This window comes from Biomphalaria glabrata, chromosome 1 (genome assembly GCF_947242115.1).
Source record: "Biomphalaria glabrata chromosome 1, xgBioGlab47.1, whole genome shotgun sequence".
Lineage (NCBI taxonomy): Eukaryota > Metazoa > Mollusca > Gastropoda > Planorbidae > Biomphalaria > Biomphalaria glabrata.
The window spans coordinates 68,113,166-68,257,344 of NC_074711.1; the positions used below are offsets into that span (position 1 = coordinate 68,113,166).

General features: G+C 37.3%; 2 protein-coding genes across 2 annotated transcripts; one reads left to right on the forward strand and one right to left on the reverse strand.

Annotated features, from left to right (window-relative positions):
• Window positions 1-24,881: 24,881 nt before the first annotated feature.
• Window positions 24,882-117,426, forward strand: LOC106069311 (G-protein coupled receptor 83-like). The gene is made up of 3 exons (XM_056010199.1): window positions 24,882-25,107; window positions 75,067-75,124; window positions 115,147-117,426. Exons 2-3 carry the CDS (start codon window positions 75,115-75,117, stop codon window positions 116,541-116,543), a joined length of 1,407 nt encoding a protein of 468 aa, XP_055866174.1. The 5' UTR covers window positions 24,882-25,107; window positions 75,067-75,114; the 3' UTR covers window positions 116,544-117,426.
• On the reverse strand, window positions 41,055-41,948 carry LOC129925915 (histidine-rich glycoprotein-like). Its single transcript, XM_056027531.1, has one exon. The coding sequence runs from the start codon at window positions 41,946-41,948 to the stop codon at window positions 41,055-41,057; it is 894 nt and encodes a 297-aa protein (XP_055883506.1).
• Window positions 117,427-144,179: the final 26,753 nt, after the last annotated feature.

Genomic DNA, 144,179 nt, shown 5'->3' on the forward strand with positions numbered 1-144,179 from the left:
CAGCACCATCAGAACCATCGATTGTCCAGAATTAATACCACACGATCAGGCAGCCACCCATGTTTCAGGCTACAACTAATTGTCTGTTGCTAATTGTAGATTTTAGTATAGACTTGTTTTTGTTGTACATCCTAGAAGACAGTCTGGGTTAAATTAATGTTCTTATTAATTAATGTCTCGTTTCGACTGTCAATGATTCCATCCAAATAATTGTTTTAAAAGAAACCAAATCATTTCGAACTCATCGATTTAAATATATTTCAGGACGAAAAATATCACGTCTTAGCTGTTGTGAGATCATACCACACAATGTCACTGGCTACAAGCGAGACCAGTCGTTACACAAGGCCTGAACACAGACCTGCAACGTCACAACTTGTGGGCAGTTTAAACTGATCAGTGACGTGGCAACGAGTTATTGGTCTAAACTGCCGGCCGGTGATGTTGCAATTCAGTGTTGAGGCCTTCTATAACCAATGGTCTTGCTACAAGTGTTGATCACCTGAACAAAATGTGAAAAACTAAATTACCCTTCAACGATCAACATAAAATACTGGACAGAAAAGCTAAAACAATGAAATGTTTTGACTTTCAATGGCGTACATCAACGTCATTTCCGATTACTTCAGACTTGCCGCCGTAAATTGAGGGCGTAACTGTTAGCTTCAAGGTTTTAATGAACATAGAGTTTAAAGTAGCGTTCTTATAACGAGAACAAGTTGACAGAAAAACTAAAAATGCTATGTGTAAAGCGATCTATTAGAGCATTTCATCCTTGAGTTCATTACATAAATCTAGTCTTTGTTAACATTTTGATTTTTTGAAACAAGGTAAAAATATTTAGGCAATAAAATAAATCAGGAGAAAAAACAGTGGACAAAACTATATGGAGACATGCGGGGGCGATGTAATGGAAACAGAAAATGAAAAGGATTGGGGAAGAAGTCAAAATAAACAATGTCTAGAACGTTATAGGGCCGAGAGAGAGATCAAAATAAACAAAGTCTAAAACGCAATAGGGCCGAGAGAGAGAGATCAAAATAAACAAAGTCTAAAACGCAATAGGGCCGAGAGAGAGATCAAAATAAACAAAGTCTAAAACGCAATAGGGCCGAGAGAGAGAGATCAAAATAAACAAAGTCTAAAACGCAATAGGGCCTAGAGAGAGAGATCAAAATAAACAATGTCTAGAACGTTATAGGGCCGAGAGAGAGAGATCAAAATAAACAAAGTCTAAAACGCAATAGGGCCGAGAGAGAGATCAAAATAAACAATGTCTAGAACGCAATAGGGCCGAGAGAGAGAGATCAAAATAAACAAAGTCTAAAACGCAATAGGGCCGAGAGAGAGATCAAAATAAACAAAGTCTAAAACGCAATAGGGCCGAGAGAGAGAGATCAAAATAAACAAAGTCTAAAACGCAATAGGGCCGAGAGAGAGAGAGATCAAAATAAACAAAGTCTAAAACGCAATAGGGCCTAGAGAGAGAGATCAAAATAAACAAAGTCTAAAACGCTATAGGGCCGAGAGAGAGAGATCAAAATAAACAAAGTCTAAAACGCTATAGGGCCGAGAGAGAGAGATCAAAATAAACAAAGTCTAAAACGCTATAGGGCCGAGAGAGAGAGATCAAAATAAACAAAGTCTAGAACGTTATAGGGCCGAGAGAGAGAGATCAAAATAAACAAAGTCTAAAACGCTATAGGGCCGAGAGAGAGAGATCAAAATAAACAAAGTCTAAAACGCAATAGGGCCGAGAGAGAGATCAAAATAAACAATGTCTAGAACGTTATAGGGCCTAGAGAGAGATCAAAATAAACAATGTCTAGAACGTTATAGGGCCGAGAGAGAGATCAAAATAAACAATGTCTAGACGTTATAGGTGTGACAAGTCAAAAACTCGCTGTCAGAGTCACTCAAAATTATCACAGCATTAATTATTATTTTTCATTATTTATTTATTTTATTTTAATTATTTGTCCATCCTACCCCTAAATCATTCACCCGCGCCACCTTTTCCTCTCCAGGCTAGACTTAGTTGACCACCTTGGAGATAGCTAAGGCGCGTCCTTTCATTTATCTGCCCTTGATCGGGGAAAGGTAGACACGCAATCTCTTTTGTCTTGCCCGCCGGATGTCTGAAGGACGGTCGCGGTTGACCCCACCTTGGTTTGAATGCAAGCTAATCCTTCTCCCCCCCCCATCTCTCACGTCTCTCTTTGATCTAGGAGATTACAAAGGTCAACACACCGCGTGATATTCCAAGGTGCGGCTCCCACCTCGAGTCAAATCCACCCACGTGTAAGCTAATTCTTAGCCTAGGACATTTCCGGTGTCCGCCCACATTTCCCAGGCATATATAAGTAGATTCAAATCAAGCCAGACCCTTTCACTCCTCTATCGCTGTCGATCGAGTCTGGACTATATCATTTATTCTCCCTCCTAGAGGAATACCTGGTGGTAAGCCGAACTTAATCACAAGTTCCATCTTAATTACTTTTGTGCTATTTACATTGGATTTTATCATGTGTATTTTGCCTAGTTCATTTATATTTAATTAGTGCATTGTGTATTTCTCACTGGCGTAAGTAGAAAACATAAACATGTCCTATGTATTTATTTATGTATTGCATTAATCTATTAATGCTACGTTGCTCAATTGATCGTTGATGCAACCATGTATATATTTGTACATCTTAGTCTATTTCCTTTATCTCGGCTGACGACCGTGATAATTTTACTAGCGCACTAATACTGCGTCTAGAAAAGAGATACGAGTTATCTCCCCTGTATTGAATTATCTCCCCTTTACTCATTTTACTCTAATGAGAGTTGCGTCGCTTGAACGGACACACCATTCAAGCGCGCTCCATTGTTCTCGACCCACGGTCATATGTAAACAAATCGTCTGGGTCGCTGACCACCGCCCATTTCCCCCCCCCCCCCCCTCTCTCTTTCTCTATCCACCACTGTTGTTTATTTGAGATTATTATTTCCCCTTCTATGTACATTTTTATATTATTATTTCCCCTTTTATGTACATTTCTATATTGCTACTATCAGCCATCTGGTATTCCAAATCCCATTTGTCATCATCTCCCCTTTTGTGCTCAAAAGCAATTTTACCAATCTGACGAATGCACCGCAGTCGAGGGCATCGATAAGATGCATGAGAGACATGTCCTAACTTGTCTTTATTTATCCGCAGCCTCCCTCAGGTGTCTGCCTATTTATCGGATTACTTACCTGCCTATTTGCCTACTGGCCTATCTATGTGCTTAGTGCTATTCAGCACTGCACTTTCCTATTGAGTAGCACCTACCGCCTACGGAGATCTACTCAATTCTACTACTTGGCGCTATCGGCATTGCCCGCCTATTCGACAGCCCATCTGTCAAGCTATTAGGCGCGACGTCCCTATAGAGTCAGATCTGTGCGAGACGTCATAGCTACGCCAACCCTCGGCAACTCACTGGACATATCCTGTCAACTACGCTGCCCACGGCAGATCAGCTCTGCCCGCAGTATCCTTGTGCCCACGGTAGCCGGCCACCCGCCCTACTGTGCCCACTACAGATATTAGATTTTGAGGATTGAGACTCCACAAGAACTATATCACCGGCGTCCCTCTATCCGCTAGAGCGCCACCTCCAGCTGCAGAACCTCAAGCCAGGACACAGCCAGCTGCGACATCAACAGGAATACCAGCTAAGTCAGAGGACAAAGTGACATACTCTTATTAGGTGCTACAGTGATGATCAAAATACCTTACTAATTAGAGATAGATGCAAACCCTCCCCCTTTTATTCTTATATGTATATTTATGTAAATAAACATTCTTTTATTTTAACTTTTGTATCTATCTTTCATTGTTTTGTCTCGTTGCGTGTCTGCTCCCGATTCATATGCTGATAAGTGGGGGTGTGATAGCATTAAAAATAATCATCCCCTAGACATTAAACGTGCCAAACACACGTCACATTTCCCCACCTGTCACATTTTGGCGAGCCCGTCCGTGGATTTAACCCATTAGTACAGCAGGCACGAACAGGCAGCAATAACTAAATTTCATATCAATATTTTTTTTCCTTAAAATATTTATAAGCATCATCACTTCGCATTATCAAGAGTGTCACTTCTGTCATATTTTTCATTTATTTATTATTATTGCATTTCATGTGTAATATTTTCTTGCAGAAACTTTGTGATTAACGTAGGCAGACACCACACTCCTTTTGCACTCTTTCCTATAACCAGCGACTCACTTTCACTAACCCACTTTCTTTAATTCTAGCTCAATCCTATTATCCATTCTATCTGCCCCTCCACCATCCTAGTACCTCTCATTATCCACCCCTCATCACCATGGCCAACGACACACGCTCCGAAGAGGACTCTGACAGGAAACAGAAGATAGATGAATTTGAATACATCGCGGCCTACCTATATGATGATGATGCAGAGCGGAGAGAATATGTGAGGGAACGGCTTGAGGCCTTTGATAGAAACGAAAAGGAAGAGAAGAGAAAGGAAAACGAAAAGGAAGAAAAAAGAAAGGAAGACGAAGAGGAAGAAAGAAGATTAGCCAGGGAGCATGAATTGGCATTGAATGCGATTAGACAGGAAATACTAGAAATCAGACAGCGCTATAGACCGCAGAGTTTCGAGCTGAACATCACACCGGCAAGACAAGACCAGGAAGCAGAGGAGAGTAAAACCACGACTCACGTCCAAACAGGGTGCACTGCCCAAACGGACACAGAAGTTGCTGCTAAGGATGAAGTTTTCATACCTGATATCCCCCCTCTCGACGATTCCACATTGTCTACCCAGCCCAACCCTCCTGCTCAGTCTAATAGTCCTGCAAACTACGACGCCCCAATTCAGCCCATGCCCCCAAGCCAACCCCTACCTAAAAAGGCACCAGTCCAACAACCAGCCTTGCGCAAAAACGGCAACTTCCCAGCACGTAAGCCTCGTCATGACCAGAACAACCAAGCTCACCGTGACTGTAACAACAGCACGCGTGGCAACAAACCTAACCGTGCCTACCGTGACTGCAACAACAGCATGCGTAGCCACCAACCCAACCGCCAAAAGCAGCAGGCCTCACAGACCATTTCAGTAATGACCGCGGTCCCCAAACCCTCTGCATCTAATCAGCAAACACGGACTGATAGAACAGCGGGCGACCCATACGTCATATCAACACTGACTGTGGCCCCTGAACACACTGCCCTTGGCCCTACGAAAACGGAAGTCCTACCGGCACTTCCTCACCCTGTCTCATCTTCCCCCGGGATAGAGACCATTCTGGTTAACGGGCGGTACGTCCGGTCCCTATTTGACACAGGCTGTGCGGTAAGTTCAGTTATCTGCAAAGCACTGGTTGATCCGGCTGATCTCACAGATAGAACTGTGACGATTCAGTCCCTTGACCGTGAGATTCCTCCAAGGGTTCTTCCTATTGCTAGGGTCCACGTAGAATGCAAGTACGTACATGGCACCATTGACGCAGCCGTCATGGACACGCCAGTGTATGACTTTATTCTAGGCTCCAAATATGTCCCTCTTGGAGTAGTCCATAAACCATACTTCTCTCTGCCCGTCGGTAGATCGACAAAGCAGAGAAGTGGCCGCAACCAGCAGGTTGGAAGCCCTGGTCGCCACGCTAACACGCCTAGTCCCGACTCATCAGCGAAGCTCAAACCACTCCGCCCTGGCATTGACTCTGCTAGGAAGTCACGAGTTAAGTCGTTTACCCGCGCTCGTGAGGGTCTATTTGACCCAGGCTACTCAGCCACAATTATGCATCCTTTCTCTGACATTGACAGTGTCAGAATGCCCCGAGGTAAGATGAACCCTTGCTCTCGTGGACTCACTCCTCTTCATGGCTCCTCAGCCACCATTCCGAATCAACCTCCCCCTGGCATTGATAGTGTCGGGAAGTCACGAGGTAAGCCGAACCCTCGCGCTCGTGAAAACTCTTCTCACCATGGCTCCTCAGCCACCATTCAATATCAACCTTCCCCTGGCATTAACCGTGTCAGGAAGCCACGATGTAAGCTAGATTATTGCACTCGTGGGGACGTTCTCAGGCAGAACTCCACATTCTTTATCAGGCCACTCTTCCCTGACATTGATCGTGTCAGACGATACCGAGGTAAGCTGACTACTTACTCTCGTGAAGAAGCGCCTCACAGCGGCTTCGGAGGTAAGCCCCAACGAGCACACGTGTCTTGGGCACCCCGCCTAAGCCCCAATCACCCTCCCCAATCCGCCCCAGGAAGGAATTATTACTCACCCAATCGCCCAATCTACTCTCCCGAGCAACCCCAAATGTTTCACCCAGGTGACTACATACTCAGGGACGGAAAGTAGACCACGGACAGACTTGGACAGACTCTCCTCCTGGCATGGATACCCCTTTATTTTCCAGATTTTTTTTCTAATGCTGTGATAACAACTGATCTTAAAGTTAGAGTGACATCAGTCTGCTCGCACTTTATGGATCTGTCTGCGATAGATCCATCTTGGCGGCGGCGTATGTGACAAGTCAAAAACTCGCTGTCAGAGTCACTCAAAATTATCACAGCATTAATTATTATTTTTCATTATTTATTTATTTTATTTTAATTATTTGTCCATCCTACCCCTAAATCATTCACCCGCGCCACCTTTTCCTCTCCAGGCTAGACTTAGTTGACCACCTTGGAGATAGCTAAGGCGCGTCCTTTCATTTATCTGCCCTTGATCGGGGAAAGGTAGACACGCAATCTCTTTTGTCTTGCCCGCCGGATGTCTGAAGGACGGTCGCGGTTGACCCCACCTTGGTTTGAATGCAAGCTAATCCTTCTCCCCCCCCCATCTCTCACGTCTCTCTTTGATCTAGGAGATTACAAAGGTCAACACACCGCGTGATATTCCAAGGTGCGGCTCCCACCTCGAGTCAAATCCACCCACGTGTAAGCTAATTCTTAGCCTAGGACATTTCCGGTGTCCGCCCACATTTCCCAGGCATATATAAGTAGATTCAAATCAAGCCAGACCCTTTCACTCCTCTATCGCTGTCGATCGAGTCTGGACTATATCATTTATTCTCCCTCCTAGAGGAATACCTGGTGGTAAGCCGAACTTAATCACAAGTTCCATCTTAATTACTTTTGTGCTATTTACATTGGATTTTATCATGTGTATTTTGCCTAGTTCATTTATATTTAATTAGTGCATTGTGTATTTCTCACTGGCGTAAGTAGAAAACATAAACATGTCCTATGTATTTATTTATGTATTGCATTAATCTATTAATGCTACGTTGCTCAATTGATCGTTGATGCAACCATGTATATATTTGTACATCTTAGTCTATTTCCTTTATCTCGGCTGACGACCGTGATAATTTTACTAGCGCACTAATACTGCGTCTAGAAAAGAGATACGAGTTATCTCCCCTGTATTGAATTATCTCCCCTTTACTCATTCTACTCTAATGAGAGTTGCGTCGCTTGAACGGACACACCATTCAAGCGCGCTCCATTGTTCTCGACCCACGGTCATATGTAAACAAATCGTCTGGGTCGCTGACCACCGCCCATTTCCCCCCCCCCCTCTCTCTTTCTCTATCCACCACTGTTGTTTATTTGAGATTATTATTTCCCCTTCTATGTACATTTTTATATTATTATTTCCCCTTTTATGTACATTTCTATATTGCTACTATCAGCCATCTGGTATTCCAAATCCCATTTGTCATCATCTCCCCTTTTGTGCTCAAAAGCAATTTTACCAATCTGACGAATGCACCGCAGTCGAGGGCATCGATAAGATGCATGAGAGACATGTCCTAACTTGTCTTTATTTATCCGCAGCCTCCCTCAGGTGTCTGCCTATTTATCGGATTACTTACCTGCCTATTTGCCTACTGGCCTATCTATGTGCTTAGTGCTATTCAGCACTGCACTTTCCTATTGAGTAGCACCTACCGCCTACGGAGATCTACTCAATTCTACTACTTGGCGCTATCGGCATTGCCCGCCTATTCGACAGCCCATCTGTCAAGCTATTAGGCGCGACGTCCCTATAGAGTCAGATCTGTGCGAGACGTCATAGCTACGCCAACTCTCGGCAACTCACTGGACATATCCTGTCAACTACGCTGCCCACGGCAGATCAGCTCTGCCCGCAGTATCCTTGTGCCCACGGTAGCCGGCCACCCGCCCTACTGTGCCCACTACAGATATTAGATTTTGAGGATTGAGACTCCACAAGAACTATATCACCGGCGTCCCTCTATCCGCTAGAGCGCCACCTCCAGCTGCAGAACCTCAAGCCAGGACACAGCCAGCTGCGACATCAACAGGAATACCAGCTAAGTCAGAGGACAAAGTGACATACTCTTATTAGGTGCTACAGTGATGATCAAAATACCTTACTAATTAGAGATAGATGCAAACCCTCCCCCTTTTATTCTTATATGTATATTTATGTAAATAAACATTCTTTTATTTTAACTTTTGTATCTATCTTTCATTGTTTTGTCTCGTTGCGTGTCTGCTCCCGATTCATATGCTGATAAGTGGGGGTGTGATAGCATTAAAAATAATCATCCCCTAGACATTAAACGTGCCAAACACACGTCACATTTCCCCACCTGTCACAATAGGGCCGAGAGAGAGATCAAAATAAACAATGTCTAGAACGTTATAGGGCCTAGAGAGAGATCAAAATAAACAATGTCTAGAACGTTATAGGGCCTAGAGAGAGATCAAAATAAACAATGTCTAGAACGTTATAGGGCCTAGAGAGAGATCAAAATAAACAATGTCTAGAACGTTATAGGGCCGAGAGAGAGATCAAAATAAACAATGTCTAGAACGTTATAGGGCCTAGAGAGAGATCAAAATAAACAATGTCTAGAACGTTATAGGGCCTAGAGAGAGATCAAAATAAACAATGTCTAGACGTTATAGGGCCGAGAGAGAGATCAAAATAAACAATGTCTAGAACGTTATAGGGCCTAGAGAGAGATCAAAATAAACAATGTCTAGAACGTTATAAGGCCTAGAGAGAGATCAAAATAAACAATGTCTAGACGTTATAGGGCCGAGAGAGAGATCAAAATAAACAATGTCTAGAACGTTATAGGGCCTAGAGAGAGATCAAAATAAACAATGTCTAGAACGTTATAGGGCCTAGAGAGAGATCAAAATAAACAATGTCTAGACGTTATAGGGCCGAGAGAGAGAGATCAAAATAAACAAAGTCTAGAACGCTATAGGGCCGAGAGAGAGATCAAAATAAACAATGTCTAGAACGCTATAGGGCCGAGAGAGAGATCAAAATAAACAATGTCTAGACGTTATAGGGCCGAGAGAGAGATCAAAATAAACAATGTCTAGACGTTATAGGGCCGAGAGAGAGAGATCAAAATAAACAAAGTCTAGAACGCTATAGGGCCGAGAGAGAGATCAAAATAAACAATGTCTAGAACGCTATAGGGCCGAGAGAGAGATCAAAATAAACAATGTCTAGACGTTATAGGGCCGAGAGAGAGATCAAAATAAACAATGTCTAGACGTTATAGGGCCGAGAGAGAGAGATCAAAATAAACAAAGTCTAGAACGCTATAGGGCCGAGAGAGAGATCAAAATAAACAATGTCTAGAACGCTATAGGGCCGAGAGAGAGATCAAAATAAACAATGTCTAGACGTTATAGGGCCGAGAGAGAGATCAAAATAAACAATGTCTAGAACGTTATAGGGCCTAGAGAGAGATCAAAATAAACAATGTCTAGAACGTTATAGGGCCTAGAGAGAGATCAAAATAAACAATGTCTAGACGTTATAGGGCCGAGAGAGAGAGATCAAAATAAACAAAGTCTAGAACGCTATAGGGCCGAGAGAGAGATCAAAATAAACAATGTCTAGACGTTATAGGGCCGAGAGAGAGATCAAAATAAACAAAGTCTAGAACGCTATAGGGCCGAGAGAGAGATAAAAATAAACAAAGTCTAGACGTTATAGGGCCGAGAGAGAGAGATCAAAATAAAACAATGTCTAGACGCTATAGGGCCGAGAGAGAGAGATCCAAATAAACAATGTCTAGAACGCTATAGGGCCGAGAGAGAGATCAAAATAAACAATGTCTAGAACGTTATAGGGCCGAGAGAGAGAGATCAAAATAAACAATGTCTAGACGTTATAGGGCCGAGAGAGAGAGATCAAAATAAACAATGTCTAGAACGTTATAGGGCCGAGAGAGATCAAAATAAACAATGTCTAGAACGCTATAGGGCCGAGAGAGATCAAAATAAACAATGTCTAGACGTTATAGGGCCGAGAGAGAGAGATCAAAATAAACAATGTCTAGAACGTTATAGGGCCGAGAGAGAGATCAAAATAAACAATGTCTAGACGTTATAGGGCCGAGAGAGGGAGATCAAAATAAACAATGTCTAGAACGTTATAGGGCCAAGAGAGAGAGATAAAAATAAACAAAGTCTAGACGTTATAGGGCCGAGAGAGAGAGATCAAAATAAAACAATGTCTAGACGCTATAGGGCCGAGAGAGAGAGATCCAAATAAACAATGTCTAGAACGCTATAGGGCCGAGAGAGAGATCAAAATAAACAATGTCTAGAACGTTATAGGGCCGAGAGAGAGAGATCAAAATAAACAATGTCTAGACGTTATAGGGCCGAGAGAGAGAGATCAAAATAAACAATGTCTAGAACGTTATAGGGCCGAGAGAGAGATCAAAATAAACAATGTCTAGAACGTTATAGGGCCGAGAGAGAGAGATCAAAATAAACAATGTCTAGAACGTTATAGGGCCGAGAGAGAGATCAAAATAAACAATGTCTAGAACGTTATAGGGCCGAGAGAGAGATCAAAATAAACAAAGTCTAGAACGTTATAGGGCCGAGAGAGAGATCAAAATAAACAAAGTCTAGAACGCTATAGGGCCGAGAGAGAGATCAAAATAAACAATGTCTAGAACGTTATAGGGCCGAGAGAGAGATCAAAATAAACAATGTCTAGAACGTTATAGGGCCGAGAGATATCAAAATAAACAAAGTCTAGAACGCTATAGGGCCGAGAGAGAGATCAAAATAAACAATGTCTAGAACGTTATAGGGCCGAGAGAGAGAGATCAAAATAAACAATGTCTAGAACGTTATAGGGCCGAGAGAGAGATCAAAATAAACAATGTCTAGAACGTTATAGGGCCGAGAGAGAGAGATCAAAATAAACAATGTCTAGAACGTTATAGGGCCGAGAGAGAGAGATCAAAATAAACAATGCCTAGAACGTTATAGGGCCGAGAGAGAGATCAAAATAAAACAATGTCTAGAACGTTATAGTGCCGAGAGAGAGATCAAAATAAACAATGTCTAGAACGTTATAGGGCCGAGAGAGAGATCAAAATAAAACAATGTCTAGAACGTTATAGGGCCGAGAGAGAGATCAACATAAACAAAGTCTAGAACGTTATAGGGCCGAGAGAGAGATCAAAATAAACAATGTCTAGAACGTTATAGGGCCGAGAGAGAGATCAAAATAAACAAAGTCTAGAACGCTATAGGGCCGAGAGAGAGATCAAAATAAACAATGTCTAGAACGTTATAGGGCCGAGAGAGAGATCAAAATAAACAAAGTCTAGACGTTATAGGGCCGAGAGAGAGATCAAAATAAACAAAGTCTAGAACGTTATAGGGCCGAGAGAGAGATCAAAATAAACAATGTCTAGACGTTATAGGGCCGAGAGAGAGATCAAAATAAACAAAGTCTAGAACGTTATAGGGCCGAGAGAGAGATCAAAATAAACAATGTCTAGAACGTTATAGGGCCGAGAGAGAGATCAATATTGTCAACTAAATAATAACACTGCTTTGTGCTACTATTGTATGACTCTGCGGTGCTAAAAGGGCCGAAAAAAATTTTTTCGGATTTTCCTTTAGAGTTGAAGATAATTCACTACCTAGTCCGAACCTCCCGCAGGACGACGGAGAATGGCAGTGGGCAGGGTATGAACTGGGACCATCGACAAGTCCGAACTACAGTCCAGCGCGCATACCGCGTGACCAATATTCTGGACACTGGATACTTTCAAGTCTTTTTATGAAAACCCCCCGCCCCCCGCCTTAAAAAGGGTAACAGACTTTATATATCTTTTTTTTTTCTCCATAATTTACATTCAGAAAGCTAATTGATTTTTTATTTTGGAAGCGCTGCTAGTCATTGTCCATCATCGTCATAATCAACCTCATCATCTTGTTAGAGATGACTTGATCAAAGTCTCTCTCCCAAATGACTATGTACAATATCTTTGCGGTTTTTTTGTTTTTTTTTCGCATTTCACGTAAGTCGGTTATTGTCAATTCTGTCGGGTACCCTTTACTGAGTACTTCTTAAAGTTGGCGTACCCCAGATTGAGAAGCACTGTTTTTTTTTTCTTTTCCTGGCGGTAGACTGAATTGTGTAGGGGAAAACAAGAGTCATTTAATTTACATTTATTGGACGAGGGTCACGTCAATAGAAGTTTACTTCTGAGTTTACTTCTGAGTTTACTTCTGAGCTCACGGTGTTTCCTTTGAAGCTCACTGCTAGTGAACGTGTCGCCGGACGCGAACCATTTGCTCGACTAATGGACTCGACTGCCCGGTGTTTACAAATGGTCGCTGACCTAAGGCACCTCTAATGCTTCCTTTCTATCAAACAGGCCAGAAACTCATCTTCCTCGTCTTCTTGAGGCGCCCCACCCCTCCCGGTTTCCCCATCCCAGCCCAACGTCTACTGGGAAAGTCAACTAATAGGAAGCGACGGTTAATTGAGCGACAGAAGGACCTCACCGTTTTAAATCCGGATTAACTCTTGCAACAAGGTAAAGAAGACCTATAGAAACAGAGCATTGTTGATTCTGTTCAACTTCAGGATGGAATGAATGAATACTTTTAAACTAACTAGAGACAAAAAAAAGTTGATTAAGTTGACAGAGATATTGCTTTTTTTGTTGTTTGTCTGGACGGCGACACCACAACGGAATAACATTGTAGTATGTTTAATCAGAAATGAACAAAAACAAGAGTTCCTACCACATTATTTCGTGTGTAAACGAGGACGCCATTCACACGAGATAAAGTTTTTGAGTGCCGTGATATTATAAAATAATACGTCCCTAACAAACAATGGCGTCAAAATTCAAATGATTTCATTTTTTGTTTAAAGTTACGATAAAACTTTGCAATGAGTTCCCGTTCATAGATTATCTCTGTCTGAGAATGATAACTGTCTCAGATTGATCATTGTCTCAGATTGATAACTGTCTCAGATTGATCACTGTCTCAGATTGATCACTGTATCAGATTGATAACTGTAGCAATGTGTGGAAGGGTACAAACTTTAGCTTTGTCTCTCTATATTAGCCTATATGTTAGGAAAAACGAGATTTCTTCTTGTAATTCTTGTGGTACTAACTAATATTCAGCGAAGAGATTTGATGACTTTTGTTGACTCATTCTGAACCAAAACATGAAATCCAGACCAACATCCAAGCATACTTGGAGCAGCATCTTTGCTGACACCACAAATATATTTGCAAGAGATTTTTTATTTCTTCAGAAATGAACACATTGTCCAATACATCACGTGCTGTAGAAGTCGTTTCAAAAGATTTGCTAGAGCGAAACCCATCTTAAAATCTCCCTCCTCGTGTAAACCAGTTGGCAGCATCTTTGGAGTCTTCAAGTAGAACGATAAACATCTGCAATGTAGTGGACACCATTGACCAGCATGCATACAACAGCACAAGAGAAGTCTTCACTTAGAACTCCCTAGGAATACATGCCTATCATTACTCGATCAATGCCTTTGGCCAATGGCAACAAAAGTTATCAGCTATTTTGAGACGTCTCATGGCTCTAGGAATTCTGAGGTCCACCAAATACGAAGCTTCAACGACCTTTGCTATGTATTTGCCAGCAGTTCATTCTGGTTTTCTTGACTCAGTTTACAATTCAATTACTGTAGGTCAATGTCTGCAAAACTCGGATGTTTCATATCAAAATGCCGTTTCAGATTGTTCAGATTTATTTATTCTGATAATAGATCGTAACAAAAGACTCACTGAGGTTTCTCATTTCCTGCTTTAACTATGGAAGTAAACTCATATCGTAAATAATCGTCATTCTATTGTCTGTTCTTAACGTACATGTTCACCATTTGTTCCATAACGATGCTGGAACTCTTTCTCTTGTCTTTCTTGTACTAGACACTAATGATGTATCAATCATTATAAAAGGATGTGTTTTTCAATGACGTCCTTCACCATAGAAATAATATCGTTGATTCCGTAATGGAAGCCTTTAGTCATGATTCAGTTGTTTTTATTATCTATCTCGAATGACATTTATAATACACAAAAATAATAGCTACCAATGAACAATTTTGTACAGTGTCAAGTTTTTAGACACGAAAATTATTTTTCCAAGGTCTTAGGCGACCCCTGGAATATCGTCATTTCACCCCCAAGGGGATAACGACCACAGGTTGAGAACCTATGCTCTAGGTGGTCAAAAAGTGCCAGTAACGCCCCTTGGTTCAATAAAGATGTTTCTACCTCTTAGTGTTATTCTTTTATGTCGAGTATGTCACCATGAAGATATGTCTTTCGAAAGGTCCTCGAGATGGATGGATCGATCAGGAATGTTAGTGGGTCGTCTGACCAGTGGATTATTGTCTGACCAGTGGATTATTGTCTGACCAGTGGATTGCCACCTGGATATACCGTTTCCTTTAACATTGATGTCGGGTGTTTGTATTATCAATTTATGCAACTATTTGTAACTTCAGCTTATTGATAAGCCCAAGTATCTGTATCTGTATCTCTATCTGTCAATACTCTTGATACCTTTGAAAATATGAACAGCTTGTTTTTAGATGTGTAGAAGTGATACGATGTAGTTTAGTTAAATTAATAGCTTTAATGTTATAAATAATATAGTCAGTTTAATACTGACACTTGTGCTACGAACTCTTCATGTAATCAATAGAGTATATTCCCTGCGAAAAGAATAAGCTTTATCCGGTTACTACAAAAAGTTGATTTGTAATAGGGCAAAGAAATCGTGAATATATAATATTTACAACAGATATTTATTAAATTTAAAAAGTTTAAACTATTTTTACCATCTGAAATAGACTTTGTATAAAATTTAGCTCTTGCGATATGAAGGGGGGGGGGGTATAACAGTTGAGAGATTAAGGGCACTGCATTGCCAACATTGTGCCGATGTGCCGAGAACCCAAAATATATCAAGTATCAAATATTAACAAATATATTTACATTTAACATTAACCTAATTGTTGTTTTGCTTTGTTCAATGTACTTGATGGCTATATTTGTCATTCAGTATCTCAGTACCACATATTCAAAAGGACATTCTGGTACTCAACCTAGTCAAAGCACATACATAATGCCAGGCAGCACTCCAATGTCCCATGGTCAATAACTGTCGACGGTCAGTGGCACAGTGTAATTGAAGATCTCCCTAGTTAAGGAGCCAGTCAACCGCACTGACTTGCTCATCAGATTCGTTGAGCCAGACTGAAGGTTGAGACATAAGATTATACCAATGCTTTCTAAACATCTACTAGAGAGAGAGAGAGAGAGAGAGAGAGAAGAGAGAGAGATGCAGATGATCAACTACTTGTAAGTAAACAAGTCAACACTATAATCGATTAATTTCAATCCCTAAAAGAAATAAGACTTAATTGATATGTTTCAACAGTTCACGTAAGTTAGCATTGATTTAAGGAAACCTTTTAGAAAACAGTGGACATAACCTTTTAGTAAACATGGGACATAACCTTTTAGTAAAATTGGGACATAACCTTTTAGTAAACATGGGACATAACCTTCCAGTAACATGGGACATAACTTTCAATACCATGGGACGTAACCTTTCAGTACATAAACGCGCGCTTGAGTCAAACATTGCCAGAGTCATATCGCTATGGAGATACCTTGCCGCCCAATGCGCCGAACTACGTGGGACGATCTAAAAAAAACGTCAAGTTCAGCAACAGGTTCAGGTTCCTCCATGAAGTTCTAACTTGAATAGAGGTATTGTAAACATTTTTTTTTAAATTTTAATTGTTTATGCATCATTGTTCTTTGCTTTCGTTTTATATCTTTACACCGTTTAGAAAAAAAACAAAACTGTTATTTTTACAATACCTCTATTCAGGTCAGAACTTCATGGAACCTTCAAGAACCAACCTGGACGTTATTATTTCCTACTGTAAATATTCTCTGTGTTCTGTATAGGCTTCACGCTATCCAAAAAGTGGACTCTAATGCATCAGACGATAATTTTGAAACGCGTTGTGCTGTAACATGTAAACCTAACCCTAACCTTAGGCATGCCACTGCAACCTATATGGTCGCAATGGGCGTTCATAGGCCCCGCGTTACTTCTAATAGTAATTTTTTAATTAAACCATTATAACTTATATATAATAACAGGTTTCCGTGGCCTCCTGATTTTCAGGAAATCTCCTGAAAAGGCAGAATATACAAAAAAAAAAGTCCTGGAAATCTCCTGAAATTATTAAAATTTCCTGAAAAATGGACAGGATTATCATTTTTGGGGTGCCAATAAATAAAAACAGCATTGTGAGCTTTCATTTAATAAAAATTTATTGCAAAGACGAAAATATTTTCTAATTTAAAAAATCTTAATTTTGACATTTCGTATCCCTACCCAGACTAAGCCCTGCGCAATCGGTTTCACATAGGGCCACGCAATGGCTAGGGCCTGCCCTGCATACATACATGAATACATACATACATACATACGCCTTACTTTCTGTTTCATAGTATAGCTATGATAAACAACGGGCTAATTAAGGCGTACCATTATTTTGGTGTACATTAAGTGCTAGATCTTCTATTTGAAACCTATGAAATAAGTATCCCTTTATTCAGAAAATCTCTAATATTACAAAACAAAGCTTTCATTTCTTGTCTCAGCGAAGAAAAACAACTTGCTAAGACTAATTGGAATTTACTCCTGAGCGAAACTTAACTAGATCGGAAGTGTTGCGACATAAAATGTAATCTCACACAAAGAAGAGCGCGGGTTTCTTTGACCTGCTACCACAGAAAGAATAATGAATTCCCATTTTCTATGTCATTGAGGCTCTTACATCTCTGGCATTATGTCACGCAAATCTAATGTCCAGCTTGGACAACATCAAAGGCTCTCAGTTAATTGTTTTGTTCCTTTGTTTTTCTTTAAATGGCTTATACATGAAATTATACTTTGTAAAAGATCTAAGGATTAGTAAAGTATTACACAGTATAGCCTCTAGCCCAACTTGACGAATATCTTTATTCAAATTATTTGTATTAAGATCAAATAACTTTTGGCTGGACACTTGGTCATGAAGGTCATCCATCTAATTGACCTGATGCAGCTGACACCTTCGTTTTCTAAAAGATATAGGGTCTCTGCATTCTGCCCATGTATCGATTGTTAATATTGTAGTTCCGTCTGCAGACATAAGTTTCTTAGTAGAAACGTCATGACGTTATTCAGCAATGTATCAACCTCATTTTCCCCCTTCATTTTGTGTATGCGCCTGTTGTAGCTGTTAAAGGCCATTCAGGATGTGTAACAAAATCCTTTGACCTAACGCAATATTTTAAGTTTACAAAAAAAAAGCTTATTGTAAAATGTCGTCTGAGGCGGCTGGTGACTTGAGGGATATAATTAGCTTAATTTTCTATTTCTCTGTGTCAAACAACTAGATACTAAGTGCGAGAATTTAGACATTCTCTAGATTTTTTTTGCAAGATGTTAATTGTTATACTATAATTTATTGAAAAAAAAATTACCACTCTTATTTAAAAAATAGGAAAAGTAAATCTGGATAAAAAAATACCCACACGGCTTACCCGCAAATGTATACGAAGTATATAAAGCTAATAAAGTGCATGCTCTATCATCAACAATCGAAGGTACTCAAGCAATGAAGCTCGTCAACGATTAAATTCGGTTTTCTGGCCTAATAAAAAAAAATAAAAATTAAAACTATTTATCGATTTCAAGCATTAATAAATACAAACAGAAAGTATTTTGTTCGTCGCCTCAAATAAAATCCATTGAGACTTTCTCCACATTGTCATCACCCGTCCTCCCTTCACGCCCCGCACACCTCTAGCAACTCAACTTTCTCCATCTTGTAATTAAACCTGATTGGTATCGATCAGTAAACAAAATTCTCTTCGCTTACGGCGCCATCATAATGAGCTGTCAACACAGTCAGCAAATCTTTATTAAACTGAAATAGAACAGAACTAGAACAAGAAAGGGATGGCCGGCACGCACTGCTGTTAAAGCAAGACTTGACAGAGTGTAGGTGTCCACGTGTGTGGTGGAGAGTCTGACAGAGTGTAGGTGTCCACGTGTGTGGTGGAGAGTCTGACAGAGTGTAGGTGTCCACGTGTGTGGTGGAGAGTCTGACAGAGTGTAGGTGTCCACATGTGTGGTACAGAATCTGAAACATTGCATAATTATGGAAGTAGGTAATTTAAAATTGGACCATTGAGAATGAAGCACTTCATTTTGAACAGAGACACCTTTTTTTGTATCCAAATGCTAATACAAATCGCTGGCGGATCCAGAACATTGGAGTGGGGGGGGGCGATTTTTTTCCAAACCCTAACCCTAACGCCCAGTAAACCCTAACCCTATGCATAAGCGTGCGTACAGCACACACACACACACACATATATTTCATATATATATATATTGTTACGTTTCTCCAACTATCCAGGCTCTCTTCAAACTTCACCTAAAGTTGTTTGTTTACGATTGGTGAATGAGGTCCATTGGCAACAACATTAACACTTGTCTTTACAAAAACCTAGTCTTGCTCCGTCTGACTTCACACACCGTGCTGGTTCTCGCCTCGTACTGGTCACATTGCGAGATAACGTGAAGTGAAGTCTTTTTGACACACTAGCTCTTATATAGTGTCTCTATTGGCCTCGAAACTTCTTGACCACTCCAGTTGATCACTTTCGCTGTGACTTGCGTGCGTAATATTTACGACACTGGTCCTTGCCGAACTGGCGTGTACTGTCACTGGTCTCGGTTGACCGCTCGTCCTGCGCTGGACTGTGGCGATTTAGGTGGGCTAAAAACACACAGCACTACCCCATCTGTGTCACCACCAGGTTTACAACAATATATATATATATATATATATATGAGAATACAAAAGCAGCATTTCTCAACCTCCGGCGAAAGACAAAACAACTGGGGCAGCGCTATAAGGTTTCCTAGTGGGCCCGACGCCAAAAGCGTTTTCTTGCATTCTTCACTGCAGAAACGTATTCTCCTGACATCTACAGCTCATTATTCATCAATAGAGTTCGGGGCGAAGCCGCGACGCCAGAAGCGTTTTCTTAAATTCTTCAATGCAGAAACGCATTCTCCTGACATCTACAGCTCATTATTCATCAATGGAGTTCGGGGCGAATCCCCGACGCCAAAAGCGTTTTCTTGCATTCTTCATGTAGAAACGTATTCTCCTGACATTTACAGCTCATTATTCATCAGTGGGGTTCCGACGCCAAAAAAGATTTCTTGCATTCTTCACAGAAGAAACGCATTCTCCTGACCAAAGGCTCATTATTCATACTATTAAAAAAGGACTCTTCGAATAATGTTGTACTTGAAAAATATTCTAATATGAATTTATAGGCCCTTAATACATTGCAAATAAAACCGATTTTTTCCTTGAAAAGATAAGATAACCCACATATTTAGATGTTGGCTTTGAGGATCGACGCCGAAAAAATGATTATTCGATAAATAATATTCAATAAAATTCAAGTATAAATTGTGAGTTCTAGTCCCAAATGTATTTAACTAGCAAAATATCAGATTGAGTAAAGGTTGGGAAAAGGGACTATGAAATGTCTATTTGGGTTTAGAACTCATCTCAATCGTGACTCTTATACTGAAAAATTTCGTTTGAATTCTAACTTTCTTAAAATAATTATTATAAATTAATGTGAAATTTCATAAACTCTGTCTGGAAATGGGAGGGGCGGTAGATTTAAAACGATTAATCCTCGCTCCTTTAATAATTTCTGCTAAAGATTGCATTTGGCATTAAAGAATAGGGGTGGGGCGACTCAACTAATTTTGTTCACAAACTATGATTCTCCATAAAAATAGGACCGCCTTCCCACTCAGAGGGCTAGAGTGGGGAGGGCAGTACATGCAATCGCCCTCCCCCCAACCCCATCGAATATATTAATATATATATAGTAATTGAATTAATTTTGTTCACAAACTATGATTTCTCCATAAAAGTAGGACCGCCCCCCCACTCAAAGGGTTTAGGTGGGAAGGGCAGTAGAGGTATTCGCCCCCCCCCCCAATCGGCAAACAGGGAAGGACATAATATAAAGATCGGTTAATTTATCAAAAACAAGTTTTAATCATATAAATATTTAATTGATTCTGTTAGCAAGCTGTGATTTCTAGAAATAAATTGGACCGCCCCCCCCCACACTCGAAAGTGTATGGGGGGGGGGGCGGGATTGATACCATCGCCCCCTTCCGACCCCACCAAATCGGCCAACATACTAAAAATAGGTTGAAATATAAATAATTAGTATATATTATTAACATAAGTAATAAATTCGTATACAAATTGTGTAAATTCTTAACTAAAATTCGTCCAACCCGAAGTGGGGGGGGGGGGGGGCGATCGCCCCTACCGCCCCACCCCCTGGATCCGCCAGTGATACAAACATGAGTTTTTGAGACATAAGCTTGATCAAATTGTCTCCACAATGTCTGAAGCCTCTTCCCAGTCCCACACGGTGTCCACTGATCTGAGGTCCTCCAGAAAAGTGTTACAGAAAAGCTGCTGTAAATGTTGCTGCAGGGATAGTCCAGAGGGAGAATATAAGTGATCAGGGATAGTCCAGAGGGAGAATATAAGTGATCAGGGATAGTCCAGAGGGAGAATACAAGTGATCAGGGATAGTCCAGAGGGAGAATACAAGTGATTTTTTGTCTTTTCTTCAAACATTAAAATGTTTTCGTCCCGAGGGATGGCAGAGTGAAGTAGTGGATAAGGTTCAAACCCAAGACCATCATGACAACAGTCCGAAGTACAACCAGCCAGTAAAGAATTAGAGCGGAAAATGTTTTTGTAACAGTAAAGACATTCAACCTTTAATTTTTTCTCTTACATCAATTTGATGAAAATAACCATTTTAGTCTATTAATTTGAGATCTTTGAAATCTGTGCTACATTAGAAATCAGAATAATTGAAGATGTTTTAATTAAAAATTTTAACATTACATTTTTTTTTCAAGATTTTTGGAAGATCCAAACAACCAATAAATACAATTTTAGTCAGTATTTTTTTGTTTGTTACTAAGGGCTGTCATCTTTTAGATTTTCTAACAGAATCTGTCATTGGTAAAGCCCTGATTTCTTAGTTCTATAACGCGAGCTGTCATTGGTTTGCTCTACTTCTTTGACCTCTTTTCATATTTTTAAAAAATTATTTTCTATCTTTTTAGGCAAGATTTCAAACTCTATTTTAAGAAGAGGTTCTAGTTGGTGGCTCCTGTTTCAATCGAAGTAGCACGTTATCCACCACGGCTCTTTACTCATCTAGTCGCCGCCCCCCCCCCTTCCCTAGCTGCCCAGGACTCTTTGTTAACAGCACCTCTCCCCTCCTCACATACACAAAGATATACATGAAGAATAATAAAGTGAATTTTTTCTCCGGATTGAACTCCATGTATGAACGTCCCTGGCCCAGCAGATTAGCCGTAGGCCCTTTTAAACGTAGTGTACATCTTAATGCTCTGAGTTCAATCAAGAGTCATCTAATTTGTTTCTTTTGTTCTTCAGGGAACAGTACCAGGAAAATGAGAAAAGAAGAAGAGGCAGACAGAGAAAGCGATGGGGAGACAACATAAAAGAATGGACGGGCCTGCCGTTGAAAGAGGCAAAAGACAGGTATGGAAAAAGACGGTCGACAAATCTTGCGTGGTGCCCCAACGGTCTAACCGACTAAGGGATACGTGAAGGTTTCATGAATATCTATATTAATAGCACTTTATATTTAATTTCATAATATGGACATAATGGAACAGAATAAATTAAGGCAGAGGCTGTTAAATATAATAAAATACCAGATACATAGCGTGATGGCTTAAAAATGCTTGTTACTTATGCGTCAGTTGCACGCAGGTTGGCTCACGTGACGGAGATCAGCAGATCAGAATAGATAATAAGTTTAACGTTAACCAAGGATATGGCTTAAACATAAATAGATAAACGTGCATTTTAAGAGCACCCACCCCCGCTTCGAAATAGGCATAGTCCACCCGTGAATCCGTCCGTTCGGCTTGTTTAGATCACAGAAACTAGAAAAGATTTTGAAAATCTGAAAAAAAAATATTTTAGACCTTTAAACGTTCTGGTGCAATCGATCTGCTACTTTTTTAAATATTCTTTTCTGAAAGCCAATCATATACTTTTAAAAAAGTAAATATGTAAGCAGGTTTTTTTCCTAAGAATCCACCATTTTTTTAAACTATTTCCTATAATAGTAAAAACAACATAGATGACCATATTACAAAGAGAGATCATTTTCCTGTAGATTTTAAAACATTTAGGCAAATGGTTTTGTCATTTTCTATATAAAAAATGTTTTAAAATATTTTTATTAGTACATTAAGTGTGTTTTGCTATATAAGTTATTTTTATTTTTAATTATTTATAAGTTATTTTGTAAATAAATTGTTCAAAAGTGAAATAATTATATTTAGTATGTATATACGTAGATTATAATTTGAAAGATTATTTAATAAGCATTGCTTCATATTATACACTTGTAGAGGATGATGAAACATTATGTGACTTTGAAGGAGAGATTCGCTCTTTAGAAAAAGATCAATTAGATAATATAACATTAGATAAGCCAAGTTCACATTGAACGACACCTTCTTAATCATCGGTTCATGGAATACATTAAAAATGTAATAACAAAGAGGTTAATATCTCAGTATTGTGTCGTGTGTCGTCAGTCGGCCTAACAATCTTAATATATAAAGCACAATGTAAGGATAATGTATGTCCCGAATAGCAATCAAAACCGTTTGAACAATCTTGATAAGATTTGGCATGAATGATACTTAGATCTCAGCGAAGACCGTAGTTATGCTAAATGTCTCTTCCACTACAAAAAAGCCTTTAAAAAAAACAACAACTACATTTAGCCTCTATTGAAGAACGAAACATTTAAACAAATCGGGTAAACCCACTTTCACAGTATTTAATACTAGCTATGCAAGAGAACATGGCACTAGACCAGTGATACACAAACTGAGGCCCGCTGGCCATATCCGCCTAGTACAATAATATCGGCAAAACTTTTGCTACTTATGTCTTTTTTTTTTTTTTTTGCATTCGCTGAGATAGGGTTGTGTTTTTTTAATAAGCATAAAGGCGAGCACAAGCTGTGATTTCTACAAATAAATTGGACCCCCCCCCCACTCGAAAGTTTATGGTGGGATAGAGGGGCGGGATTGATGCCATCGCGCCCTCCCCATCCCACCAAATTGGCAAAAATACTTGAGGGGAGGGCGAAATAATCTAAAATAGGTTGAAATATAAATAATTAGTTTATATTATTAACATAACTAATAAATTCGTATACAAATTGTGTAATTTCTTTACTAAAATTCATCCGCCCCCAACTCAGGGGTGGGGCGGCTGAGTAGGGGGCGATCGCCCCTACCGACCCCCCCCCCCCTCCGATCCCCCAGTGCTTCTGATAGTTGTTGCTGAAAATATTGAAGCCTGCATTTTTACCTGAAGAGTTGACCACTTCGTGGGCCGATTGTGAGTTTGTGTTTCCACACAAACTATCTTTATTACATTGTTTTTGTTGACATGATCACAAAATAACTTGAACTTGAAATAGGGTTTAAGGTAAAGTGACATCACACAGTAATTCTTAACTGGACATTTCCAAAACGGTAGGAGAAAAGGTCTGCGATCACTTGAGAAAAAGCCTTGATTTAAACATTTGGCTTTGACATGGACAATCGACAATGCTGATGGAATGTATTGAAATATCTTCATTGACCAGATGACAAGTTTCTCTCTCTCTCTTCTCGCGTTCTTTTACTCCTATCTCTTTCCCTCCTTTTTTTTTTTTCACCCTCTCAATCATTTTCTTGTTATCTTGTTTCCTATTCCTTCTTTCAGTTACACAGTTATACATTATCTCTCTTTCCCTCTCTCTCTCTCTCTCTCTCTCTCTCTGGATCTTTCTCTTTCTCTCCCTTTTCCTCTTTCTCACTCTTTTTCTCTCCCTCTCTTTTTCTCTCTCTATCTCCCGCTCTTTCTTTCTCTCTCTATCTCTCCTTTTCTTTATACCGTATATCTCTTTCTCTCTCTCCTTCTCTCTTTCTCTCTCTCATTCTATTTTTTTGTTGTTCTTTCTCTGTCTCTTAATTTCTCTCTCTTGTTTAGTTTTCTCTCTCTGTCTGTCTCTCAGACGTCCTCTCTCTCTCTCTCTTATTCATGTAAAAAAATGTGAAAAATATTTGTTTCGCCACTTTTCTGTATGTAACTCTATTTTTGTCCATTTTTTTTATTTCCTAAAGAGTCCGTCACGTTCTCAGAGTAATGTACCCAGTACATCATCAGCTCGGTCGTCTGCTCACCGCTTCGCGCATGCGTGTGGGGCGAAAAAAAAAAACAGGCAAAGAAACCATGCCTGCTATTCCATTGTGGGGGCTTGTCGTCAACAACGGGGCGGCCGGTGTAAGCCACGGTAGGGGGACCGGCAATGTGTGTACAGAAAGGAGTAACAGCCCTTGTCTTTGGCGTGGAGATATCCGCAATTATGAGTGTATGACATTAAAAGTTAACCAAGAAGACCTTGAGAGTGAGCTAGTGCAGTGTCAGTTGATTTCCTCTGAAGAACAAAACGTTGATTTAACTGGGAAATTCTAAACAGTGATCAAACACAACCACAACAACCACAAGGTAATATGTGCATTTTATACATCTCAAAAACTTTTTGTTTTCACTGCTGATACGTATTTTGACAATCCCTTGGAGTGGCTCATTAGTTCTTATGAAATGTAATTGACTTTGATTATTTTAATACGTATATAATTTATTGTTATTGTTTTAGAATATATTATTTAAAAAAAAGCAATAACCTGAAAATACTAAAACTTAATCATGTATATAAACATATCAAATGTTACACAAAATGATAAGAATTATATTTTTTAATAATGTTGTCACTTATTCAGCATATATAAAAAAAATTGCTTACATACGAGCTCACATAGTACCATAGATTCAATGACACAGAGAATTTTTTAAAACATCACTATTTAACTCAAAGAAACTTGGCCAACCCCTAACTATAATGATCATCACAATAAAACCCTCAAAATAATATTACAATGTTAAATGTATCATCTCAATCAGAACTACAATCATGCCACTGGGGTAGGAGAACATCTCTCACCGAAACCCGTCCATCAACTTACACAAGTTCAACACACTAGATTTAATTTAAAAAAAAAGTTTCCAAACTAAAAGACTCCAATCTCCGACAAAATGACATGATATGACAAGAACGAAAGACTGACCACCACTCAGTCCTAAAAAATTGTTTAAGGTAATAATTATACAAATCAACAATTAAATTAATACTAATGATTCTCAAATTTCACGCTTAATATACGGAATTTTCATTTTTCATTTTCTAGTTTGACCTTTTTTTTTTAAAGTTATAGACAGGGTAAAGATGTTTTTTTCCATGATAAAATGTTTGTTTGATTTACATAATGGAAGAGCCTGTGAGTATTCGTAGTTCCATGCAGTAGACAATTGTAGACCTACTGGTCAGTTGTCTGGCAGTTTTTTAGACGTCACGGAAATTGATCAGTTGATATTTAAATCGTTGGTGACATTTCCAGACTTCCGATGACGTCACCGACATATACCTGATCCTCGAGTGGTACCTATACAGAGACATGTCACTAGACAATATATCAGCTCTCACAGTCATGTCTCTGGACAGCATCTCAGCTCGTGTGCTTGCTTCCGCTTCTGTTCAGCATTGACCTTCTTTTTGAACGACATCCACTTTGGATTCGATGTCTAGATAACATTTCCCTTGTTCTGAATTCGATGTATAGATAACATTTCCCTTGTTCTGAATTCGATGTATAGATAACATTTCCCTTGTTCTGAATTCGATGTATAGATAACATTTCCCTTGTTCTGAATTCGATGTATAGATAACATTTCCCTTGTTCTGAATTCGATGTCTAGATAACATTTCCCTTGTTCTGAATTCGATGTATAGATAACATTTCCCTTGTTCTGAATTCGATGTATAGATAACATTTCCCTTGTTCTGAATTCGATGTATAGATAACATTTCCCTTGTTCTGAATTCGATGTATAGATAACATTTCCCTTGTTCTGAATTCGATGTATAGATAACATTTCCCTTGTTCTGAATTCGATGTATAGATAACATTTCCCTTGTTCTGAATTCGATGTCTAGATAACATTTCCCTTGTTCTGAATTCGATGTATAATGCATAGATAACATTTTAATTGTTCTGAATTCGATGTATAGATAACATTTCCCTTGTTCTGAATTCGATGTATAGATAACATTTCCCTTGTTCTGAATTCGATGTATAGATAACATTTCCCTTGTTCTGAATTCGATGTATAGATAACATTTCCCTTGTTCTGAATTCGATGTCTAGATAACATTTCCCTTGTTCTGAATTCGATGTATAATGCATAGATAACATTTTAATTGTTCTGAATTCGATGTATAGATAACATTTCCCTTGTTCTGAATTCGATGTATAGATAACATTTCCCTTGTTCTGAATTCGATGTATAGATAACATTTCCCTTGTTCTGAATTCGATGTATAGATAACATTTCCCTTGTTCTGAATTCGATGCATAATGCATAGATGACATTTCCCTTGTTCTGAATTCGATGTATAGATAACATTTCCCTTGTTCTGAATTCGATGTATAGATAACATTTCCTTTGTTCTGAATTCGATGTATAGATAACATTTCCCTTGTTCTGAATTCGATGTCTAGATAACATTTCCCTTGTTCTGAATTCGATGTATAGATAACATTTCCCTTGTTCTGAATTCGATGTATAGATAACATTTCCCTTGTTCTGAATTCGATGTATAGATAACATTTCCCTTGTTCTGAATTCGATGTATAGATAACATTTCCCTTGTTCTGAATTCGATGTATAGATAACATTTCCCTTGTTCTGAATTCGATGTATAGATAACATTTCCCTTGTTCTGAATTCGATGTCTAGATAACATTTCCCTTGTTCTGAATTCGATGTATAATGCATAGATAACATTTTAATTGTTCTGAATTCGATGTATAGATAACATTTCCCTTGTTCTGAATTCGATGTATAGATAACATTTCCCTTGTTCTGAATTCGATGTATAGATAACATTTCCCTTGTTCTGAATTCGATGTATAGATAACATTTCCCTTGTTCTGAATTCGATGTCTAGATAACATTTCCCTTGTTCTGAATTCGATGTATAATGCATAGATAACATTTTAATTGTTCTGAATTCGATGTATAGATAACATTTCCCTTGTTCTGAATTCGATGTATAGATAACATTTCCCTTGTTCTGAATTCGATGTATAGATAACATTTCCCTTGTTCTGAATTCGATGTATAGATAACATTTCCCTTGTTCTGAATTCGATGCATAATGCATAGATGACATTTCCCTTGTTCTGAATTCGATGTATAGATAACATTTCCCTTGTTCTGAATTCGATGTATAGATAACATTTCCTTTGTTCTGAATTCGATGTATAGATAACATTTTCTTTGTTCTGAATTCGATGTATAGATAACATTTCCCTTGTTCTGAATTCGATGTATAGATAACATTTCCCTTGTTCTGAATTCGATGCATAATGCATAGATAACATTTCCCTTTTTCTGAATTCGATGTATAGATAACATTTCCATTGTTCTGAATTGGATGTATAGATAACCTTTTTCTTTGTTATGAATTCGATGTCTAGATAATGTTTCCCTTGTTCTGAATTCGATGCATAGATAACATTTCCCTTATATACTTGTTATTTCCCAAATACCCAGTGGCATGATAGGCCCTACTTGTTATTTCCCATGAGTCCCATATATGAAAAGTCGGGCTATAAAAGTAAAAAAAAATAAGAATTTCTGAAATAAAACAAAAATGTGTTGTCACGCAAGATCAATTTCTTTGCGAAATTTCAGCTCAATAGGAAAATGAAAACTTGTGAAAATAATGAAATCAAAATTTTTACTACGACGAAAGTGGAAGTTAATAGGAGGAATTGAGAGAAATAAATCTGAACACAATACCTGGAGGATGGGGGAGGAAGAAGAGGCAGACAGAGAAAGCGATGGAAAGACAAGATCAAAGAATGGACGGGTCATCCACTGAAAGAGGTTCTATTCAAAGCCAGTACAGAGAGGAGTGAAGAGAGACGGTGGACAGATCTGGCGTGGCGCCCCCACAAAGGTCCAACAGACAAAGGGTTAGGTATATGAAGGGGAAGGTGCCTAAATAAAGTTGGATAAGATCAAATAGACAGATACATAATTATAGATTATTCACTAGTCCTACCGAAGTACATGCTATATGCATCAATGACTTACAGTTATTCCAGTTGCTAGATCTACTCAGCCTAACCTTACATTGCAGGTCTATAGTAACACATAATACAGACAGATTTTGCGAAAGGAACAGGTTGAACGAAACTTAATAGAAACGTGAAATATACAGGTCGAAATTTTCCATCCTTGGGCTAAATATTGCTTATAGTTTTGTTGTGATGAAACGTGAAATATACTTAGGTCGAAATTTTCCATAGTTGGGCTAAATGTGGCTTATAGTATTGTTGTGATGGAAAGTAACCAATATTTTTAATTAAAGAAACAGGGCGCCATTTGTTGTTCAAAAGTATTCTAATCACAGACCTATATATATATATATATATATATATATATATATGTAACGTAGCTATAAGAAGTAAAGTTGATTTTTTTAAACCACAACCTAAGTAACACATAATTTAATATTAAGATCTAGTTCTAGTAGTCAGAGTAATTGAACATTGCAGATAAGTGCACTTTCGTCTCAAACTTATTATTTTGCAATTTCTAGATGCATAATCTAGATTATTCTAGATCTAGAAAGATGTAGGTTATCAATCCATTTAAAAGTACAATCATAAGATGATTAGGCCTAAAATCAACACGCTTGAATTATTTCGATCTATGATTTTCAAAACATTATGATTATATCAATGGTAGCTAACAGGAAGTAACTTGATATCATAGATTTCAGGGAATAAATAGTTCTGTGATTAATAGTCCATTCTATTTTTAAAAATCTGCAAAATGGTATTGCATTATTTCTAAATTTTGAAAAATAAAGATCATTACATTTGAAAGACAGATACGAGAGATTTTCCATGATTTAAGGCGATTTCCCTTATAGCTTGAAAAAGAGTTGCGTATATATCCATCGAATAAGCATTTGTTTCCGTTTTTTCAGTCTAGGTGTAACATATATATATATATACGTCTGTGGCTCTAATAGAATTTGTGTTTTCAAAATGTATTGCTTTACATAGAAAAAGAAAAAAAAAACAAGTCATTACTTCGAGTCAGAAGATTAAAGAAGAGTGCAGTATTTCATGCGGCTACGCAGATCCAGATTTGTCCAAATTATTTGGCCCAAACCAATGCAGATATGGTTGTCTTTAGATTGATTTTTTTCTTTCCGTCGCCGACGCTATTGTTCGATAGTAGCTTTCCTTTGCGTCTCAATTGTGTCTTTTACAGCCTTTCTGAACTCCTCCAGCTGTTTCTTACGGTGCCAGTGAGGGCAAGATGGCGCCTAAGATGGTGTTCCACGTGGATATATAGTTAATTAATAATCAATAAAATAAAGAGCCTTGTATTTATGTTCCTTATTTAACTTTATTTATTATAATAAGAATAATTTTAAAAACTTGGACTATTTAAAACGATGAGAAAAATATTTTTTTTATTTGCAGAATGGTGAAGTTTCAAATGTTCGTATTATGTGTAGGTCTATGTATGTATGTTTCTGACAGTGTGTGTGTGTGTGTGTGAATCAATAGACGAATTAGTGTATGTGTACCGTATGAAAGTGATGTATCATGTCTAGATCAAAAGGTCACCAGGCAAACATTCTCATCAAGTACAGAGGATGACATTTAATTTTTCTAAAAAAAAAATTGCTCCATCTTTTGATTACTCCAGCATTAGATCTAAAACAGCAAATTACAACCAGGCCAGCAACATATTGACTCTGTGACTAGGTGTATATTTAGGTTTGAAAATAAAATGTGAAACAAAACAAATGGAAATAACTCAAAAGAAAGAATGACATCAAACAAACAAAAATACTTAATTACTTATCTTTACAAAATTTAAAATATCTACGAGAGGTAGAATATATATACAACGATCACCAGATATCTTCAGTAAGGTCTACTATGATCTGCTGAATGTCTACTATGATCTACTGAAGGTTGAATGTCTACTATGATCTACTGAAGGTCTAGTATGATCTACTGAAGGTCTACTATAATCTACTGAAGGTCTAGTATGATCTACTGAAGGTCTACTATGATCTACTGAAGGTCTACTATAATCTACTGAAGGTCTAGTATGATCTTCTGAAGGTCTACTATGATCTACTGAAGGTCAAAAGTGGTCTATTGAAGTCTTCGGAAGGAGGATTTATGAAGCCTATGGGATAGTTTACTGTGGTCTACGTTAGGTTTACAGTCTACTGTAGTCGTAGTTCTGTTGTCATGACTTTTTGTGAGATTGCTTTTTTAATTTTCATCCAGCTCAGAATTAGAAGATTAGAAGCTCGATCAAAATTAAAAAATCAAAAGTCCAATCACTTATCATATTATATATACCAATATACAGTGAGCCTCATTTATGCATAATGTTTGCAATACCTTAATGTCAAGCTTGACAACTCTAGATACCGGTTACACTAATCCTAATATTCGCTAGATTTGTCTCCCCTGGCTGAATGAAATATTAATTATAGTCACAATGTAGATCTAATAAGAAGACGAATGACTTCAAGTCCGAAGATTGGGAAGAGAAAAGTAATTTACCCTGTCACGCATACCAAGCTCTGACCTATACATTTTATCACTATGTTGCAGACAAAGTTGTTATCTGCCAGCTGGGTAAAGGGAAGGAGTCTTAGTTCCTTTAACGTCCTATTGCGCCTGTCCGAGGAAGTTTCAGTTAATAATGCTTGGTAATGGTTGGTAATGGTTTTAATATATTGGATTTGTTACCGCACGCTCATACACACATCTACAAAAATGTAACCGCACAAACCAATCTGCAGTAACTAGCACGCACACGCAATTTATACACACACACACACACATATAGATACCAACACACGAAGCACTCTGTGACATCAACTGAAGAGACCGTCTGTACGATGTAGCAAGGACTATGGGTCTCCACTGCCTACAGGTTGGCTGGACATCGCAGGTCAGTGTTGAGGACTACTACAAAGATTGGTCTCGGACTTCTAACGTTTTAAACAATTCAAACCTAACACTTTTTGTGACAGGCTTCCGATCTGTCACTGGATACACACATAGTGTTCAAAGTTAATCTTCTAACAGTGTTTTTAGAAAGTATTGGAAATATGTTTTTTTTTTTTTTTCCTTTTCACAATTATTACAGAGTTACTGTGATGATTTTTATTTTTATTTTATTGGGAAACAAAATTCTCAAGGAATCTGATTTTTTGTAAGTGAACATATTTTTTTTGTATCAAAATGGAAAATTTGAGATTTACCGACAATTCTATCAAGATGACTGTCAGGTGTCATTTGACTGAGATGAATGTATGGGATTGATTGATACAAAAATACATTTAGGGTTTTTGGGACGTCCCTGAATACGCCTAGCTCCGACGGGCACATAACGTTAGTTGGTGAGCAGTAAAGCCGATTGGTCGTTGTGCTGGCTTCATGATAATCTCGTTAACCTGTTATATATATATATAAAGTAATCTCTTTGGAATTGTTTTTAATTACAAAGCAGCATATATTAACTCTGTCTGTCTGTGTGCAGTGTACACGTTATTTCTCCCGCAGCCAAACAAGGATCAAGCCGAAATTGCGCACTGTCTCTTTTTTTACCTCACAAAACAAGAATGAACAAACAAAAATCATTTAGTTAAGTAATTAATTATTTTGTTTTGTATCTCGAACAAGGGAAAGAAATTGTGCTTGAATGATAGGGTAGTATAAGTTGAATTAGTCCATTGTATACTTTGTAGAGAGGAAAGTTTCAAACTAACAATAACTATAAGCACATCCCTGGAACAGTGGTTAGTATCGTGGCTTGAGAAGGCTGAGGAGGCTTTGGCCCTCGAATTCGAATTCAGGTCGTTCACCTTTTTTTTTTTTAAAAAAAATGCGTTTAAAAAGCGATCACCCAAATACCACCTTCTTTCTTTCCCCACCAATTTCCAACTGGTCCGGGCAAGTGATATGATCGGAGCGTAGTGAGAAAGCCTAAAGCATGAAATTCCGCTAAACAAAAACAAATTGGTAAAACTATTTGTAATCACACAGATTTATTATTGTCAGTCTAGATCTACTTCAAATTTAATGACATGACTGATTCAAACTAGTTGATACAACTTTGTTTTGTTTTTTTAATTTTTATAATGTTTTTCTTGTTTTTATGACTAGATTTCATTATTTGAAGAATAAACTTCAAAGATAAATATCCGGGTTTCAGGAATCGCTGAAAAATAAAATTTAGTTTAGGTCAAAAGTCCTAAAAATTAGTTAATAGTCTGAACTTTTAATTTAAATTTTCAAGTGTTTGGTTAAATTACATAGTTGCCTTTTAGGCCAGCAATATAAGCTAACCTCTCTGTGAAAGCTTAGCCCTGTTACAAACTTACAGAGGATATCATAATCAAAACAACTAGCTCGTACTATTGCAGAGCAACATCAGACAAATCCCATGGGATTGAGATTGTTTCTCTTACAAAGTTATCTATCTAAAGTTGCAAGATAGTAGTTAAGATAGGGATATCACAAGGTTTTGATCAAATTAATTTCACCATCAATCTCTCTCTCTCTCTCTCTCTCTCTGTGTATATGTGTGTAAAACAATCATCCTGATATTAATAAGAGAAAAGAAAACAAACCGCCATGTCTTGAAACAAAAACAAAAATGTAAGCACATGGACTTAGAAAGTTAATTTCATTTCATGCCCTTGAGTTTCAATTCTCACGCTTTAAGTTTATCAGAATTTAGCTATAGGTGAATTATCTGCTTTTAATTTTTCACAAAATATTGTGTTTAAAAGTTGAATAAGTACCACAACTACATTTAAAATGTCTTCAAAACAAAGGAGACAAAATTTAGAATTCAAATATTAACCTCTTTCTCCTCTCTCTATATATCTCTAAATTCTCTCGCTTTGTTTGTTTCTCTGTTTCCCTCTTTCTCTCTTGTACTAATTCTATCTTTTGATATCTTTTCTCTTTCTTTATTGCGTTCTTTCATTCTTTTTCTTTCTTTATATCTCTCTCTAGCGTTCTTTCTTTTATCCATATCTTTCTCTCTTGCGCTAATTCTCTTTTTTTTCCCTCACTTCATTTCTCTTCCTTTTTTTTCGACCCTCTCTCTCTTTCTGTATATTTCTCTTTTTATTCTTTCTTTTTTCTACTTTTCTCTCTTAAATATCTTTTTCTCTTGAGAGTTTTTTTGTTTCTTTTACCTCCTCTCTTTATATTTCTCTTTCTCTCTCGTGTTCTTTCTCTTTTTCTATCCTTCTCTTTATGTCTTTTTCTGTCTATTTTATCAAGTTACCTATCTTTGAAGAAAACAAAACACCTCTAACAAAGGGATATAAAGTGACGCTACTACGCTGTGTGCCTAACAGTGGCACGGACTTTAAGACCTGGGGAATGAAATGAAAATCTGCCAATCTCCTGGCCCGAGATGGCCCTGTCCAAAACCGCTATCCCCCAGACTGTCTTAGACAGCCTGCTGACGACGTGCACGCGGGGGTTGGTACTGGGGGGGTGGGGGGTGGAGGGGACGAGTCGCGATAAAACATTGAGCGTGGGTCAAATATTTGGGGAAATGTTGACTCGAAAAGAAAAAACAGCCTCTGACAAGTACCAGCATTAATGTCTACACGATGCTACTAGCTGTAAGCAACATATGTTATAGACTATAACCAACTAGGCACAACACACATGAGTAAATTTAAAAATTACATTATATCTATCTATCTATCTATCTATCTAGATCAGATCAGATAGATCGCTAACCTAAATAGATAGATAGATAGATAGATAGATAGATAGATAGATAGATAGATAGATAGATAGATAGATAGATAGATAGATGATACATTAATATGTAGTCTGACTGTCTGACACTTAAAGGACTACAACGAGGACATGTGTTCTATAGATGTAACATCATCTGACGACACCTGCCCTTGCCAACCTCAACGTACTATAGGTAAATGTGTGTGGGTACAAGAGACGAATAGAAATAAAGAGAAAAGATGTTATGAAGAGAAACAGGGAGATAGAGATTAAAGAGAGAGAGAACGATGCAGCAGCATCATGAATTAACTGCATTTGTTGGGCATTTTGGTGGTGAAACTGCAGATCTCTCAGGCACTGAGCAAATGTCTTAGAGCGTTCGCTTTCTTGATTGTGACTGTATTCGGCTTCATTGTTTTAGTTCCTTTGTTTCAGAGAGACGCACTGCGTGTGTCTAACGTCATTGTCAGCGAATGCATTATGTACAGTCTAGACATGGACAAGCTACTCGGCCTAGACTGCCCCGTGATGGCTAGTTTTCTTCTTCCGTAAAAGTCCCTAGCGATGGCGTTGGTACTAAATTTGCCTCTTTTGTGTGAGATAAAAAGGACTGAGAAATACGATTCCATTCGAGCTTTAAGTCTCAACTTTGAGATCTTTGATCTTAACATAACGACTTCAAGTGAAACCAGACAAAATGCACAAGTGTTGTAAATGTCTCTTTCTCTTGCGTTTCTGATTTGTCTTTTCATTGTCGTCAATTATTCATTTGTTCTTGAAACAGTTTCCCTGATGCTGCAGTCTATCCGACTTAACATAGTGGCCGTTCAACAACACATCATAAGTCACATTAAAGGCATAATCAAAAACCAACATGACTATGCTGAGGAACAAATCAGAGACGGCATCTTGAGGAAGGCGAGACTGCTGGCATACAAACTTGATACCGGATATTGAGTTGGCGCTGCCGAGAATTTGCAGTCGACAGACTTACCGAGCAAGGGCCACATGTTTGGATATTGGGAGTTATTGCAGAGCACGGCTTTACATTACTTATCTTGATTCGTTAGTTTCTTAATTAGGTCACACTTTTCGAGCAATAATAATGGTCGTTTCAATTTGTTTTGTCTTCAACCTAAAACGATGCAAGAGATGCAATGTAAAGAAGAATATCAGAACTGCACGATAAGCGTTCATCGCCAGCTAGTCCATCGCGACGAAATGCAATGCATTAATAAAGTTATTGACAGTTTCGGCAGCCACAGTCGACGTTTGCAGTTTTTGTTTGATTGATCGTAGGGAAGCACGGGCCTCACAGATACTAAAGTGAACAATGCTGTACAGTGAATACTTTGTTTACGTGTTTAGTTTCTTTTTTTTTTATATTTCATGAACAAGAAGTATTTACTGTGCACTTAATATCAATTAGGTATGGGAGCCCGAATGGGGAGGGGGACAGTTCTTGTCTTTAATATTCTTCGTAACAAAAAAGTTGAGGCTACGACCCTGAGCCATAGGTGGCGGCTTGCACCACCCTGAAAATAATTCTGCGGGTGCCCATGGGTCAGGGTGAATGTTACATTGATATTGTTACGTATCTCTCCTACTATCCAGGCTCTCTTCAAACTGCACCACACGACACAACGAACTTAAAGAACCTCACAACTCAGGGCTCCAAAGTATCAGTCAATTTAATTGCAAATACATTACAAACACTGTACAGTTGGCAACAACATTACAATAACTGTCCAAAGCCTAGCCTTGCTCCGCCTGACTTCACACACTGTGCTGTTTCTAACTTCGCCTCGCCTGGTCACATTGCGAGGTAACGTGAAGTCCCGTCTTTCTGACACACTCGTTCTTATATAGTGTCTCTACTGGCCTTCTAGAATCGGGTGGAACGTTCTTGACCACTCAGAATGATCACAATCGCCGTGACTTGCGTGCGTAATATTTACACACAGGTCGTTGCCGAACTGGCGTGTACTGTCACTGGTCACAGTTGACCGCTCGTCCTGCGCTGGACTGTGGCGATTTGAGTAGGCTAAAAACACACAGCACTACCCCCATCTGTGTCACCACCAGGTTTACAACAATATTGATTTAATTGCATTTAAAATTATAAAAAGTGTTCGACTTGAAATAAAACTCTAGTGCTTAAGCCTCCTCGTGGTTATGGCGTAGTAACTGTACCAGCGGATTGCTTATAAAAATAGAAGGCTTTATTGTCACATATTGTTAGTTTCTAACTTTTATCTCCACAAAGTATAAAGGGGACTAATCCAATTTATACCACAGTTTCAGTGTACATTTTTTCCTTTGTTCGAAATACCAAACAAAATAATTAATTACAAATAGTTAATTAAATAATTGGTAATTTTTAGCGGCCCCCGAAAGGGGAAAAAGACGCTATTAGTTTTGTGTGAAATATCTGTCCGTCTGTCCGTCTGTCCGTCCGTCCCGTTTAGATCTCTTAAATAAGAAAAGATATTGAAAATCGGACATCACAAGATTTTAGACCATTCAAAGTTCTGATGCAACGGCTACTTTTTTTTCCTGAAAGCGAAAAATCTAATTTTTAAAATCAGTTATGCAAGTATTTTTTTTAAGAGAAAAAGCTAATTAGTATGCATTATAAGTTAAACCTAATTTAGAACGAATAATAATCTTATAAATTTAATTTTCCTAAACTTTCTTTCTTATTGCGGTTTTTTTTTTTTTTTTTTTTTTTTTTTTTTTTTAGGATTTGAATAAGAGATTGAGCCTTTTCAAAAAAAAAAAATAGATCATTATAAGATATCAGTTAGGCCAAGGGAGGCGCGGTAGCTGAGCGGTAAAGTGCTTGGCTTCCGAACCCATGGGTCCCGGGTTCGAATCCTGGTGAAGACTGGGATTTTTAACTTTTGGAATCTTTGGGCGCCTCTGAGTCCACTCAGCTCTAATGGGTACCTGACATTAGTTGGGGAAAAGTAAAGGCGGTTGGTCGTTGTGCTGGCTACATGACACACTCGTTAACCGTAGGCCACAAAAACAGATGAACATTACATCATCTGCCCTATAGACCACAAGGTCTGAAAGGGGAACTAGTTAGGCCAGGTTCACATCTAACTTTACATTCACTTTCACCTATCCTTTGATGTGGTGGACCGTTGGGCACTACACAAGATCTGTTAACCTTCTTTCTCCATTCTTATCTCTCATTTGTCTTTGATATAATTTGATTCGGCTGTTCTTTCTGAAAATATTGAAGCCTGCCTGGGTGGACCACTTCGGGGGCCGATTTTGAGTTTGTGTTTCCACACAAACTGTCTGTTGTAACCTTATTTAAAATTGATTCTTGTTTTGTCAGATACAAGAAATAATTGTGCGAAGTTTCAACTTGATCCGAGATTTGTCGCGGGAGAAATAACGTGTCCACAATTTGTACCAGACAGACAGAGTGAGATGATACAAGCCTTTAGAAATAGAGAGAAAAAGCGCCTGGGAAAAAGAGTAGAAGAGACCGAAAAAATTGAGCGAAAGTAAGAAGGAGAGAGAGAGAGAAAGTAAAAGAGATTTAAAAGAGATGCTCTTGTTTACTATATGTTTTGATGTTAATTACATAAATATTACATTATATATTAAATTTATTAAATTAGTCCGGTGAGTGCTCATAGATACAAGAACACAAACCGTGTATTGTCTATAGCAGAGGTGGGCAACCTTTTTGGATCAAGGGCCGCATTTCTTTAAATTTGGGAATGGAGGGCCGCATATGTATATCCAACTTAGAAAGATACTCTAGCTAACTTTTAATTCATAGTTACACTGTATTATATTCACGTTTCTTTTTTACCACACTCAAAGTTAAGGAAATACAAGAAGAGTTAGCAATTTTTTAAATCAATTAATAATTTTTTTAAATTGCTGTTGTCTTTTTATATTACAATAACCCCACTAATATACAGTTGTACTAAAGTATTTTACTTTTTACACTCGTGCATAATGTTCCGGAACTGTGGAACTAGCTTACTAGTTGTTACCCTTGTGACTGCTGTCAAATAACAGTCAGTCAAAATCGACCAGTAAATATACTTGTTTAGTTTCCCCCACCCAAAATATAATGCTTGTTCACTGGATGAGACAACATATGTTTCGGAAGTTAAATGTCGGGTCGAGTGAAACTTGCCCTTTTGGAGCATTACCAGAGAATGCTGACCATGTCCTTCAATGGTGCATACTAAATCAGAGACCCGAATAGGACTCTGGCCCCAAATCCCTCCTATAGAACCAAAGCTATTTGGAGAACTGCCTGATCTGGAAACCATTGCACGGTTCATCTCAGATATAGGATTACTGATCTGAACCCTCCAACATGTAAAATGAGAACAAAGAAGAAGAAGAACAGATGTATGTGTACACAAATAGTGTGAACAGTAGCACATTTTTTAAAGTGTTGACATACAGATTCTGGCACCCATAAGACTCCTGTGGAAGTACTGACTGGAGCTTCTCTTTGCTCTGAGTTATGTCCTCTGGAGCTAAATCAGCTTCTGCGCTAAATGGTGAGCTAATGGTATTGAAAACCGGTTCTTGACGTCTTAAAATTTGCTTATATAAATTGCGAAATTAAGGAATCTAAATAAGTGTACTTTTAATCATTTCACTAGAAATAATTTCACCTTTTAGCAAAGGAAAATGACAAAGCCTGTTTTCTTTTGCTTGCTTGTAGAAATGGGAAGGCCTTGTTTGAAAAGATTTAACATCCATTTACATTTCATATGCAAGAGACTCATTGCAATGGCAATTGTGAAACCTGAAATCTGTCTTCCACTCTTTGTTAGAAATATTGGTAAGAGAGTCACAATGTCCTTCAAGTAACATAACAATTTCTTCCTTCAGATTTTATAGTCTTCTCGTTTACCTTGCCCATGATAAGATAGAGGAAATATTGAATTATTTTGTTCATAATCGGAACTACCTATGGTCAACAGAATTACGTTGTAGTGAGTTTGATTTCTGTTCGTTTTTTGCTATCATAAAGTTGAAATTTTATGAAGCTTTGTGCAAACTTTCCTGTTTAAAGTTTATGGTTGAGGTATTAAAAAACCCCTCCATTTTACTCAGTCAAAGATCGAGCTCCACCAGTTGTCACCCTTGCCATCTTCTTTCCAGCATACCCAACATTCAATATAGTTCTTCATAGCATTGAATAAAACTGATCAGAGATTGTGTCTAGAATTGAGTGTATTGAACTATTGATGTTATAGCTAAAAAGCATAGTCTTCGTTTGCTTGAAAATTTTTATAATGACAGTTTCAGTAATTTATATTTATATTATTTTTAATATATTTGCATTTTTATAAGTATATATTGTGGGCACACCTGACTTCGGCGGGCCGCATAAAACACTCCGGTGGGCCGCATGTGGCCCGCGGCCGTAATTTGCCCACCCCTGGTCTATAGGTTACTTCCCCTTATTTCAACATATTTACTTTATGCACTCAGTAACCTACTCACTAGATATATGCATTGTGAAAATGAAGATAAATCTATAAATATTTTGTTTTCATGTGTCTGGTGTACAGAATAAAGTACACAAACATTTTTGTGGCGACTTATTTAGAAGCAATCATTATTCAGTAAGCAACAATAAAAACTGAATATAGCGTCCTTGAGATTGTCCTGGAGTTTGTCTTCAACGAAATTCAGCGAGCAGAAATGACCTCTCAATATAACGTCCTTGAGATTGTGTATTTTGTTTTTATTTATTTGAAAATGTCTTTCTGTTTTTCCTCACACATTTCTTCATTTCGTTTTTTTTTCCTTTTTTATCTCACATTTTTGTTTTATAAATTTGTCATTTAAATGTAAACAGCACTTTACAAATTTACTAGATGTATATCCCAAGATCTATATCCACTCTAGTTACCTTGTAGTATCTCTGATGTCTGTTGAAGAGCGAAAGGCCGTTCGATCGGGTCCAGAAATACGGAGGATTTAGCCCCCGTCTCCTCAGCGTGGCGCCTCCTGGAAACGTCTTGTAGTGGAACTAGCTAAGAGCGGGAAGCGAACAAGGCCCCTACGAGTTGCCTTGGGTGAGCTTTTTGTTTTTATGTCACTCGGGATAGAGATGAAACAAACAGCCCGTTGACCCCAGTCCAAAAGTCCATCACACCTTTCCACAAAGGAGGGGGGGGGGAGTGAAGAGCTCCCGGTCCAAGCCTGTTCGTAGTATAAAAGCCTTTCCAACGATCGATGGAACAAGCAGCTTTCGGAGCAGATTCCCTACTGGACTTTATCGAAGGTCCAGGAATACGACCATGGGCTCTATTCATTAAGTTGATTGTGACTGAGCACAAATTAAGTCACCAGGTGCTGAGGACAAATAGAACTAAGTCCTGACTGCCTGTTGTACACCAACTTAACAAGAGACCAAAGTGTTTGAAGCCCTCTTGTTAAGTTTGTGACTCTCTACTCAGTGGAAAGCCAATTGGGATATGGAGCTCCGTTTCCAAGGACGAATTAAAAAAAAAAAGAATAATTAAAAGAGTCAATTTCCTGAACATCCCCTACGTCATCATCATTCTGTGGGTGATGCTTGTGTAGTGAGACATCCCCTACGTCATCACCATTCTGTGGGTGATGCTTGTGTAGTGAGACATCCCCTACGTCATCACCATTCTGGTGGTGACGCTTGTGTAGTGAGACATCCCCTACGTCATCATCATTCTGTGGGTGATGCTTGTGTAGTGAGACATCCCCTACGTCATCACCATTCTGTGGGTGATGCTTGTGTAGTGAGACATCCCCTACGTCATCACCATTCTGGTGGTGACGCTTGTGTAGTGAGACATCCCCTACGTCATCACCATTCTGTGGGTGATGCTTGTGTAGTGAGACATCCCCTACGTCATCACCATTCTGTGGGTGATGCTTGTGTAGTGAGACATCCCCTACGTCATCACCATTCTGTGGGTGATGCTTGTGTAGTGAGACATCCCCTACGTCATCACCATTCTGTGGGTGATGCTTGTGTAGTGAGAAATCCCCTACGTCATCACCATTCTGTGGGTGATGCTTGTGTAGTGAGACATCCCCTACGTCATCATCATTCTGTGGGTGATGCTTGTGTAGTGAGACATCCCCTACGTCATCACCATTCTGTGGGTGATGCTTGTGTAGCGAGACATCCCCTACGTCATCACCATTCTGTGGGTGACGCTTGTGTAGTGAGACATCCCCTACGTCATCACCATTCTGTGGGTGATGCTTGTGTAGTGAGACATCCCCTACATCATCATCATTCTGTGGGTGATGCTTGTGTAGTGAGACATCCCCTACGTCATCACCATTCTGTGGGTGATGCTTGTGTAGTAAGCCCTTATAAAATAGACGCACAATAATTGTGTGGATCATGAGTCAGTGTTAAGACTGTATTACGAACATAAATTGAAGGATAATTTGTTTGGCCTCCTTCAGTCGCGAAGTGATATTTAGATCATCTCATGGAAATGGGATAAGTGCCTGGACATTAGCTGTGGTCGGAACCATGTCGCCCTTACGTCTCATGTATCCAAAGGAACGGCAAGTGCCGATGCAGTTTGGGGTCAGCCAGGGTGTAGCACTAGGTGCTGCCAACTGCCTAAGGATCGTTGGCTCCTCATTTTTCCTCAGGGCTGAATCCCGAAGCATTTTCCACGATTGGGTATGGCTGCGGAGCAGCAGAAGTTTGTATTCAGTTTTCCTTTTCAAAGGTGGTTGGCGGCAATAGCTAACATGCCCCCCTCCAGCATGAAGTTTCATAGTATAGTCACTACAGAAGTTGAATTTTATAACAATAATTTATGAATCTCAACAAAGTAACACTTAAATTAACATTGAAACGAAGATAAAACGAAAGAAAAAAATATAAAAAGAGCATATTTTATGTGTATTGTAGAATTATTTCACATTGTTTACTTATTTAAAATTAGTGTTCTTTTTCTTCGCCGTATTATTATTATTATTATTATTATTATTATTATTATTACTAGTAGTAGTAGTAGTAGTAATAGTATTGTAAAAACCAATACGTTAGCATTTAATAAAACTATAGCTCTTTTTAAAATGTTATAGTAACATTTTAAAATGATATTCCTTAAATAGATTTCCTAATACTATAATAAGGGTTACATCAATTTATTTTATTGCTTTTTAAAAACAAATATATACCGTATATACAATTTAAACGTATATATACTACATACTCATGTAAATATCAAATTTAATGTTTAAGAAAAACTGGGGTATGAATGCATATTTTCTATAACAAATCTCCTCACGGATAATAAAGATTATTATTATTATTATTATTGTTATTGTAACTCAGCTGTTGGGTTTTATGAGCGTGTAGTTTCTTAACCTTGTGTTGCATGAATGGACGTGGTCTCCCTTCATCTTGTACTAGTTGACTTCTGCTAGAACATATTTCTTGTACATTAGACGTAACTCACTAAATACACTGAACGAAGGCAGGAGGTAGCAGACGATGACAAATTTATTAAATGAATGTCTTGGCTATTCTAGCCGCCATAAAAGGCACAAATAATATCCTAAAATAAAGTTACATCTCCATACTCAGAACAAAACTTCACCAAATACACATTGCAGCTGAGAACTACATATACATCTCTCCACTACAAAGGCCAAAAGGCTACTATGGTTTTCACTTCGTGGTCAGTTACAGACCGATAACTTTTCCGTGCTAAAGGCACGAGATAATCAAGTGATTATGCAATCACTTCATGTCAAAGTGAGTCTCAATCAAGTCTGTGACAATTATTATTACTAGTCGACCCACTGCGTAGCATACGCCGTTATTTTGCATGGCCGGCTTTAGGCCAATGCAACCTATGCGACAGCATTGGGCCCCGCAGTTTCAAAGGACCCGCGCTAATTCTAGGTTAAATTATTAAATTAAACCATTTTACAACTTTTAACAGATTTCCCGCAGCCTCCTGATTTACCAGAGCTCCTTGAAATCTCCTGAAATTGCAAAATATACGAAAAGGTCCTGGAAATATCCGGTAATTATTAAAATCTTTTGAAAACTCATACGAATCTCATGAAATAAATAGACAAAAATTGTCATTTTGGGGTGTCATTCATTATGGAAAATGACAATCCTACGCGCTATAAAAATGTAAATTGGAATCTGGTGAAAGAAGCTTCTCGCGCCTCAAACTAATGAAGAATTACTAAAGGTCAAAAATTCTCGTAGATAGATTAAAACATTTGGTAATTCTTGCTATTGAGCGTGATCTATGTAGGAAATAAATTTTTATGATATACTGTATGACTTCGCTACTCGCAAGGCTCGTAAAGTAATTCTGTATGTAGTAAAGAATAAATAAAATGCATAGACGAATTTATTTTCTAATACAAATTCTTAATTTTCACTTGTTATCCGTATCCATACCCAAACTTGGTCCCGCGAAATCCGTTTCGCTTAGGGCGCCACAACGGTTGAGTCCGGCCCTGCTATTTAGTGACGTGTGAATAGAGAGTAGATTACTTGTTCTCCTCCCCCTCTCTATTTTTCGCCGCTAAAACTACATGGGGATAGAAAAAAAAAAGAGTGATCTTTCCATGACTTCTTGGTCACAACGGTTAAGCCCGGCGCTGCTATTTTGTGACGGGTGAATACTACTTATTCTCCCTCTCCTCTTTTTTTTTCGTATGGTAACTCTAGTCCGACTTGCAGAAAAAAAGAGTGATATTTTCCTTTACTTCTTGTCCAAACTCTTGAGCCATGAAGAGAATTATATATATATAGATTATTATTATTATTATTATTATTATTATGTTAGAAATGAACGAGTAGTCATTCTCTGGCGCTGCCAGGGTCGAGTTTCGCTAAAGAGAAACAAAATTCATCGTAGTCCCTTTAACAGTTTCCACTGAGGAATTTTCTGGTGATGTGGCAGGTCTGCAGCAGTACCGCCCTCTGACAGGCAACGAAGATGTTCCTAGGAATGTTAAGGGCCTTGAAGGTGTCTGTGAGGTCAGTTGTTATTATCCCCTCGGTTGATATAACAATGGGGTATATTGTTATTTTGGACAATTTCCATAGACGCTTAATCTCCAAGCCTAGGTTCCCATATTTTCTTTGTTTTTCTATCTCAGTTTTTCTTAAATTATGAGACAGTGGTACGGCGATATCGATAATGGTAGCGGTTTTTTCTTTTTTATCGATGAACAGCAGATCCGGGCGATTGAAATCTACCGTTTTGTCGGTCAGAATAGGCCTATCCCAGTACAGCAGATGTTCAGTAGACTCGAGAACCTCTTGCGGAGAGTATTTATAATAAGGGGGAGTGTCCTTACCGATCAAATTGTACGTCAAAGCCAGGTGTTGGTGTATTAACTTTGCAACTTGGTTATGGCGACCTAGGTAGGCTGATTCTGATAGGGCTGGACATCATGCCATAATGTGTTCAATCGACTCGCCCACATTTCCACATTTTCGGCATTTGTCGACAACATTGAGTTTCAGGATATGCTTCTCGTAATTTTTTGTCCTGATTACTCTGTCCTGTATTGCTGTAACAAAGCCTTCTGTTTCAGGGTAGAGATGACCTGCTTTGAGCCATGTTAAGGAAGCAGCCTTGTCGATGTTGTCCCCATGTAATGAAGCCGGAAATTTTCCGTGGAGTGTTTTTTCTTCCCATTGGCGAATCTCATGCCCTACGTCGTCCAAACCGATATTGACATCAGCATTGTGTAGGTTCAGAGGGGTTGCATCGGAGTCGTATTTCCGTAGGAAGGAAACTAATTTGTTGCTGGAGGCGAGCAGTTTTGATCGTATTTTTAAAACTTGCATCTTACACAATTTGAAGATGTTCTGCAATCCACGACCCCCATCCTTCCTGGGCAGGTATAACCTTATGGTGGAGGACTTGGGGTGTAGGCATCGAAACTTGGTTAGTAATTTTCTAGTGAGTCTGTCAATGTCATGTAGGTCGGTGTCAGTCCATTTGATCACACCGAACGTGTAAAGGAGCACAGGGACGGCCCAGCTGTTAATTGCAGTGATGAGATTACTGCCAGACAGTTTGGTGTTGAGGATTTTATTAACTCTTTGCCTATATTTGCCAAGAAAGTCCTCTTTTTTATTATTATTATTATTATTATTATTATCTAATTAATTATTATATCGTTACGAAAAAAAACCCCACTATGAATAGCTAAATTAAACTTCAATATTGCCAACCACAATGATACATTCATTGAACTACAAAAGAAGAGCCTAGAAAATATGGCTAGTTAGTGTGCGCACTGTGGTAAATGTTGCAAACATTTATTATATAACTCTTTCAAAAGATAGCTTCTTATAATTTTTGGTCAATAGGGTTTGTTGCTGAACATAAAAATTATATAAGTTTCAGACGCGAATAGCCCAATTTTCAGTAAAAGAAATTACAAAAGTCATTTCTCTATAGAAGAAGTTACGAAGGCTATATAAAATACAACCACAGACCTATATATACTACAATAAATATAGGTTTTTGATTGCTAGTTACGATTTATTTAGGTAGGTGCTGTTTTACTATTACATACCAAGTATTAGAGTTTAGAAAAACCCAGGTTTCTTTCTTGTGCAACGCTATTAGCTAACACCTCATATCATCTCTCCATTAGTATATTTAGATCTATAATCTAATATTAGTCTAGATCTATATATAAAAATCGAATAGATCTAGTAATAGTATAGATTCTATCTTGAGACTAGATTGCCGAGTCTAGCCTATGCTATGCCTATAGTCAGTTTTTATTAGAAAAAAGTTTAGATATTAATAAAGACTAAAGTTTTTTAATTATTAGATTATTAGATATAGACATAAGACATAGATCTAATAATACTGTTATACGTTTACTAAACTCTATACTTAATCTACTAAACTAGAGATCTATCTATAGATCTATCTATAATCTAGTCAATCTAGATCTATACAATATTCATTATAATACTTCTACTTATAATGACTTATTTAATAAGTTAGTACTTAGACTTAGATCTATTATAGTTTATTAATAGATTTACTTTTCAATGCCTAGACCTAATAATAAAATTGCGAATGATGTCTAATTTAATTTTTTTTTTGCGGGGTTATTGCTACTTAATACATTGATACCGGATCGATTTAAATAGGGCCTAAGTATACAAGCAGGATTTCGAGCATTGGATAAATTTATTTTTTAAGTACAAAGTTTTATAGAAGAGGCAATATATTAGTTGTTTGAAGTTTGTAACTTCTTAAATTTAGGCTAAAAATATCGATGCCTACATTTTTACACTCATTTCTAAACAATTGGAAGAGATGGACTGACTCATAGTGCAGCTTATGTACATCTGCAAAAACACAAACTCAGTTAGACTTTCAAAACTATTAAAAGAAAAACTTAGTGATTATTTTTACTGTATAATTCTATTATTATTCCTTTTTAGAATTAGGATATAAACAAAAATTTGCCATATGACTTTATCTAACAGAAAAAAAACAAACTTATGTCTATTTATGCGGTTATTTATAGTTACCTAGTAATATAAAATATATTGAACTAACACGTACATTCATCATCATGCAGCCATGCGATTTTTCGTTTATAAACATAGCATTATTTAGGCCCAATATTTTACAAAGGCTGCTTGGAGAAATCAGGTATACCCATTAGGAGAAAAACGACCCCTTTACTCAAGAAAAATTTAAGAAACTAGAACAGACACAAAATAAACAGTGACATTCATAACAAAATAATATTCGAAATTGATTAGAGTAACACCTTTTTAAGTAATCGTTTAAAGTTTAAAATCACTACAATTTTTTCAACAATTATTTTGTGTATGAAATTGTGTATCGGAAAATGCCGGGTACATGAAATAAGCTAGTCCTAAAAAAACAACACAGATCTTGGGTAAAATACTCATCAAATAAAGTACTGTAAATGTGTAGTTTCACGCGCTAGTTTCAGGTCTTTTCTTTAATTAGCCTCTATCGGGTTTGATCCCAACTACCCGTATTTTTGTGCAGAATTTTTTTCTCTATCAGGTACACTTAAAATTATAGCATAATAATGTCAGTTTAATTTAAAGAGAGAACTGAAAAATACAAAGATATATAGGGAAAAAAGCGACTTCCGGCCCAATACTTTTTAATCAAAGAAACGAAACGGACTAGTCCAACAAACCCTATTAACTTGCAAGATTTCGTTCATTTGGAATAGAGGACATTAGAAACGGAAGAATTCATTGACCAACCAAAAATCTTTAATTCGACCTTGATAAAAATACAAAACATGTGCAACATTAATTATAATAATTTAATATATAGAGCGCTGTTAATAGACAAAATGTAAGCTCAAGACGCTGTGATAACATTTCAAACATAAACACGACAGCTAAAGTGACAAATTAATCTAAGAAAATTTAAACAAATAGGTCTTAATGTCCTTCTTGAAAGCAGTGTAGCATGCTGTCTGTCTGAGATTAATGGGGAATGAATTCGAAAAATAACATTGAACTAAACCAGAAAAAAAGCATAATTTTGAGCATAATTTTGAGCTTATATCCGTCTTGATGCCAACCGTTCTACCATACGGAAGAGTTTCATCAAAAATGTCAGTTGCAGGTTCTTCCTTTTCTTTTGTATTATTAATTGTAGTTTTGTTTTACATTTTTTAATTAATTAATTTAAAAAATAATTTATTAAGATAAGATTTATAACTTTAGTAGCACCTTATTTGCATTTCCGTTTCCGTTAGGGAAAACTACTCTAGTCAAGTGCGTGGCCTTTATTAGACCTTTATTGGAAGCTAAATCTGGAACAGAGAATAAAATAGCTCCATTGGACTATTGTTAAAATAATATCAATTTATATAGAGTTTCATTAAACAACTTTAAATGTTGTTTCAGATCTGGTTATGTTTTTTTAACTGAATGCATCCTCTAACATCTTGTTTCAGATGTCACACATAATTAGGCTTTAGACAGCTTTAAAACTTTCCCTATTCATTCTTTTTTTATCTTTTCACCAACCTAATTAATATCGAACAAGAAAACAATAGAGTAGATGATTGTAGTTCATCCTATGACATTTCCTCCTACTAATTATCCTTTCGGTCCCAATCCGATTACATTCTGTTTTTTTAGTGTCACTGTTTTCCATACTTTCTGAGACACAATTAGGAGCTGAGTTGAATCCTGAGACAAAATTTGAAGCTGAATTGAATCCTGAGACACAATTAGGAGCTGAGTTGAATCGTGAAATACAATTAGGAGCTGACTTGAATCCTGAAACACAAATAGGAGTTGAGTTAAATGGTGAAATACAATTACGAGCTGAGTTGATTCCTGAAGCACAATTAGGATCTAAGCTGATTCCTCATACACAATTTGGAGCTGAGTTGATTCCTAGAAAACAAGTAGGAGCTGAGTTGAGTCGTGGCGTAATTTTCTTTCAAAATACGTAATTTTCAGGCTGCTCAATAGAAACATGACTTTATAGGAGATGGACATTGGCCTTGTGGAACGTTTTGTTTTCACGAAGATGGAATGAATCGCCCCCCACCCCCCAGAAGTACGTTAGGATGAATGTGGCATGCTGGTACTAGACCGTGTTCCTTCAAGTGTTAGGACTAGATACGATTTCTTGCCAGTTCTGAAGCTCTTTTAAATAACTCTTGGCTTTTACTATCAAATCTCTTTTTTATAGGAAAATGTTTGAGCCTTACACCCTGCCTCCTGCAGAACGGTAAGATATAACGGCGGGAAGGGTTCGACCTCTCTAACGACTCTTACCAGAAAGCCCAGGCATTCCTTCTTTAACCTAAATATATTCACGAATATTTGACAGATATGATGGGTTAACAGAAGCGGGAAATAGTACATACCAAAGCACGGGACGTAAAAAAACAACTATTTATTAACATAGGGACAGATCTTTGAGGAAACAGACTATTATCACAGTTGAATGCATTAAGTCCAATAGTAAATGAGGTCTCATTGTATTGACTTCTTCGTGTTCTGTCTCAAAGCACCACAAATACTTTGATCAAAAAAAAAAAAATTTGTTCATATGTTCAACGAGTAATCTAAAAATGTGATCACAGAAAAATCATCTCCTACTTTATGTTGAATTAAAATAGCTGGCCAGAAATAAACATTTTCGTATTTTTTTTATATTTTGTAATAATAACATTTATATATATATATATATAAATAGGAGAGCATAAAAAGAAGAGCATAGAGAGTATAACTAGGTAATGGTCAAAGTGGTAAATGGTGCAAATATTATATATATATATATATATATATTCGGGGGTTTTAAGAAGTCACTTTATTCGCCTTACTTCGACGGGTACATTGCGTTAGTTGGGAGACAGTAAAGCCGATTGGTCGTTGTGCTGGCCACAACCTCATCTGCCCTATAGATCACAAGGTCTGAAAGGGGAAATTTACTTTTTTTTTTAATTGATATTTAAGCATTGCAGTTTAAAATTTTCCTTTCATGTCATTTAAAAATAGTTTTAAAAGAATGATCACTATGGATATTGAGCCCAAGACATTCGCCTTGACAGCAGGACAGTCAGCAGTCAAACATAAATATATAGAATTATAGATATAGATCTATCAATTGCATCTGGATGAATCGAAAATCAAATAGCCACAATTTTGTTTTTCATAAAAGTAAAAGAATTCACTATATAACTAATGAACGCTGTGATCTTTCTGAGATAAAAACACACACAACAATGTTGTCCTGCAGCACGAGTGCAGGTGTCAGCTCAACAGAAGGATGAAAAGTTGTCAAAATAAACGAATCAAATTGGGTGGTGGTTTTTTTTTTTAAGAGTATGAAGAAACTGGTAGTTTAAAGTAGGAGTTGAAAAAAAAACAATTCTAACACGCATGGGTAAATACTACCAGTGGCGTAGCTAGGGTGGGGTAGGGAAGTCCAAATTTGAAAATTGTTTTTGTACATAAAATATTACGTCATTATCTCATATCATGATCTCGAATGCCAAAATGCAGGCGTCCCTCAAAGGGTCAAGCCCTCCGGGTGCCGAAATCCCTTGCTGCGCTACTGAATACGTGGCTGAAATAAGTAATGGAAAGCTTAATTTCAATATTGAAGTAATTACTGACACTTGGTACACGATTTCTACAAAACTACGTATTGAGAAGACGAGTACTACTTAACTGAACATTCCTGTTTTTAGAAACACATCAGAAACCGCCCTTTAACCTATCCTGCGTCTCTGTCACGAGAGCCACATCTACCGTGAAAGACCTAGATGTAGTATTATGGATAGTAGACTAAAGATAACGAGAGAAAAGAAGACTAAGTGACAACCTCCTTAAGTAAATGTACAATGTCTATTGGTGTTGATTGGTATGTTCTGGAAGGTTCTCGCTTTTTTTTTCAATTATTGTGCGTGTGTCTCAAACACAAAAGAGAGAAACAGATTTGTGTCTGTGAGTGTGTCTTGTGGGTGAGCACTGTATGAAACCTGTTCAACTCAACAACTAGGTCATAAAAACGTCGTTCCCCGCGATACTGAACTGATCTACTTCCAGTGCCGAGTCACTCACGCCCCCAATTACTGTATGTCCAGACATTCCATTTCCTGTGAGGTAGACACTTTGTGTTCCTTAATGTCATCCTCTCGACGTGTTTATTTATTGTTTAAGTACAGTGACACACAAACAGTAGTGACAGTGACACACAAACAGTAGTGACGTGTTCTAATTGTCTGACAGCGGGGAATTCATGTTTTACGTATCTTATACATTACTACAGACGTTCTTTAGAAAGCCAAAATCACGTTCTGCACGTATTCATGGGTCATTCTACTCGTGCATGCTAATTAGAGAGGTCAACTCTGTTAAGGTATTGCTTTTACTTGGTCAGAAGTTCAGGAAGTTTTGTTCTAAGCTCTCTGGAACTAAGAGTTCACAATTGGGCTCTAGTACATGGAATAATAATGGGGCGCGGTAGCTGAGTGGCTAAGCGCTTGGCTTCCGAACCTGGGGTCCTGTGTTCGAATCTTTGTGAAGACTGGGACTTTGAATTTCTGGATTTTTAGGGCACCTCTGAGTCCACTAACTCTAGTGGGTACCTGACTTTATTTGAAAAAGTAATGGCGGTTGGTTGTTGTGCTGGCCACCCTGCTCGTTAAACGTTGGCCATAAAAACAGGTGACCTTAACATCATCTGCCCTATAGATTGCAAGGTCTGAAAGGAAGAAATATATTTTTATGGAGGCGCGGTGGCTGAGCGTTAAAGCGCTTGTCTTCCGAACCGGAGTCCCGGGTTCAAATCCTGGTGAAGACTGAGATTTATTATTTCGGGATTTTTGGACGCCTCTGAGTTCTAATGGGTACCTGACATTAGTTCCTGAAAAGTAAAGGCGGTAGGTTGTTGTGCTGGCCACATGACACCCTCGTTAACTGTAGGCCACAGAAACAGATAACCTTTACATCATCTGACCTTTATTAAACCACAGGGTCTGAAAGGGGAACTTTACTTTCTTTTATATGGAATAATAATGCACCTTTATCTTCGTGCCTCTGGCTAGTTCATTGGGAGTTTGTTTTTTTTTTGTTTTGTATTTTGTAAGTTATTGTCAAGTGATTTAAGTATTATTTACATCTCGATATTCTATACTTTCACTGAATGACTTCAAACTTATTACAAAACAAATGGTAACAAATTTGCGGTAATATAAAAGGTTTAATTCTAAGATCATCTGCCAGGCATTGAGATAGGGTTCAAATTAGAGTTCATCCATTTTTGTTTTCCGTTTGCATCCCGGAAGTACAAATGAGCGTCCTTGACCTAGTTTAGTTTGTCGTGAAAATTTCCAATCTATGGAAAAACAAATCCCAGACAAATCTTGTAACACAAATCTTGTAGCACAAATCTTGTAACACAAATCTTGTAACACAAATCTTGTAGCACAAATCTTGTAACACAAATCTTGTAGCACAAATCTTGTAACACAAATCTTGTAACACAAATCTTGTAACACAAATCTTGTAGCACAAATCTTGTAACACAAATCTTGTAACACAAATCTTGTAGCACAAATCTTGTAACACAAATCTTGTAACACAAATCTTGTAACACAAATCTTGTAGCACAAATCTTGTAACACAAATCTTGTAACACAAATCTTGTAGCACAAATCTTGTAACACAAATCTTGTAACACAAATCTTGTAGCACAAATCTTGTAGCACAAATCTTGTAGCACAAATCTTGTAGCACAAATCTTGTAACACAAATCTTGTAACACAAATCTTGTAACACAAATCTTGTAGCACAAATCTTGTAACACAAATCTTGTAACACAAATCTTGTAGCACAAATCTTGTAGCACAAATCTTGTAACACAAATCTTGTAACACAAATCTTGTAGCACAAATCTTGTAACACAAATCTTGTAGCACAAATCGAGCCTGCCACTTGAATTAATAGAAGATAATGAACTAATGTAACTCAATCAATTATAAACTAAAAGCCACGTATGTAGCTGAAGATTCGTTAGTGTCACGATCTTCTATGGTGTTGATGTCACAATCTAAGAAGATGCCACTGTCACAATCAGACCTGAACTATATTGCACCATCAATGATCGTGATTGCCGAGGATCTTGAAATGATCTTTCGATAAGATGATCGTATAGAAGTAGACAGATCTATGCTGATAATACGATCATACAGAATGTTGCCAATTGATAAGAGGATCATCTAGGTCTAGGAGTTACAACTTGACAAATATGATCTAAGTACGATCTAAATTCAATGAAGAAACTTCTCTTCGTTCAAAAACAATTACTTTAATTAATAACTTGAAAACACTATTCACAAAAAGTTACAATGTTTAAATGTACTTGAATAACTGATCTATTCAATAATATATCTGAGTCTTGATACGAATAAAATATATATTCTTAACTACATACAAGTTAGATCTTATCTCTACAAATCTATACACACGACTTTAGTACATCTTTACACTAACACATTCCGTACAAGACTGAGGCTATTTTGCATCTTCGCCGGGTTTCAGCTCGTAATCACGTGATCAACAACTTACCCCTGCTAGACCGACCAATCATTGTAGTCTAATGTACAACAATTAACTTTTGGAACCAATAAAGTACATTTTGAAACTGAAACTAATACAAGGCTGGTTTTTCCCGAGGTAGTTGACCTTGCCGGCAGACCTTGGCTGATACAGTGTACGTGACAGTTAGTAACACACACTTCTTGCACTATGTTTTGTTTTGTCAAAGATTTGAATTGCCCTTAGTTCTTAGTCACATCGTCACATTAATTCTTGAAGTTATCGTGAGCTTGCTGTCACAGTAAAGACATGTTCCTGATGATGCCAAATGTTACAAAACTTTACAACAAATAGACTCGTTCATGAATTATCATGCATTATTTCCCCTTTGTAATATGATTCAACGGGTCGTAAGTGGTAAAGATCTTGGCTCCCGAACAGCAGGAAATAAGGTTCGAATCTCGGTGAAAATTGGGATTTTGAATTTAGGAATTTGTAGGATGCCCCTTAGTCCACCCCAGTAAATGTTTCTGAACATTATTTATTTATTCAACTCTATACATGTTGTTACTGCAGGCAAAAACTACTAAAACACTTACTTATATAGACTTAGGTTCTCCCTTAGCATTCAGCTCATAGGACGGCAAGCTCTCTCCACAGATATCGGTCATACAGGACGCCTACAATTTTATCTGTTCTAAGAAGGTGTGACGCTGTTAGACGTGGACGCCTTGATCTCATTTTCCTCTGCTTAGCTGACTTTGTTAATCGTGTCTCGTCTTGTTCAATGATATATCGCGTAAGTATTAATCGACGTTCGGTCCCTATTTCAGTTAGTGAACGAGTGCCTTTGCGGGAAAGAACTTCTCTCTTGGTGAAATAATCTTGGTATGTTATTCCTTGAATGTTTCTGTAATCTCTGCTGAGCCACGATTAGTCTCTTTTAAAACTTTATAGATGAAGTGGCAGACGTGGGTGGCCGTTCAAACCGTTGGGACCCTGATTGTGTTGAGGAGGTGGATCTGGTCATCAGGCTAATTGGTTGTTTTTTTTGCCCAGATAGAGTGTACTTATTGGAATACAGCTCCAGCTTTCCCTATTCAACCAGTAGCCAGAACTAAAACAAAATGGATTTTAAAAAACTGTTATGAATGAAGATGTTTCTAGATCTTACCGTAATGAGAACTATAGATCTGAACTTGTAGAGAAAACGATACCATTGTAATAAAGCTTTTGCTTTTAATTTCAAATTTCTTTTAGATCTATTTTAAAACTTTTTTTGAAATAAAAGAGAAATTTTGTAAAAAAAAATTGACTTTGTCTTTTCTTTTAATTTCCTTTAATTTTTTTTCTTTTCTCAAAGTTATTTAAAGGAATGACTTTTTGTTTTTTGCTGGGAGATTCCCCCCCCCCCCCCAAATATATTGAATATATGTTTAGTTAGTGGCAAACTTGTCATTTGAGACAGAGCCTAATTACCATGTACATTCTCAAGAAACACCACACACACACGCACACACAAACACGAGGCCCAGGCAATAAAGGAGGTCAGATGTGTGGATATGTGGTGAACTGATTTAACCACGTGATCTGGGATCTTTTATTCTTGAACTCTTGACCTTTCCCCTTTTTCTTCTACCCATAGATCTAGAGCTTGGAACAAACGAAATGTTCAGACAATGTCGCAAGGTCAATTCAATAGCGGGGGAGGGTGTGGAAGTTGGAACAGAGAGATGTTTGAAAGTTTAATGTAGGTGGCCCATGGGCGTAGCCCGGATTTTTTTCGGGGAAGGGGGGTTTGGGGGGGATTTTTTTCTCCCGCCCCCCCCCCCCGAAAAAAAAATATATAGGCCTATATATATTTATATATATATATGGATGGATGTGTGTGTGTGTGTGTGTATATACATAATTAATCTCTATTACATTCTGACCCTTCATTCTTTTGGAAGACGTTTATTGTGCCCCAGAATAGGTTCTACCTGGAGTTAGTGAAAAAATTGTAGACGTCTCGCCCTTGCCAGCAAGGGGACTGTGGGAGCGTTGAGAGCTCCCCCTGCGCGGGGCGGAGCCCCGCCGCCAAGCCTTATGTCTGGTATTGAAAGTCAACTAAATGCATATTCTGAGGTACCTACATTGCATTATCTTGCTATTAAAAAAGTTTTATTTCAAAAACCTAATGTGCTATTCTTACTGACTTAGACCCTCCCGTGCCGTTCGCCGCATTTGACGTCAAGCTGTTTCCATAAAAATCTGTCACTGGCAATGTCTGAAGCCTCTTCCCACCTGCTCTGAGGACCTCCATGAATGTGGGGCGCCAAGTTGTAGTAGGATGTCATCGCAACTCTTCTTATGCGTAATTCATTTTGTCGGAGAACATGTCCCGCAAACCTCATGCGTCGCTCTCTCAAAATCTTACTAAGGGGTCGACTCCCACTCCGTCTTAACCATCTTTGTAGAGCCACATTTAGTGCTTTTCAATTTCATTGCACTTTATTAATGGAGTCCAGCCACTGGTAGACATGTGTAACTTCTCTTGACTACGATCTTAGAATTAGGTTTTTGCTTTAGATGTTATATCGAAAAGGGAAGTTTTATTGTCAAAATCATCTGTTGGGGTGTTTTAAACTAAAATATATCTGAAGTTGTTGTTTTTTTTTAAAATTCAAAACCACATTTAGCTACGATCATAGAATTTTAGAAATAATATTGAAGAGAGATTCTTTCAACCTTAAAACGCTTTGTAGGGCAATTTTAAACTCAAAACTATCTTGAGGGGTTTTAAACTTTAAAAAAAGCCATCTGGAGGAGAGGGGTTAAAACTCAAAACCCCCCATTGGCTTGGCTACGCTCAATAAATTTTAGTGTGTAATTTGCTTTTTTTTTACATTGAAGAGGTCTTTTTTATCATCAAACCCCTCTGAAGGGAAATTTAAACTAAAAAACACCTAATAGGCTAGGCTACGCTCATAGCATTTTGATTGCGAAGTGTTGTTTTTTTATTTTGAAGATTTATTTTTTAGCTTCAAACCCCGCTGGAGAGGGTTTAAACTAAAAACCCATTTGGCTATGCTCATAGCATTTTGAGTGCTTAATTTGCTTTTTTTTTTATACTGAAGAGGTATTTTTAGCTTCAAACCCAGGTGAAGAGGGGTTTAAACTCAAAACCCCTTTGGCTACGCTCATACAATTTTGAGTGTGTAATTTGCTTTTTTATATTGAAGACTGGTTTATCGTAAATTTTGGAGAGGGGTTTAAAATCAAAATCTTCCTTAGATGCGTTCTTGGAATTTGGGGATTGTCGTTTGCATTTTTTTTTGTTTTATAGAAGAGGGGGATTTAAATGCGAACCCCCAGGTAGGGGGTTTTAAACTCAAAACCCCTTCGTAGGGGGTTTCAAACTCAAAACCCCTTGGTAGGGGGTTTTAAACTTAACATCCCCTGGTAGGGGGTTTCAAACTCAAAACCCCCTGGTAGGGGGGTTTTAAACTCAGAATTCCTGGTAGGGGGGTTTTAAACTCAGAACCAGTGGTAGGGGGTTTTAAATTTAAAACCCCCTACTAGGCTGGAGGGGTTTTAAACTCAAAACCCCTGGTAGGGGTTTTTAAGCTCAAAACCCCCTGGTAGGGGTTTTCAAACTCAAAACCCCCTGGTAGGGGGTTTCTAACTCAAAACCCCCTGGTAGGAGGTTTTAAACTCAAAACCCCCTTGGCTGTGCTAGGGCAAGTGATGGTTTAGTATAAAAATTTCACCTAAAATAAACAAAAGTAAAGCAAAAGATAAGTCACTAAACTCCGACCCCCCCCCCCGCTGGATTTCATTTCGGGGGGGGGGGGGCGGTTTGAACCCCCAACTTCCCACCCCCCGGCTACGGCTATGAGGTGGCCATGGAAAATGTTAATGTACTGAAATGTAGGTGGCCATAACAAAATGTTAATGTACTGCAAATGTAGGTGGCCATGGAAAATGTTAATGTACTGAAATGTAGGTGGCCATAACAAAATGTTAATGTACTGCAAATGTAGGTGGCCATAACAAAATGTTAATGTACTGCAAATGTATGTGGCCATAGAAAATGTTAATGTACTGCAAATTTAGTTAGCCATGGAAAATGTTAATATAAAGAAATGTAGGTGGCCATAGAAAGTGTTAATGTACTGCAAATTTAGTTGGCCATGGAAAATGTTAATGTACTGAAATGTAGGTGGCCAAAGAAAATGTTAATGTACTGAAATGTAGGTGGCCATAGAAAATGTTAATGTACTGAAATGTAGGTGGCCATAACAAAATGTTAATGTACTGAAATGTAGGTGGCCATAACAAAATGTTAATGTACTGAAATGTAGGTGGCCATAACAAAATGTTAATGTACTGAAATGTAGGTGGCCATAACAAAATGTTAATGTACTGAAATGTAGGTGGCCATAGAAAATGTTAATGTACTGAAATGTAGGTGGCCATAGAAAATGTTAATGTACTGAAATGTAGGTGGCCAAAGAAAATGTTAATGTACTGAAATGTAGGTGGCCATAGAAAATGTTAATGTACTGAAATGTAGGTGGCCATAACAAAATGTTAATGTACTGAAATGTAGGTGGCCATAACAAAATGTTAATGTACTGAAATGTAGGTGGCCATAACAAAATGTTAATGTACTGAAATGTAGGTGGCCATAACAAAATGTTAATGTACTGAAATGTAGGTGGCCATAGAAAATGTTAATGTACTGAAATGTAGGTGGCCATAGAAAATGTTAATGTACTGAAATGTAGGTGGCCAAAGAAAATGTTAATGTAGTGAAATGTAGGTGGCCATAGAAAATGTTAATGTACTGAAATGTAGGTGGCCATAACAAAATGTTAATGCACTGCACCATTTTACTTCTTTCAATTTTGCAAGTTGTTTTTTGTTTTAAAGTTGTTCTTGTTTATGAAAACATGTGCAAGCGCCAGAAGGCTATTAAATATTTATATGCCCTTTGTTTGTGTCTTGTGATACAGTCTACACTGAAAGCAGACACACACACACAATATTATATTGTTGCATAACTAGTAAACGACTCAACGAATGAATTATTATTTTAAAAAATGAAAAATAAATATACTTTAACTCAAAAATACATTTAAACTCATTACAGTAAATTTCTTTCCACAAGAATTCTCATCATAAGCTGCATGTCCACACAATACAATGATTCCGGCTCCATTTTGTACAAGTTTTCTGCGGCAGAAGAGTTATATGCTAACACCAGTCATTCAATGTATTTATTTTTGGAAGTTTTAATATCCATCACAATTTATTGTATGCAAGCAAAATATTTTTAAAAATCCTTTTTTAAAAAAAAAAACAAGCCTTATCTAAAGGGGAAGAACTCCGTCCTTAAAACTACACCTACCATTTGTGTACAATCTATTTCCCTTATTCGATATCAAACAAAATAATTAATTATCAATAATTGACTAATCTAGTATTTTTGTTTATTGATTTATTTTTGTTAGGTACAATAAATAATTGTTTAAAGTATCGGAGAATGCGTGTGGGAGAAAAAGCGTTAACAATTATTTAAGGGGACTAAACCCAACAAATATAGCCACATCTGTGAATACTGAAGGATAAGTTTTCCCTGTTGCTATTGGTTCCTCTTTTTTTATTGACTCATGTCTTATCCATGTCAATGAATAATTGTGCGAAGTTTCAACTTGTTCCGAGAATGGGTGTGGGAGTGGAGCAATAAAGTGTATTCACTCCTTATCAGTTAGACAGACAGACAGACTGACAGACAGACTGAGTAAGCTAGCTCGTAGCTGTAATGAAATGTTAGGTCCCTTGCTAACCCGACCTCCTATATAGCTTTAAAAAGTTTGATAATTAGTAATATTCTAATTGTATGCATAAAGGATATGATTTAATCATATATTTCATTCGATAAAAGGATTGCTCTTTTTAAATACCGCTAAAAGAAAGAAGTCCATAACATTATGCAATAAAAATGATTGGTCAAAATGTGTTTTTACTTTAATAGTTAAGATCTCCATGAGTTATAGGCCTTCGGCATTTTAAGAATTTTCCCCCATACACTTGAGTCTTTTCTTTTCTAATCATGCAGTATTGCGAGCAGTAACCCAAGGTTATCTATAACCCAAATGTGCAGTGCTTTCTTTTGCAAATAGGATTTTCTCTATAAGAAGCTTACTGAGATCGATTGTGCCCAGTTTCTTTAAAAAACATAATTTATTGGCAATTTTCTGAAGTGAAGAAAAGAGCGAATGTTGTTTTTTTCTTTCATACAAAGTCTATCGAACTGATTATTGGTCAGTGTAGAGTAACATTCATTCCTTTTCAGTAAAATTCTTTGAGCGTATGCAAGCTAATTGATTAATTTTGTGTGCGTTTCAAATTTTGTTTACCAGTTACTAGACAAAATCTTTTTATTTACGTTGGCTTAGCGAGTGGATTATTGAATTGGAATATTTTTACATTTTGAATACTAATAGGCTAGTTTAATTAATAGAAAAATTATATTACGTTATTTTTGCTTATTCATGTATAGATTATTTCTAATATTTTGTAATTTTGCAGCAAGCATTGAACAGAAGGAAATGAATAATTACACATAAGTTCTATCACTAAATAACAAAAGGGTATAAAAAAGAGACAATTCAACCATCGGCACACAAAGTTCTGTCTATTTCCCAAGAACTTAAAAGGAGTTCAATGTGTGTCATTTTCATCACTCTGTCCATTCCTTGTGTTCACTCTTTCTCTCCTATCTGACGTTACCAACGTTGATTCCACTTGGTGACTAGAATGTGGTAAATAATTACGGAGAGAAAGAGTTATGCAGTGCGCTAGTGCGCACCATATACGTCAGCGTAGGAGCAGAATTATAGCACTACTATTAAATAAGCAACCAGTGGCTATGACTAGTCAAAAGATTAAGCACAGAGTGCTCAGATGCTTTATGGTGCCACCTGATTTTCTCTATGCCAACTGACGCATAGGTTGTTCTTTTTAGGGTAGCATCTCTATTACTCGCACTTTTAAGCTCGTCAAAAAATATTAATTAAATAAGCATATTTTTTACAATTATCTACAGTTTCTGTCAAATTAATTTCCTATATTTGTTTTGCAGTAGGATACAGTGGATACAGTCAATCTAAACTTTGCCGCAAAGAATTCATGTTTAATTTGGTTGTTCTGTGTATGTGGCCTAAAGAATATAGAATTTGTAGGTTAGGCCTTGTCATCCCATCTGTAGTTTATAGTGTACGCGTTATATGTATATAGGGAGTATGTACAATATTGACACGGAAACAGCTTATTATGTTTAAAGGTACGCTATGCAGGCTTGGTGAAGTAAAGTTTATATCATAACCATTAGAAATAGACTGACAAATAATGGTAAGTACAATACATGTAACAGAACTGGAACCAAAACCATCATATACAATTAAGGTGAATAAAAATTCAAGACATTGATTTTCTTCTTTTTTCTAACATTTTTTTATCATTTTTTTTTACAATTGTTTTTTTTTTTAATTTATTTTCTATTTATATATTTTAAACTCACGACAATTACTACAATGTATGTCTAAGTTTGAAATGACAATATACTGTTTTAAAAGGAAATCTAAATACTACTAGAGATGAGATCTAGATGAGATAGAGCCACTTACATTAGAACAGAATGACTAGGTTGACATCACTGCCTTCAAGTTCTATGAAATGTCAGCGTGAATTCAATGCTACAATTTCCTCAGGTATTTGCGGCAATGATTCCAAGCTGTGGGTTTATTGGCTCAATACATACATGGGCATCTTATGAGGGGATTTTTTTTTTGTTCTCTTGGATTCACAAGTTCGAGCAGAGATTTAAGGATTCAAGGAATAGAGGATGACTAAAGCGCAGGAAAAAAAACACACACAGTTAGGCACAGTATCTGAAAGCAAATTGTAGTTTCTTTTAAATATCATATTCAATGTGGTGCCAAAGATGTCGACTATTCTTATTCTTTGTATTTTGACTAGATTCAGTAAATATATATTCCTTTAGTTCACTTCTTCTTATACCATCACTTTTTATAATTTTAAACGACAGTTAATCTCGCGATATTTAAAACTCGAAAAGAAAATTAATTGCAATAATTTTAATCGAACTCGCAAATTTAGGTTGTGGAAACACAAACTCAATATCGGCCCCCGAAGTGGTCCACCCAGGCAGGCTTCAATATTTTCAGAAAGAACATCCGAATGAAATTATATCAAAGACAAATGAGAGATAAGAATGGAGAAAGAAGGTTAACAGATCTTGTGTAGTGCCCCAACGGTCCCGCAGATCAAAGGATAGGTGAAAGTGAATGTAAATTAAATGTAAACCTGGCCTAACTACGTAGCCAGCACAACGACCAACCGCCTTTACTTTTCCCCAACTAATGTTAGGTACCCATTAGAGCTGAGTGGACTCAGAGGCGCCCAAGGATTCCAAAATTGAAAATCCCAGTCTTCACCAGGATTCGAACCCGGGACCCCCGGTTCGGAAGCCAAGCGCTTTACTGCTCAGCCACCGCGCCTCCCCTGGCCTAACTGATGTCTTATAATTAAACTAATTGTTTTGAAAAGGCTCAATCTCTTATTCGAATCTTCAAAAACAGAAGATTGCAGTTTTCGCATTTAAAAAAGTTCAGAAAAATGAAGTTTACAAGATTACTATTCGTTTTAAATTAGGTCTAATGCTAAAAATCGCATAATTACTGCAAGACGTCTCTATTTGTAAATAAACAAAATAAATAATTACCACTAATTAATAAACTAATTTCTACATATTTTTTTAAATTCATGTATTGTCTTCTACAATGTATAGTTCATACGAAAATGGAAAATATGAGAAAATAACGTGTACAAGATCTGTACCAGACAGACAGAGTGAGTTGATAATAAACTTTGTAAAGGAAAAGAACATAATTTAATTAACCAGAGATGTTCATACATAGCAGACGACTATAAATAGTAAGCATGTTGGTGTATCTGGCGTGCAGACTTAAAGCAGTGTTCATGGGATATGTCTTGTAAACGTTACATGGCCACAGGCACTTTTGAGCACAACACAATCAAACATTTATTTTTTGGCCCTTTTTTTTGTAACTTTGATTTTGTTGGCCATTTAGAAGTTCAATTTAGAGTCCTTGACCTTGATTAGTTTATTGTGAAATCTCCATTAGAAATGCAAGAATGTCGTGAAGGTCTAAGATATTCTTCTTGTCTCTGTACTGCAGGTCTAACACATTTTAAAGACGTCTGATCAAAGGTCAAGGCTGGAAACATTGAAAACGAAAATCTTAGATTTGGTTTGTTTGCAACACACACACACACACACGCGCGCGCACAAAAAGAGTGATGTATTTTAACTGTTAAGACCAGTCAGCTTGTAGCACAAACAATTAGATCTTCACTTTTCTATGTGTAATTAGATTATATTCTAATACTTTCAAGTTTCAAGTTTATCTTACACATGTGTAATTGGGCTTGTGTGTGTGTTGTGTGTGTATTTTCTTTTGCAAGAAAAATCTTTAACAACTTGAGAGAGAGAGAGAGAGAGAGAGAGAGAGAGAGAGAGTTGCCTTTTATTTTTACGAGTTTGATTTGCGAAAAGAAAACTCAAATTTTACGTTCCAATTTAAAACATAAATTTAAGATACAAACTTTTTTTTACATATTTTCCAATACTTTGGTGACTCAGTACGAACAGCTTGGGGGAATACATTTGAATACACAACATTTCTTTGGCTTTTTTTTTTCATTTTGGAAACACATTGTTGATATCTGGTTCCATGATTATTTTTTTTAAAGTTTTGGCCAAAATTTATTTTGTCTTCAAATACATTTTGAGCTAATTTCTCCATGTTGATAATTTCCCGAGGAACTAATTCGATGTTTCCATAGACAGCAGATTCTGAAGTCGTAAAGCCTCTGCAACAAAATGTTGATTTTTTTTTGTTTTAGAATGGGTACATTACAGTAATGAGTTTGGTTTGTATGGAATATTCCTGGTCTCTTCCTGCTCTGAAGTTCAATTATCGAAGAAATACATAAGGGTTAATGACTTTCTTTTACATTTATCTATGTGAACTGGACCGACATTCATTGGATGATGTGTCCGCTGAATAGCTTCATAAAACTTCTTCCTGTGGGGACGTTGTTGTTTTTTGTTTGGTTGGTTTTTGTAATGATCTTCTATTTTCTAGAATGCTGTATGATATATCTATTCATCTCATATAGTTTCTCTCTTATACGTATTATTTATTAAACGTGATACACTGAGGCACTTGCACATTGACATACTTCTAGTCATACGTGTTGGAGAAAATGATTTTTTTAAATACACCTCACATCGTCAACCTAAATTTAGACTTCCAATACTGACCTTTGAAAAGAAAAACTCAAAGAAGGGATCTAGATGATTCTAGTTCATACATTCCCAGTCTAGATCTAGTGTAAATGTCTATAATTTTGGATGATCTAGACAGCCTCCTCATCAGAAGGCTTTGTCGGAGGTTGGCTTCAGGCTTCATAACCTTTTTTTTTTGGAGGTGTGTGTGGGGGGGGGGGGGGGGGGAATTAGTCCCAACACCCAAACCAATTTTCCTTAAACAAATATAGATCTAGTTTAAAATTAATGCACAATTAGGTATTTAAAACTACTATTAAATTAAAAAACTTTTCTTTGCATTAAATTTTTGTCCTCGGGATTTTCCATTGATGATCTTTATTAATTTGTTTTTCTGAAAGTTCGTGAATGAATCATAATTTTGAAGAATTAGCTTTAAGTTGTGGTATGAACTTAAAAACAAGAGCTCTGTGATAATAAATTTGACAATACTCTCAAAACTATATGTCAAAAACACCCAAAATAAATATCTATATCATAGTACCCACAATATATGTCGGGCGCCTTTTGGTGTTGAGATTTATTGATATAGTTTTGACCTGAGCTATAGTTTTCATTATTGATTTCTCTCCCCCTTTCTCGAAGCTGATTATCTTTCCATTCTCAGCTAGCCCTTTTATTGTACACGTTCCACAAGGGAGGCTATATAATGTTAGCGTTTGATTAAACAACCAACTTTTGGGTTGCTGAAGTAGAACAAAAGAAATACAAGGAAGTTTCTCCCCCGCGGTAAAATGAACAGTGTTTGTTCACTATTTAAGACGTCGATCGGGGATGACTTCTCAAGTCTTGGCAATCTGGGTAAGAAAGCGTGCGAAAAACGAACAGAATCACGGAAAAGGGGAAATAACTTTTTTTAAAATTAAAAGGGAGAGAAGAGAATTCTTACTGGGTAAAACTTGACTTAAGTGTGATATTTAAGAGTGTAGTTTTAATGGGAGAGTTTCATGCTGAAAGTTACTCACAGTAATCTGTCCATTGTCTACTATCAAATGTTACTTAACAGTGCTAAAAAGTGCTCTAATTATTAGCGTTAGACCTATATGGTTTTAATTATAAATGTGTAGTCTATCAATATTTCCGTATTCTGTACACTTGCTGTTCCGGAACAAGAAATACTTCCTATTATTATGTATCAAAGGGAAACAAAACTTTTTAACAGTGTCCACTGAGAAATGTAAATCTGTGGCAGGTCTGCAGCAGTATTGCCCTCTAACAGGTTACAAGGTTACTCTTAGGAATGATTAGGACTTGGACTGTGTCAGCGAGGCCAGTTGTCATTATCCCTTCGGTTGATAGAACAATAGGGTGTAGTGTTACCATTATTATTATTATCATTATTATTATTATAAATCTTTATCTAATAGTTATTCGTGCACTACGACTATTAAGAAAACAAAATTCAATGTAGTTTCTATAATAGTTGAGTAGACACGTAGTCCCTATAACAGTAACGTAGACACGATGTAGTCCCTATAACAGTAACGTAGACACGATGCAGTCCCTATAACAGTAACGTAGACACGATGTAGTCCCTATAACAGTAACGTAGACACGATGTAGTCCCTATAACAGTAACGTAGACACGATGTAATCCCTATAACAGTAACGTAGACACGATGTAATCCCTATAACAGTAACGTAGACACGATGTAGTCCCTATAACAGTAACGTAGACACGATGTAGTCCCTATAACAGTAACGTAGACACGATGTAATCCCTATAACAGTAACGTAGACACGATGTAATCCCTATAACAGTAACGTAGACACGATGTAATCCCTATAACAGTAACGTAGACACGATGTAATCCCTATAACAGTAACGTAGACACGATGTAATCCCTATAACAGTAACGTAGACACGATGTAATCCCTATAACAGTAACGTAGACACGATGTAATCCCTATAACAGTAACGTAGACACGATGCAGTCCCTATAACAGTAGCGTAGACACGATGTAGTCCCTATAACAGTGACGTAGACACGATGTAGTCCCTATAACGGTAGCGTAGACACGATGCAGTCCCTATAACAGTAACGTAGACACGATGTAGTCCCTATAACAGTAGCGTAGACACGATGCAGTCCCTATAACAGTAACGTAGACATGATGCAGTCCCTATAACAGTAGCGTAGACACGATGTAGTCCCTATAACAGTAGCGTAGACATGATGCAGTCCCTATAACTGTAACGTAGACACGATGTAATCCCTATAACAGTAGCGTAGACATGATGCAGTCCCTATAACAGTAACGTAGACACGATGTAGCCCCTATAACAGTAACGTAGACACGATGTAATCCCTATAACAGTAACGTAGACACGATGTAATCCCTATAACAGTAACGTAGACACGATGTAATCCCTATAACAGTAACGTAGACACGATGTAGTCCCTATAACAGTAGCGTAGACACGATGTAATCCCTATAACAGTAACGTAGACACGATGTAGTCCCTATAACAGTAGCGTAGACACGATGTAGTCCCTATAACTGTAGCGTAGACACGATGTAGTCCCTATAACAGTAGCGTAGACACGATGTAGTCCCTATAACAGTAGCGTAGACACGATGTAGTCCCTATAACAGTGACGTAGACACGATGTAGTCCCTATAACTGTAACGTAGACACGATGTAGTCCCTATAACAGTGACGTAGACACGATGTAGTCCCTATAACGGTAGCGTAGACATGATGCAGTCCCTATAACAGTAACGTAGACACGATGTAGTCCCTATAACAGTGACGTAGACACGATGTAGTCCCTATAACGGTAGCGTAGACATGATGCAGTCCCTATAACAGTAACTTAGACACGATGCAGTCCCTATAACAGTAACGTAGACACGATGTAGTCCCTATAACAGTAGCGTAGACACGATGTAGTCCCTATAACAGTGACGTAGACACGATGTAGTCCCTATAACGGTAGCGTAGACATGATGCAGTCCCTATAACAGTAACGTAGACATGATGCAGTCCCTATAACAGTAGCGTAGACACGATGTAGTCCCTATAACAGTAGCGTAGACATGATGCAGTCCCTATAACTGTAACGTAGACACGATGTAATCCCTATAACAGTAACGTAGACATGATGCAGTCCCTATAACAGTAACGTAGACACGATGTAGCCCCTATAACAGTAACGTAGACACGATGTAGTCCCTATAACAGTAGCGTAGACACGATGTAGTCCCTATAACAGTAACGTAGACACGATGTAGTCCCTATAACAGTAACGTAGACACGATGTAGTCCCTATAACAGTAACGTAGACACGATGTAGTCCCTATAACAGTAACGTAGACACGATGTAGTCCCTATAACAGTAGCGTAGACATGATTGCAATATAATTAATATCAATTATTTAATAATTTCCAGTGTCATATGAATGATAGTGTGACAGGTAGCTAGCTAAAGAAATAAAGAGAGTACTGCCTGTTTATCCTTTTACTATGGCTGATGTTATATCGGTCGGCTATATACGACACAAAACTCCGTCAATAAAGCGACCTTGCTAAAAAAAATATTTGATGGGGCAAACCTTTTTTTTTTGGAGGGGGGGGGGAGTACTTTTGTACTCAACGAAGGTCAGCCCATTAGGAGTGATTCTATTCTATGCTTAATCAAGGATGTGGGGGATGTTATGAGCGGTGGCTTCTCTCGTGGCACAAAACCACTGCTAGAGGGCTACTTAAGTGACGGCGTAGACCAGGAACATTGAGTAGATTAGACTCGGCCCCCCGAGGAAATGGTCGCGACTTGATTCTTGTTGTAGAACGACACAATGGCAGACACAAGCACTAACACACACTCACTTGCGTACAATCCTCCCCATACACATTCAAACCTTGATCTGCCAACATACGTGTCGCTCTAAATGTGTAGATGTTTGAATGTTTTATCCATTTGTTAACTCCTACAGATTATAAAGAATGAGCAACATCTAAAATCTAGATCTTTGTATGTCATGAGTAATGACATGCTTTTTAAGTATATGGCTCCTTTTGTCTCGAAAGGCAATGGATGCGCCAAAATGAGTCACTGGTTTTGGCTTAATCTTGAGACGGGGCAAAATCTGGTGTGGCTAATCAAGCCGATTCTAGAACGGCAGACTTTGCCACAATTCGTACATGTGTATGCCTCTGATTCAGGGCTAGCGGGCAGGGCAGCTTTCTTTTTGTCCCTCTTGTCTAAAGCCGCTTCAATTCTTTTGTTCTCAGCAAGGGTTGTCCCAGCTGTGACAAGTCGGATTAAGATATTGGCCGTTTTGGGTGTCTAGGGGATTTTATAGTTTGAGAATCCTTACTTGCACATATAAACTACAAGCACAGCGTTATAATGCAGGCAACAAATACTATATTTAGATGTAAACTTATGTACAGTTTATTATACAAAATAAGATAATGAAAGGTGAAATGCTGTACAGTTGCTAGTATGGGATCTAGCTTATTTACATATATAGGACTATCATCATCAGATATTAGAACCAAGTGGTCTGAGTGTCATTAGGCTGGTTGCTTAGCTTTTGGTCCTTGTGCTGCACTGGTGAGACGGGTGTGGCTGGTACTGATGCTGTTTGCTGGTGGGCTGGCGTAGTGGATCCAGGCTCCGTGTGCAGTCCAACTTGTATGGTTGCAGAGCTAAGCTGCGTCTACCAATCAGTTAAGCCAGTGACGAGTCTGTGGCTAGCGTTGTTACTTGGACTCTTGAAGGATGAGTAGGTCTGATGTCTACAGATCTGGTGCCAGCAAATCTGCTATCAGCTTTAGGTTGCTAAGATTTCAGGCGGATGTAGCCTATAGATAAAAGCTGCAACGATATGATGTGATAATCGGCTTAGCCCTAATGATAACACTGGGTGGTAGATGCCTTTCCGTGAAGGACATCTTCAGAATGATGTATACAAACCATAAGCTAGTTTCATAATTATCAAAGGGACCTAACAAATGAATATAGTGTCCCATCAAGGGAGATAACAATAATAATGGAGACTCCCATAAAGGGAAATAACAAACAGTAGTAAGTGATGTGTGGTAAGTAATACAAGTGACGTTCACCAATCACGGTGAGTAGCAAGTACATACATCGCTTAGATAAATGAGATGATAGGGGAAGGGGAGATCAACGTCTGACACTCGCCCATAAGTAAACAATATCAGGTGACCGAGCCTCGCTCGGATGAATAATTTGTTAAGGAAGGATATATACCCGAAGTCATTTTGAGAATATTTTTGTACCAGGTGGCCGAACCTCGCTCTGTTAAATAATTTCGGAAGGTTATATACCCGAAGTCATTTTGGGAATATTCTTGTAATTACGAAAATGAACGATCGGATAAAGACTACTAATCTGAAGAGTTGTTTTAGTGTTCTGTTAGTTCTAATTGTAGGCCTAATTGTACATGTCGATTAAATTTAAAGTCTTTTAAGTCCTCCTACAGCCTAGACAAACTACAGCTCACGTCCGTCTTATAGTTTTACAATCCATCTTTTGCGTAAAACTATTGTAGGCTTACTATTATTGGCTTGGAAGAAAGTCTTTGCAATGTAACTTCTCTACGTTATAGGGTAAAACATGCACTTAGTGACAAAGTAAAATGGCGCATTTTTTCTTATTAGACTTAAATCATGGCATTAGTTTTCTAAAGAAACGTTTCCGTGGGGCACCTCTGTTACGCCAAACAATATGCTCGTTACCCATACGGGTTACGTGCCCTGCCCAGCCTGACTGTCGGACTATAGGAAGTTCATACCGGCTTTTGCCATCCATCCATCCTAGTGGTGCTATGGCCTGCTTTTACACATCCATCCATTCAGATCTCTCCTGGCCCTAACTCCAAGCTTTTTACCGAAGTTTATAGTTAAATCAAAAGAGGCTGCAGTGTACGCAAACTCGTTGACCGCTAGATGGATATCATGTTTAGTGTGAGCAAGTAAGGCGTAGAGAAGCTGTGTTATGACCATTTCCTTTGTTTTGGTACAGGAGAGGTAGACACTGAAGCATGAACACATGGTAATAATTCACCAGCAAAATAATAATAATAATAAGGCTTGTCTTAGAGTCCGAAAATTAATGAGGATTGCAGCTTTGACCTACATATCTTGCCACATCCAGGGCAAGCATAACCATTGTCCGCGATGCTCGATTAAGATTTTCTTTTAGCGTCTGCGTCTGTCCTCGGCAGCAAATTTTCTTTTGGTCTCAAATGTGTATCCGCGGCCTTTGTATAGAGGGAATTCTTTAAGTCTGACAGTTACGCTGGACAGAGCAGTATCCTGTATGGGAGACGAATCTCAGACGAACGCATGCCAAAGGCAGTCTTTTTTGGTGAGCTAAAAAGTGGTCGACGTAACACCGAAACCCTTAAAAGACCAGCTTATGGTGCAAACTTAACTTAGCTGACATAGAAGAGAGCACATGGTTGCATGCAACCTCAGAACGAGACAGCTGGAGGTCACCAGCAAAATAAACAACAAAGTAAAAGGTATCTACACCGCTCTACACAATTAAAGTGTAAACAACTTATTAAGCACTTAAAACACAATAACTAATCATATATCGGCACATTTAATTTCATTACTTTTCTTTCATAGTTCTATAATAAATCAATCTACAGTAAGATGGTGCGCAAATGTATAATTAGGTCTATTGATCCTTTAAAACTCGTTCTTGTTTGCAAAGAAATATTTTAGTATACTGCGGTAAGCCTAGTGACGTAAACAGCGTTTTTCCCGTTTACGTCATGGAAAATTTTCATTCATAAAACATTCTAGCCAAAATTAATTTTTCGATAATGAGGCATTTTCAAACTGATATAACGGTCGACCTCGAGTTTTCCCGATGTGGCCAATGAGTTGAGAATTTTTTTCTCACTAATATGCACATACCTTGAAATTTTAAAGAAAATCGTTAGAGCCGTTTTCGAAATAAAATTTATATATATATATATATAAATATAAATATATATACATACATACATACATACAAGAATTGCTCGCTTAAGAGTATAGGATAGAGCATAAGTAAATACATACTCAGTAATAAGACATGTTTACAGAAATGCTTTGATAACTCCCTGTCAAGGAATTAATCACTGGTAATATATTAAAAGCTCGTGCCGAGCGCTAATATATCAGAGTTAAATTAATAATAGTTAAAGAGCTAAATACATCTGGTAAGAATTGTTAATAAACTCTAGCCCAGCTGGTTTGAACATTTAGCCACAAAAGTCATGATATAAAATATAAGTATACAGTAATCTACTTACATTATCCATGATAAGAATGCACAAATAGGTACACAAATAATGTAGTAATAAATGCACAAATATATATATACATTACTAAGTAAAATGGTTCTCAAGCACTTTACTAAGTTACATACCACCAATCCAAAGTGAAATAAGGGAATGAAAATAGTCTAGAGCTCAAGCAAGAGTTAGATGTGCTCCCTGTGGGCTCTCCAGCGTGAATGAGATCGGACGATGAAGTTTGTCCATATACACGTGGATAGAAAGGGGGGGGGTGAGTGGCGGGAGATAGGTGCAAAGGTGGTCTAGACTATCTGACGTCTTTGACAATGGGGGTCCACGCTTGACCGTGACGAGAGTTTCCGGGAGATAGACATTGCGCGAAGGCGCGAGTTGAAAGTCCAGGAAATCAGCCCAGGTGGCCAGGTGGATTATGAAGGGGAGATTATCGGAGCTCGGCCAAAATCAAGGGAGATTATACCTTGATAATGGCTAGTGCTAGACGAACAGCGTTGCCCGAGGCGTTAAGTTGAATGGGTACTTTGAAGTGACCAGCCGCTCCCGGAAGGGGGGGGGGGTCAACGGATGTTTGCCACGATAGATGGAGGGAGTGTACTCTTGTCAAGAGTCTAGTGTGACACGTGTCAAAGTGGGGATAGTAAAATGTGACATCGCTGTCAAAGGGGGTGGGGTTGGATTGGAGGGGTGGTGGCTGTGTTTTTAGCGCTTGATTGGCTAAATTAATAAAATTGATGATTAATAGCGAGTAAATAAATTAATTAAATGCTTAGACCTGAGTGATATCTTGAGTGAGCTAAAACGGTTCGTCACACCAGCACACACAGTCTGTCTCCATGCACTCCGGTCTTTGGCTATGTTTTCCCACATACTTTCGCTGATGCCTGTGGCTCTCATGTCTCGCTTGCAGACATCTCTATATGTTAGTCTTGGGCGGCCCTTGGGTCTGACTCCTTCCACAAGCTCAGCATATAAGATATCTTTCGGGATTCTACCATCTGGCATGCGGGTGACATGTCCGAGCCAGCGTAATCTTCTTTGTGTCAGGAGAGCATAGATGCTGTTCATATTGGCCAATCTTAAAACTTCCTGATTGGAGACATGGCCCCTCCAAGAGATGCCCATTATGCGTCTCAGGCAGCGCAAGTGGAAACTATTCAATCTGTGCTCTTGGTACATGTATGTTGACCAACTTTCACTGCCATGCTTTTTTAAGTAATTGTGACCAAAGTCTTTAGAAAACTCTGTAAAAGACTACATAGTAAGACGCGTAAAGGTTGGGTTTAATTGGGTATTTCCTTAGTGGCGCGACAGTAGGCCTACATTAAACAGAACAGAAATAGAACCATGGAAGAACAAAAAATGATTTAAAATCGAAAATTTTCAACGAATACATTTTTCATTAAGAAGTAAATAGAAAGTACGCAAAACGAAATATTACTCTACATAAGTTGAACACATATCATCATTTTAAAATATATTGTAACCAGCAACTAACTAAATTATAAAAAGAAAATTTAATAAGAAAAACATCAAAGAATTAAATTAAAAAAAAAGAATACTTCCATTATACTACCTATAATAAGATGAAATATAAAAAAAATATTTAAAAAATATATATTTTGCTTAAGTCGGGTATTGGGGAGCACCAATGAACAGTGGATATACTAGAACTATTGAGATATACTAGAACTAGTGAGATATACTAGAACTAGTGAGATATACTAGAACTAGTGAGATATACTAGAACTAGTGAGATATACTAGAACTATTGAGATATACTAGAACTAGTGAGATATACTAGAACTATTGAGATATACTAGAACTAGTGAGATATACTAGAACTAGTGAGATATACTAGAAATATAGAGATATACTAGAACTATTGAGATATACTAGAACTATCATGTTGTTTTTAACATAAATTTGCGAAATGTTACCAATCATCATCATCATCAAACTCCATTGGAGTGGAGGGTTGAGTGGCTCAAATCCTCTCTTGCAAAAGCCCTGGACAGAAACCCTGCTGTTTTGCGTAGTGCATACATGTCACCATAGAGGTCAAGAATTTTTGGTTTCCCAGACCTGTCGAGACGGAGATCAGCAAGTCTGGGGCAGTCAAACAGAATATGAGGCACGGTTTCCTCTCCTTTCCCGCAGCGAAGGCACTGTGAATCAAAATTTAGCCATAGCCTTGAGAAATATTAGCCAACAGGACCGTGGTCGATAAAATCTTCATAGCTATTTCACTTACATATACCCTACCATATATTTTTATTACATAAACCAGAAGCCAACATAAAGTAAGTGAAACATAGAAGAGTGTAATGTATCTGATTAAAACTATTAAAATATTTATAAGTAATTTAAATTATCACCTGACATAAATTGTGTCATTTCTTCACAAAAGTTCGCTTTCTCACCCGACATAGGAATGGCCTGCGATCGTCCTTACCGCCCCCTTTCACTGCATTGACCAGTATAATATATCAAATAGCCAATGAAAACATTGACGGAGAGTTTCTCGAGTGATTTATGTACATTTCTGTACATTTCGAACATGTAAATAAGTGTGCCCGAGTTGTTTGCCCATGATTCGGAAAGTTACGACTTTCTGTTGCCATTGACTTTCAGACCATGACTTGAGAATAGTGCGTTTCTATAGCTATTGACATTTAGGATTTCAGACCTTCCTTGAAAATAGGGCTTTTCTATGGCCATTGACATTTGGAGTTTTAGACCTTACTTGAGAATATGGCTTTTCTATAGCCATTTCCAGCTGTCATTTAAGTTTAGGAATATAATCTAAATCAATGGCGTAGCAGCCATGGCGCAAAGGGGTTCATCGCGCATGCGCTTATGATGCATGACCAGTTGGAGCCCACTTGAGTCCTTGGGGATGAAACCAAAAGAGAAAAAAATAGTATTTTGTGTAAAAGCTGATTAAAATTGAAATACAGTCTAACAAGCTAACTCAAATTGTCCTAAAAGTTTAACCCGTGCATGCGGCTAGATTCCATTGACCAGCAACTTGGACAGCAAATAACGTAATGAGCTGCTTTGATCAGGTTTATTGTAATGGTGGCTGGTTCTTATCATGCGTTGGTGGTGACTATTGTTGCCAGCTTGTCACTTTTTCTTTTCTTTTTTTTTGTTCCTTGTATGCTAATGAAGCCATTGATGATATTGCATAAACCGGGGTGAGGTGTGCGTAGAAAGCGAGTTTGGTCAAGAGTTGTACTTGATGTGTTGCAAAACAACGGGACATTCAATCCGCACTACGTGTCTCTTCATTGGTGACATCAAACACATCACAAGTTGATAAATTAGTTGTTGTTGTTGTTTTCGATATTGTTTCGTGTTCCGGTGATGGAATACTCAAAGACTATGCAATAAGTCATTTCTAGGTTTTTATATTTGTGAGAACTAGATCTAAATTCTATGGTCGTGTGTTTAGGAAGGGAAAAAAAAAAAGTCGCATTGATTTACTAAAGAAACTAAAAAACTTTAAAATGTGTAGATTGAAATGTTATTTCAAACACTGTAATTTTGCTTGAAATGAGTTTTTTTTTATAAAACACCTCTCATACACAGTTTATAGGTTTATTTATTTTTCAATTTTTATTTTATTTTATTTATATCTAAATAATAGCCAGCACTATTGACTAATACGTACTTCTCCTGTGCTTCTCTTGCAGGTACAATTTCTCTGAACTGGATATCTTCTAAAATCACGTTAAAACATCATGTCAGATGGTAAGCACGTTAAATGTAATGGTGTATGTTAGTATTGCCATTTATTGTAGCTGGGAATGTAGTATAGAGATCTATTGTATAATAAGAAATTTAGTCTTGTCGAGATTTTGTGATTTATAGCATTGGAATTTCATTTAAATATCTTTATCTCTTTACCTTTTCTACAGGAGAGAACTCCCAACATATTCCTTAAAGCAATATTAAATGTTGAAGCTTAAGATTAGTAGAAGTTGTACCGTTCTAGTGCAAATAGTGTGTGTGTTTAGTTTACCATTGCCTTGGGTATAACGCTCAACGTGCATTCTTCAAGTGTAATTTGTTTCCCTTTTTTATCTCTTTACTTCACTTTCTCTCCCTTGTTCTGAAAATGTCTCCAGAATTCTTACCAACTATGTAATTACTCTCTACAATCTGATTTATCAAACTCATGCCATATCTTGCAAGAAACAAATCACATAACTTCAATACAGGACTTTTTTTATATATTTACCAGCATCCCTAAGGCTGGATTTCGGCTTCAAAACAAATCTGAAAAGTAAATGCTAAATTGTAGAATATTAATCAATGCATTAAAGCGATTAGCGATAGATGAACTAAAGCCATTAAATAGAAAGAGAATAAAAGTGTTTGAAACCTTTTTATTTATTTTAAAGTATTTGTTTTGTTAGATTTAACATTTCGCATGGACTTAATTATACAGTATACCACAAATCAAAACATGCCTATCTATCAGTCTAGACTATATCTATCTATCTATCTATCTATCTATCTATCTATCTATCTATCTATCTATTATCTATCAATCTATCTATCTTACATGAGTGCCTGTCGATTTATCTGTTTATCCTCGTATAAGTCTGTCAAAGGATCTTTGATCAAACAATAAACCATCACTGACCTACACATAACGGTAATGTCAGGGTTTCTTAAACTCAATTGACAGGGGATGGAACTCAACCCTTCTAGTAATATCTCCAAGAAGTCTACTTGTAAACTTGTAAACTTGATGATGTTTAAGAACCCCCCCCCCCACACTGCTCCCCGACCTACTTTGTGAGTGTTTCTGTTTCCAAGACAGTCGACTGAAGTACAATCTGGTTACATTAAGTGAAACCAATGGTATGAATTATACTCTAAATCTGACAATGCTCTTATACAAAATACAGTCATTACATTCCGTAATTTAGAAAAATCATATTAAATAAAATTGCAAACAAATTTGGTTAATGTGATGACTATTACAACTTTAGAGCAGGATTACAATATTTTGTATCTTTTTACTATTATTTTTTATGGTGCTTGAATTTTGTTTAATGTTCGTCTAACATTCAAATATAATTATAAAATCTGCCTTAACGTTACTAGCAATGGTATCGGTATTTGAATCGTTTCGGTAGTAGACAAACTTCTTATATACATCACAAAAAATACTTACAGGTTTAATTTATTTCAAATAGCTGTTAAAACTAACGTATTTCTAGCATCTAACTCTAGCTCTCTATTAATAGATGTTTCCATAAAGTGATCTTACAAATAAGAAATGTAGATTGGTAACGTTGGGAGCAGCGTGAAAGACAACATCACTTGGATCATGTCCGTCAAAGAGCATGTCAAACTTGAAGGTCAGAAGCAATAAATGCTGAGTTGAATGGGCAGCGGTCACTTGTACACACAGTCAAGTCTATTGGTGCTCGCCTGAGTGGAAACTCGTGGACAAACTAGTCATCGCCCGTTAAATCAGGCTAATAGAAACCGATTTCTAAATGGACGTATTGGACGGATGGACTGACAGACTGACAGACGTATCTGCCCTGGACAGCTTTGATTGGCTAGGATGGGGGTCAGCTGATCGAGTGGGTCGGGATGATTGGTTTAAAAAAAAACACGTTTGATTTGCATGTGAGAAACAGGAGAACCCGCATTAATGGTTGTATGGCAAGACTTCAAAGGTGTACATCTGCTGGGCGTCGTATAACGAGTTATAGAAAAAGCCATTTTCCATTATACATAATACGTCATGGTATGGAGAAGATGGCATAAAGAGCTTGTTCAGTGCTGGGAAGACAACTCGTGCCTAATCTTATTCATTGAATGAGCCAATCAAGTCAAGTTCCTCAAGGAAAAGATCACAAAGTTAAAAATAATGTTTGACATACGCCAAATGAGAAAGTTGTTTGTCTGTTCTATTGTTTTAGATCAGTGTTTCCCAAACTATGCTCCGCGGAACCCTAGTGTTACGCGAGTCCTGAATAGGTGTTATACTAATCACTGTATATATTAACTAGTGGGCCATCAGGTGAAGTAATCTCTCTAAAACAAAATAAGCAAAGTGTTCAGCTAATTACTCATAGTCTGCCACTGTTTTAAAATACATCGAAACAAATCATAATAGGCGTCTTTGGAAATGTTTAACTAACTTCAGCAAAATAAATGTATGAGTTTCTAGATCGCCTTCCAGACCCTATACATTGAACTCCGTTCTTTACTCTATAGGGGGCATTGCAGGGAGGGGGATATTGGACGTTTCCATGGTGATGCAAAACTCAGCTCAAGGTAAATCTTGAGTTTGCTAGTTGACATCGAGATTCGAGCTTATACCCCTTGTTTGGTAGTAAGGCGTTATATAAATACAGCCAAAAGCTTTAATTTTCAGCTTCACGCCTTACATTCAAATATTGTGACTGTGATCTTAAGGACAAGTTTTGATATTTTCATCAACAAATTTTACACACGGGGTTTGAACTTGTAGAGCTCGTTTTATTGTCTGAGTCTCAGTGTTTTGTTTCAGCATCGCAATCTACTTCAAGCCAGAGATAATAGTATACTAACTTGTACAGTGTGACTTCTTTTCTGTCAATGCTTTTCCAAAGACATTTTTTGTCGAGTTTTAAACCTTCTAAACGGATTCCAATACATTGAAAGAAAGGGCGTGTGACCAAGAACATATTTTTTTTTAGTTGATGTCTATCAAAAAAAGGTCCTGAAAAGTATCAACATAAAACCTTGTGGCGCTCTTTCTGTCTCTCTCATGTTCTCTGTCCTTCTCTCTTTCTCTAATTCTCTGTGTCTTTCTCCCTCTATTAATTTCTTGCTCTCTTTCTTTCTTTCTCTCTCAAACTGTTAACTTCTATTTGTTCAAATTTAACGAATAACACTTATTCATGTTCAAATAACAAACTTAGTTCACGTGACACTTATTCATGTTCCAATAACAAACTTAGTTCACGTGACACTTATTCATGTTCCAATAACAAACTTAGTTCACGTGACACTTATTCATGTTCCAATAACAAACTTAGTTCACGTGACACTTATTCATGTTCCAATAACAAACTTAGTTCACGTGACACTTATTCATGTACCAATAACAGACTTAGTTCACGTGACACTTATTCATGTTCCAATAAAAAATAGTTCACGTGACACTTATTCATGTTCAAATAACAAACTAAGTTCACGTGACACTTATTCATGTTCAAATAACAAACTTAGTTCACGTGACACTTATTCATGTTCCAATAACAAACTTAGTTCACGTGACACTTATTCATGTTCCAATAACAAACGTAGTTCACGTGACACTTATTAATGTTCCAATAACAAACTTAGTTCATGTGACACTTATTCATGTTCCAATAACAAACTTAGTTCACTTGACACTTATTCATGTTCCAATAAAAAATAGTTCACGTGACACTTATTCATGTTCAAATAACAAACTTAGTTCACGTGACACTTATTCATGTTCAAATAACAAACTTAGTTCACGTGACACTTATTCATGTTCCAATAACAAACGTAGTTCACGTGACACTTATTCATGTTCCAATAACAAGCTTAGTTCACGTGACACTTATTCGAATAATTACAACATAAGACGCAAATGCACATTAAACTAGAGAGTTGAGACAGAGGAATAAATATATTATTATAGTAAAAACAATAAAAACGTATTGAACAAGTCATAAATCCTGATATTTAATTATTTTTAGTGAAGGCAATTAACATACTTTTAAACGTTAATAAAAATGATAAACGTGACGCCATTTCTGAGTCACTGTGAATAAAAAAATTCACTGATATACACAAAAACACACACACTCTTACAATGTTACACACACACGCAATGGGACGTACACACACACACTTACAATGTGACACACACACATGCTCACAATGTTACATAGATCAAAACTCTCCTTTTTAGAACGTCATCCTTTAGTCCACAAATCATTCCCTCCTTTTTTATTTCTCTCACTCTCTCCATCTGGTCACGTCTGGAAGTGCCATGATGGACGTTAATACGCCTTGGATATGTTTGAGAGTTGGGTTTAATGAGGTCAGCAGACGGCTACAACAAGCTTACACCAGGCAGTAACAAGTGTCTCGGCAGAGTCTGTAAGCAGAAGTTTGTTCGTCCCTAGCTTCAACAAGCAGAGATTTTCCTAGACACGCAAACACTCTTTTTAAGTCAAACATTTGCAGTACTAATTATTACGATTAATATTGATGTAACAGCTATTTCAAGGGTTGGGGTTAGCTATTGTAACCATACCATTGATGCTTATATCACTCTACGTCTAGGTCGATGTATAAAAAACAATATTTGTTCCTTAAGTAAATTGAAAACACAATTCAAAGGTAGTTTTCATCCTCCTTATTATCAGAGGCGTCAGTAGTGTTGGTGCCACCTATGGGGTGCAATTGATTAGTTGTCATTAGAAACGTTCGTCAGGACAATACAGTGACGTAGCTAGGTTGGGGGAGGGGAGAATTTGAACCCCTCCCCCCCGAGTCCCAACATTTTGGGGGCCACCCAAATGAGTGTTCGAAATTTGTTTTTACATTAAATGCTGCTCAAAATGCAGTGGCCTCCAAATAGATCAAGTCCCCCGGTCACCCAAATGAAGTCAAATTCCTAGCAACGCCACTGGGATAATAGTGTTTTCTTATACCTTTTAAATACAAACATATTTGTTCGTCAACTGCGTGCAAAAGACTTTGGATAGTTAAACATTGTTTTGCTTAATTAATGACTTCAAAATCAGCATTTATTGGTGATACCAGATGACGGCTCTAACTACATTGACTCTAGAAACACCTTGAAGAGTAGTCCCACACTACCATCTAATTGAATTTGTTCACTTACCGTCCAGTGGTATTGATTATGGAAAACTAACGCCAAGTATTGCATTTGTAAAGAGCAACGCTAAGAGGTGCCTTGACTTCTGGTCTGTATTTGTCAGTTTTAGTAATCACTCACAGCAATGTTAGTCCAAATATCCATTACTGAATAATGCAAACTCTCAAGTATGCCTATGCAGTGGCGTCAGTAGGCCTATGCAGTGGCGTCAGTAGGCCTATGCAGTGACGTCAGTAGGCCTATGTTGTGGCGTCAGTAGGCCTATGTAGTGGCGTCAGTAGACCTATGCAGTGGCGTCAGTAGGCCCATGCAGTGAAGTCAGTAGGCCTATGCAGTGCCGTCAATAGGCCTATGCAGTGACGTCAGTAGGCCTATGTAGTGGCGTCAGTAGACCTATGCAGTGGCGTCAGTAGGCCCATGCAGTGAAGTCAGTAGGCCTATGCAGTGGAGTCAGTAGGCCTATGTTGATCTTTCAAATATTAAGTAGCTCTACGTGGTGTTATGACATGAAATAAAGGAGCCTTCGAGTTCCACTCTCATCTCGTCTTATTGTATAAATTGAAGTCGTTACGTCAAATAATACGATTATTACGTCCTACTCATATCCGTGTGTTAATTAAGTCCCGCATTTAACTAAAGACTTAAGCTCTGCTAAATCATTGGTTTCCCTGGCTGATTTAAGCAACCCGTTCAATGCTCTAATGGCAGTAGGGAAAAAAGAAGCACTTGCATGGATTATTCCTAGTATAAGAAAGAAGAAATGTCTTTATTTTTTGTTTTTGTTTTCTGAGTATTTTATTAGGTTTTGGTTTTGTATTGGTAAGTTATTATTCAATGTGTTCTATTTTATTGTTACTTTACTTTTTAGTCTTTTGTCACGAAGTGTCTCTAAATTAATCGGTTTTACTAATGGTGTTTCGCCATCAGATGTGAATATTCATGTGTCATAAATCTCATGGTTCTGATATGTGCCTGTTTTAGTGATCCTGTCGCCCCACTAAGTCAGCTACATGAGCTCTGAAGAGAATTACCTCACAAAGGAAAATATTTTTTTTTTGTTAAAATCTAGAAGAAAGTATTTTGATGTACTTCTTTTTACAAAGCTTATATCAGCTCACTCTGTTGTCTGTCTGTCTGTCTGCCTGGTAAAAAATTTGAACACGTCTTGTCTCCCATTTCCCATTCTTGGATCAAGTTAAAAGTTTGCACAATTATTCATTAAACTTGACAAGACATGAATCAATAAAAGAAAATTTAACAATTAGCTAATTAATTGTTTGTGTTTAATTATTTGGTTTGATGTCTAAATAAGGGGAATAAATTATCCTTTATGAGAGAAAGGCTTACATATATATATATGTATATATATGTATATATGGATTTAGTCCCCTTTTAACGTTTTGGCACGTGTTTTCTCCCACTTGCACTTCCCATTTTCGAATCAAGTCGAATTATTGCGTAATTATTCATAGTTGATAACAATACCCGAATCAATCCATAAATTAAGCAATTAGTTAATCATTTAGTACTAGTTAATTAATTTTCTTGTATATAACAAAAAGGGAGATAAACCCCATAACTTTTAGATAAATGACAGCAATTAGCGGTTCCTTCTCTTAGATAAGCTTTGTTTTTAAAGTATTATTTTTTCTATTGCTTGTTTGCACTGAATGCGAACACTCAGGAGAGGGTGATATTAGAAGCTTTAAAGCGTATAGCAAAAACTATATTTTAATTAATAAGCCTATTGTTATGGAGAGAGTGTGTGTGTGTGTGTTTAGTCTCTGATGTAACTTTTAATGGGATCGATAAAGACGAGTGGACAAAACGAGGTGAACGGCAGAGAGTGAGAAGACATGACTACTTGTGATTACTGTTAAAAGCAGTACTTTTGAAATGAGTTATAAATGCTGTAACAGTGTAATTATTATTCTCATATTGCTCTATACTAAAAATGAAGGCTGCCTATATCTTTTTAATAGTCATGTTTTTGTTTGAAAAAAAAAAGTTTTCTAGCTTTAGTCAAGATTTTGTGAGTTGGACTAGGCGTCAGTTTAAAACGTAAAATTAAACGTTACAGAAATGTATCAGTTATTAAACTACAACGAAGCCCTAGGCTTGTGTTCCAACGATGAAAGAGGAGATGGTCGCATACTCTTTATTCTTGTATCTGCTCTTGTTAGCTATCAATTATAGCTTTGGGGTGGTTTCTTCTTCCTCTGAATCCCTAACCAATGTACTGAGACTGTGTTATGGAAGACCTTCAAGTCTGGACTGTAGATCAGAATGTAGTGCGTTCTACGAATTCCTGGAGCTTAAATGTGACACTAATTGGTCTCTTGTGTTTTGTAAATACACAAAAACACAAGTCAGTTCAAAAGCAGCCCTATTAGTCATCTATATTTTCACTAAGAGTCTTCAAATTAAATTAAATTTATTCTTGAAATTTTGAACTAGTAAAGTATTGTACCAATTTCAGACCTGACGATCGGCCGGATGATGTAAAGGTCATCTGTTTTGATATGGCCCACGGTTGACGAGAGTGTCATGTGTCCAGCACAACAACCGCCTTTACTTTCCCTCTAATAGAAATGCCAAAATTTGAAATCCCAGCCTTAACTGAGATTCGAGACCAAGACTCCTCCGTTCGGAAACCAACCACTTTACCACTCAGCCACCACATTTTATTGTATATTGATTTTTGTTAGCTCCCCTTCTGAAACGTAAACTTCTACACAAAGGGAAAGATAAACTTCCTGAAGGACAACAAATCCAATGATATCTAGCGCTATGTCAACCCAATCCTATTACATGTGTGGGTGAAAGGCATGACCAGCTTGGCTACCTATCAAATAGAGAGAAGTAGAACAAAGTATACAGGGAGACGCTGGAATGTGGAGTGTTTGTAGGTTGAATAGTTTGATTTATTAAATATAACTAAAATACAATAAAATAGGTAAAAATGGTTACATTTCAGCTCGAATCCTGACTGGAGCTGAGTTGTATTGGTTGAACGCCTAAAGGCAATACGACGACCATCCTTCTACTTTCCCTTCCCGCATGTCAGAAAAAAGGTTGAAGCATAGCATGAAAGATACTCTAAAAGATACGCTACAAAATAACCTACAAGATACTAAAAGATACTCTATAAAATACTCTACAAGATACTGCATATGATACTCTGTAAGTCTATATAATGAAAAAAAAAAGAATTTCAGTCTTACGAAGATTCTTCGATGCATAAAGGCGGACACAGGAGGTCTGCTATTTACATCATCAACATATATACGGATTATTTTTTTCAAGTCCAGTTTCCCCCCCCCCCCCCCCGATGGTGTTTTATACGAGATGTTGGGGGAGTGGGTGTAAATGGAAAGGGTTTTGACCATCGTCCCTATTGGAGGCTTAGAGTGGACTTCAACTATTAGTGGGAGACACATGACAAGTGAAATGTTTTGCCACAGATAAATACGGCAGCTTCTTAACAGCTGATGGTCATAAACACAGGACTTGACCTGGTCTCACGAGAGTTGGATCTAAAACATTGTCTAATGCGTCTGGGGGCAGAAAGACGGACAGCACTTTCTGTCAACACAATCAAAGAAATGAACGCAAATGTGAAGCTCCTAGTATTTTCTTTGGAGATCAGACCTATCTGTTTAAAACTTGTTTTTAGCTGTCGTGTTTATGTTTGTAATGTTATCACAGCGCCTTGAGCCTACATTTTGTTTGTTAACATCGCTCTATAAATTAAAGTATTATTATTATTATCATTATTATTATCATCTGTCAGTTACCCTATCATAGCATCCTTTACACACATATATATATATACAGCTAATACCCGTTCTTCAAAAGGCCTAATCGGATGGCTGCGCTTTTGTTTAAGAAAGTGCGGGTGCTATTAAGAGGGGGGGGGGGGGGCCTTGCCTCTATTCTGAGATAAATGTATTTTTCACATGTGAAGGCCAAACACTAGCGATCCAAAAATTTCGAGTGAAGGGGACTTTGTTCCAAACTCTACCCTTAACCCCCATGTAAACCCTAAGTATAAACACACACACACACACATATATAGGGAAATAAGGGTCGCCCAAGAAAAAAATGTCTTTGAAAAAATAAGTTTATAATAAATATAGATTTATATGTAATTATAGTTTTGTTCAATTTGCCAGTATGAAACTTCGTTGTTACCAAAAAATATATAATTAGTCTAGCAAAAATCTTTAAAAAAACAATGCCTCCAACAAGAAGAACAAAGTAAGCCTATCACTCTTATTTGTAAGTATTTTAAGCAGTTAATGCTTTAAATGGTTATAATTATAGACTTACAGACCTAAAGCTATTTATACAATAGAAACATTTGAGATTGAGAAAAGATTGGTTCGGAAAAGGGTACCCCTTATATGTTTTAAATTTCTAAGAGTTCTAATTTTCTAAAACAAAGTCTTTCTTTAAATAATTGTGATAAATTCACGCCAGACGATAAACATCTTAGAGCTCTTTGGAATTACATACAAATTGACGCCATTTTTGACAATTCTGTTTCGAAAAAGAGGTTTGGGGTCGGAAGGTTAGGGTTTGGGGTCGGAAGGTTAGGGTTTGGGGTCGGAAGAATGAAAAGATTTAATCATGTTCGGGTCCTCTTTCCATTTTATATTTATTACAACATATTGTATTGGTCATTACCGAGCGGGGCAACTCTGTATAGGGCACATACCAACTTTCATTTTTTTAATTACTAATAAATGAATTAAATTAGAGATTAAAATTCTGTGTGAAATAATATACAAATGGGTTAAATTTTAACCAATTTTAACGGTTAGAATATCAATACGCAACATACATATATATATATATATATATATATATATATATATATATATTTTGACTATGTTTGTACACAAACTGTGATTTCTGAAAAAAAAATTAAAACGGCCCCACCCCATTCAAACTGTAAGAGTCGGGACCCCACCAAATCAGGCAGGTAACAAAATATAAAAATATGCTAAATATAAATTGTTTTTCTCGGGAAATTCGCCCCCCCCCCTCCTTTCCATTTACCACATTTGACTTAATGAGAGAAAAACAAAACGACTAATTAAAAAAAAAGGTCACAAAGGGATGCAGAAGTTGGGAAAATAGAAAGGCTTAAATTTTAAGAACTTTTTTTTTTCTAATTAAAGACTTAAGCAGATTTAAACAAATGCTTTGAATCCACCCCCAGAGGTTTGGAAGCTGTAAATGTCATCCACATAAAGACTAGTGAGTTATTAATAGAGAAACTAGGGGAGCTAGGCCAGTAGGATACTGTGTATTGACCATTGTTTTGTCCTTGCCAAGTGGAAGGCTTGAGGATACTGTGTATTGACCATTGTTTTGTCCTAGCCAAGTGGAAGGCTTGAGGATACTGTGTATTGACCATTGTTTTGTCCTTGCCAAGTGGAAGGCTTGAGGATACTGTGTATTGAACATTGTTTTGTCTTAGCCAAGTGGAAGGCTTGAGGATACTGTGTATTGACCATTGTTTTGTCCTTGCCAAGTGGAAGGCTTGAGGATACTGTGTATTGAACATTGTTTTGTCCTAGCCAAGTGGAAGGCTTGAGGATACTGTGTATTGAACATTGTTTTGTCCTTGCCAAGTGGAAGGCTTGAGGATACTGTGTATTGAACATTGTTTTGTCCTAGCCAAGTGGAAGGCTTGAGGATACTGTGTATTGAACATTGTTTTGTCCTAGTTAAGTGGAAGGCTTGAGGATACTGTGTATTGAACATTGTTTTGTCCTAGCCAAGTGGAAGGCTTGAGGATACTGTGTATTGAACATTGTTTTGTCCTAGCCAAGTGGAAGGCTTGAGGATACTGTGTATTGAACATTGTTTTGTCCTTGCCAAGTGGAAGGCTTGAGGATACTGTGTATTGAACATTGTTTTGTCCTTGCCAAGTGGAAGGCTTGAGGATACTGTGTATTGACCATTGTTTTGTCCTTGCCAAGTGGAAGGCTTGAGGATACTGTGTATTGACCATTGTTTTGTCCTAGCCAAGTGGAAGGCTTGAGGATACTGTGTATTGAACATTGTTTTGTCCTAGCCAAGTGGAAGGCTTGAGGATACTGTGTATTGACCATTGTTTTGTCCTTGCCAAGTGGAAGGCTTGAGGATACTGTGTATTGACCATTGTTTTGTCCTAGCCAAGTGGAAGGCTTGAGGATACTGTGTATTGAACATTGTTTTGTCCTTGCCAAGTGGAAGGCTTGAGGATACTGTGTATTGACCATTGTTTTGTCCTAGCCAAGTGGAAGGCTTGAGGATACTGTGTATTGACCATTGTTTTGTCCATGCCAAGTGGAAAGCTTGAGGATACTGTGTATTGACCATTGTTTTGTCCTAGCCAAGTGGAAGGCTTGAGGATACTGTGTATTGACCATTGTTTTGTCCTTGCCAAGTGGAAAGCTTGAGGATACTGTGTATTGAACATTGTTTTGTCCTTGCCAAGTGGAAGGCTTGAGGATACTGTGTATTGAACATTGTTTTGTCCTTGCCAAGTGGAAGGCTTGAGGATACTGTGTATTGACCATTGTTTTGTCCTTGCCAAGTGGAAGGCTTGAGGATACTGTGTATTGAACATTGTTTTGTCCTAGCCAAGTGGAAGGCTTGAGGATACTGTGTATTGAACATTGTTTTGTCCTAGCCAAGTGGAAGGCTTGAGGATACTGTGTATTGAACATTGTTTTGTCCTTGCCAAGTGGAAGGCTTGAGGATACTGTGTATTGAACATTGTTTTGTCCTTGCCAAGTGGAAGGCTTGAGGATACTGTGTATTGAACATTGTTTTGTCCTTGCCAAGTGGAAGGCTTAAGGATACTGTGTATTGAACATTGTTTTGTCCTAGCCAAGTGGAAGGCTTGAGGATACTGTGTATTGACCATTGTTTTGTCCTTGCCAAGTGGAAGGCTTGAGGATACTGTGTATTGAACATTGTTTTGTCCTAGCCAAGTGGAAGGCTTGAGGATACTGTGTATTGACCATTGTTTTGTCCTAGCCAAGTGGAAGGCTTGAGGATACTGTGTATTGAACATTGTTTTGTCCTTGCCAAGTGGAAGGCTTGAGGATACTGTGTATTGAACATTGTTTTGTCTTAGCCAAGTGGAAGGCTTGAGGATACTGTGTATTGAACATTGTTTTGTCCTAGCCAAGTGGAAGGCTTGAGGATACTGTGTATTGAACATTGTTTTGTCCTTGCCAAGTGGAAGGCTTGAGGATACTGTGTATTGAACATTGTTTTGTCCTTGCCAAGTGGAAGGCTTGAGGATACTGTGTATTGAACATTGTTTTGTCCTTGCCAAGTGGAAGGCTTGAGGATACTGTGTATTGAACATTGTTTTGTCCTAGCCAAGTGGAAGGCTTGAGGATACTGTGTATTGACCATTGTTTTGTCCTAGCCAAGTGGAAGGCTTGAGGATACTGTGTATTGAACATTGTTTTGTCCTTGCCAAGTGGAAGGCTTGAGGATACTGTGTATTGAACATTGTTTTGTCCTAGCCAAGTGGAAGGCTTGAGGATACTGTGTATTGACCATTGTTTTGTCCTAGCCAAGTGGAAGGCTTGAGGATACTGTGTATTGAACATTGTTTTGTCCTTGCCAAGTGGAAGGCTTGAGGATACTGTGTATTGAACATTGTTTTGTCCTTGCCAAGTGGAAGGCTTGAGGATACTGTGTATTGAACATTGTTTTGTCCTAGCCAAGTGGAAGGCTTGAGGATACTGTGTATTGACCATTGTTTTGTCCTAGCCAAGTGGAAGGCTTGAGGATACTGTGTATTGAACATTGTTTTGTCCTTGCCAAGTGGAAGGCTTGAGGATACTGTGTATTGAACATTGTTTTGTCCTAGCCAAGTGGAAGGCTTGAGGATACTGTGGATTGTGGATTGACCATTGTTTTGTCCATGCCAAGTGGAAAGCTTGAGGAAACGCTTAGCTTCCGAACCGGGGGTTTCTGATTCGAAACCTGGTGAAGACTGAGATCTTTAATTTTGGGATCTTTGGGTGCCTCTGAGTCCACCCAGCTCAAATGGGTACCTGACATAAGTTGGGAATAAACAAAGGTGGTTGGTCGTTGTGCTGGCCACATGACACCCTCGTTAACAGTGGATCACAGAAACAGATAATCTTTACAGAGTTACCCCATAGAACCTAAGGTCTGAAAGGGGACTCTCCACTTTACTTGAATCAACTTGAAATGGCTTGAGTAGTTCTTTGTTGTGAACTATACTAAATATTCATTTTATTCTAATTTGGACAAAATCAATGTTGATATGACTTAAAATCAATGTACTAGACTTGAATAATATTTTCTTAACAAACTCTAACTCACTACAGTAACACGTCCTGGAGTCGTCTCCCTAACTAAGACCTAATGACGGCAATGCCACCTATGTTGCATCATTCACAAACCATCGCTAACCTCTTCACACCGTCACCATAGAAACACAAACACACCCCGTAACAGTGATGATTTAGTACTCTATTTCAAAGCAGACGAGACAGAAGTTTGTTAGCACTCCGTTTTTCTGAGGAATTCTCATCCACTTTGTATGTGTGCGTGCGTGCGTGTGTGAGAGAGAGAGAGATGAAAATATAATGCACTTGAGACATTGTTTTTGTCATTGCAGTCTTTAATTCTTACTGTCACTAGCTTTAAAAACAAAAACCGTTGTCATAGTAACGGCAACATATCGCACACGTTAACATTTGAGGGAGATACTGTTTCTGGTTTATAATTACATATCTTGTTGCTAGTGACAAAGATAATTTATTCTCTCAGCGAAAAATTAAAGATCTAAACCAGTAACGAACATGCCGAGTTGGGTATTTGGCCAAGTAGACCACCACGCAATGGGCCGGTTGTGGGGCCGAAACAGATTGGGCCGCTGTATCGTATACAGCAATCTATCTTTTGAAGGAATTCGGCTCATGGGGTCTCCAGTCACATGTAGTTAAAATTATTTGGTTGGACAATGTTGAGATCATTCTAGATCAATGATGCCCAAAATACGGCCCGCGGGCCACATTCGGCCAGCGACGTGGCTTTCTTAGGCCCGCCGAAACATTGGCAAAAAGTATAGAAAATCCCCTCTCATAAAAGAAAAAGTTTGAAAAAAAAATCTTTCTCTACGTTAGGGTAAATGGATAGGTACAGATAATAAACCACCATATTTTGTTTTATAAAGATAGAGTGGCTCTTTTAACGAACATAAACAGCTTTGTGAAACCAAATACATAGATCGGCATTTTTGTATGAGACGCGATTGCTAGATTTCACCTGGAAAGGAGGCTTGGTGAGAATATTTACCAAAAAAGAACAATTTTCCGACGGCACCTCTCAAAATCTTGGTATTAATTCGCGGTAAAAACAACAGTTTTGAAATCAGAGAAGAAAGTAGCTATGACGAGCATGGATGGGACCACCACTAGCAAAGTCCTGTCTAAGAAGTTCCAACCATCACAGAGGATCCTTCTCTTGCTTGGGAGAAATTAGTGAGAGTGACTACTGACGGTGCAACAAGTATAGTTGGCAGCAAAAGAGTTATTAGAAAAGTTTAGTCAAATGGAACCCAGCCTCTGTGGCCTCATTGAATTATTCCCCAACAAAATCTATGTGGCAAGGTGGCACGTCTGGATCATTTCGTGGTTTCCAAAATCCATCTGTGGCCAATGTTTCAAGTGCCCAGTTAGAGCTGCAACTGGAGCTGGTTGACTTACAACAATGTTTAAGTGCCCAGTTAGAGCTGCAACTGGAACTGGTTGACTTACAACAATGTTTCAAGTGTCCAGTTAGAGCTGCAACTGGAGCTGGTTGACTTACAACAATGTTTCAAGTGCCCAGTTAGAGCTGCAACTGGAGCTGGTTGACTTACGAATCTGAGCATCCCTGCTGGACAAATTTCCAGTGATTCAGGTCATGGATTTCTACTCTGTGTGGCTTGCAGAAGCATTTCTAAATCTACGAAAACAAGCGTTCACGATGATACTTATTTGTGAGAACAAAGGTTTTCAGGGATGAATCGGGTGACACCCATATTGCGTGATCGTCTCACTGACGAACATCTAAAATTCTAGATTCGGGGCTTCAACTCAGCGTATCATCTATGCAGCCGGATATTTAAAGGTTGGTTTAGGATAAGCTTTCATGAACCAATCTAAGTATTAGATTCAATGGTTTCTAATAAAAATGGTTTATCGTCTATTTCCTGTTTGTTTGTTTTTTGTTGTTGTTTTGTTGATGTGGCCCGCGACAAGACTGACGAAAATTAAAATGGCCAGCCGACCGAATAAGGTTGAGCATCACTGTTCTAGATGATACAACAGCTTATAATGCAGTAGGGATACGATTGAATGACTATGGTGTACAGTTTTAATCCCATCGGACCGTAATAGTCTGATGACACAAACTTAACAGTATTGCCGGATATACAACAGAAATCATCTTTGCAAAATAAAACTTGGAATCACAAACAAAAAAATTAAACACACTCCACAAATAAAAAAATAATAATTTAATATTACTAGTAGATTCACAGAAGTAGACACAATAAACTTATTGAATACTCAACGACCCCATTTGTTGTCTTTCCTTGTCTATATACCCAACTCACCGAAAATAGCTAGAATTCTATTTTTAGCAATATGGAAACACCGACGTCTATTAAAAACGTTTTTTTTAAGGGCAGGACGGTGAAATTAGTTTGGTACTTGGTCGCTGTGGGGTCAGGGTCGGTGGTTCGAGTCCTTGTCTGAGTCTGTCAATGTTTTGCTACATTTTCCTCCCCTTCTCTTCTTGATAACCTTGGTACCTTAGTGCTGCTATGTTACATGCCATGTTAATTTATAATGGTTTCAGCACTAAAAGCTTCAAGCTCCATTTATGTCACATTAGTCTATTATGAGCAATTTATCGAGTTAGCTCGAAGCTAATAATTGCAAACAACATGTTAATGCAAACAATAAGACCTTGACGCGTAATTACTGCATTGAGTAACTCCTTGAACTTAATTTGCTGTAAAAAAAATATGTATTCAAACCTTGAGACCTTGACGCGTACATTACGTAACAGTAAGTTTCAATGTCACTATAAACACAGAAACACGCATTATTTAAAAGCATCTTCTAACTAAACATTGCATATCTTGATATAAGAAATTCCCAGTGGACTTAAGTCGCTAGCGTTCGAAAAACATAAGAAATCGCTCTCATCTGATTTCAAGGCTACTGCAGAAAATATAGGTAGCTAATCGATAAGTCTATCTGAGCAATAGAATAAGCAGAAAACATCAGCCATTGATGACTATAGGCTGAGTTTAGGAAACAAAGAATATGAACATATTAGTGGGGATGGTAACGTGGAAAGCCAAGTTTGTCTGGTTAAAAAAAATATCCTAATAGCTGTTAATTAGTAATGACACTTTCATGTACACACACGACGTGAGAACTTGTGAAAAAGAGTTTCAACATATCAAGACTTCTGAAGCTAGAAGGCCATGAGACATGATGACATGAGACATGATGACATGAGACATGAGACATGATGACATGAGACATGATGACATGATGACATGAGACATGATGACATGATGACATGAGACATGAGACATGAGACATGATGACATTTGTGATGGTACGTGGCTAACAACGATCCCGGAAGAAGGTAACTGGAAACAATTCTAAACATTGAAACTTTGGTTAGATCGTCAATGAGGTGGATTTCTTATGTTCACATTTCTTCAAGGTTAATACATTTTAGTATTAGCGACAAGGACTCGAACCACCGACCCCACAGCGACCATGTTAGCGAAAAGGCCTTGGTTATGTTTTATCACGCTCACATCTGCAATATTTTAAGTTTCAATATCACTGCCTGGTATGGCAATCTGAGCATTAAAAATAAAAATAAACTTTATAGAATCCTAAATGCTGCTGTTAAAATCATTGGCAAAAAACAAACCCCATTTGGGCAGTTGTTTGAGACAAACATCTATAAAAAAGCTAACAAGATCCTCGAAATAAAGAATCACCCTTTGTGTCAGGATTTTGTGATTTTACCATCACAAAAGAGATACAAGACACCGATGGCAAAGACAAACAGACACACTCTTTTGTTCCCCTGGCAATCAAATAAGAACAATCTGATATAAACTTTGTAAATTATGAGTGAGTCTGGTGTGAATATACACTTTGGTTTCTTATAGTTATAATGTTTTTTGTTTGATGTAATGCACAAATTGTAAGACAAATTTCCATACGGACAATAAATATTATTATTATTGTGAATATCACACATAGATGTATATTAAGGTCAACGGTAACAACACATTTTCCCCTTAAGGAAGCTACATCGCCAGGTGTTTCACTTTCTTACTAATATCTCATTTTAAAATCATGTCATAAAGTATGGAAATAGAACAAGTTAAATTTGGTGGGGGGTGAGGTCGCTTCCTTTCTGAAACGAGGGATCGTAAGTGAAGACTGGGGTTTTATTACGCCCTTGCTTCCACCCAGCACCCATTGGGGAAATAAAGGTTATTGATCATTGTGCTGACTACATGTCACTCTCGTTAGCAGTCATTTGTCCCCCCCCCACCCCTTTTTTTAAAATAAATTTGAGCTTGTACTGTACGTGTTCCATGCACAGTAAAATTAGCAGTGTAACATGAGCAGTGTAACATGAGCAGTGTAACATGAGCAGTGTAACATGAGCAGTGTAACATGAGCAATGTAACATGAGCAGTGTAACATGAGCAATGTAACATGAGCAGTGTACCTACATGTAGAAATAACAATGTTACGTAAACCCACTCATTTATGCACTCTGTTCTTGCTGCATATGTACCTTCAATTTCACTGTTTGGCGCCTCATCTTAGAAGTGAATTTTAACCTACCCGGACTCCGGTATTAACATTTTAAAGACTATCCTGAGCCACATTTATGACCTTGTAAAATTGTTCGTCTGTTCTTGGCCTTCTACATGTCAAAAAATATTTTTGTTTACAAAATATGTATGCCACACACACACATATATATATAAAGAAATTAGATGAAAAGAATCAATACTCTATTTTTCCCCCACAAATATAACCTGCCTTTAGATTTATTAATATTAAAAAGGACAATTAGATTAAAGTGTAAAGACTGTAGGTGCCTCCAAAAAGTTGCTGTGCAGTGCTTCTTGTTACTAAAGTCCGGCAGATACATTGGCGCCTGCTGAAGACAATTTGCAGCAGTCATCATCATCCTCTCTTTTAGACTCCCTAGACAAAAGAAAAAATAACTCCGTCAGGCGCGTGTGTCACCTTACTAACCAAGGGCATGTGGCTTCCCAGACCATTGCAAAGGCGTAGTGAAGGGGGGAGGGGGCACGATGACCCGGGCGTTACCCTGACGGGGGGCGCCACACGCAGTCTATATTTCTATGTGGTTTTCAACGAAAATGGGTGGAGGGGGGGCCACCAATAAAGTACCTTGCCCCGGGCGCACGTTCTGCTCACTTCGCATCTGGACCGTTGATACAGAACTCCGCAAGTTTGAGACAGTCAACAAGATTAAGAGACACAGTTTCCTCTTTCCTCTTCAGCGAGGGCACCGTTAGTCAAAGACCTTGCTGCACTGGAGACTAGATAAAAAGATATAAAATTCAATCAAATTGAATATCACTTTAATGAAGGTCAAGAAATATGAAATTAATATTTATCTAGTGTTTTTACATACACAAACAAGTACGTTTTATATAAAAAAAAACATAACGACACGATAAAAATTGAATATCTGATTTTTGTCTTTAGCTTTGCTATCTATTACTATAATACATTTATTTTATGCACACACTCACAATGAAACATAAACACACGCACACACATACATGTATTGTGAAATCACAAAAATAAATGTCTGAAGTTCTGGATTGACCAGCAACAAGACTAGACTTAAAGTATCCAGACGTGTTTCTAACTCTGGTTTTCTAAGGACATAAACCTAATCTATGTTTATTTATTTACCTATATCTAGACGTGTTTCTAACTTTTGTTACTCTAAAGTTTGGAAAATGTTTATTTATTTACCTATGCTAAGAAAAGAATTAATAACGTTTCATCTATAAGATTAACTAAATGGATTATCTCATTCGTTTAAACTAATGATATCAATGTAGTGTTATTACTGCTTGTTTGCTCATTTCAGTTCTCACTAAATTCAAAACATTTTCACAAGTACTCACGATGCTAAAACATGAATGATGCATATACGTATGTAAAGAAAAATGTTTCAGCAACTTCACATTTGTGTTTGCCTTTACAGAATAAATGTTAAAACTTTTTGATTCCTCTAAACTCTTTTAATTTTCACAAATACTCACGATGCTAAAACATATTTCTCTGATTCCTCTATCCTCCCTTTATTCAGACTCCACACTGGCTACAAATCTGGACTTAACTCTCTAGCATTTCAAGTGAATGATGTTGCTGAAGCCGAGGTTGAATGTTGTCGGAAATAGACCAAAGTGTATTTTTTACAACGGGGAGAAGATTTACTGCTCACACTTAACGGCTACCCACGCTGACCGACTCATAGGGGACATTAATGAACACGAGTTTTCTTTTGGTATCTTTTTTTGGGTGTGTATTTTTTCCGGCACTTTGGGACGGCCCCAAAATTGGGTCAGAGTTAGTGTGTGTGTTTGTTTTACATTTTCTATCACACTTTTTTTTCTCTGCTATTAGAATTTAATAAAAGCCCGAGAAGTGCCAATAAAATAAAATTCATAAAAGTCCCAAAAAGTAAATTTACTAAAAAAAATTGTTTAATATATGAAGTAGTCTGTTGGAATATCTCAGATGAATTAAAGCATTGAATATATAAATTAAAAAGTAAAGTTCCCTTTCAGACCTTGCGATCTATAGGACAGATGATGTTAAGGTCATCTGTTTCTTTGGCCCACCAACGGTTAGCAAGCAGGGTGTCCTGTGGCCAACACAATGACCAAGAGTCTTTACTTTCCACGACTAAAGTCAGGTATCCATTAGAATTGAGTGGACTCAGGGGCGCGATAAAATCCCCAAATTCAAAATCAGTCTTCACTGTGATTCGAACCCAGTAACCCAGGTTTGGAAACTAAGCGCTTAACCACTCGGCCACCTGAATGAATTAGAATAAATAGCCAGTTTTTCCCAAAAAAAAATCGTTGCAGTTGTTCTAATAGCTTTAGGACCTATAAAGTAATCTTTCTTTATTCTAAAACCTGCTATTCATTTATAGGCAGCCTATTGATTGCAATACATGTATAAACAAGACATCAATACTTGGCTGTAGCGCTGAAACAAGATTACTATTAATGTAATGAGTTAGATTTCTGATTCTAATTCTTGGGTAAACAGAGTGATATCTTCTATTTTTCTATTATTTTTTAAAATAAATATCCATTATTTAATGAGGTGAGAAAAATCAATTTTTAGGGGAAAGGGAATTCTCATTGTTACCAAAAAAAAAATACATTTAATTGTTTCGATGTCTTTCTCTCACTCTCTCTCTCTCTCTTTCTCCCAAACTAACTTTGGCCACCCCTTCCTTTTCTATCTTATGCAAATAGAGAAACACAATCTCTCACTCTCTCTCTCTCTCTCTGTCTCACACGCACACATAAGATGTAGATAGAATTTAGACACAAATCATGATTGTGCCATCTTATTTTGTTAGAATTGTTAGTATCTGTAATTAGCTGTCGGTCCTATGATTCATTAATATATATATATATATATATATATATATATATATATATATATATATATATATATATATATATATATATATATATATATATATATATATATATATATATATATATGTATATATATATACATGTATATATATATATATATATATATATATATATATATATATATATATATATATATATATATACTATAAAGTAGAAAGTAAGGCGTATGTATGTGTGTCCCGCATAGAAATCAAAGCGTATGACTAATCTTGATAAAACTTGGCAGAAATGTTCTTTGGGTGCTAACTGGAGCATGATGTATGTACAGGAGCCCTAAAACCAACTCTTTGAAAGTATTCCTATTGTATGGATCTAGGCCATGTTTATCATGTTTACATGAGAGAAGATCGAAAGGATCAAGATCTAGATTTAAATTTTAAAACTACACTTTGCACAGATAGTTTTATTACTTTGACACATGAAAATTAGAAAATATAGTCTATTGATTTCATTACTTAATAAAATTAAGCTTCAAATTTGTCTTTCAAAAGCATTTTTACATAAATTCGTTCCTTATATCTGCGAATTTACAAGTACTGACGTACTTTATAATCCCATGCATTTTAACAAATCGGGTAAACCCGTTTTAATTATACTTTATATCCCATTTATCTCGCGCTACTTTCATTTTTAATAGATGTCAATGTATCGGCTTAACGGATAAACCCATTTTCTCCTAACTACTTTCATTTTCGTAGCAAAAGATAAAAACTTGAAAGGAACGTTAGCTAAGTTTAACATACATCTAAATCAAATTCACTAGCTGAGTAATACACAAACTAAGGCCCGCAGGCCGCGGGTAATGTCCGGCTAGTATATGTAGCCAGGGAAGGGGGGTTTGGGGTTCAAATTCCCCCCCCCCCCGAAATGAAATCCCCCCCCCCCCCCGATCGGAATTTAGTGACTGATTTTTTGCTTTGATTTTGTTTATTTTAGGTGAGATTTTAATACTAAACCATCACTTGCCTCAACACAACCAAAGGGGTTTTGAGTTTAAAACCCCTACCAGGGGGGGTTCGAGTTTAAAACCCCTACCAGAGGGTTCGAGTTTAAAAACCCCTACATGGGGTTATGAGTTTAAAAACCCCTACCAGGGGTTTTGAGTTTAAAACCCCTTACCTGGGGTTTTTGCAGTTAACTCCCCCTCTTCTATAAAACAAAACAAAAAAAAATGCAAACGAAAATCCCCTAATTCCAAGAGCACAGTTAAGGAAGATTTTGATTTTAAAACCCCCCTCTAAAATTTACGATAAACCCCCTCTTTAATATAAAAACAAAAGCTAATTACGCACTCAAAATGTTATGAGCGTAGCTAAATGGGTTTTGATTCAGTTTTGAGTTTAAACCCCCCTTCAGCGGAGTTTGAAGGTAAAAAATACCTCTTTAATAATAAAAACAAAGCAAATTATATACTCAAAATGTTATGAGTGTAGTCAAAGGGGTTTTGAGTTTAAACTCCCCTCCAGTGGAGTTTGAAGCTAAAAAGTACCTCTTCAATATAAATAAAAGCAAATTACTCACTCTAAAATCTATGAGCGTAGCCAAAGGAGTTTTGAGTTTAAACCCCCATTCAGAGGGGTTTGATGCTAAAAATATCTCTTCAATATAAAAAAAAAAGCAAATTACACACTAAAATTATTTGAGCGTAGCCAATCCAATCGCGGTTTTGAGTTTAAACCCCTCTTCTACAGATGACTTTTTTTTAAAGTTTAAAACCCCTCCAGATGGTTTTGAGTTTAAGTTCCCCCTACAGAGCATTTTGAGGTGGAAAACCCCCAACAGGTGATTTTGACGATAAAACTTCTCTTTTCGATATAACATCTAATGCAAAATACAGTCGCTTAATTCCAAGAGCGTATTTGAGATGTTACACATCTTTACCAGTGGCAGGGCTCCATTAATGAACTGCAGTGAATAGTCATCTGCCGAAATTGAAAAACACTAAATGTGGCTCAACAAAGATGGCTAAGACAGATTTTAGGAGTCAGTTATAGAGATCGGGTCTAAATCAAGGAAATCCTATGCCGAACTGGGAGTCGACACCTTAGTAAGATTGTGAGAGAGCGACGCATGAGGTTTGTGGGACATGTTCTCTGACAAAATGAATTACGCATAAGAAGAATTGCAATGATATCCTAGTACAACTTGACGCCACTCATTAATGGAGGTCCTCATGTTATGGAAACAACTTGACGTCAAATGCTCCAAACGGCGCGGGAGGGTCTAAGTCAATAAGAATAGCACATTAGGTTTTTGAAATAAAACTTTTTAATAGCAGGAAAATGCACTGTAGATACCTCAGAATATGCATTTTGTTGGCTTTTAATATCAGAAATAGTGCTTGGTGGCGGGGCTTCGCCCCGCGCTGGGGGAGCTCCTAGCACTCGAGCTCCTAGCACTCCCCCAGACCCCTTTGCCAGTGATGGCGGGGAATCTACAAATTTTCTACTAACTCATGGAAGAACCTATTCTAGGGCACAATAAACGTCTTCCGAAAGAATGAAGGGTCAGAATGTAATAAACATTATGTACACACACACACACACACATAAATACATATAAAAATAAAATCGGGGGGGGGGGGTCTGGAGGGGGGAGAGAAAAATCCCCCCCAACCACCCCCCCCCCCCCGAAAAAAAAATCCTGGCTACGCCCATGATATATATATATATATATATATATACAGAGAGAGAGAGAGAGAGAAAGAGAGATAGATGCATTTATATATTTATATGAAAGAGGAAGCGATAGATAGATAGATAGATAGATAGATAGATAGATAGATAGATAGATAGATAGATAGATAGATAGATAGATAGATAGATTTATAGATAGATAGATAGATAGATAGAAGGGTAGAATATAACTTTAAATCTCCCCCCCCCCTTTCCAACTGTATCAACAAAGAGAGATAAATGAACCAATAGTTAAATCCAGAGATTTCATTATTGCAAGTCTTCTCATTGTCCAAAGTTACTGGTGCCTAGTGACCTTCTGATTACATTGTCATCTAATACCCACATTTTTTTGTATTTAGTAGGAGAGGGATGGCCATCTGTTTGATTATTAATATGAACTTTCCAAGTCAAAGGGTGTCCCTTATCTGGGTCAGTCCGAAATGTGAAGGAGTAATTTAATACAAATGGTAGGGTTAGTTTTTTGACACTTATAAGTGTAGCATTTTCTAAAGGGACACACACAGACCACATGTTTGCCACCAAAGATCTTTGGACAATGGATCATTTGTGAGTGACAGAATTCGTTAATAGAGAAAACACATGGTCATGAGTACATCGCAGCTATGTTAGGTCATGTACATGGTCATGAGTACATCGCAGCTATGTTAGGTCATGTACATGGTCATGAGTACATCGCAGCTATGTTAGGTCATTTACATGGTCATGTAAACATCAGTGTTGAATAGTTTGGTCAAGAACTGCAAGGGGTACAAAATAGCGCGGACAAAATAGCGCGGACAAAATAGCGCAGACAAAATAGCGCCGACAAAATAGCGCGGACAAAATAGCGCGGACAAAATAGCGCGGACAAAATAGCGCCGACAAGAATAGCGCCGACAAGAATAGCGCAGAAAAAAAAATATTTAAGTCTTTTTGCAGAAAACACTTTAGATATCTTAAAACATAAATAGGCAAAGAATCATAATAAGGTAAAATGAATTATTTCAAAATATAGCATTTATTTACATTATAAAAGTGTACTGTAAAAACACGCAAAGACACATGTCAAATTTACACATACACACACACAAACTTTCACAAAGTTAAATTGTATGAAATGTCACGTAGAAACTCCATCAGCGGCTTGTTTCCGTACATTGGCAATAGAGCTTCAAGTCATCTGTTAAGTTGGAGGTACTTTACTTTGTCTTACAGCTTTACTTCGTTCTCCAGCATTGTACCTCAGAATCTTGTTCTCAGTGTTCTCCTGTTCTCTGAGGAAGTGAGAGATTAAATTGTACACATTAGGGTGATGACCGTCAATAGACAGCTGAATGCATGGTACTATCTCTCCACTGAATTGTTTGTTCGTGGTAGATGGTCCTGCACACGATCTCTAACATTCCATAATGCTATCGAAATCTTGGAGTCACTCTGCGGTCTCGTCTCTGGCGATCAATATAGTTGGCCTCGCAATAGTCATACAAATTACTAATAATCCGGTACTTTTATACACATCATATATAAGTCCGCGCTATTTTGTCTTGCGCTATTTTGTCGGGAAATTTCGCGCTATTTTGTCGGCGCTATTTTGTCCGCGCTATTTTGACGGCTCACCCTGCAAGAGACATGCTAGTTTTTGATAAAATACGATATTCCTTTTAGGCTGACACACAAAGTGTATTATAACAGTTAGACTTAGTTTCGGTTCGTTCAATGAAATCAAACCGATGAACTAATGAAATTTTACAGAGGGAAACTATTTTTAAGCAGATTTATGTCAAAAAGCGAGCAGTGCAATGCCGTACTCCGAACGTGGCGGGAGAATTCCCAATTCCTCATTTTCATGGTAATATAGAACAAGAAAACTATTTAAAATACTTTTTTTAAAAAGCTTATAATAAGGGTAGATGTATCAGTTAGTTTGGATCAGTCATGTAATTAAGTTTGTAAAAGATCTAGACTTCTAGACAATCAGTAATAAATCTGTGTGATTAGAAATATGTTTACCAATTGTTTTTGTTTAGCACACTATTTCAAGCTTTTAGCTTTTTGTCAATACGCTATGATCCTATCACTTTTCTGGGACAGTTGGGAAAACAAAGGGGGGTGTGTGCTGAATGAAAGGGACACAACTGGGTGAATTGTTCGTAATCGTTTTTTAAAGGCAGTTATAAAAAAAAAAAAGGGGGGGGGGAACGACCTCAATTTGAACTCATGACTAAAACCGACATTCTAGCCACTCTGCTAGCGAGGTACGTTTGTTTCAAACTTTCGTTAAAACAGCGACCTGTAAAGGGGACTAATTCAGCTTATACCACCACCTCAGTCAAGTGCTATTTCTTTCCCTTGTTCAAGATACCTAGCAAAATAATTATTACCAATAGTTAATTAATTAATTATTTATTTTTTTTTATTGATTCTTGTGTTGTGCTTGATCTGAGATTGGGCACTGGAAACTAACGAGTACTAACTTGTTACCAGTAAGACAACAGTGAGTTGTTATAAGGCCTCTAGATTGCATTCAATTAATTTAAAAATTCTTGAATCTATACCTGAAATTGTAACTGAATGTAAGGGGATTATCTATCAACAAGCAACTATAACCTACAATCTATATAGTAACAATAAGGATTGTCTTCCAGTCCGAATTTAGGACAATAAGGCCATATTCATTGTAGGACGACTTTCTAATAGGCTTGTAATTATCCTTTCTGGCCACTTCTTAATTATGTAACGTTTTTTTTTTAGGCTCTGGTTTGTTGAAGAACAATAATATTTTTACCGACATAGTAGTTAAACTGAAGGCTTTGAAAAGACACCCCATTCCCTCCCCCCCCCCCCCAGGCCAGCAACAGTGATGAAAGTTGTCGGGCCAACGGAAAAGTGATACCCGGCAATAGACGGTCGATGTTTGCCGGTTGCGTCTGTTGCCAGGGAAACGGACCACTCTCGGTCTCGGCGGGAAATAGAATCTGAAGACCTCCGTCACTACGGCTACCTGATCCAGGTGTTGGCCTCAATATGTGCTGCTAATACCTGCACACTGGACAAAGGATGGTGATGATTAGGCTAACACTTTGTTTAATTGGGCTGGTAATGATGATAAGAGAACTCACGGAAACCCTTTCAAGTAGAGTGTAGCCGAACCATGACAAGATTGAAAAGATCTAGACACGCCATACTGAAGGTGTAACAAGACTGAAAAGATCTAGACACGCGAGACTGAAGGTGTAACAAGATTGAAAAGATCTAGACACGCGAGACTGAAGGTGTAACAAGATTGAAAAGATCTAGACACGCGAGACTGAAGGTGTAACAAGATTGAAAAGATCTAGACACGCGAGACTGAAGGTGTAACAAGATTGAAAAGATCTAGACACGCGAGACTGAAGGTGTAACAAGATTGAAAAGATCTAGACACGCGAGACTGAAGGTGTAACAAGATTGAAAAGATCTAGACACGCGAGACTGAAGGTGTAACAAGATTGAAAAGATCTAGACACGCGAGACTGAAGGTGTAACAAGATTGAAAAGATCTAGACACGCGAGACTGAAGGTGTAACAAGATTGAAAAGATCTAGACACGCGAGACTGAAGGTGTAACAACTTGGCAACGACAGAGAACGGCGAAATAACTTTTGTTGCACATATTATGACGTCACACAAAAAACAACAACAAAAAACAACAACAACATCAGAAACTGTGTTTACGGGACGGACCGAAAATTAACATATAAGAGAATATGATTATCAAGCTTTGCAGGATATTTGTCGACTTAATTCTACTGCCAACAAAGAAAACGTTAAGTTAATTATAAAACGTCGTTACAGCATAGCCCTTGCTTGTTGAAGACAATCAGATGTTACAGCATAGCCCTTGCTTGTTGAAGACAATCAGATGTGATTTTGGAGATCGGACTGTGGCTCACATGCACTGCCCTTATTACTTTTTTAAAAATGGATTTTACTTCAGAGCAAACAATATTAAGTTTCAGAAGGGGAATCATTTAGAAAACAGAAAAAGCTTCCACAACGCATTTTGAGCCCGAAGAACTATTTATTCTATAAGACAAACATATCTTTTTTTAAATTATATATATAAAATATTCATTGACAAACCTACCTATATAACTTCAGAAGTATACATTTTTGATCATAAACTGAAACAACGAAAAGTAATTACTCCTACTATACAAAGTATAATGATACCGCAAGAGACTATTTAAAATCTCATGCATAATACCTAACCGCACTATTCCAAAACTAAAGTCCCTCGGTCACATGATCAAGTCCAAGATCTCGTGATCTCTTTGAAACTCTCAATAAAAACAAAACAAAAACAAAAACATTTTTCTTGTTTTCTGCTTCCTTTTGTTTTTTTTTCTTTTCTGTCAAGACTCCTGGACGAAGAATCGGATTTGCATGTCTAGTGATAGAACAGATCAAGAAATGATAGAACTGTTCAGGTCAAAGGGAAACAATGCTATTCTTTGTTCTCACCCATCACCTGCGGGCACTTGTCATTAGAATGGTATCAAGATGTGACAGTCAAGTGCATCGAGACGGACAACATTAGAATCACAAATGAGAGTCGTTCAATTAGGAACATCACATGTACAGCTCAAAGAGTTCAAAACCTTCAGTACAAATATACAACACAAACACTCAAGTAAAGACAAAAAGCTGTGCGGTGTCCATGTTAGCTTGGTAAAGAAATGTGACAAACTATAGAGATTCTACAATAGGCAAGAGTTTCAAAGAACAGAATAGCAAAAATAGTTATTGGAGATGTTCACGATATACCTCACTTTGATATTGCCGACTTCATAAAGGGACTAACGGAAGAGATTAGAGAACTTGAATGTACAGTTCTAAAAGTGTTCAGAAACAATCATATATCTTTGAAAAGACACATTGCTTATCTGTTTATCCACAATTCCTTTAGTCTGTACACCGAATACACCAAAAAGCTTGCTAATATATAATATATAGTTTTTCCTCCAATGCGACCCAAAGGCAGACCATAGATGCGATGGCTTGATGATGCTGAAGCAGATCAACAAAAAAAAAAAAAAAAAAAACAGATGACCTTTACATCAACTACCCACGGACTGCAAACTCTGACATGGAAGATTGAAGTTTTATTTCTGTATTGAATTCCTTTGCACACCATTATTTTCTCTTGTCAAGTTTTGAGCGATGACTAAGTTGATTGATAGCTGAACAAAGAAATAAACATAAACAGCACTAGAGTACCAAGGTTGTAGAGGAGAAACTATCTACCATTCAGTTCCCCAGTGGCGTGCAGTAGGTTGTCAGCATGGGAAACTGCTAGGGGTCTTCTAGAGCGATGTAAGACTCTCCCACCCACCCTCTCTCTCAGCGTATTCGGTTTCTCAACTACTAAATTTGCATCGTAAATTGCGTAAATAATAATAATATAAGCAATGGATGTATACATTTTCATACCGTTATATTGTTACAGAGCTCCTATCAAGGCACTCTGTCTCAGGCTGTTAGTTACTGACCCAAATAACATAATTTCGCTTGATTTCACCTTGTACAAAATATTTCAAATCAAAATACAATCAACGTGTAAGTGCAAACAATAGTTTTATCTTTCAAAAAAAAAAAAGTTTTAGCGTATTTTATATTTTGTTAGACTTGTACTTGTTTGGTAACAAAATGTACATCTTGGTTAGAGAGTGTAGAGTAGATAGTACATGAGTTCCTTCCCTTTTTTTAATCGTGACTTCATTGTTTCTATTAATAGAATTGTGTAAAAAGAGATTCGCTCACAAAATGTGAGAGTGGAGAGAGAGAGAGAGAGAGAGAGAGAGAGAGAGAAGCTCACTGAGAGTAAGAGGAGAGAGACGCTCAGAGAATGAGCGAGTAAAGAGAGGTGTATGTATAATAAAGAAAAACAACAACCTTTGGCTAGATTCATAAGGATCAGAGAGATAGAAATACAATTTGAAAGAATTTTGGAGGCCCAAACACAAGAGAGAGAAAGAAAGAGAGAGAGAGAGAGAGAGAGAGAAGCAGACAGAAGATACCGATTGAAAGACACACGGGACATACACAAACCTTTAAGACCTAATGAGAAGCATACCAACTGAAAGGTTGATTGGGTGAGACAGCGACTCACAGACACAAACAGACTGGTAGACTGAAAGAATGAGAGGGAGAGGCTGAGACTGAGAGAATGAGAGGGAGAGGCTGAGACTGACAGACGAAAAAACAGACTGGTAGACTAACTGAAAGAATGTGTGATAGAACAAAAAAAAAAAAAGACTTGTATACCCACTAAAACTGTTTATGACATAGTGAAAATTTCTCAAGATGTTTTGCCTAATATATGTGAAATACTGTAACAAAAATTCTGTTCTGTATGGCCATAACATCCAACAGCATGTTAACACTATGTTTTATTCCTTTGCTGTTCCAGTTTTATGAGTTCTTCGTGCGTACACTGACGGAGCATGTGTTAAGTAGGGGCAGCACGTGATTAAGGTCAATCAGATCACGTGCTGTCACCTTCCTGGCCAGATAGGAAAATAAAAGCTTCATTTACAGTCATATAATGGGACATTATTCAATCATTACCTCCCTTTGATTGTCGTCTTAGCGCCAAGAGTGTCAGAGATTTTCTTCATCTTATTGAATGTATTTTTTCCCCCTAACATTCATCTTCCCACTGACGTATGCAGCATGTTCCCATAGATAATGGCCTGATTTTTATGTCATTCCATGTCAACATTCCAAGCGTCGGGGCGATGACTCGCAGGAAAGCTAATTAGGAAAAGGGGTAATCTGGAAGAGATCGTAGAACATAGAAATACTCATGTTAGGGTGTAAGTTTTAAATCAAAGTATGCTCTTGATTTGAACACATTGATACATTTGACCAGACCAAAATTTGTTATTAACAGTGATTAATAAACATAATATAAGTGTCAATTATCTTAAGAACAATACTTTATATTAAAACGATAGATCGATTGATTAATAGATTAATAGATAGATCGATAGACAGACAGGCAGATTGACAGATAGACAGACTTTTTTCCTTAACCAAACACCCCACATATTCGGAGTATTTAGCGAAACACTTTGCTTATTTGTCGAGAGATCAATTCACCTGGCGGCCTACGAGTTCATTAGTTCACTAGTTCGTGGAATGTCTATTTAAGCCTCTCGGAGCCACTAGGATGTCTAGGAACACAGTTTGGGAAACACTGGTTTAAGCAATAATGTTAATATTTTGAATGTAATACTCAAAGAAGGAGCACAATCTTATAACAAACAAAATGAAACAGTTCAATCTAGAAAAAAAAACAAAATAAAAACGTTTAGTCATTTTCATCTCATGAACAGTCAGGAACAATCAGGAACAGTCAGGAACAGTTATGAACAGTCAGGAACAGTTATGAACAGTCAGGAACAGTTATGAACAGTCAGGAACAGTTATGAACAATCAGGAACAGTTATGAACAGTCAGGAACAGTTATGAACAGTCAGGAACAGTTATGAACAGTCAGGAACAGTTATGAACAATCAGGAACAGTTATGAACAGTCAGGAACAGTTATGAACAGTCAGGAACAGTTATGAACAATCAGGAACAGTGATGAACAGTCAGGAACAGTTATGAACAGTCAGGAACAGTGATGAACAGTCAGGAACAGTGATGAACAGTCAGGAACAGTTATGAACAGTCAGGAACAGTGATGAACAGTCAGGAACAGTGATGAGATGAAAACAGCCAGTCTCTTTGCAGTCTATATGCCCACATATCAAAACATAACAATAGGTTTTATGAAGCGAGTTATATATGGTATGAATTAAGAGCAGAATTAAAGTACTGACAGAGTTAGCAGATGCCGCTTTTTGGGTAACAAGTCTTAAGAAGCATCTTTAAAAATATTTCATTCTAAATGTATATATGGGCTAACAGCTATCCATTTACAAGGCATATATTCAGGTTACAAAAGGCATGTTAGAAAAAAAAATGGTTATTGAATAAGCTCCAGTTGTGTGTGGCTGCTCTACAAAGAAAAAAAAAGTCGAGTAATGAGCCTCTTGCCAGGCGATGTCACGAAATGACGAGAAAAAAACAATCAACAGACGTTTAATGAAAAGTGAAATGGCACCTGATATGGGCACGTCTTAAAATGAACACAAAAACTCTCGTTCGCTCTTTTTGAACTAGATGGCACGAGATTTGGGGAGGACAACATCCTTGGCACAGCCCTGGGTAAACAAATTCCCTTGGACTAGACGACGTTGTCCTATTGAACTCTTGTTTATAACCTGGGACAAAAAAATAAAAAAAAAACAGCTAAAGAAAATAGTAGAATGGAGGCAAAGTTCAACGTTCAAGTTTCAAACGTTTGTCTAGTTTAGCAGACGATAGAAAAAAAAAGTTAATAGAGCACGTGACTCACTCCAGAAAGAATGCACTTAAGAAACAAAGATGTCTACAATTTTAGATACCTTTATTTTGAATTATATAGATTTCTAGACGAATCCAAAACCCAACCATATAACTTTTTCTGTGAAGTTTAAATATACATTTAAAACATTTTCTCTCATATTTGTAGACATTGATTAAATACTCCCTTGACCTATTTGTATTGCCTAAGTTATAAAAGTTTTGGTGGACATAGGGTTTGAATCCCAGAGAAGTAAACCTACTGCTACATTCTTAGACAGAAATTTCAATGTCTGTTTCTTGGTACAACAAATGTGGTCATATTTAATGAGACTTAGCTTTTCTGGGTCCAAATTGGAAAAAGAAAAGAATTCCCTAGCAATTCCCACGATGGCCTGCTAACTATCGTAAAAAAAAACGCAAGCTAAAAATCTATGGCCATTTTAGAAGGTCTTCGGGGTTCGCAAAGACCTTCCTTCAGGGAATAGTACCAGGAAAAAGAAGAAGAAGCGGATGAGAAAGCGATGGGAAGACAACATAAAAGAATGGAACTTCTGCCATTGAAAGAGGTTCTAAGATAAAAGACAGACAGGAATGGAGAAAGACTCTTGACAAATCTTACTTCGTACCACAACGGTCCAACAGACTACGGGATAGGTAAAGGAAAAGGTAAAAAAAACAACAAACGTGGTGTCTCACTAGTTAATTTTAATTATTCCAATAGTTTTCATGTTTCGCGCAACACTAGGGCTCCGAGGAGCACAGGAAAACGCTGCTATAAGCTTTTTACCTATCAGTATAGCGTTTCATTAAATGAATATTGAAACCAACTGCAATCTAGTTTGTTGTGGAAGAAATTATAAAGTTATTGCTTAAAACGTTTCGTCTAAGGAGAGAGAGACAACAAAAGCACTCGCAGCTAAAATAATTCGTTTGTCAATACTAAAAATGTCTTGAGATCGTGCCTGATAGTGCTAATTAATCCAAGTAAATAACATAACATTATAAAGGAAAACAATGATGACATAAAAAAATTTCCAGCAGGTTCAGTCAAAAGTCAGACAACACATTGAGAGTAATAAGACACACTGACGGCATGAGACAAAACTATTCTCAACCAAAAAAAGAAACTAAAATGACAAAACGTACTGCAGAAAATATTTAGCAGCAGACATAGTAGAAACATTCTTTTTCATCGTCATTGTCGTAAAGGTTGACTCTTGAAAGACTAGGCCAATGGAAGCCTACCTGAACTGCTCGGCATAAAGGCTAGGCCGAAGGTCGATCAGACCGGGAACCTCCCCCATATTTCTTCCCTGTTCCACATCAGCTGTGCGGGGTCAGTCATAAATGGCCCCTGGGGAAGCGAGCTTGGAAACTGACATGTTTGTTAGGGATTTCTTCCATCCTCCCCTTCCCTTTCTATCAGTGCACCGGTGCGCACACTTTCGTCACGTTCAAAGGCAAAATATTTGAATAATTAATTTTGCATCTGTGGATTGTCCTATCGAGCTAAATTTGGCATTAAAATCTTGTACTGCATAACAACACATTTCATTGTTCATTATATTACATTTTGATGCTATGTGGGAAGAAGTTCTGATCATTTATAGATCTAAACGGACGCATTAGGTGTATGGCCGGTTAGCTCAGTTGGTAAGAACGTCGTGCCAATAACGTCGTGGGATCGACCCCATACTGCCCTATTTTTTATTTTTTTCTCTCTTTTAAATTTAAATTTAATTATGAAAAATTTAACATGTAAGTTTAGTCTTCTATATTATCTGAACATTAAATAGGAATGTATTTTATCTATATACATGTATACTTATCTTATCTTATATAATACAGACATTACTTCAAAAAGAAGATGATTACGTCCTACGCGTCATGCATTTAGTCAATGACTTAAATTCTGCCAAGTCACTGGTCACTAGCTCAGGCAACCCATTCCATGCTCTAATAGCACTAGGGAAGAAGGAGTAATTGTACAAATTTGTCCTAGCATATGGGACGAGGAATGTGCCTTTATCTTTGTGTCTTTCAGAGTATTTTATTAAATTTAGTTTTTGCATTTGGAGATTATGGTTCAGTGTTTTATGTATGATACTTAATAGTACTTACACCATACTCTATAAATTCAATCTCTGTGGTGGAAAAATAGGATCATGGAAAGTGACTATATTGGTTTCAAAAACAAAAAAGTTGGAATTCAATAGTTTATACATTTCTTGGCTGTCTGGCTCGCGTCTGTATTTATTGAACAAAAAAATATTTCCACACATACAATTGTGAACATACTCCCTCATATGTGTAAGTGCTTGTATGTTTAATTATGATGTATTTGTGTTAGCGTGTATGGGCTTGTTGAACGGGAGTTTCTATTATCTAAATTAAAAAAAAAACCTCCTTGAAAAGCCTGATGATTTAAAAACTCACATTTGTTTGATGTCATCAGATTTGTTTCTTGCCTTTAAAGTTGTTTTTTTATGTTTTTTTTTCTCATTTTGCTATTGTTTTTCATTTCCCTTTGCGTGCTGTTCCTTTGTATTAAAGTCTTAATCAAATCCATCAAAGTTATCAGCCTCATTTTTTTTGAAGTCTTCATTCTTTTCTCTCATAAACTCTCATTTCTCTATGACCCATTTCAACTCTTTCAATCAAGGATGACAGAAGAAAAACCAATTTTTATTTTACCTACACAAAAGTAGAAAACACCAGACTGTTGGGTTACTGTTGGGTCACTAACTCGATCTAGATGCAATGTTCCAAATTATAGATCACATTCTTTTGTATCCCCATTCAGTCATCAAATAGGCGGAGCAAGTTTTTGCTCTTTGACCTCATTTATGATACTGCAAGCTTCCCGAATGGGCAAAACAAAAGACCTTCGCAATATATCACAAACATTGAGAAAAACAATTATTATCAACTTGTTATTTAGTTTGATCAGTACATCAAACCTAACCATGTTCAAACATATGCGTCACTGGTCTGAGGAGTTTATTTTTCATTGTCAAAAAACCAAACTTATAACGGCATCTTTTAGTATGTGAAGCTGACTTACAGGTTAAGTGTCATCGGCCAACATCTGATGCATTTCTGATTTTAAATACATTTCTGCTGCGTGTTAAAGAGAACTTAATTTAAAAAATCAATTATTTTTTGAAGACTATTTAATGTTAGGTTGAAATCAAACTAACTGGCTCTAATGTACTGCTATCAACTAAGGAGAATGTCGTCTGTTGCTTGCATGATTTCCCGCGTTACATTTGCTGTGCTCTTGACTTACGCTTGTCTATTTCTATTACGACATAATATGCAAATGCAGAACTTTCATCAAGTGTTCAAATTTTGTCGAAAGTGAAGGTGAAGTTCAATATGAACCTGGCCTAACTAATGTTATATAATGATTGTCTAATTGATCTAATTGTTATGTAAAAGGTCAATCTCTTATTCAAAGCCTCAAGAGAAAAAAAAAAGACACTTAATAAAAAAATTCAACCCTGCTTTTAGTTCAGTGTTCCTTTGGAATCATGAAACTCTGCAGTTTGCGCGATAAGAATTCAAACTACTTATTAATTGTTGTTTTAAATTATTTTCCACTTATATGCATTCTAAATAGATTGGTTGGATTATAGGATGCACTATAACTTAGCAATACAAAAAATCTAAAAACATTTGCATAAATGTAATAAAAATATGGTAAATTGTCTTCTCCCTTATCAAATAGCCTCCCGTGTTTGTTACTATTAATAGTGAATAATTGAAAAAAATGGTGTATTTTTTTAAATGAAAAAACTGCTTGCATAGTTGATTTTAAAAATTAAAATGTTCGTTTTCAGAAAACAAAAAAGTAGCCGTTGCAGCAGAGCTTTGAAAGGTCTAAAATATGATGCCGGATTATCAATATCTTTTCTAGTTTACGAGATCTAAACAGGACTGAAGGACGGACAGACAAACCACACAAAAATTCGACCCATTAACGCTAAAACGTATACACAATTTTAAAATCTTGAATGTGACAACGACTTTCTACCCGTCAGCTACATGTTGAGTCTATTTTCTTAACTACACATTTCAATACTAGAGGATAATCTCATCCATTTTTTCTGTTGTCTTCTCTTGAGAGCTCGTGCTTTCAAAAAGATTGATTGGTTCTTACAGGATTTGGAAAGCGTTGGAGGTTCTTTCATAAAAGTAACTTGTTAATCTTAGTGACTGGAGGCCAGGCGGACACTTAGCTGATATATATATGTATATGTGTGTATAGCTAAGACTGTCCGTCTAGACCAGAATAAAAAGCTAAGATCAGTGAGAAACAAGACGTGTATAGTGTATTGGAACAGACCTTTTAACCTTATTCCATAATTGATGAAAACTTTGCCCCGGAGGTCAAGTCAATGCCAGCTAAAGATTAAATCAGAAAAGTATTTCTTGATATGAAAAGTGAGCTTGTTTGACGTGATATTCTGTCTTGTTCCTTCCTTTCATTTGACGCGATATTTTGTTCCTTGTTCCTTCCTTTCATTTGACGCGATATTTCGTTCCTTGTTACATTTTTTTAAGTTGGTGGAGAGGGGGGAGGCTGTCACTGGAATTTAGTTCTTTAAAAAAAAATAAAAAAAAAAATTTTCAACATTTTTCTAAAAATTTCTGTCACTCCATTGCTTTCATTTTTGAAATTGGTAAATGTGGGTTTTAAGCAATTTGAACAGGAAAAACCATGGTTTTGTTACATTGTATTTACAAGAGAACGTAATCAAATAAATGTTTTAAATGGCATACACTTCTAGATGGAAATGGGAAACAAAGTATATAAACCCTTCCTTTTGAACGTTCGGGTGCAGGCCTTAATCCTTCCTTTAACACTGGCTTGTTCAACGCTAATCCCAACCCGAGTTTGTTTCTTTTTTCCTACCATGCACATAGAATCGGTAGTTCGAATCAAAGAAGTGCTGAGAACATCTATTGTTGCGGCTATTTAATATGATCTTAATGAAAAGACATTTTAACATGTTATCCTTTGGTTTTTAAAACACTGTAATGCTACCATAAAACTTGTACTTCTAGACAGTCTTGTCTGAACTGAAAAACCGTACATATATACCAGTGTTTATCCTTTTTTCTTCAACGGAACACTTTACACATTAGTAGAATTTAGTGGAACACTTTACTTATTTCTAAGGATGGATTATTTCGTTTAAAATGAAACAATAATAATTAAACAGTATAAAAAAATTAGCATTATTAATTATTTTCATGTTCAAACGTATAATATATATTAAAAAAAAAGTATCTAATGACTTAAGTTGTTGATGAGCATAACTTCTTAGGTACGAATACGCTATAGGTAAACTGAATTCTAAAATCAGCTGTGGCGCTAAGCCTTTTAATGTGAAAAATCCTGCTTTGCACCATGAAGTTGTAAGAAGCTGAACGAAAACATTGTTACAAAATGTTGTGGTCATCTTCAGACAAACTTGGCAAGAAATCACTTCATTCGACTCAGAATCCTTGAGATAAGTTCTATGTTCACACTACTATTTTTATAGAACCTTTTTTTACGTTACCCAGAAGGGCTAATAGAATACATTTTGTTTGTATTTCATGTCATTGATTAATGTGTAGGTTTACTAGTTAATTACGTCGATAGTTCGTGGAACATGAATCAGGACTCTTCCTGGAGAATACGATTTAGGAAACATTGATCTACATCAGGGTTTCCCAAACTTTTGACCTATGCGTACCCCTTCTAGAATTTTCGTAACGCCTAGAACCCCTCGCCCCCCGAAAAAAGGATTTATTTTAATAACAATAAAAATGTTTTTTTGTTTTGTTTTGCAGGCCTGCATAGACAAAAAATAATAATTACTCTATCACAATTAAGTTTGTCAATAGTGAGTTTATTTTTTGCATGCGTTAGAGACAATCAAATACACTCTTTCAAAAAGGGAAACATAGTTTTTACGTTGAAAAAAGTGGGCATATCGACGGAGGCTATAACATCTCTATCCAGATCTTTGTAGAACTTTTTCTTAAAATGTAAGCTAGCGCCGTATCTGAGTTTGTAAAAACTTAAAATAAATAATAAAAAGAAAATAAACCTATGGTATTTTATTCTAATTTATAAATTAAATGGGTATTTTTAAAAATGTGCCTAGTTAACTATGTGCAACGCATACTCCATTGAAACTCTTACCTACCCCTGGGGGTACGCGTACCCACACTTTGGGAAAAACTGATCTACACAATGTTGTTTAAACCAGAAAATCTTTTTTTTTTCCTCTCGACAAAATGTAAAAGTGAAGGCCACATTGACATAGTTAGGTAGCTCCTTAAAGTTTGTTTTACATCTATAGTTGAAACTGAACAATTGTTTGCTCTTCTTTACCATGCTTTATAGAGCGATTGATTAATAGATCAATTGATCGATCGATAGACAGGCAGATTGACAGACAGACAGACAGAAATACATAGATAGATAGATAGATAGATAGATAGATAGATAGATAGATAGATAGATAGATAGATAAATAGATAGATAGATAGATAGATAGATAGATAGATAGATAGATAGATAGATAGATAGATGGATAGATGGATGGATGGATGGATGGATGGATGGATGGATGGATGGATGGATAGATAGATAGATAGATAGATAGATAGATAATAGATAGATGGATAGATAGATAGATAGATAGATAGATAGATAGATAATAGATAGATGGATAGATAGATAGATAGATAGATAGATAGATAGATAGATAGATAAACTTTTTCCTTAGCCGAACACCCCAAATATTCGGAGTATTTAACGGAACACTTTGCTTATTTTTCGAGAGATTAATTCACGTGGCGACCTACTAGTTAATTATTTCAGTAGTTTCTGTTCAACTAGAAGCACTGGTAACATTGCGAGACTCTTTTCTCATCTATATATATATATATATATATATATATATATATATATATATATATATATATATATATATATATATATATATATAATTCTCTTCATGGCTCAAGAGTTTGGACAGCAAGTAATGGAAAGATCACTCTTTTATTTCTGCAAGTCGAACGGACTAGAGTTACCACACGTAATTTTAGAGGCGAAAAAAAAGAGAGGGGGGGGGGAGGACAAGTAATATTCACCCGTCACTAAATAGCATGGCCGGACTTAACCGTTGTGACCAAGAAGTCAAGGAAAGAGAACAAGTAATATACTCTGTATTCACCCGTCACTAAATAGCAGTGCCGGACTTAACCATTGTGGAGCCCAATGAGAAACGGATTTCGCGGGGCCCAGTTTGGGTAGGGATACGGAAAATAATTGAAAATTAAGAGTTTATATTAGAAAATATATTCGTCTTTGCATATTATTCATTCTTTGCTACGCACACAATTACTACATGAGCCTTGCGTGTAGCGAAGTCATAGAGTATATCATAGGAATTCTGTTTCCTACATAGATCATGCTCAATAGCAAGAATTACCAAATGTTTTAATCTATCTACGAGAATTGTTGACCTAAAGTATTTTTTCATTAGATTTAGGCGCGAGAAGCTTCTTTCACTAGATTCCACAATTACAGGTATTGCATAATGCCGTCTATTTTATCGGGCGTCGGATTGGCGTTTTCCATATTGAATGACACCCCAAAATGACAATATTTGTCTCTATATTTATATAAATTTGTATGAGTTTTCAAAAGATAAGTTATAAGTTATAAAATGGTTTAATTTAATAATTTATACACCTAGAATTAGCGCGGGTCCTATGAAAGTGCGGGGCCCACTGCGGTCGTATAGTTGCAGTGGCCTAAGGCCGGCCCTGCAAAATAGCGGCGTATGCTACGCCGCCGGTCGACTAGTAATATATATTTTTTTAATATGTCTTTAAAATATAAAAAAAATGCATTAACTTTTTCATTTATTTCACAGACTTGAGTAGCTTGGATGACTTCAACACCTCAGGACTTATGTCAAGTATCAATTTCAAAATCAATAACGTCAATTTCGAAAACAATAACATCAACATCAGTTTCATTGAGTCTCAGAGAGAGCAAGTCTTGCCCCTTAAGGCAACGGTCATCTTGCTGGCCGCTTACGGCATCCTATGTGTTATCAGCATCTTCGGCAACGCGCTAGTCTGTTACGTGATCTTCAAGAACAAGCGATTGCACACAGCCACCAACTTCTTCATCTCCAATTTGGCCGTCAGCGACCTCCTGGTGACCTTTATAAATGTGCCTTTTAACATTGCTCGGAGCATGCTAGAAGACTGGCCCTTTGGGGACGTCCCTTGTTACATGTTGAACTACTCACTGATTCTTACCTCCTACGTCTCGACCTACACCTTGACGTCCATCGCCTTGGATAGACACCGAGTGGTTCTCAAACCATTGTCGCGGAGGATGACTCGAAAGTGCGCGTTAAGCGTGCTTGCTCTCATTTGGGTGACTGCCATCTGCCTGTCGCTGCCTTACGGAATGTACATGAAGGTTCGAAAGATAAAATTTTTCATCACGAAAGACTTCCACCGGTGCCGTTTCGAGGAGCCGCCTTCCATGGCTGGGTTTGAAAAAGTGTTAACCGTTTCTACGTTCGGGCTTCAGTATTGCCTACCGTTCACATTAATAGCTGTTGCCTACGGACGGATCGTGCAAAGCCTCTGGGCGAGGACGCAGGTAGGCGCGGTGACGGCTAACCAGCAGCTCTCTCAGGCCAGGGCTAAGAGAAAGAGCATCAAGCTTCTCATCGCTGTCGTGGTCGTTTTCGCCATTTGTTGGTTGCCGCTGAACATGTACCATTTACTGACAGACCTTCACCCCCAGCCGGAGACGTTCCAGTACAACACCCTTGTCTTCTTTACCTGCCACTGGATCGCAATCAGCAGCACGTGCTACAACCCTTTTGTCTACTGCTGGTTGAACGAGCACTTCAGGGAAGAAGTCAAGGCCAGGTTCAGCTGCTTCTACTTCTTCTTCGCCAAGCTGAGCTACCTGAAAAACGAGGGCAGCCTCCTCAAGGGGCAGACCAAGTCTGAGGGTAAGCTCATCCCAAGCAGCGCCACGCCATCTTCCTGCAACAACCGCAGTATCAGGCGGGACCCCACGACCTCTGGCACAGACATGAGAGACCAGGTGGATCTGAACGCAGTCCTAAAACTTAGGCCTGAGGATGTGAAAAAGATGCGCACCATCGATATAGTGGAGAACATGGATGATGAGGACCAGGAAACAGATTACACGGAAGAGGCCGCACAGGGGCTGATTGTAAATTTGGATGTTAACGGTGGAAGTAGTGTGTCCTATAAGAATGGAAATAAAAACACATGAAGAGACTTTTGAACTTTCCACCCTGTATATATCCAAGATATGTTTTCAAATGTGTTATCAAACAAATAGACTTCAAAGACAATGTTCTGAAAGAGTTATTTATATAGTTTCGAGTTTCTATTTTGTACAGTTACTCATCATAATCCAAGAGAGGACCATGAAACGCGGCAATAGCTGAAATGAGAATAAATGTTGTTTATTTGTCTTCTACTTAGTACTTTGTCTACTAAAGAGATAGATTGGTTGGAGATATCATGAATAAATGTGAGAAGTTTAACCTTAAAAATGAACGTGCTTCATTAATAAGATTTTGTTTTTGATCGGATTTCGATTAATATTGAGGCTGCTGACCTTAGGTCCAAGATGGATAGCTGGATTAACCTTGACCCGAACTTTATTAATTTGTTTTTATTTTTAAAAAATCTTGCTGCTTTATTTTCAAAACTACAGGAAGCTTCAGATCGGAAGCGCAAAGAGTTAATTTAAATCTGCCAATTCTGTTTATTTCTTGTAATACTTTGTTGTTGTTGTTGAGCTATTTGGAAGAGTTTCAGTTACAGTGTTTTAGTTCTTTTTCATGTTTTGTTTTCTGATTCTATTTTATTGAATCCTATCAGTGGAAGTAGGTCACGTTTCGTGACATTACTGCAACTAGAACAACTCATCAGAAGCTGTTTGGAAAAAGTCTTCAAAACTGGATAATTGGAACGGCTTGATGTTGGCTGAAGTGTAGTACCAGGTAGAATAAGTTATTTATCATAGTGTATCGTCTGATTTATTATTTCTAAGCTTTTGTTTTTTAAATTGTCCACATACATACTTACATACAATATATACAATATATAATGTGTACACACACACACACACACACACACACACACACACACACACACATATATATATATATATATATATATATATATATATATATACACATACATATATATATATATATATATATATATATATATATATATATATATATATATATATATATATATATATATATATATTGACAAGCAAAGAGAGAGAGCGAGAGAGGGAGAGAGAGAGAGATTATCAATTTCAGGTCTTCGCTTTTTTTTGTGTAAATATAATGTCTATATAAGACTGAAATTCTACGACATTCTCACTTTACCGCTGGATGAATTGTAGCTCTAGTACTCCTTAGTCAACATCCTTTAAATATTCCTGTGGAATCTCCAACTCATTATGGAAATAAGCCAGACATTCACCCATTAAATTAATGCGTTAATGCTGACGGTCCTCCTAACGAAATGTTCATAAACTGACATAGAAGATTATTGTTTCTTTCCGAGTGATTGAAAGGGCCGGCGTAGACTTTAGATGTCAAGAATGTAAACAAGGTACTTATTTTTTCTCTTATACTTACCACGGTTTGTGTCAGAATATTTTGGCCATGAAACACAATAGACAGGGCGGGCTTAGGGGGGGTGGCAAGGGGGGCAACCGTCCCAGTTCCCGCGCCTTATGGGGAGGAGTGTTGTCACCGTCAGCCCATCGCACTTCTAAGGCCGCCTATGGAATAGACAAGTGTTTTATTGTTGAACTTTGTATAAGCAACTCCTGTTTCACGTTCTACATAACAATTATCAAACTGTTTTTAAACGCTATCGTGCTTATATGTGTTGTCCTTCTCATAGTGAGACTAGTTTATAAATAACATTGTAAAAAAAAAAAAAGACGCCATAAGTCTAGAAAAAAAAAATAGCACCCCGTAAATTCATACTGAGATTTAACGTAAGGCTCAATGTACACATGGCCTCCTAGTAACTGGGCAAATAAAGCTTTGCGCTTCTACCAAAACCTACACCCCGAACTCAAAAGGGGGTGGGAGGGTTACATGATCATATTCATCAAATCAACTATAACAAAATTTATGTATTTTAGTGAATGTATCACACATGTGACATCCTCGTTAACCGTGGGCCACAGAAACAGATGAACATCATCTGAATGGTCTGAATGGGGAGCTTTACTAACTACCTACTATCACACTATGAAAATATTCATAATGGTATTACATAATTATCTAGAGCCTTAATATAATGTTCATTATATTTGACACATAAAGTGGGACACATAAAGTGGTGGGACACATAAAGTGGTGGGACACATAAAGTGGGACACATAAAGTGGGATACATAAAGTGGGACACATAAAGTGGGACACATAAAGTGGGACACATAAAGTGGGATACATAAAGTAGGATACATAATGTAGACACAAAAAACGTAGACACCTAAAGTAGGAAATATAACTAAGGACACTTAAAGTAGGACACATAATGTAGAAACATAAAGAGATACATGGACACACAAGGTAAGACACTTAACGTATCACTGATTAAGTAGGACACATAAAGTAGGATACATTACATAAACATATTAAGTAGAACACATAAGGTAGGACAAATAAAAAAGACACATATTGTAGACGCATAAAGAATCACACATAAAAAATGGCATGTAACGTGGACACATAAAGTGGACATAATACGCAGAGACATAAAGTAGGACACATAACATAGGACACATAACGTAGGACACATAAAGTAGAACACATAACGTAGGATACATAACGTAGGACACATAACGTAGACACATAACGTAGACATATAAAGTAGGATACATAACGTAGGACACATAAAGTAGACACATAACGTAGACATATAACGTAGGACACATAACGTGGGATACATAACGTAGGACACATATAAAGTAGGGCACATAACGTAGACACATAACGTAGACATATAAAGTAGGACACATAACGTAGACACATAACGTAGACATATAAAGTAGGATACATAACGTAGGATACATAACGTATGATACATAACGTATGATACATAACGTATGATACATAACGTATGAATATAACGTAGGACACATAATGTAGAACACATAACGTAGATATATAAAGTAGGACACATAACGTAGGACACATAACGTAGACACATAACGTAGACATATAAAGTAGGATACATAACGTAGGATACATAACGTAGGATACATAACGTATGACATATAACGTAAGACACATAATGTAGAACACATAACGTAGGACACATATCGTAGAACACATAACGTAGGACACATATCGTAGAAGACATAACGTAGTATACATAACGTAGAACACATAACGTAGTATACATAACGTAGGACACATAACGTAGGACACATAACGTAGGATACATAACGTAGGACACATAACGTAGGATACATAACGTAGACACATAACGTAGAACACATAACGTAGGATAAATAGCGTAGGACACATAACGTAGCACACATAAAGTAGACACATAACGTAGGACACATAGCGTAGGACACATAACGTAGCACACATAAAATAGACACATAACGTAGGACACATAACGATGAGCCAAAGAAATGATACAAAATTAAGATGCAAGTTTAAGGGGTACTAATTTATATCACTATATAACACCCGTTTGCTTTATGCTTCAAACCAATTCATTATGTATTGCTTACTTACACCAATGTAGTCGATGAGCCTTGAGTATTAAGCTGCAGATCAAACACTTTTTGACTTCTCGTAGGTCCTTATCCTCCAGGGAAATATGTAGTGGCTTGAAGGAGTTCCTCGGAAATAAACACATTCCCATCGGTAGGTTTGAGCCAAGATGTTACCCAGCGGCTAGTGGCAATGTTAAAAGTGTGAATCTCTGTCCGTTGACTTGTGTAGTCAGCCCACGCCTTGTCTGTTGACTTCAGATATTGACACGAGATACTGTCATGAGATATTGACATGAAATATTGTCATGAGATATTGACACGAGATATCGATCAGAGATATAGGCTTGGGATATTGACACGTGAGACTGCCATGAGATACTGACATAAGATATCGGTCAGACATGTTGACCGGAGATATGACACAAGATATTGATCGGATATATTAACTTCAGATATTGAGATAAGATACTGACAGGAAATATTGACATGAGATTGGCAGGAGATATTGACATGATGTATTAGAAAGAATTGTTGTGTAAAACTATAAACGTGATGGTAAAGGTTGTAAGGACATCAAACGAAATTTCAACCAATACAATACAATAAGAAAGAACGTAGGCCCAGTAGACTTGGTAAATAGAAGCGAATGTATGCAAGGAGTGATGAGTGGAACTGAGACGCGGTGCCTCCTGGGATACATAAAAAGAGCATGAATGAAATGATCATGTAGAATTATATTTTGTTTGTCTATTTCAACGCAGCCGTAAACAGTTTTGTTGTTTTTACCCAGCTCAAAAATACAGAAGTTGTCAATGTGTAGAGATTTAGATAACGTCAAACAGACTCGATGTTGTAGCCTACATGTCAGGACATGTTCATCAGCTCACTTAAAGACTTGATTTCGAATGTTGTCCTAGTCTGTATTGTTAGTTGCTGTCTCTTCTGCGTTGATGTTTTATCGTTGCCTACAATGTCTTCGTTAAACTGACCTGAACTGTCCAGCAGTCAGTCTCATAGGGAGCGCGGTGGCTGAGTGGGTAAGAGCTTGGCTTTTGAACCTGGGGTCCTGAATTGGAATCTCGATGAAGACTGGGATTTTGAATTTCAAGATTTTTTGCTTGGGCGCTCCTGAGTCCACCCAACTCTAATGGGTACCTGACCTGTTCGTTAACTGAACTTGAATAACTTCCTTGTGAACAATACTAACTATAAATTTATATATAAGAAAAAAAATCAAGTTAATATTAATTAAAATAAATGTGCTAGACTTTAGTAATAATATTTCTTAACAAAATCTAACTCACTACAATAACACAACCTTTCCATCTCACGTTCTGGAGTCCTCTGTCCTAACACCAAATGACGTCTATTCCACCTATGTTGCATCATACTCAGCCAATCGCTAACCTCTTCCCACCTCCACCGTAAAAATGCACAAATATAATACACACACACACACACACACACTCCATAACACCAAAGATATACCAAAACTGACACAATTTTAAGAAAATCATTAGAGCCTTTTTTGAAATACAAGAACTATTTCCACCCATCTTTTTCTACCCAAGAGAAGACTGCAAGCTAATAGAAGGAATTGAAAATCCCTAACCTTTAATTCAGTGAGTGGTTCATTGAGGGATTAAAAGGGTGATTAAAAGCCATCCTAAAGATACGTCACATTACCTTTGATTAGAATAACACATGGCCAGCTCTTTGACTAATGAAATCATAAGCTCTGCGATTTAATCAAGCAGCAACCGAAAGCCTCATTAATTAACAGCCTCTGACGCCTCTAAATGATTTTGTATCTCATGAGATATTCGCTGGATCTACTTGACCTTTTATGTGACTCCTTCTATTGTATTGTATCTTCCTGATTTCGAACTTTTTATTTGGAGAGGTTATTTTTAAAAACAGAATAGCTCGGTTAGATAAATGACACCAAACTATCATAGCCGAATTCAATATTGTCTCGGTAACGGTAATCTACGGTACAACTGGGGTCATATCTGTGTCAAAAGCGACTCTGGCATTACAACATTACAATACCATCCTACGCAATCGCATCGGGAAAATGGGGAATGATTTATCGCCCAGTGTCTGGTTATAGTCTTAATGCATAAAATATGAGCTCATTATGCGTTCTCTTTGACTGTGAGATGTCATTTCTTAATCGACTAATGAATTTCTAAGGAACTGTAGCTCACACATGCTATTACATTATAACAGAAAACATGTTACTAACATTTGAAATTCATTCGGTTGGGACCGGATGGATTCCGGCCTGCTATGTATTTCTAATTACCAGAACACCCATTACAGCTAATTAATGTGTGATGCAACAGTCTTTTGCGTGCGCTACCGTGCATATATACCATACCTGTTAGTCACCTGGACTAGTTCGCTTTCTATACATGCAACCTTTCAACATGAATATAATTCTATACCTTGTTACTCTACACTTGACAATCTTGAAATCAGAAAGGATGGTGACCTAGGGATCGTGACCTGGGGATGGTGACCTAGGGATAGTGACCTACGGATGGTGACCTAGGGGTAGTGACCTAGGGATAGTGACCTGGGGATGGTGACCTAGGGATAGTGACCTAGGAATGGTGACCTAGGGGTAGTGACCTGGGGATGGTGACCTAGGGATAGTGACCTGGGGATGGTGACCTAGGGATAGTGACCTACGGATGGTGACCTAGGGGTAGTGACCTAGGGATAGTGACCTGGGGATGGTGACCTAGGGATAGTGACCTAGGAATGGTGACCTAGGGGTAGTGACCTGGGGATGGTGACCTAGGGATAGTGACCTGGGGATGGTGACCTAGGGATAGTGACCTAAGGATGGTGACCTAGGGGTAGTGACCTAGTGATAGTGACCTAGGAATGGTGACCTAGGGATCGTGACCTGGGGATGGTGACCTAGGGATAGTGACCTAGGAATGGTGACCTAGGGGTAGTGACCTGGGGATGGTGACCTAGGGATAGTGACCTAGGAATGGTGACCTAGGGATAGAGACCTAGGAATGGTGATCTAGGGGTAGTGACCTGGGGATGGTGACCTAGGGATAGTGACCTAGGAATGGTGACCTAGGGATAGTGACCTAGGGATAGTGACCTAGGAATAGTGACCTAGGGATAGAGACCTAGGAATGGTGATCTAGGGATAGAGACCTGGGGATGGTGACCTAGGGATAGTGACCTAGGAATGGTGACCTAGGGATAGTGACCTGGGGATGGTGACCTAGGGATAGTGACCTGGGGATGGTGACCTAGGGATAGTGACCTAGGAATGGTGACCTAGGGATAGTGACCTAGGAATAGTGATCTAGTGATGGTGACCTAGGGATACTGACCCAGGGATGGTGACCTGGGGATGGTGACCTAGGGATAGTGACCTATGGATGGTGACCTAGGGATAGTGACCTGGGGATGGTGACCTAGGGATAGTGACCTAGGGATAGTGACCTAGGAATGGTGACCTAGGGATAGTGACCTAGGAATTGTGACCTATGGATGGTGACCTGGGGATAGTGACCAAGGGATAGTGACCTAGGAATGGTGACCTAGGGATAGTGACCTGGGGATTGTGACCCAGGGATAGTGACCTAGGGATAGTGACCTGGGGATGGTGACCTAGGGATGGTGACCTAGGGATGGTGACCTAGGGATGGTGACCTAGGGATGGTGACCTAGGGATAGTGACCTAGGGATGGTGACCTGGGGATGGTGACCTAGGGATAGTGACCTAGGGATGGTGACCTAGGGATAGTGACCTGGGGATGGTGACCTATGGATAGTGACCTAGGAATGGTGACATAGGGATGGTGACCTAAGGATGTAGGGATGGTGACCTAGGGATGGTGACCGAGGATATTTTTTGTTTGTGTCAAGAGCTACTCTGTCCTTGTGATCATCACGTGCTCCTTACAAATCTTGAACTAAATAAAATAACTCGCAAATACTTCATTCCTCATTCATCTTCGGACTAGAAGACAAGCCTTATTATTATTAAAATAACTCGCACTAATGCATTTCTTTGGGACTTTCAATGGGAACTGGTCATGACGAAAAGTAACCAAGGATCTATTTGTACAAAGCTTATGCCTGTCTGTCTGGTCAAAAGATTGTACACGTCACTGCCACCATACCCAATCTAGACTTGAGCTGAAATTGTGCACAATTATTGATTTGACCTGACAACACAAGAATCAATTTAAAAATGTAACCAATAAGTTAATGAACTATTGGTGATTAATTATTGTTTTTTTTATCTTGAACAAGAGAAAGAAATCGCACAGATGTGGTGGTATAAGTTGAATTAGTCCCCTTGAGAACTTGAGCCCTGAGTGAACCTTTTGTATGCATTTAAAAAACGATCATGTCAACATTCACCAAGATACTTCGTACTTCTCTTCCCCTTTCACAACTGGTCCAGACAAGTGATAGAATCATAGCATATTTAGGAAGCGAATAGCTAAACAAATACAATTGGAATACATATTTTGAATCGCACAGATCTATTATGTCTATGTCAATCATGCATACAATTACATGACTGATTCAAATTAATTGATACAATTAAACTTAATGCTTTATTCTTGTTGTTGTTGTTTTTTAATTTAAAAAAGTATTTTATGTGCACGTGTTTCTGGTTTTCTCCTTGAATTTCGTGACCATTACAGGACAGAAATAAGGGAAACAAATTCTACCCTGATGCCGAACTCTTTCTCCTTGGAGTCAAAAACTTTTCCTACAGAGTTATCTCATTATTTGCCTCATTGAATAATTCGGTTATCGCTGGTTCACGATGATACAAAAAAAATATGATTGGCATTTAATGTGAAATATTTTAAAACATTATTTTTTTTTGCAAATTAACTGGGAAGTTATCAAATTTTGATCCATAAAAGAAACATAATAATGTGGGAATCGGTGTTTGCAAATAATAATAATGAGAAGGTGAAAGTTGAAAATCTTAGCCATCATTAGATCTATATAACAGGGGAGTTTCTCAGGGGAGATGACTGTATTTTAAACTGTATTAAAGAAAGTCTCTAAACTAGCTAATCAAATAGTTTGTAGATTTAAGTCATACTCTTTCTAACAATGTTATTAAACATAAATGAATAATAGCACCAGGGACCAAGTTTTTAAGAGAGAAAGTAGTGAATTAAAATGCTAGTATGTAATCGAAACTAAGACCTAGAGTTTGTAAGTATTAATTGTTAAAACGCATAAAATGAGCACCTGGGTTTACACGAGTTTATACTTCTATTCTCACTCATCTCAACATAACTATGAAACATCATACTGAATCTCTACACAGCTGATACGTAGGTACTTCACTAGTTACTCTTACCACAGCGCATGCGCAATAGAAAATCCGAGAAGAGAATTCTCGTGCATTAATAAGTCTTTGATTAACGTAGATATTCTTACATAGGAGGTAACATAGTTCATCCTGTAGCGTAGACCCTAACATGGGAGGTAACATGTAGTTCATCCTGTAGCGTAGACCCTTACATGGGAGGTAACAGTTCATCCTGTAGCGTAGACCTAACATGGGAGGTAACATAGTTCATCCTGTAGCGTAGACCCTAACATGGGAGGTAACAGTTCATCCTGTAGCGTAGACCCTTACATGGGAGGTAACATAGTTCATCCTGTAGCGTAGACCCTAACATGGGAGGTAACAGTTCATCCTGTAGCGTAGACCCTAACAACGTACACAGACACGGTCCACATTCACTATTACGGTTGAAAGACCATTTGTCTTTCAGACCTAGACTTCATTATGTTTTAACTTCGTCGTGGTCTTCTAGACTGCCCCTAGCTGGTCACTCATCGGTTCTAGTCTATCGCTTGCATTAATCTCGTGCATACTATTCATTTCATACTCCCAGTGCTTTGATGAAGAAATGCTATGTTAGCGTGAACTCCAGCCATATATTGTTTTGTTGTAGGCCTACTATTGAGGCTGGCTACTGTACTTCATCCATTTAAACCTTGTTATAAACTTGCATTATATTGAACTCATAGTGAACAGTTACGACTTTGACTTGATACTGGTATGTAATATAGAGATTTTAAGCTTGTAATATACACGTTTAGTGCTGGGCTTGTACTATATAAACATATTATTAAATTGTTCTATTTCTATATAAGCCAGTGTTGGGATTGTACTTTATAGACCTAATACTGGACAAAGGCTTGTGCCTTTCCTTACAGTTTGTACAGTATTTATCTGTTTGTACTTTTTATCGTATACAAAATGAGTTCAAATGTATTCATAATCCTTTTCTTAAAACATGTCGTTTTGAAACAAAAATTGTAATATGTTGATCTTAAAAACTGAAGATTCATTAGGTTTGATCTCTACAGGGAATTAAAAAACCCTTTCGACACAAAGAAAGTCCTCTCGTCATGTAGATATTATACTAACAGCTAGTAATAATGTGTACATCACTGGCGGATCAAGGGGGGGGGGCGATAGGGGCGATTGCCCCCCCCCCCACCACTCGACTGACCGAAAGGGGGGCAGACGAATTTCAGTAACAAAATCACACAATTAGTATAAGAATTTATTAGTTATGTTAATAATATATACTAATTATTAATATTTCAACCTATTTTTAGTTTATTTCGACCCCCTCTAGTATGTTGGCCGATTTGGTGGGATGGGGAGTAGGCGATGGCATCAATCCCCCCTCCCCCCCACTATAAACTTTCAAGTGGGGGGGGCGGTCCAATTTATTTGTAGAAATAACAGCTTGTTAACGGAATCAATTAAATATCAATATATATATATATGTTGTACGAGAGTTTATGATTAGGGTTAGGTTTTACTGGGCGTTACAGTTAGGGTTTGGAACCCCCCCCCCACTTCAAAGTTCTGGATCCGATAGATTTTGTTGTGACTGAAGCACAAATAGATTTGTTTTGTGGACCAGAAAACATTTTGGGATATAGGTTTGTAGTCTTAGATGTGCATTTTATATTTTTTTAAATAATTTGTTTAAATGAATAGCTGATAAATTTATTCATTTTAATCACTTGATAATCATTTAATTTGTTACAATTTTTATTTTACTATCTATTTGGACAGCATTATTTGTTCATTATAAAATATACTTGTTCATATGTTGTAATAGTTTCGTATCAATTTTTTTTTTACTTGTAAAAATTATTCTTACTATATTTTTTTTTTTTAAATAAATAATTGTTTAGTTACTAAGAAAATCATTCTGTAAACATATTGGGCTCTTGTTAGCCATTTTGTGTGTTTTGCTGTTGAAATGTTCTGCTCATGAGAGCGCAGCAGACGATAATTGAAGTGATAGATGACTAGATGTACACACTAAAATCACGTGACCGGTTTATTTGACTATGTCCTCGTTTTCATTATCAATTAAAACGTTCCGTCTGTACAGTTTTAATTAATTCGATTTTATGAACATGTCCACGATTCTGACTTGGAGAGGCTATGAGAAAGACATTCAGTAGGTCTTTAAGATCAAAGCCGTATAATGATTTGATTGTTGAGTTGATGAACCATTTCCTATGATGTTAGGGACCAAATGATTCCAACTGAGCTCTATGGTTTCATGGAACATTATTCATGCTGAGCGCATTTCATGATGTCAATATTGTTGGATACTCTAAGATGTACCTTTATTTCAGTATCATACTATGTCTATTTGGACAGTTTGTGTATAAATAAAATGGTATTTAAAATTTCTCAGTTTCTTTTATTGATTGCATTTTGTTATTGTTTTCTGTTTGTTTTGTTACTAATACAGTTTTTTACTTCCCAAATATTAGATAAATTTCACAAAGTGAACAGTTTTGTAACTTAAATGTTAATAGGTCTGCATTTTATACAAGTCAAAACATTAGGACTTTCTTGATGTGTTTCAATAGAATCTCATTTGCACACACACATTAAAGGAGGTCATGCAACTCATACGAAAGTAAAATTCTATTGCCATTGACAAAAAGGCAATCAAGCTATCAATGCTATGCATTTTAAATGGTATAAGATTTTTTTTTATTAACGGCGGCGGATGTCCTACATATTAAATTCTAAGCTCTTTTGATTTAAGCCAAAATTATTTGTTGTCATTTAGCTGGCAACAGTTTGAATAAAGCGTCCTTAACAGCTTTTACTATAACGTGTATTTCAGAACCTTTAGCAAGAGTCCTCCTATTTTTACATTTTCTTTAGGTTATCTTATATCGCCCATCAACACCCCAACATTATTCCATATTATTTTCTTTCTTTTTCTATGTTACTGTATTTTGTTGTTTAAAGAATGCAAACCGCATCTTAAAAGTTGAGAACTTAACAAAGAGTTCATTGTAGTGTTTAAAATGTATTGTCAAAATCTTCCATACCTAGTTGTAGATACTTTAAAACGCTAATTACAAAGCGAAGGACTGAAGGAAAACAAGAAAAAAGATACCTCCCAATCTGCTCAAGGCTTGGAACGTCGGAGGAAATGTTTCATTAAGTCCACCTGTGGTCATTTTCTGGTTAGGAGATTTTAAACTGTTCCAATTATACGAATAACCAATATACCATAAGCGTTCTTCTTTATTTTAGACATATTCTATAAAATGAAATATACATAAATATATAAATATGCAGTTGAACAATGAAAAGAATCTAGTCAAAGAACTCTGATCTATGTTCATGTGTAGCTTGGGAACTTAGAAGCAATGGCACGTTGTTGATGGTGGCCAATTAGTTCAATTGAACTCACACAGCCCCGAAGCTAAATAAAACTGTCAGTGGCTAGAATAGAGATAAAAAGGCCTGGATGAGAGTTCATGGCTGTACATGTCCATCTCAATGTCTAGACCAATGTCCATCCTTTCTCCATATAAGTTACAATATGAAGAGGTTGACATGTTGTGGAAGAAATATTAAAACTAACGTCTTAGTAATGATCACAACAAAATTATGTATAAATCATTAATATAAACTTTTCATATAATCATAGACAGTGATCTAAATCATAGACAGTGATCTAAAGGATTAAGCTCAATGTATTTCTTTAGTTGATTGCACTAATACAAGACCCTCATTTAATGTAACCTATTCAGCGGACTGGGGATTAATCCATCTTATTATAGTTTATTTAATATTGTGTGCTTTAGTTATCTAGTATAGTGTTCTTTTTTTAGTTATTATCAATATATTTATTTTGTATACTAGTTATAGCTTATTTATAACTTATCTATATAGTTATAGTGTACACTGATTATAGTCTTTATTGTTATAGTTTATCTGTCTAGTTATTTTGGTTATTTTGTATCGTAGTGTGGCGCTGGTATTGTGTGTTTGTTATAAATGTACATCTCCAAACGTGAACGTTGTGGTAAAACAAGAGAAAAATTAAAATAAATAAATAAAATTGCTTTTTTAAAACCAAAGCATACATATTAAGGGAAAGAGCTGCACATTCATAGCCATATCTCTCAATATTGTAATATTTATTTCCCTGATATATCAAACAGTATTTATTAATGCCCACTAATTTATTCACTAATGGGTGAATGTTTCGATTGATTCATGTTTTGCTAGAGACAATACTTGTGCAAAGTTTGAACATGATCAGAGAATGGGAAAAAAAACAAGTACGAAATTCCATCCAGAAGAACATACGGAGTGAGTTGATGTCAGCTTTGTAACAGTCAGGAGCGGCCGAGGGATCCATCACAGTGGGTGGGAGGGTCCAACATACTGAATAGAATACTTCAGGTATTATGGGGGGAGGAGGGTCCAACATACTGAATAGAATACTTCAGGTATTATGGGGGGAGGAGGGTCCAACATACTGAATAGAATACTTCAGGTATTATGGGGGGAGGAGGGTCCAACATACTGAATAGAATACTTCAGGTATTATGGGGGGAGGAGGGTCCAACATACTGAATAGAATACTTCAGGTATTATGGGGGGAGGAGGGTCCAACATACTGAATAGAATACTTCAGGTATTATGGGGGGAGGAGGGTCCAACATACTGAATAGAATACTTCAGGTATTAAGGGGGGAGGAGGGTCCAACATACTGAATAGAATACTTCAGGTATTAAGGGGGGAGGAGGGTCCAACATACTGAATAAAATACTTCAGGTATTATGGGGGGAGGAGGGTCCAACATACTGAATAGAATACTTCAGGTATTAAGGGGGGAGGAGGGTCCAACATACTGAATAGAATACTTCAGGTATTAAGGGGGGAGGAGGGTCCAACATACTGAATAGAATACTTCAGGTATTAAGGGGGGAGGAGGGTCCAACATACTGAATAGAATACTTCAGGTATTAAGGGGGGAGGAGGGTCCAACATACTGAATAGAATACTTCAGGTATTAAGGGGGGAGGAGGGTCCAACATACTGAATAGAATACTTCAGGTATTAAGGGGGGAGGAGGGTCCAACATACTGAATAGAATACTTCAGGTATTAAGGGGGGAGGAGGGTCCAACATACTGAATAGAATACTTCAGGTATTAAGGGGGGAGGAGGGTCCAACATACTGAATAGAATACTTCAGGTATTAAGGGGGGAGGAGGGTCCAACATACTGAATAGAATACTTCAGGTATTAAGGGGGGAGGAGGGTCCAACATACTGAATAGAATACTTCAGGTATTAAGGGGGGAGGAGGGTCCAACATACTGAATAGAATACTTCAGGTATTAAGGGGGGAGGAGGGTCCAACATACTGAATAGAATACTTTAGGTATTAAGGGGGGAGGAGGGTCCAACATACTGAATAGAATACTTCAGGTATTAAGGGGGGAGGAGGGTCCAACATACTGAATAGAATACTTCAGGTATTAAGTGGGGGTTAGGGTCCAACATACTGAATAGAATACTTCAGGTATTAAAGGGGGGGGGGGGAGGTCCAACATACTGAATAGAATACTTCAGGTATTATGGGGGGGGGGAGGGTCCAACATACTGAATAGAATACTTCAGGTATTAAAGGGGGGGGAAGGGTCCAACATACTGAATAGAATACTTCAGGTATTATGGGGGGGGGGGGGAGGGTCCAACATACTGAATAGAATACTTCAGGTATTAAAGGGGGGGGGAGGGTCCAACATACTGAATAGAATACTTCAGGTATTAAAGGGGGGGGGGAGGGTCCAACATACTGAATAGAATACTTCAGATATTAAGTAGGGGAAGGTCCAACATTCTGAATAGAATACATCAGATATTAAGGAAAAACAAAACAAAAACAAACAAAACTTTAAATTCGCTGTGTCTTTTTATTACATTAAAACACGATTGACAGGTGACCCGAACTTCTCTGTTTCCCCATTTCTAATTGGCTATCGACAAATACAGTTAGAAATACCTAGATTCTGGATAAAGCGAAGATTAAGTGTAATTTTTTTTCTCCCGTTGGCTTTCATTAGCTATTTTTAGCTCTGTCACACGCTTTCAGGCATTTCGAGAATAAACGTATAACAAACCAACTTTCTGTGTATCAGGTGACTATTGACGCTTTCAATCACGTGACACTTAGCGTGACTTTGATTGTTAGTTTATGTATCTACTCTCCACTAGATCTTCCATTGTCTTAATGTTGATGATTCTCTGAAGAAAACAAACGAAACAGTTGGAAGACTGCGTGTCTGTGTTTAATAGGAAAGAGCAATGATATAAATGCTTTATCTACATCTAAAGATATATTTCAGAATAGATAGAAATTGTATTTAAGCCTTTTTTTTAAAGGGCTAGATAAGGTATACTAGAATTCACAGGCTAAAGTATGTGTGGGGTAAGCGTTATAATACAGGCCGTACCACTGGAGGATGCACACACACACACACACAAAACAAAAAAAACATAACAAATCAACCATTTCAACGTAGCAAGGAATGGTTATCGAGGATGCTTTAATTCATGTGCGGATGTTGTAATCCTTAAAGAATTAGTCATGAGGAAACTTGGAATATATACTTTATAAAGTGTGACATTAAGACATAAAATCATTGGGCGTAACCGGTGGGTAAATGTAGTATTATATATAAGAAACACAAACATCACACATATTATTAGGAAGCAATAAACCATCTCCATGTAGAATGTGACATCGAATCGAACTACTAAAGTGGGTGGTTAATTGGGATCATAATTTAGCTTTTAAAACTTCTGTAACCTGCTTACGTCTAATTACTACAATATATTCAAGCTTTTTTGTTTGATTTGATAAAACGAATAGACTTTGGAATTTCACACATTCTGCTTACAAATACCACGAAGCAATCTCACCTAGGTCTGCTTAACCCTAACAAATAAGAAGCAACTGCCCTTTGAACTTTACGATTTTTCGAAACACTATACGATTACAGTTTTTGCTTTTGTTGTTGTTGTTTTGTTGTTGTTTTTTTTTGTTGTTCTTGCTGAACTTTGGCTTAGAACTTCATTTTGTTGATCATGTCAAGCAGAAATAATAATACGAAATGGTTTCATTCGTTTTGATATAGAAACCATAAAATCTGTCGGTTTGTGACATTTATCAACGCCAGAAATAACCGTGCAGGTTAATAGGTTAATGCACAAGTCGCGAGGACATTGTTTATTGAATCGAACAAGAACAAGAGGGATGGCTCTTTGTTTCTTTAGGAACTATGTAGATGGACAGCTGGAGAAAAAAAATTTGGCTAATCTTTTCACTGTTTTTTTTTTACTGTTGGTTGTTATTAACTTTAGGTTGTTGTTGTTTTTTTTACTGTTGGTTGTTATTAACTTTAGGTTGTTTATTATCATTTTACATAGAGCCAACATTTTCTTGAAAATATTGTAGCATAATCTATTTGATATATCTTAAGATAGTTTTTGAGATTCAAGATCTCTGTATAACCTTAAGGCTGCTCGTGTGAGATTCAAGATCTCTGCATAACCTTAAGGCTGCTCGTGTGAGATTCAAGATCTCTGTATAACCTTAAGGCTGCTCGTGTGAGATTCAAGATCTCTGTATAACCTTAAGGCTGCTCGTGTGAGATTCAAGATCTCTGTATAACCTTAAGGCTGCTCGTGTGAGATTTAAGATCTCTGAATAACCTTAAGGCTGCTCGTGTGATATGCGCAAGGAACTGTCGTCTCGATGGTCCAGGATTTGAACCCGCCGCCCTCACAGACTTCATTACTAGGATGTAATAATCTTCAATGCTAAAGGAACACCCAAAACGTGTCAAACAACAAAAACTAAGCTAACCACCCCACACACACAACAGCCACATAATAAGGCAAAAAATAAAAGCCAAAACAAAGTCAAGGAAAGCGTAAATTTATAATGTCATTCAGATATCGAAAGAAAAAATCTGGGATAAAAAAATAATGGCTCATCTTTGTGAAATATTGACTTCAACTGTTAGAAAAAACTCTTCTGAACAACTAGATATTTTGTTAGGAAATGTCTTAAGTTAAAGCAGGGGCAAACATTTAATGTGGCCCAGTCGACAGCCCCCAACGGCACATTTAGCCACCGGCCCACCAGGTATTTGCCCGTGTGCCAATATAGCCAGCCCGCCCTGTCTTAATGAAACGGTTTAAACTATTTTAACAATGGAAAAAAAAAACTCTAGCATAAATCGATTATCCTCTAGTGTCCAACATCGATCACATGATCTCAATGATAGACAATGTATTTACAAAGTTGCTCAGCTTGAGAACCCATGAATCTCCTTATTTGCCATGCTAGCTCAAAAAGTTAAACCCCCAGCACCGAGAGTACCGATCCCAGAATGCTTTTATGTAAAGAGTTCCAAATGGTAATTTCTAATAAGATCTGCCAAGAACACATTGGGTTATGTTACTTTGATTTGTTGGTACTAACGCTGGCGTCTGTACATATATGCTAATCGGTCTCCAGACTTTCTCTAAATGAGTTTATAACCTCAAGCTGTGTGTTTGTTCCATAAGCTAGAGATTGTGATATTCATATGGTTAGTGATATTCCTACAAAAGTAAATAAAAGCAAGAGAGTTCTTTTCTTTTTTTATTAAATAGAGGCACTGTTTTTCCGTTGTATATAAATTACTTGAAGCTCACGTGAAAGCACTGGAGGGTATGAATATCGATAAATGATACAGAAATGTAATGGCGCCATGTCAAATAGTCATGTTGACTATTTCGTAGGGTACAATGTTTGGGTCTGTATGTTACGAATATAATTGTGAATGCTATACATATTTTGTATAATAATAATAATAATTTAATTTATAGAGCTATGTTAGCAAAATGTAGGCTCAAGGCGCTGTGATAACATTACAAACATAAACACGAGAGCTAAAATGACAAACTAATTTAAAAAGGTTTTAAACAGGTAGGTCTTAATGTTCTTCTTGATTGTAGTGAGTCTAAATATTATACACGCACACATCGATGTCAGGTTTAGTGTGGGAGAAAACAATCCTTTGTTCTATCTAGCACACTGCTAATTGAGAAACCGTTCAAACAAGAAACTTTTACATTTATGAATAAAAAAAGTATATACAAGAATATTGCTTACAGTCTTAAGAGAAATAATAATGACGTGTACACACTTTTTACTAGACAGACAGAATGAGTTGATATAAGCTTAGTAAACATTTACCAAAAATTTTCAGCATAATATAGTCATCTTTCAACTTTATAATTTTTTTTTTTAAAGAATACTGTTGTCCTTTGTTTCGGCCATATACACTTTGGTCACTCATGATACGGGTCGAATCAAATACTAACAAAATTAAAAAGACGCCTCTAATAGACAATGTAACTGAGATGGTTCTGCTTCATTCTCTTTGGTAAGCAACTATTTCCACTGACAGGATAGCGCCGAATTACGATTCAGAAGTGGCTCACCGGCTCTAAGTTGGGTAAAAGGGCTGTTCTACATTACTATCTCTTGAAGTATTTTTACAAAGCTTATATCAACTCAGTCTGTCTGTCTGTCTGTCTGCCTTGTAAAAAGTTTGTACACGTTTTTTTTCCAAACCTTTTCTCGGATCCAGTTGAAACTTTGACCAAATATTCATGTGCATAGACCAGACACGATTCGATCAAAATAATTAACCGATTAGTTATTCATCATTGGTAATTAATCATTTTGTTGGGAATCAAATAAGGGAAATAACATCTACATTTTTGGATCTAGTTATAAGTGCGGAGTTTTTTCTCTTGGATTTTTTTAATGGATTTTTTTTTTTACATTTTGCTTGTTTATCTTTTGTCCGTAACTAAAAAAAAATTATTTTATCTAGTAGCGGCAAGAAAGGATAACGTGGGTCCAATACAATGACTCTGAAACTGTAAAGCTTCAAAGATCAGGCTAATAGTAAGGCATGGTTTGTTATTCCGAAAATGAAGTATGATTGCAGTATATCACGTGACCAGGCAGATCCAGATCAGTGTAATGATGCCTTGAAAGATGTTTTTCCAGTGTTGTCCATATGAATGTTAGTACCATGGGGAACGTCCCATGGGATTGGACAGCACACATTTGTATTTCCCAAGGTAGTCGATACTTGATATTGTAAAAAAAAAACAAGGTTACAAAGACAGTTTGTGTGGAAACAAAAACTCAAAATCGGCTTCTGAAGTGGTCCACCCAGGCAGGTAAAAAGGCAGGTTTCAATATTTTCAGAAATCAATATCAAAATGAAATTATATCAAAGGGAAATGACAGAGAAGAAATGAGAAAGAATGTTGACATCTTGTGGGGTACCTCAACGGTCCAGCAGACCAAGGGATATGTGAAAGTGAAGAAGTTCAATGTGAACCTGGCTTAACTGATGTCATATAATGATTAACTTATTGATCTGATTGTTCTGTAAAAGGTCAATCTCTTAGTCAAATCCTCAAGAAAAAGAACAAACATTTTTGTAAAAAAAATAAATTCTCCCTTTCCTTTATTTCAGTGCTCCAGTAACGTGCGCATATAACAACTAACGCAATAATATGAAAAATTACTTCTTAATTGTTGTTTTAAATTATTTTCCACTTATATGCATACTAAATAGATTATTTTTCTTTAAAAATAAAAGTAAACATTTTTTTATTATATATGTAGTAGTTAGTATAACAGAACTTATTTAACTTAACAAATGCAATTGTAAAAAAAAAAAAAATTTTGTCAAAAAATCTAAAGCCGATTGCATAAATGTGTTAAAAATATAGTAAATGGCCACTGCCCTTATTAAATAACCTCCCGTGTTTGTTACTATTAATAGAGAATAGTTGTAAAAATGGTGTATTTTTATGAAAAAACTGCTTGCATAGTTGATTATAAAAATTAAATTTTTCTCTTTCAGAAAAGAAAAAGTAGCCATTGCATCACAACTTTGAATGGTCTAAAATATCATGATGTATGATTTTCAATATCTTTTCTAGTTTAAAAGATTTAAACGGGATAGACACACACACAAAATTAATAGCGTCTATTCCCCTTTTGGGGGCCGCTAAAAATAAGACTTAAATTTGCAGTTGCGTAAGTGCAACAAACTAGAATTCATTCATCATGTAACTACAGGGTGAAAGGTGAAGGATTTCGAGTCTAAAGAGTAATCTAGGTTTTCTAAAGGCTCTGTCTAGGTTTTCTCAATTTTAACGAGCGGTAACAGCGAATGCCCGCTGCTTGGCGATTTGTAAATAGGAAGCTAGTTTTAATCTTGTGTTATTTGTTTCGTTGCTGAATTTCATTCTGAATTGCTAATTTCAAATAATTTGTGAAGGCTGGAATGCAGACACTTGAAGTCACGTTGTTACTGATTACAGGCTGTGTAAACATAGCAACCAAAATGGCCGACCAACAATATGAGTCTCAGGATCTAACTAAAACTGTGGTTGCACACTAGACCTAAACTTTCATACATTTAATGATTTTATTTGAATTGTATTCCATATTAATATTCTAATGGGAATCCAATGAGATGGAATGGGGTAGGCATAAATTGCCTTGGGATGGGATTGATGAGATGGGGTGGGCATATATTGCCTTGGGATGGGATGCGATGAGATAAAAACAAAATATGTCCGATGGACAACCCTGTGTTTTTCATTCAAGAAAAGTGATTTTGTTTTCAAGAAAAGTTCCGCTTTGACCCGGTAAAAAGGGGGGGGGGGTAAAAAGGTTGCGTGTCAACATCATCACCGTCAACGACAGATCTTTATAGAGACAGCTTGCCGCCCAATACGCCGAACGGCGCGGGAGGACCTAAGTCTAAGTAAGTAAGTAAGTGTTTCAAATTCGCTGGCGCTGCCAGGATCAAGATTCCTTTAAAAAAATAAAAATGCTTTCTGTTCCCCTTAAGAGGGTTGACTTGGAGATTTTCATATGGCAGGTCTGCAGAAGTAACGCCCTCTGACAAGTAACGAAAACCTTCTTAGGATGTCCTTAATGTCCTAAATGTCCTTAATGTCCTTAGTCGCTACATTTCAAATGAAAATGTTTTTTGTTTGTACGTTGGTCCAGTAGGCTATTATATTTACTGTCTATTATATTTACTGTCTATTCTATTTACTGTCTATTATATTTACTGTCTATTATATTTACTGTCTATTATATTTACTGTCTATTCTATTTACTGTCTATTATATTTACTGTCTATTATATTTACTGTCTATTATATTTACTGTCTATTCTATTTACTGTCTATTCTATTTACTGTCTAATCTATTTACTGTCTATTATATTTACTGTCTATTATATTTACTGTCTATTATATTTACTGTCTATTCTATTTACTGTCTATTCTATTTACTGTCTATTCTATTTACTGTCTATTCTATTTACTGTCTATTCTATTTACTGTCTATTCTATTTACTGTCTTCTATATTTACTGTCTATTATATTTACTGTCTATTATATTTTCGATACATTCTAAATTGTGATTGTTCAATGATCTGATTCTTTTGATTTGTATTTTGAAAATTATTATTGAATTTTCCCGTCGATTAGTGAAATTGCGACGAATTGTTCCGATAGATTAGTTTTTAAACTGACCAGCTTGTCGTAGCAGCAGATCCTGGGAAAAGTTCAAAATCCCTGACCGTGGTTTTTTTTTTTCTGTGAATCATTCTTTTCAATGATTATGTTTTCACGTCTGCTGTTCACCCCAATGAAGACCTGAGATCAATTTTGGTGACATTTGCATATAAATCTATGGGTCAGGAATATTTATTGCTGCACGCGCTGTGACGTCAGAGGCTATTTATAGTTGTATTGTGTTGTTCCTAAAGTAAAACAGATGAAAATTAATCTATTTCTTATGCATCTGCCAACCATGCTGCTATTTGAAAATTATGTTAAAGATACCTCGAAATTTTCCTATCAACACATGTTTTCCATAAATAGAAGTTTCGAGTTTTCTTCATTCTAATACTACAGGAGAGTGAAAACAAATGATATTTAGATGTTGCATAAATTTGGTAATTTGGGTTTTAGTTTTAGTTTGGTTGAAATATGATAATTAATTGGACGTACTTTAACTCTCTTACATGTCACTGAGGCCTAATCTACTGTTATCCTTTTGATTTGAATTGAAATGACCCGCTTTTTATCGCCCCGCTGCCTTATCCCCTATAAACACACGCACATATACTTTTCGACCGTAAATAGTATTGAAAAAAGGTAGTAAAGTTCCCCTTTCAGACCTTGTGGTCTATAGGGCAGATGTAAAGGTCATCTGATTCTGTGGCCTACGGTTTACGAAGGTGTCATGTGGCCAGCACAACGACCAACCACCTTTACTTTTCCCCAACTAATGCCAGGTACCCATTAGAGCTGGGTGGACTCAGAGGTGTCCAAAGATCCCGAAGTTAAAAATCCCAGTCTTCACCAGGATACGAACCCGGGACCCCCGGTTCAGAAGCCAAGCGCTTTACCGCTCGGCCACCGCGCCTCCATTGAACGACCTTAATTCGAACTCGAGAGCTCAAGCCTCCTCAAATCGATACACTAACCACTGAGCCAGCTAGGTGCTTATGAAAATAGAAGGTTATAAATATTTGTTAGTTTCAAGCTTTAAAGCTGTGACCTATTTCTCTCGACAAAGTATTAAGAGGACTAATTCAACTTATACACCAAATTAGTCAACTACAATTTCTTTCTCTTTCTATACCAAGCAATATAATTAATTACCAATAGTTTATTAACTAATTGTTTATTTTTAGCGGCCCCCACAAGGGGAAAAGACGCTATTAGTTTTGTGTGGAATGTCTGTCCTTCCGTGTGTCCTTCCGTTTAGATCTGGTCAACTAGAAAAGATTGTGAAAATCCGACATCACAATATTTTAGACCTTTCAAAGTTCTGATGCAACGGCTACGTTTGATGACACACAACTAAGGAATTTTATTTTTAGTTTTTTTTTTTAAGGAAATTTTTTTCGAGGCTTTGTATAAGAGATTGACCCTATACAAAACAAGTAGATCAATAAGATATTCATTATAAGATATCAGTTAGGCCAGGTTCACATCTAACTTCACCATCACTTTCAAATATCACTTGGTCTGCTGGACCGTTGAGGTACCACACAAGATGTCAACATTCTTTCTCATTTCTTCTCTGTCATTTCCCTTTGATATAATTTCATTTTGATATTGATTTCTGAAAATATTGAAACCTGCCTTTTTACCTGCCTGGGTGGACCACTTCAGAAGCCGATTTTGAGTTTTTGTTTCCACACAAACTGTCTTTGTAACCTTGTTTTTTTTTTACAATATCAAGTATCGACTACCTGATCTGTCAAACCTTCTTTCTCCATTCTTCTCTTTCATTTGTCTTTGATAGAATTTCATTCTGATATTCTTTCTGAAAATATTGAAATCTGCCTTTTTACCTGCCTGGGTGGACCACTTCAGGAGCCGATTTTGAGTTTGTGTTTCCACACAAACTGTTTTTTGTTTTTATTGATTCTGGTTTTGTCAGGCAAAAGAAATAATTGTGCAAAATTTCAGCTTCATCCGAGATTGGGGGTGGGAGAAATAACGTGTACAAACTTTTTATCAGACAGAGTGAGTTGATATATGCTTTGTACAAATACTCCTCCTTACTATAAATACTAGCCACAGACGTTTTTCTGTTCAACCAACCAAATTCTTAGATAAAGAGTGTATAGTGACTACTTGATAATAGCGGAGAGTCCTAACTTCATGTTCTGTGCACACTAAGATTGCTAAGAATCCTAACTTCATGTTCTGTGCACACTAAGATTGCTAAGAATCCTAACTTCATGTTCTGTGCACACTAAGATTGCTAAGAGTCCTAACTTCATGTTCTGTGCACACTAAGATTGCTAAAAGTCCTAACTTCATGTTCTGTGCACACTAAGATTGCTAAGAGTCCTAACTTCATGTTCTGTGCACACTAAGATTGCTAAGAGTCCTAACTTCATGTTCTGTGCACACTAAGATTGCTAAGAGTCCTAACTTCATGTTCTGTGCACACTAAAGATTGCTAAGAGTCCTAACTTCATGTTCTGTGCACACTAAGATTGCTAAAAGTCCTAACTTCATGTTCTGTGCACACTAAGATTGCTAAGAGTCCTAACTTCATGTTCTGTGCACACTAAGATTGCTAAGAGTCCTAACTTCATGTTCTGTGCACACTAAGATTGCTAAGAGTCCTAACTTCATGTTCTGTGCACACTAAGATTGCTAAGAGTCCTAACTTCATGTTCTGTGCACACTAAGATTGCTAAGAATCCTAACTTCATGTTCTGTGCACACTAAGATTGCTAAGAGTCCTAACTTCATGTTCTGTGCACACTAAGATTGCTAAAAGTCCTAACTTCATGTTCTGTGCACACTAAGATTGCTAAGAGTCCTAACTTCATGTTCTGTGCACACTAAGATTGCTAAGAGTCCTAACTTCATGTTCTGTGCACACTAAGAATGCTAAGAGTCCTAACTTCATGTTCTGTGCACACTAAGATTGCTAAGAGTCCTAACTTCATGTTCTGTGCACACTAAGATTGCTAAGAGTCCTAACTTCATGTTCTGTGCACACTAAGATTGCTAAGAATCCTAACTTCATGTTCTCTGCACACTAAGATTGCTAAGAATCCTAACTTCATGTTCTGTGCACACTAAGATTGCTAAGAGTCCTAACTTCATGTTCTGTGCACACTAAGATTGCTAAGAGTCGTAACTTCATGTTCTGTGCACACTAAGATTGCTAAGAGTCCTAACTTAATGTTCTGTACACACTAAGATTGCTAAAAGTCCTAACTTCATGTTCTGTGCACACTAAGATTGCTAAGAGTCGTAACTTCATGTTCTGTGCACACTAAGATTGCTAAAAGTCCTAACTTCATGTTCTGTACACACTAAGATTGCTAAGAGTCCTAACTTCATGTTCTGTGCACACTTAGATTGCTAAGAGTCCTAACTTCATGTTTTGTGCACACTAAGATTGCTAAAAGTCCTAACTTCATGTTCTGTGCACACTAAGATTGCTAAGAATCCTAACTTCATGTTCTGTGCACACTAAGATTGCTAAGAGTCCTAACTTCATGTTCTGTGCACACTAAGATTGCTAAGAGTCCTAACTTCATGTTCTGTGCACACTAAGATTGATAAAAGTCCTAACTTCATGTTCTGTGCACACTAAGATTGCTAAGAGTCCTAACTTCATGTTCTGTGCACACTAAGATTGCTAAGAGTCCTAAATTCATGTTCTGTGCACACTAAGATTGCTAAAAGTCCTAACTTCATGTTCTGTGCACACTAAGATTGCTAAGAGTCCTAACTTCATGTTCTGTGCACACTAAGATTGCTAAAAGTCCTAACTTCATGTTCTGTGCACACTAAGATTACTAAGAATCCTAACTTCATGTTCTGTGCACACTAAGATTGCTAAGAATCCTAACTTCATGTTCTGTGCACACTAAGATTGCTAAAAGTCCTAACTTCATGTTCTGTGCACACTAAGATTGCTATGAATCCTAACTTCATGTTCTGTGCACACTAAGATTGCTAAGAATCCTAACTTCATGTTCTGTGCACACTAAGATTGCTAAAAGTCCTAACTTCATGTTCTGTGAACACTAAGATTGCTAAGAATCCTAACGTCATGTTCTGTGCACACTAAGATTGCTAAAAGTCCTAACTTCATGTTCTGTGCACACTAAGATTGCTAAGAGTCATAACTTCATGTTCTGTGCACACTAAGATTGCTAAAAGTCCTAACTTCATTTTCTGTGCACACTAAGATTGCTAAAAGTCCTAACTTCATGTTCTCTGCACACTAAGATTGCTAAGAGTCCTAACTTCATGTTCTGTGCACACTAAGATTGCTAAGAGTCATAACTTCATGTTCTGTGCACACTAAGATTGCTAAGAATCCTAACTTCATGTTCTGTGCACACTAAGATTGCTAAGAATCCTAACTTCATGTTCTGTACACACTAAGATTGCTAAAAGTCCTAACTTCATGTTCTGTGCACACTAAGATTGCTAAGAGTCCTAACTTCATGTTCTGTGCACACTAAGATTGCTAAAAGTCCTAACTTCATGTTCTGTGCACACTAAGATTGCTAAGAATCCTAACTTCATGTTCTGTACACACTAAGATTGCTAAAAGTCCTAACTTCATGTTCTGTGCACACTAAGATTGCTAAAAGTCCTAACTTCATGTTCTGTGCACACTAAGATTGATAAAAGTCCTAACTTCATGTTCTGTGCACACTAAGATTGCTAAGAGTCCTAACTTCATGTTCTGTGCACACTAAGATTGCTAAAAGTCCTAACTTCATGTTCTGTGCACACTAAGATTACTAAGAATCCTAACTTCATGTTCTGTGCACACTAAGATTGCTAAGAATCCTAACTTCATGTTCTGTGCACATTAAGATTGCTAAAAGTCCTAACTTCATGTTCTGTGCACACTAAGATTGCTATGAATCCTAACTTCATGTTCTGTGCACACTAAGATTGCTAAGAATCCTAACTTCATGTTCTGTGCACACTAAGATTGCTAAAAGTCCTAACTTCATGTTCTGTGCACACTAAGATTGCTAAAAGTCCTAACTTCATGTTCTGTGCACACTAAGATTGCTAAGAATCCTAACTTCATGTTCTGTGCACACTAGGATTGCTAAAAGTCCTAACTTCATGTTCTGTGCACACTAAGATTGCTAAGAGTCATAACTTCATGTTCTGTGCACACTAAGATTGCTAAAAGTCCTAACTTCATTTTCTGTGCACACTAAGATTGCTAAAAGTCCTAACTTCATGTTCTCTGCACACTAAGATTGCTAAGAGTCCTAACTTCATGTTCTGTGCACACTAAGATTGCTAAGAGTCATAACTTCATGTTCTGTGCACACTAAGATTGCTAAGAATCCTAACTTCATGTTCTGTGCACACTAAGATTGCTAAGAATCCTAACTTCATGTTCTGTACACACTAAGATTGCTAAAAGTCCTAACTTCATGTTCTGTGCACACTAAGATTGCTAAGAGTCCTAACTTCATGTTCTGTGCACACTAAGATTGCTAAGAGTCCTAACTTCATGTTCTGTGCACACTAAGATTGCTAAGAATCCTAACTTCATGTTCTGTGCACACTAAGATTGCTAAGAGTCCTAACTTCATGTTCTGTGCACACTAAGATTGCTAAAAGTCCTAACTTCATGTTCTGTGCACACTAAGATTGCTAAAAGTCCTAACTTCATGTTCTGTGCACACTAAAGATTGCTAAGAGTCCTAACTTCATGTTCTGTGCACACTAAGATTGCTAAAAGTCCTAACTTCATGTTCTGTGCACACTAAGATTGCTAAGAGTCCTAACTTCATGTTCTGTGCACACTAAGATTGCTAAGAGTCCTAACTTCATGTTCTGTGCACACTAAGATTGCTAAGAATCCTAACTTCATGTTCTGTGCACACTAAGATTGCTAAGAGTCCTAACTTCATGTTCTGTGCACACTAAGATTGCTAAAAGTCCTAACTTCATGTTCTGTGCACACTAAGATTGCTAAGAGTCCTAACTTCATGTTCTGTGCACACTAAGATTGCTAAGAGTCCTAACTTCATGTTCTGTGCACACTAAGAATGCTAAGAGTCCTAACTTCATGTTCTGTGCACACTAAGATTGCTAAGAGTCCTAACTTCATG

What these genes read in the sequence shown, in the direction of transcription:
- LOC129925915 (XM_056027531.1), bottom strand. Translation starts at nt 41,948, where the DNA reads ATGATCCACACAATTATTGTGCGTCTATTTTATAAGGGCTTACTACAC.